Source organism: Pleurodeles waltl, chromosome 6 (genome assembly GCF_031143425.1).
Source record: "Pleurodeles waltl isolate 20211129_DDA chromosome 6, aPleWal1.hap1.20221129, whole genome shotgun sequence".
In the NCBI taxonomy this organism is placed as follows: Eukaryota; Metazoa; Chordata; class Amphibia; order Caudata; family Salamandridae; genus Pleurodeles; species Pleurodeles waltl.
Genome location: NC_090445.1, coordinates 34,894,142 through 35,038,320, shown reverse-complemented (window position 1 = coordinate 35,038,320; position 144,179 = coordinate 34,894,142). Strand labels below are relative to the sequence as shown.

The following is a 144,179-nucleotide window of genomic DNA, read 5'->3' as shown; positions in this document are numbered from 1 at the left end:
TTATTTTTAGCAGGTAGGTAAATCACTTACAGGTCTCAGTTTTGGGTCCAAGGTAGCCCACCGTTGGGGGTTCAGAGCAACCCCAAAGTTACAACACCAGCAGCTCAGGGCCGGTCAGGTGCAGAGGTCAAAGAGGTGCCCAAAACACATAGGCTTCAATGGAGAGAAGGGGGTGCCCCGGTTCCAGTCTGCCAGCAGGTAAGTACCCGCGTCTTCGGAGGGCAGACCAGGGGGGTTTTGTAGGGCACCGGGGGGGACACAAGTCCACACAGAAAGTACACCCTCAGCAGCGCGGGGGCGGCCGGGTGCAGTGTGCAAACAAGGGGTCTCTTCAGCGGTGCAGGCAGGCAAGGGGGGGGCTCCTCGGGGTAGCCACCACCTGGGCAAGGGAGAGGGCCTCCTGGGGGTCACTCCTGCACAGAAGTTCCGTTCCTTCCAGTGCTGGGGGCTGCGGGTGCAGGGTCTTTTCCAGCCGTCGGGAAATTGGAGTTCAGACAGTCGCGGTCAGGGGGAGCCTCGGGATTCCCTCTGCAGGCGTCGCTGTGGGGGCTCAGGGGGGACAACTTTGGTTACTCACAGTCTTGGAGTCGCCGGAGGGTCCTCCCTGAGGTGTTGGTTCTCCACCAGTCGAGTCGGGGTCGCCGGGTGCAGTGTTGCAAGTCTCACGCTTCTTGCGGGGAGTTGCAGGGGTCTTTAAATCTGCTCCTCTGTAACAAAGTTGCAGTTCTTTTGGAGCAGTGCCGCTGTCCTCGGGAGTTTCTTGTCTTTCTTGAAGCAGGGCAGTCCTCTGAGGATTCAGAGGTCGCTGGTCCTTTGGAAAGCGTCGCTGGAGCAGGTTTCTTTGGAAGGCAGGAGACAGGCCGGTAAGACTGGGGCCAAAGCAGTAGGTGTCTTCTGTTCTTCTTCTGCAGGGGGTTTTCAGCTCAGCAGTCCTCTTCTTCTTGTAGTTTCAGGAATCTAAATCTTTAGGTTCAGGGAAGCCCTTAAATACTAAATTTAAGGGCGTGTTTAGGTCTGGGGGGTTAGTAGCCAATGGCTACTAGCCCTGAGGGTGGGTACACCCGCTTTGTGCCTCCTCCCAAGGGGAGGGGGTCACATCCGTAATCCTATTGGTGGAATCCTCCATCTGCAAGATGGAGGATTTCTAAAAGTTAGAGTCACTTCAGCTCAGGACACCTTAGGGGCTGTCCTGACTGGCCAGTGACTCCTCCTTGTTATTCTCATTATTTCCTCCGGCCTTGCTGCCAAAAGTGGGGGCCGTGGCCAGAGGGGGCGGGCAACTCCACTAGCTGGAGTGTCCTGCGGTGCTGGAACAAAGGGGTGAGCCTTTGAGGCTCACCGCCAGGTGTTACAGCTCCTGCCTGGGGGAGGTGTTAGCATCTCCACCCAGTGCAGGCTTTGTTACTGGCCTTAGAGTGACAAAGGCACTCTCCCCATGGGGCCAGCAACATGTCTCTAGTGTGGCAGGCTGCTGGAACCAGTCAGCCTACACAGATAGTTGGATACAGTTTCAGGGGGCACCTCTAAGGTGCCCTCTGGCGTGTATTTCACAATAAAATGTACACTGGCATCAGTGTGCATTTATTGTGCTGAGAAGTTTGATACCAAACTTCCCAGTTTTCAGTGTAGCCATTATGGTGCTGTGGAGTTCGTGTTTGACAAACTCCCAGACCATATACTCTTATGGCTACCCTGCACTTACAATGTCTAAGGTTTGGCTTAGACACTGTAGGGGCACAGTGCTCATGCACTGGTGCCCTCACCTATGGTATAGTGCACCCTGCCTTAGGGCTGTAAGGCCTCCTAGAGGGGTGACTTATCTATACTTGCATAGGCAGTGAGAGGCTGGCATGGCACCCTGAGGGGAGTGCCATGTCGACTTACTCATTTTGTTCTCACCAGCACACACAAGCTGGCAAGCAGTGTGTCTGTGCTGAGTGAGGGGTCTCCAGGGTGGCATAAGACATGCTGCAGCCCTTAGAGACCTTCCCTGGCATCAGGGCCCTTGGTATCAGGGGTACCAGTTGCAAGGGACTTATCTGTATGCCAGGGTGTGCCAATTGTGGATACAAAAGTACAGGTTAGGGAAAGAACACTGGTGCTGGGGCCTGGTTAGCAGGCCTCAGCACACTTTCAATTCAAAACATAGCAAAGGCAAAGGCAAAAAGTCAGGGGGTAACCATGCCAAGGAGACATTTCCTTACACAACCCCCCCCCCCAAACGAAAGAGGATGAGACTAACCTTTCCCAAGAGAGTCTTAATTTTCTAAGTGGAAGAACCTGGAAAGGCCATCTGCATTGGCATGGGCAGTCCCAGGTCTGTGTTCCACTATAAAGTCCATTCCCTGTAGGGAGATGGACCACCTCAACAGTTTTGGATTTTCACCTTTCATTTGCATCAGCCATCTGAGAGGTCTGTGGTCAGTTTGAACTACAAAGTGAGTACCAAAGAGGTATGGTATCAGCTTCTTCAAGGACCAAACCACAGCAGAGGCTTCCCTCTCAATGGCACTCCAACGCTGCTCCCTGGGGAGTAACCTCCTGCTAATGAAAGCAACAGGCTGGTCAAGGCCATCATCATTTGTTTGGGACAAAACTGCCCCTATCCCATGTTCAGAGGCATCTGTCTGCACAATGAACTGCTTGGAGTAATCTGGAGCTTTTAGAACTGGTGCTGTGTACATAGCTTGTTTCAGGGTGTCAAAGGCCTGTTGCCATTCTACAGTCCAGTTTACTTTCTTGGGCATTTTCTTGGAGGTCAATTCTGTGAGGGCTGTCACTATTGATCCATATCCCTTCACAAACCTCCTATAGTATCCAGTCAAGCCAAGGAATGCCCTGACTTGAGTCTGGGTTTTTGGAGCTGCCCAGTCCAGAATAGTCTGGTCCTTAGGCTGGAGTGGCTGAACTTGGCCTCCACCTACAAGGTGTCCCAAGTAAACCACAGTTCCCTGCTCTATCTGGCATTTGGATGCCTTGATAGAGAGGCCTGCTGCTTGCAGAGCCTTCAAAACCTTCTTCAGGTGGACCAGGTGATCCTGCCAGGTGGAGCTGAAGACAGCAATATCATCAAGATAAGCTGCACTAAAGGATTCCAACCCAGCAAGGACTTGATTCACCAACCTTTGGAAGGTGGCAGGGGCATTCTTTAAACCAAAGGGCATAACAGTAAACTGATAATGCCCATCAGGTGTGGAGAGTGCTGTTTTCTCTTTTGCTCCAGGTGCCATTTTGATTTGCCAGTACCCTGCTGTTAAGTCAAAGGTACTTAAGAATTTGGCAGCACCTAATTTATCAATCAGCTCATCAGCTCTAGGAATGGGATGGGCATCTGTCTTGGTGACAGAATTAAGACCTCTGTAGTCCACACAAAACCTCATCTCTCTCTTTCCATCTTTGGTGTGAGGTTTGGGGACTAAGACCACTGGGCTAGCCCAGGGGCTGTCAGAGTGCTCAATTACTCCCAATTCCAGCATCTTGTGGACTTCCACCTTGATGCTTTCCTTAACTTGATCAGACTGTCTGAATATTTTGTTTTTGACAGGCATGCTGTCTCCTGTGTCCACATCATGGGTACACAGGTGTGTCTGACCAGGTGTTAGGGAAAAGAGCTCAGCAAACTGCTGCAGGACCTTCCTACAGTCAGATTGTTGTTGGCCAGAGAGGGTGTCTGAATAGACCACTCCATCCATTGAGCCATCTTTAGGGTCTGATGAGAGGAGATCAGGGAGAGGTTCACTCTCAGCTTCCTGGTCCTCATCTGTTACCATCAACAGATTCACATCAGCCCTATCATGGAAGAATTTTAGGCGGTTTACATGGATCACCCTCTTGGGGCTCCTGCTTGTGCCTAGGTCCACCAGGTAGGTGACCTGACTCTTCTTCTCTAGGATTGGGTAAGGCCCACTCCATCTGTCCTGAAGTGCCCTGGGAGCCACAGGCTCCAAAACCCAAACTTTCTGCCCTGGTTGGAACTCAACCATTGCAGCCTTTTGGTCATACCAAAACTTCTGGAGCTGTTGGCTGGCCTCAAGGTTTTTACTTGCCTTTTCCATGTACTCTGCCATCCTTGAGCGAAGGCCAAGTACATAGTCCACTATGTCTTGTTTAGGCTCATGAAGAGGTCTCTCCCAGCCTTCTTTAACAAGAGCCAGTGGTCCCCTTACAGGGTGGCCAAACAGAAGTTCAAAGGGTGAGAACCCTACTCCCTTCTGAAGTACCTCTCTGTAAGCGAAAAGCAGACATGGCAGGAGGACATCCCATCTCCTTTTGAGTTTTTCTGGGAGCCCCATGATCATGCCCTTTAATGTCTTATTGAATCTCTCAACAAGGCCATTAGTTTGTGGATGATATGGTGTAGTGAACTTATAAGTCACTCCACACTCATTCCACATGTGTTTCAGGTATGCTGACATGAAGTTGGTACCTCTGTCAGACACCACCTCCTTAGGGAAGCCCACTCTGGTAAAGATACCAATGAGGGCCTTGGCTACTGCAGGGGCAGTAGTCGACCTAAGGGGAATAGCTTCAGGATACCTAGTAGCATGATCCACTACTACTAGGATGTACATATTTCCTGAGGCTGTGGGAGGTTCAAGTGGACCCACTATGTCCACACCCACTCTTTCAAAGGGGACCCCCACCACTGGAAGTGGAATGAGGGGGGCCTTTGGATGTCCACCTGTCTTGCCACTGGCTTGACAGGTGGTACAGGAGATGCAAAACTCCTTAACCTTCTGGGACATGTTGGGCCAGTAGAAGTGGTTGACTAACCTCTCCCACGTCTTGGTTTGTCCCAAATGCCCAGCAAGGGGAATATAATGGGCTAAGGTCAGAATAAACTCTCTGAACGCCTGAGGCACTACCACTCTCCTAGTGGCACCAGGTTTGGGATCTCTCGCCTCAGTGTACAGGAGTCCATCTTCCCAATAGACCCTATGTGTTCCAGTTTTCTTGACTTTGGACTCTTCAGCAGCTTGCTGCCTAAGGCCTTCAAGAGAGGGACAGGTTTCTTGTCCCTTACACAACTCTTCCCTTGAGGGTCCCCCTGGGCCTAAGAGCTCAACCTGATAAGGTTCCAGCTCCATAGGCTCAGTTCCCTCAGAGGGCAGAACTTCTTCCTGAGAAGAGAGGTTCTCTTTTTCTTGTTGTGTTGCAGCTGGTTTCCCAGCTGACTTTCCTTTTCTCTTGGTAGGCTGGGCCTTTCTTCCAGACTCCAGCTCTACTTTTTCACCCTGTGCCTTGCACTGTGCCCTTGTCTTGACACACACCAGTTCAGGGATACCCAGCATGGCTGCATGGGTTTTCAGTTCTACCTCAGCCCATGCTGAGGACTCCAGGTAATTTCCAAGCAAACAGTCTACTGGGATATTTGAGGAGACCACCACCTGTTTCAGGCCATTGACCCCTCCCCACTCTAAAGTTACCATTGCCATGGGATGTACTTTAGTTTGATTGTCAGCATTGGTGACTGGATAAGTTTGTCCAGTCAGGTATTGGCCAGGGGAAACCAGTTTCTCTGTCACCATAGTGACACTGGCACCTGTATCCCTCAGGCCCTCTACACTTGTCCCATTAATTAAGAGCTGCTGCCTGTATTTTTGCATGTTAGGGGGCCAGGCAGCCAGTGTGGCTAAATCCACCCCACCCTCAGAGACTAATGTAGCTTCAGTGTGACACCTGATTTGCTCTGGGCACACTGTTGATCCCACTTGGAGACTAGCCATTCCAGTGTTAGCTGGAGTGGAGTTTGAAGTGGTATTTTTCTTGGGACAGGCCTTGTTTCCAGTTTGGTGTCCAGACTGACTACAGCTACGACACCAGGCCTTTTTGGGATCAAAGTTTTTACCCTTGTACCCAGAATTGTTTTGTGAAGAGGCTCTGGGCCCACCCTCCTGTGCAGGTTTTTGGGGGCCTGTAGAAGACTCTTTACTATTTTTGTTTTTGGCTGTCTCACCACCCTTCCCCTCGGGAGGTTTTGTGACCCCTTTCTTTTGGTCACCCCCTGTGGAAGTTTTGGACACCCTAGTCTTGACCCAATGGTCCGCCTTCTTTCCCAATTCTTGGGGAGAAATTGGTCCTAGGTCTACCAGATGCTGATGCAGTTTGTCATTGAAACAATTACTTAACAGGTGTTCTTTCACAAATAAATTGTACAGCCCATCATAATTACTTACACCACTGCCTTGAATCCAACCATCTAGTGTTTTTACTGAGTAGTCTACAAAGTCAACCCACGTCTGGCTCGAGGATTTTTGAGCCCCCCTGAATCTAATCCTATACTCCTCAGTGGAGAATCCAAAGCCCTCAATCAGGGTACCCTTCATGAGGTCATAAGATTCTGCATCTTTTCCAGAGAGTGTGAGGAGTCTATCCCTACACTTTCCTGTGAACATTTCCCAAAGGAGAGCACCCCAGTGAGATTTGTTCACTTTTCTGGTTACACAAGCCCTCTCAAAAGCTGTGAACCATTTGGTGATGTCATCACCATCTTCATATTTAGTTACAATCCCTTTAGGGATTTTCAACATGTCAGGAGAATCTCTGACCCTATTTATGTTGCTGCCACCATTGATGGGTCCTAGGCCCATCTCTTGTCTTTCCCTTTCTATGGCTAGGATCTGTCTTTCCAAAGCCAATCTTTTGGCCATCCTGGCTAACTGGATGTCCTCTTCACTGGAGTTATCCTCAGTGATTTCAGAGAGGTTGGTCCCTCCTGTGAGGGAGCCAGCATCTCTGACTATTATGCTTGGAGTCAGGGCTTGAGAGGCCCTGTCCTCCCTAGATAGGACTGGTAGGGGGGAATCATCCTCCAAGTCACTATCATCATCCTCTGTGTTGCCATCCTCAGAGGGGTTGGCCTTTTCAAACTCTGCTAACAGCTCCTGGAGCTGTAGTTTGGAAGGTCTGGGGCCCATTGTTATTTTCTTTATTTTACAGAGTGACCTTAGCTCCCTCATCTTAAGATGGAGGTAAGGTGTGGTGTTGAGTTCCACCACATTCACATCTGTACTAGACATTATGCTTCTAAAAGTTGGAACACTTTTTAAGAATATAAAAACTAGTTCTAGAATCTAATTCAAACTTTTGCCAAACTTTTAAACTCTAAAAGCAATGCTAACAGGGACTAACACAAGGCCCTAGCAGGACTTTAAAGAATTTAGAAAAATTTCAAATTGCAAAAATCAATTTCTAATGACAATTTTTGGAATTTGTCGTGTGATCAGGTATTGGCTGAGTAGTCCAGCAAATGCAAAAGTCTTGTACCCCACCGCTGATCCACCAATGTAGGAAGTTGGCTCTGTATGCACTATTTCAAAGTAAGGAATAGTATGCAGAGTCCAAGGGTTCCCCTTAGAGGTAAGATAGTGGCAAAAAGAGATAATACTAATGCTCTATTTTGTGGTAGTGTGGTCGATCAGTAGGCTTATCAAAGGAGTAGTGTTAAGCATTTGTTGTACATACACACAGGCAATAAATGAGGAACACACACTCAGAGACAAATCCAGCCAATAGGTTTTGTTATAGAAAAATATATTTTCTTAGTTTATTTTAAGAACCACAGGTTCAAATTCTACATGTAATATCTCATTTGAAAGGTATTGCAGGTAAGTACTTTAGGAACTTTGAATAATTACAGTAGCATTTATACTTTTCACATAAAACACAAATAGCTGTTTTAAAAGTGGACACAGTGCAATTTTCACAGTTCCTGGGGGAGGTAAAGTATTGTTATTTTTAGCAGGTAAGTAAATCACTTACAGGTCTCAGTTTTGGGTCCAAGGTAGCCCACCGTTGGGGGTTCAGAGCAACCCCAAAGTTACCACACCAGCAGCTCAGGGCCGGTCAGGTGCAGAGGTCAAAGAGGTGCCCAAAACACATAGGCTTCAATGGAGAGAAGGGGGTGCCCCGGTTCCAGTCTGCCAGCAGGTAAGTACCCGCGTCTTCGGAGGGCAGACCAGGGAGGTTTTGTAGGGCACCGGGGGGGACACAAGTCCACACAGAAAGTACACCCTCAGCAGAGCGGGGGCGGCCGGGTGCAGTGTGCAAACAAGCGTCGGGTTCTCTGTAGGTTTCAATGGGAGACCAAGGGGTCTCTTCAGCTGTGCAGGCAGGCAAGGGGGGGGCTCCTCGGGGTAGCCACCACCTGGGCAAGGGAGAGGGCCTCCTGGGGGTCACTCCTGCACAGAAGTTCCGTTCCTTCCGGTGCTGGGGGCTGCGGGTGCAGGGTCTTTTCCATCCGTCGGGAAATTGGAGTTCAGACAGTCGCGGTCAGGGGGAGCCTCGGGATTCCCTCTGCAGGCGTCGCTGTGGGGGCTCAGGGGGGACAACTTTGGTTACTCGCAGTCTTGGAGTCGCCGGAGGGTCCTCCCTGAGGTGTTGGTTCTCCACCAGTCGAGTCGGGGTCGCCGGGTGCAGTGTTGCAAGTCTCACGCTTCTTGCGGGGAGTTGCAGGGGTCTTTAAATCTGCTCCTCTGTAACAAAGTTGCAGTTCTTTTGGAGCAGTGCCGCTGTCCTGAGGAGTTTCTTGTCTTTCTTGAAGCAGGGCAGTCCTCTGAGGATTCAGAGGTCGCTGGTCCTTTGGAAAGCGTCGCTGGAGCAGGTTTCTTTGGAAGGCAGGAGACAGGCCGGTAAGACTGGGGCTAAAGCAGTTGGTGTCTTCTGTTCTTCTTCTGCAGGGGTTTTTCAGCTCAGCAGTCCTCTTCTTCTTGTAGTTTCAGGAATCTAAATCTTTAGGTTCAGGGAAGCCCTTAAATACTAAATTTAAGGGCGTGTTTAGGTCTGGGGGGTTAGTAGCCAATGGCTACTAACCCTGAGGGTGGGTAAACCCTCTTTGTGCCTCCTCCCAAGGGGAGGGGGTCACATCCCTAATCCTATTGGGGGAATCCTCCATCTGCAAGATGGAGGATTTCTAAAAGTTAGAGTCACTTCAGCTCAGGACACCTTAGGGGCTGTCCTGACTGGCCAGTGACTCCTCCTTGTTATTCTCATTATTTCCTCCGGCCTTGCTGCCAAAAGTGGGGGCCGTGGCAGGAGGGGGCAGGCAACTCCACTAGCTGGAGTGTCCTGCGGTGCTGGAACAAAGGGGTGAGCCTTTGAGGCTCACCGCCAGGTGTTACAGCTCCTGCCTGGGGGAGGTGTTAGCATCTCCACCCAGTGCAGGCTTTGTTACTGGCCTTAGAGTGACAAAGGCACTCTCCCCATGGGGCCAGCAACATGTCTCTAGTGTGGCAGGCTGCTGGAACCAGTCAGCCTACACAGATAGTTGGATACAGTTTCAGGGGGCACCTCTAAGGTGCCCTCTGGGGTGTATTTCACAATAAAATGTACACTGGCATCAGTGTGCATTTATTGTGCTGAGAAGTTTGATACCAAACTTCCCAGTTTTCAGTGTAGCCATTATGGTGCTGTGGAGTTCGTGTTTGACAAACTCCCAGACCATATACTCTTATGGCTACCCTGCACTTACAATGTCTAAGGTTTGGCTTAGACACTGTAGGGGCACAGTGCTCATGCACTGGTGCCCTCACCTATGGTATAGTGCACCCTGCCTTAGGGCTGTAAGGCCTCCTAGAGGGGTGACTTATCTATACTTGCATAGGCAGTGAGAGGCTGGCATGGCACCCTGAGGGGAGTGCCATGTCGACTTACTCATTTTGTTCTCACCAGCACACACAAGCTGGCAAGCAGTGTGTCTGTGCTGAGTGAGGGGTCTCCAGGGTGGCATAAGACATGCTACAGCCCTTAGAGACCTTCCCTGGCATCAGGGCCCTTGGTACCAGGGGTACCAGTTGCAAGGGACTTATCTGTATGCCAGGGTGTGCCAATTGTGGATACAAAAGTACAGGTTAGGGAAAGAACACTGGTGCTGGGGCCTGGATAGCAGGCCTCAGCACACTTTCAATTCAAAACATAGCATCAGCAAAGGCAAAAAGTCAGGGGGTAACCATGCCAAGGAGGCATTTCCTTACAGTGCCCCAGTCCTGTCTGGTACTTAGAGTATCAGGGTACACTGGCTCTTTCTGTTACACTGAGTACCAGGTTTCCCTCGCTGTTTCTATTACTTGGAGTATCATGGTGCCCTGGCTTTCTCTCTTACACAGAGTGCCAGATTGCCCTAGCTGTGTCTGTTACTTAGACTATCAGAGTGCCTTGGCTCTGTCTGGTACTTAGAGTATCAGTGTTCCCTGGCCTTGTCTGTTACACAGGGTATCAAGGTCCCCTGGCTCAGTATGTCACGTAAGACTATTCGGGTGTCCTGGCCCTCTCTGTTACTTAGAGTATCAGGATGCCCTGGCCAAGTCCGGTACTTAGAGTCTCAGGGTATCTTGGCTCTGTCTGTTACTCAGAATACCAGTTTGCCCTAGCTGTTTCTATTACTTAGAGTATCAGGGTGCCCTAGCTCTGTCTGGTACTTAGGCCCTAATTATGACCCTGGCGGTCGGTGTTAAAGCGGCGTTAATACAGCCAACAGGCCGGCTGGAGAAAAAAATGGGCTTTTGACCCTGGCGGTAACCGCCATCACAGACAGCCACTTTAACACACCGACCGCCAGGGTGGTAACAGCCGCTGGGCTGGAGACTTCGGTCTCCAGCCCGGCGGCCATTACAATCCCACCCTCGGGATTAAGACCTGTCCTACCACCATGGTTTTCGTGCCAATCTTAATGCCACGAAAACCATGGCGGTAGGCACTATCAGTGCCAGGGAATCCCTTCCCTGGCACTGATAGGGGTCTCCCCCGTCCCCCTCCCCTCCCCAGAGCCCTTCCGTACCCTCCCCCTCCCTCTCCCAACCCCCCACACATGTACACACCCACATGCGCACCCATATACACACATGTATACACGCATACCCACCACCACCCACTCATGCACACTTACATATCCACACACTGCAACACACACCAACATACTTTGTCGCACACACGCATTCACAACACACAACATACACTCACATTCAGTCATTCACGCACTCATTCAACGCGATTCACACCCGCATGCACGGATACCAAAACATACACCACCCCCCACATACACATACACACATACACACACAGAGTATCAGGATGCCCTAGGTCTGTCTGGTACTTAGAGTATCAAGGTGCCCTGGCCCTGTCTGTTACACAGAGTATCATGGTGCCCTGGCTCTTTCTGTTACAGAGTACCGGGTTGCTGAAGCGGTTTCTGTTACTTAGAGTATCAAAGTGCTCTAGCTGTGTCTTTTACTTAAGAGTATCTGGGTTCCCTGGCTCTGTTACACAGAGTACCGGGTTGCCCTATCTCTGTCTGTTACAATCCACACATTGTTATAGCATTTACATGCAGATTGCAAGTTTTGGAATGAGTATGGGGCCCCAAGGTCCTATCGCTAATGTTAAACCATAGCAAAGGTGTGGGTCTTCTCAACAGTCTTCCTAGTTCTTATGGTGTACTGCAATGTTTATTTACATCCTCCATTGGAGGCAGTGGTGGCAGACCAAAATATATAATGCATCAAGTTAGTCTCCCCTCTACTAGGCTGCACAACACAAACCAGTAGGTATGCCTGAGCCTGCGAGTTAAGTTCCTTACAAACGAGTTACAAAAATAGTAAACCCCAAAATGCTACCATACAAAGTGTAAATGGGTCTCAACAAAGTCTGTTTTTCAGCATGCTACATATCATTTTAACAAATTAGTGGTCTCCCGTTTAAAAGGCAGCTGTGAATTCAGTAGTCAGAGGGCTATTGCTTTGAGCTCAGCCACAGATGTAGAGACCAATTAAGTTTCAAGGTAATACTGGGCTAGATGCAGGCAGGGAGCCACACAACGACTCTCTTGGGGTATCATAGTTCAGGGGCCACTTCTCATACGTGTTGGTCAGAATGAATATATTTGTTTATGATTTGCATATGGCTAGTTCCTCTCAGGAGTGGTTCACTTGGCAAAGGAAAGAATGGAATGTTACCCTGACCAACACCAGTGGTTATGATCAGTTCAACCACTCCATCCATCATATGGGGGTTCTTCTCACTCAGGGGCAGATTTAAGAGTCCCTAGTACTTCCTTGTGCCACACTAGCGTAATTTTTTTTTTTACGCTAGTGGGCCCAACAAGGCCAAAATCGCCACTTTGTAACCCTTTGCAATACGTTATACATGCACCAGGCATAATGTATGCAAAGGTGGCGCTCCCAGTTAGGAGGGCTGAAAAAATGGAGAAAAGAATTGTAAGAGATTTCTTTGCGTCATTGTTTTCGGCACTTTTAATGCCTGTTCAGAGCAGGCGTTAAAAGGAGGCACACCGTTGTTTACAATGGGCCTCATTGGGCTTTGCAGGATTAGCGTCATAATTTTTTACGCTATCCTGCAAAGCTCCAAACTAGCTGAAAAAATGATGACGCTCGTTCCCTAACTACCGCCATGGTGCGCGGGATCTTAGATACAGTTCACACATGGTGGCGTAAGGGGGCACAAGAAAAGTGACTTTTCTTGAATCAGGCTCTCAGTCTTTCATAGGTGGCCCCCTGCGTGACACGGTGAGCGCAGATGTAGGTCCCGGAGCTGCTCTGTCACTCTGACCCTGGATACACATCGGAGAGGAGACCCCATGAGGTTAGTACCAGAAAGGGTTTGTTTGCGTTCCTGTTAAAGGCAACACCTCTTGACAGTTTGAGCTGGGATGTCCCTTTTGGCCTGCAGTATGTGTGAGGGTTTGTTAATTATGGCACAGTTAGAAATGGCGATCCCTGTGCAAAGCCCTGCTTGCACAGGGATTGGAGTTAACCCCAGGCTTCTAATCAGGGCAGTAATAGTTAATCAGTGATCTTGTGTTCTTCATGTGTGTTAGCTTATCACAGGCTCATGTACCTTGTCCATAAGACATCTGCGGAACACGTCCGTGGGAAGTCCCCTTAACCAGGAAGCAGATCCGCAACAGTTCATCAGGCAACCAGGGGAACTGGCCCCTGAAAGGTTCTGTGCATGGAAGGTCTGTGGGCAGAGCTTGGAGTTATCACATATTGTCGGGGCAGGAGGTGGCTTCCCTCTCTTAGTTACTGGAATACTGTTCCTGTTTTGTTTTTTGCCCAGCAGAGAAGGATATTGTGAAATTCAAAGCTTTTTTTTCCTTCAGTTAAGGAAGTTCCCACGTTCTGTGTTTGGCCTCTCTGCCTTTGTATCAGTCACAGAGGATTATAAACACGCACAAGTGCATGAAAGTTTCAGGCCCTTGAGGGCAGGTACAACCAGCGCTGAGCGGTAAAGCCCAGAGGGCTGGACTACCTGAGTCACAGGAAGAAGATGAAATATGACGCCGCCCGTGAGAGACAGAGGGTCCTAGCGCACTTCATGTCGATTGGGTAGCCTGTGGTGAGTGCTAATGTCCCAGTGCCTTAGATGCTATTGGAGTTCCATTGAGTAGAAAAGTTACTCCTCTGAAAACCTGGCGAGGCAAAGTTGGCAGGACAAGTGGCCAAGGACGTGGTAAATAATTTGAGCAGGTGGTTTCCGGTGCGGGCACCGGCAATATTTTTCTGCCTCAAGCATTTACTGCGAGCAAAAGACACACATGGGAAGGACGGAGGAAGAAAAAAAACGAAAAAGCGTCACAAAGGGAGAAAGCAGAAAGCTTCAAGAGTGAGCTGAAGGGGCAGGGAGTGGCTGTAATGGATTAAAGTGGCCGAGATGGCTTCAGGATGACGCTGCCTCAGTATTCTGTGCTGGCACATTTAATAGCATCAGACGGGGTTTCAGAGGAGAGCTTTGGGCACCGGCACCTTTTTGTTTACAAATTAAGCATTGTGGTAGAGGGTCTGCAACACAAACCATGTATGACAGTATTTGGAACTCAGATGCTGTATGACACACGTGATTATACTCTATGAAGTCTACGTCCAGTTAGAACCATATATTCTAAAAAGAAAAGATTTTTATGCAGGTGCCAAGGAATAGGGCAGATAAAATGATGATGCACACAATATTCTGTGAATCTGGCTGAGATACACCCAGCCACGTTTATATGCGAGGCCCTAGATTTTTAAAAACCTGGTGACCGTACATCCAGTTTTAACCACTAAGGGCTGGTGTCTTTAGCAGAGTCCGAAGCTCTTTGGAGTTACAACATTTGTGTTCTCACAGTCTCTTAATCCCACGCATAAATGATACCTGCCACACCTGGTGGATGGGCTAGGCGACGTCTGGGGCTCTCTAAAGATTTCAGTAACGCCAGGAAATCCTCTCTCCTCCGGGGGTAATGGCTAAAGCTCTGGGCCACAGCTGCTGTAATTAGCTGCCACCAGCCTTTGGTCGCCCTCTAGCGAGGTGCGGAGCTATCAGCGGTGCGGCAGGTGCAGTGGAACCGAGGCCCGGGGATGGAAGGGGCCAATCTCACACTTGGTACTCCACTGCCCAAAGCCTGGTACCTGAAGGTCAGGGCCCATGTTGGACTGTCCTGTATGTCAATCTGACAGGGCTGGCCTGACACATCAGTGTGTGGGCTGGGCTTCTACCAGCTGTGGCTGGTTTTATGGTCTGGTGCGCAGGGTTCTACTGCTGAGTTCCCTGATATTACCACTTTTTTTTAGCTATATACTTCACTAATGGGGGCCACGTTTATGTTGGTGCCCGGGCCTACTTTCTGCCCCCTCCGACCGTGGCAGGGGCCAACCGAAGCTCTGTGAAATGCCACATTTTGAGTGCCCCGCCCTGGTCCTTCCGCCGAACGCCTCATTGTACAATGGATCTCCCTCCTGGACGCACCGGCTGTTGAATCCAGAGAGGGAACTCATAGCTGAAGCCAAAATGCCAAAGACGGCGGGTGGCCCAGCTTGTCGAAGGGGGGAACCGAATTCTGCGCCCACGAGATGCACCTTCAATCTGTTTGATGCAAAACTGTAGGAGAAAAAAACTGAAATCCAAATGCAGCCAATGCACAGAGTATAGGCCATTCGTGCTACATGGCTAACGCAGTAAATAATTACCAACTCTGCTTAAGTTTCAAGAATCAAGCAAAGTTGTTTAGATGGAATTTAAGCATCTATTACCCTTAACCAATGAGAACTCCTTCCAACGAGGCAGATACTATAAACATATTCCGCAGCCCTAGCGAGTACCATTAAATTAGATAATAGAAATACCTCTAATTTATACTGCTCAGAACCCTCACAAATACGGGATGAAGCGCTATATAAAAACACATTTTCATTATTATTCGTTTTAATAGTTTCACTACTTCTCGGAATACAACTGACAGTGCTAGTCTCATAAACTGGCAGACTCTCCAGGCATTGGAGGGATTCATCAACAGCTGACTAGTGGATGTGTCTGGTGTAACACAACACCTAGCTTAATTGTGTATTGGTATGTGTAGGTGAGCCCATAGGTAGGTGTAAAATAACTTCAGGCAACAGTAAAAAAAAACGCCCTTGGCGCCGAGTTTAACTGTTTCTGTGATGGATCCCTATGTCTTGTAGATGCAGGCACAGGATTACCTTGGCAACAAGTGGAACCCACCTGCGGGGAGTATGTGCTCTGAGTACTTAAGTTTATTAAGAGGGTGGGATAGGTGGAACCATCTGCACTAAGGCCTCATTATGATCTCGGCGGTTAAAACCGCTGAGATCCGGGCTGGCGGTCAATAGATGACCGCCAGCGCGACTACCCCCCCCCCCCCATTGGACGTATAATGTTTCCGCCTGCCGGCCCAGCGGGGAAAAGGGCCGTAACATTGACAGCGGCTCTAAATGGAGCCGCCAATGTTGGTGTGCATCAGGTGCAGCTGCACCCGTCACACAGATTACTGCCCGTAAATTGAGCAGTGACCTGCGCTATGGGGCCCCCGGGGGACTCCCGGAGCACCCCTTCTGCCAGCCCTTCCCTGACGGGGTAACACACCAGGGAAAGGCTGGTGGCAGAAGGGATCATTATCCGAGCGGCAGTGCTGCTTGCAGTGCTGCCCTGTCGGAAAATGATCCCCTCCACCCTCAGGCTGCCTGTCGGCGGCAGCCTGGTGGTGGAGGAGGGCCGCCATAGGTGGGCCTCACTGTGTCTATAATATGGAGGTTCAGACCGCCATGCCCGTGGCAGTCTTTGCCCCCACCGCCGGCATAGCGGTCTGAACCGCCAGGGTTCATAATGACCCCCTAAGTCTCCATCCTCTTTAGCACAGCCTCAACCACAATCTCTAACACAGCAGTTCTTTGCCCGTGCTCCATGCACCCCGGGGGTTGCATGGTGGCTATTCAGGGGGCCGTAGACCCTCATGAGCTATAAACAGTATTTTATGTCAATAATCAAAAGCATGTTGAGCTAAATAACTGTATGAAGATGGCTCCTCCTACAAAATAATACTTTCATAAAGTAACAGTGTTTACTGTAAGTCTACTGTTTGCCTCCCCAATGTATGTGATATATTTATTATTAAGATAAAAAAAGAAATGTTAAAAAAATAATAAGCATTTTAAAAGTTTTCACTAGTTCACTGATAGTTCAGGGCGGAACGTGTGACTAAGTAGTCACTCTTCACATTTAAATACGCTCCAACCTGAACTAGCAATCAGCTTCTGACTAAAACAAATGTTGGCTAGCTAAGGATTTTATAAAAGACTGTTGCACCTGTAGACTTAGAGAGCCAGTGTTCTACATACTCAGACCAAGGCATATATAAAGAGCAATACTACCTAACAGTTCCTTCTAGGATACACCTTCTCCCATCCACGGCTTTACAAGGGTGGGCACTTACACACTCCAAGCACCTACACTTCTGGTATGGGAAAGGGGACCTGCATTCACTTTTCAGCAGAGCTGAAATAATTCCAGAGACACACTTCTGAAATACTTTCAAAGACAGAGCACCACTTCTGAGTAAGCAACATGGATTCTGTCATAAAGAGCATCTGGTCTTCTAGCATCTATGCCATCACTGTTTTTGTCACTTTTGACACAAAGACCGGCTGGTTGGATTCAAGGAGGGGAAGGCTGGTTGAGGGAAGGGGAGGGTACTTGCCAGGCTGGCGACTCCCACTGACTGATCTGACAATAGAAGCTTCATCTTCTTGAAGTGTGGGGTGGACGGAGGGGATTAAAGGTTTAGTTACTTTGGCCCTCATTACAACTTCAGCGGTCTTGGCCAAAGACCGCCGAAGCTGCAGGTGTGAGTATACCGCCAGTGCTAGCGGTATCTCTGGCTCCCTATTATGACTTTTCTGCTGGGCCAGTGGACGGTAACAATGTTTCCGTCCGCTGGTCCAGCGGAAAAGTCACATCAACATTGCAGCCGGCTCGTAATAGAGCCGGCGGCAATGTTGATGTGCAGCGGGTGCAGTAGCACCCATCGCGCATTTCACTGCCCGAAATTTGGACAGTGAAATGCGCGGTGGGGCTGTGCCTGGGGGCCCCTGCACTGCCCATGCCAAATGCATGGGCAGTGCAGGGGCCCCCAGAGGCACCCCAAGTCCCCCTTACCGCCAGCCTTTCCATGGTGGTGTTTACCAAGCGAGAACGTATAACAAATGTAACAAATGACAAAGGACCCAATTTAGAGTTCGACTATGGTTTTCTCTCTCTGCAAACTCTCGGTCCACCTGCCTAATTTTGAGTCAGGCAGACCACCGTCAGCATAAACCTTCTTCAGTTGGTCCAGTGAAGCTGTGGCCATTGGAGGAAACACATGTCGTAAGGACTCTTGTATCTCAACAAGACTGCTGGATTAGGGGTGGCAGCACCTTTGCTTGTAGCCGACTGAGTCACTCCCACACCAAGTGGTAACTGTCAGCCCAACCCTCCCGACTCTCTAGCAGCACCTCACCCAAACCCAAACAGTCAAGGTGATTTCTGGCAGCCAAGCGCATGGACTCTGAAAACCCCTCAGGGAAATTGTGATGAAACAGATCTTATCCTTTTCTCTTGTTTGCAATAAGTCTCTTACACACACACAGGCACAAAAGAAGATGCAGGATAGTTTTCAATACATTTATTGAAAAGACTGCAATCTACGATAAAATGCCTGAGCTGCAATGATTAAGATAATGAGAAGTAAAAAAGATTAGGATTGTGAAAATAAGTGATGTAAATATGTGAGCGCGTCTGGCCTTATTGGGTCTTTTATCATTTATTTGGTAAGGGGACGCGTTAGAGGTTCGATTGACCTTTTGACTGCGCTTAAAGTGATTCCACCATAGCTCATAACCTCAACAGCCCTATTAACAACATAATCAATAAACACCATCAATCTTTTGGAGTCAATAATCTTTACACACCATGACCAATGTGGCCATGAATAACCACACCTTTTAGTAAAATTTTGTATGTTTATTTCTCTAGATTAACAATGCTAATATCACGTACATTAGACTCAAAACCAAATGATAAATGTATATAAACAACACAGGCTAACCAAAACGTCTAAAGAATCCCAATTTTACCAAAGCATTGATAATTAAACACTCAAGGGTTACGGTACAAATCAATAACAGTATTAAGAGAAACTGCAAAAGTACACATTAAGACACAACAGATGAGCAAAATCAATTCTTTGTTAATAACAAGTGCCAGACATTTGGGCATACTAACTATCTCTCCAATTAGAATAGCATGTTTGGGCTTCATGCAAAAACAATTTAGTCAAAGTTCATTTGGAAAACATCTAACTAGGGCTCTATCAAAATAGCAGGTGGTCCCTGAAAGAAAGAACAACATCTACAACTGAAAGAATTAGCATTTTCATTATATTTCTTCTCCATGAGTCAGCAAGAGGTGATCTCTTCATCAGGTGTACATCCGTCTGGTCAGCATCAGCAATAGGACAGTGAAAGGGATCGGCTCAGCCACGGTTGGGCTCTAAGTTAACTGAACCACTTTGGGACATTAAGCTAAAGAATCAGCTTTGACACAATTTCTCTCTAAGGAGAAATCTGTAAGTAAAGGAACATCTCGACTGCGTTGCTCTACGAACAGGACTCTAACAAGGGTAGAAAAGAATGGCTGATCGCTCCACAAATTGCAGTCTGGATAAACTAAAATCTCTAAAGCATTTTCTCACATTGTCATTGGTCAGAAAATTGTACGTTCACAGTAGGACCAATAGTCTTTAATCTATAAATCTAAAATATAACTAAACAGTCTTTTAAATGTCAATGATTGGCTCCTCTTCCCATCGTCAGGTTTGTCAGGTAACTTTTTAGTTGCAATCCCAGCTGCAGTCAGTGCGTCCATTGTTCAATCCTGGGAACAGCTTCTTCACACGCATCAAATCTACAAAGTTTCCTTTTCTACTGTAGTCCATTTTACTGAGCAGTTCCCATGAGAAAGTAAAAGACATTTTACAAATCGCTTGGTCAGCTCTGTGTGAACAATGTGTAATATTAATTCTCTGCTTTCACAAAACATTTACGGTCATTTATTTATTTCTGCCACGTAACTTAACATGAGGCCCAAAGCCTCGTAATTAATCAATGCATAATATTATTTAAGCAAATGCATATTTCCAACATGTTAATGCGAACCACTAATACATTTTATTCTACATGTGCACATCATTTACTATAAAAATGAATTCATTACTAGTTGTCGTACTTCTCCTGGTGGCCACATCAATGAGCACATTTTCCATGACACACAATTTTCTCTATGTTATCCTAATTCAAGTAAATTCGTAACGGTTATTCAATGCAAATTTATTAGTAATTAATTCAGCTTTCACAAATATGAACAACCCCAACGTATTGCAGTAGACAAGAAGATGAAAATTCCTCCCTAAATCGCATTCTCTAACTTAAAGAGAGAAAGGCGTGATAAACCTAATCTGCCCATGCAGTGTCCATGAAAAGCGACCCCCACCCTCATTACCTTAGAAGAAGGTCGGTTTCCCTTCTCCAAATCAGGATCCGTAGAGACACAAAGGCTGTGTGGTCTGCTGCAAAATGGCTTGCAGTATTGATGGAATATCCTGGCAGGGATCCCCTCTAATGGCCTTGGTCTCACAAGGTGTTTTTATAAGGCACAGGTTATTGTCCTTGCAAGAAGCATGGCGTTGGTAGGTACCTAAACATTAGATTGTGTCTGCAATATCGTAACAAATAACTCGCATGTTCACATTCTGTTCTTGTCAACGTAAAGCAAAAAACATGATGACAATCTAACCCGTACAATACTGATAATGGCGCTTTCACGGAATGGCAGCTGACGATGAAATAAAAACATTTCTACTAAAATGCAAGAAGTATTAAAATGAATAAAAGCAAAAGAAAAGAAAACAGAGCATGGTATCTAGGTAAAAGGGCACAGGCCTACTAGGCTAAACTCTTCTACCCACGTAGGGCTTAATGAACCCACGACACACATAACTCTGTCCACCCTGTGGTGGGCGGCATTATGTGTTTTTTGTTTTTCCTCACCACCATGTTCCACACCATGATTCCGCACTATGGGAGAAAACTCTCCTAGTGTGAGGCCATTAGCTTTTTCATTAGCTTTTTATTTTTGCAAAAAGCAAACCTACTTTGGAAGTTTGTACTTGAAAAAAAAACTTTAGAAAATGACGGTGCCATTTATCAATCTTGTTCAACATTGCCAATGGTTTCTCACAATTTATAGAGACGTCCACAGGGCCGGTGGACGTCTCTCAGTTTGGCAGATGGAGTGAAGGCAAGATGGCGGACTTAAAGTTTGGCACCACCCTGTCTGTTTTTACTCTGTCCTTCTAACCCTAAATAAGTCTCTTGGGTAGATGGCAATCAGGCATTAGAAAATTATTTTCCACCCTTCATGCATTTGATGAGAAGATGAGCTTTTAACTGTGCTGGGCCAACTGCAATCCAGCAAGACTCCTGGCTTAAACATATTTCCTGCCAAATTCTTTAAACACGTCTCAGCAAAAATAATAAGTTCCATCCAGGAGCTGTTTGTGGACTCTATACATGTAAGAGAATTAGGGTCTGATTTGCGGTTGGCCATAACAGAAGTGATGCATAAACCAGTAAGACCTCCAGATGGTCGCTTCTTATCTCATCCTGTTTCATTGCTCAACACCGAGGTGAAAATCCTTGCCAAAGAACTGGTCAACCAGTTAACGAAAGTGATCATATCTTTCATCCAGCCAACCCAATGTGGCTTTATGGACGGGTGTTCTACCAGACACATCAAATGCTTGCACAATGTACTGGCCGCGGCGTGTAGAATTCAGGGCCCACATGCACACCTGAAGGCCGACCTTGAAAAAGCATTTGATTCCGTGGGTTGGAGCTACCTTATCGCACAGTAAAAGAAAATGAACGTAGGACCCAAATATGTTGGTTATGTAAAATTTAGTGTATATTCATTTATCGGCCGGCTATAGTGGGTGTTGAAGTGTCAAAACCCATACCTACCTGCAAAGCGACAACACAGAGACTTCTCCAAAGATTAGCTCCCGGGAGCTCTCCAGCTGCCTATAAGATGCTCTCCTGTGTGCATCCCAGTCAGTTAAATGAGAAGCTTTTGCTTGGTTAAATTAATATGTGTATACCAAAACTGAAAAGTGTGTATTCAAGACAAAAATGTGAACGCATATGATGAGGTTTGGAGATAAATAGAGTAAGTTCCAAAATGTATTGAAAGCTGATATTTCAATGATGGGGAGACCTATTACTAATATTATTAACTTGGTGCTGGGGTGTAAGGAAATGTCTCTTTTGTAAGGTTACCCCCTGATTTTTGTACGGATGCTGCTGGTTTTTCAACTCTGAGAGTGCCCTGAAGCCTGCTAACTAGACCTCAGTGCCTGTGCCCTTACCCTTAAACAGGTATATTGATTGGCTCATACCCAATTGGCTACGCTAACTTAACTGTAAGTCTCTAGTAAGTGGTACCCAGGGTACCCAGGCATGTAAGTTCAGGGACGGTGCCGCCAGGAACTGCAGCACTAGTTGCGTCACCCTGGGTGTGACACAAGTAAAATGGGACTCCTCATCTCTATTTGCAGGCCTGAATAGTAGTGAATAGTGCTAACCCGACTTTGCAATTGAAAGTAATGGCAAAGCCAGACTTCTTGCTGGTATATGTGTAAGTCACTCCTATGGCAGGCTAATCGAGTCCTAAGGCAGGGAGCAGCATATCTCATGGTTGAACAGATAATTGTACATGGTCTGATTGTACAAAAGTTGATTTTACTGAGGAAAGACTTGGTCTCCTTTTTGGCAAGTAGAGAGTCACACGCGGACCCCTCAGGTGCGCTTACTCTGGAACCGGACAACCAAAGTGGGTCATCCAAGGTATCAAACAACTTGTTACATTAAGCCCAACATAATTACCGAAATTATTGTAACAAGTTGCAGTGTATAACTTTAGAAAAGTTGACACGTTGTTGCCTTTGGTCTGCTGCACCTATACCAATTACACACGGGGTCCCATTGCCACGACAGCTTTCTGCTACCCTGGGGAGACGTACTAGCTACTCACAAGAAAGGCTACAATGGGGGCCTGCTCTGGAAGGAGGCGTCACCTCCCTCTTGCAGGAAGCCACAGGGGTGTTGACCCAAAAGTCATATTTCAAAGGAGAAGGACTTCTCCATTGTTCAGGCAGACAAGCTGGCATTAGGGACAGGAAAGGGGAAACCAGTTGCGAAACCGGTTTTCCAAGGGCATGTAGCCCACCTCTGGACTGGCCTAGGGAGCTCCACATGGCAGGAGAGGTGTCCTGCCATATTGGAAGTGGAAAGAATAGTACATCCTGGGGTGCCCAGATGCCACACTTCACAGGAAGTTGTCATCAAGTGAAAAGGAACCTGGTAGCCCATTGGCAACCAATCGCATCCTGCCTGAGGGCATAGGAAGGGTTCCCTTAGCACAGTGAACTTAGATCTCGACTAGGCTGGAAAAAGGACTGAGTAAGCACTGCCCTGCTGAACCATGAAACCAGCAAAGAGAGGCTGCACAGTTGTGGACTGCACCTCGTGGCTAGCAAAGGAGAGAGATTGTGGCTGTCATATCCTGCTCAAGGAGAAGTTGTCTCCAGAGCCCATGCAAAGCCAACAGACTCCAAGGGCCAGCTGACTTGTATCCTGTTCGCAGCAAAGGGGCACAAAATCTGAAGAAGCCTGCTGGGGCAAGTAAGTAGCCCAAAATCTTCAACCTGCCGTCAACTGCTGCCGTGCCGCACCATGTACCAGGACCTGATGCACAAAGTTGCACCTGAGTTTGCTGAGCCCAAGAATGTCGTCTCATTGCAAGTGGGATCCCCCAAAGGACGAGTTATTGACTCAAGAAGGATCCGCCTGTGACCGTGGTACTAGGCGACTGGTAGACCAGTAGTGACTGAACTTCTGCCAGCACCAAGAGGACTTCAAGGGACATCAACCCTGGGTCTAGGACTGCCCTTCCCCGTATGTGGCGGAGGAGTAGTTGCAGCAAGACCCCTGTGAAAAGCTTGTGAAAACATTTCTGTCAAATTCATTGAATTGTTCGCTGTTGAGTAAAATGACCTGACTTACTATACCTTGTAAATTCTATATTTCTGGAACCTTCAGGTGGATCACTTTTGTTGTGGTGTGTAAAACACATAAAAATACAGTCTCTTTTTATAAATTGGTGTCACATTTCTTTGGTGTCTTGTCAATGTCTTTGCAATTGGTGCTGCTTAAATGTTTTACACGTGTTCCTCTGTGTAAGCCTGACTGCTCAGAGCCACAGCTACCCAAGGCTGAGCTGAAGGTTTGATAAATGAAAGCCACTGGACCTAAGGGATTGGTAAGTGTATTACATGGTGAGGTCACACAACCATACCATAATACACCCCATTTCCTCACAGGATGTATCTGTGTGCTTAGAGGTGTTTGATATATTAATGTAATGTAGTGACCGAATATATGTAGCATGTTTTGGCCCAGGTTCTACTGTGTTGGTGTGCAGTTTCTTACAATGGTTGCTGCCATATTTAGCAGCCTCATTGCAAGTCAACATGATTTACCTCCACTTGTCGCAGGTAACGGTAAAACCATTTTATAAAAAGTACCCCTTTCAACATTTCCCATTGGTCTGCGTTATCATGTTAATATTATTTGTGCATGTTGATTTTAGAGTTGCATTAAAATGACTAGCAGTTTTAGCCCTTCTGCTAAAATTGCGTGCAAATTCAGCATGTGCACTAAAATGAATGGGGTAGGCCACAGAAGCTGTTTGCCATATACAATCCAATACTGTCCTCTTTCTCCATTACACAGATGTAATATTTTGGAGGAAGTGTAAGGTCATTGATACTTCACAATTGGTTCTATGCTGCAGGAAGGCTCCAAAAATATGAATTCCCAGATCAATAACCTACAGTGATGACAGACGTAGTCCTAAAGAGGTAGTGTCGACATGTTGGACTTTGATGGACAAAGCAACTTCTGCTGCAAGAGACACCTGGTGCACATCACTAGCACACTCAATGCAATGTCCACCTATCCATGCACAGTAGAGTACCATGATGGCACCAGGTGATGCTGTTTCTACTCTTTTATCTAGGGAACACCAGGTAGTTCCTGGGAAGAATACCGATTTGGAGAATGATGCCCCCATCCTCCAGGAGAGCCAGCGACAATGATAAAGTTACTGAGTCAACTGTTGATGTGTATCAGATGTGTAAGTGGAAAGGGAGACTATATGCATCCTTCCCGAGAGAAAGGGCTCAAACAGTGGTGTCTGGTACACTTTGAAAGTGGTGGGGCAAGCAAAATGCCTCACCACTTCACAAAAAAATAAAATTAAACACCCCCTCCTTCCAAAAACCCAAACAAAAATACTCCCTTCCTCCAAAAGCCCAAAATAAATCAACACCTCCCAGCAAAAGCCCAAAAACAACTACTCTAACATTATAAATAAATGGTACTTACCCACGTCCTCCTTGGTGTTCAACTTCTGAATCTGCAGCCTGCTGTGGTACCAGTGAAAGTCGAGCTACACTAACCAATCCAGACGCAGCTCTCATGCTATTAACCAGCATGAGAGAAGGGCCTGGACTGGATGAAGCAGGCTGGCTGGATGCTCCTTCAGATCCTGCAGGGCTGTGTCTAAGACAGCTGGGTGGAGAGCTTCAAGCTGGCCATCGGAAGACAGCCGGACAAAGTGACATAAGCACTTTGGAGTGTCTGGCCAACCACTGCTTCAGTCGTCCATGCTGCCAATCATCAGCAGGGGACACGCCTCTCATGCCTCTGGGCTTGGGTAGATTGGCTGCTGCAGCACGCACATCGTTAAAAAAATAAAATGACAATGAAATCATCTCATTGCCATCTTACTTTTTTCTGCAAAGCTTGCAGTGATTGGGTCGGGGCGGTGCGACGCTCCCCGTCCTTGTGAATAAACCACCGCTGGAATCAAACCATTTCAAAAGTTTTCATTCAACACTCATAATGCCTTATTGCAGCGATTCCAAGCTGTTTAGACACAAGACACTTTTTAGCGCGACAAAGTTTAGTGAACCACCTCTCTTTAGTGGAAACGAGGCAGGCGATTTGTTATTGAACAAAACTAAAGCATCGTCTGGAAGCATTTTGTGATTTGCAGACGGCACAATTTCCATTGAAATGGTCACTAAATTTGCACGGAAATACAGTTTAGTAGATAAAGCTACACTGCACACAAATGATAATGTCTGGAAATCGAGTTGCAGTGAATATTTGTTATTTGTGCATCACAAAGTACAGTGCCTTGATGTGCTCTGATCCTATTAAAATCTTTGTTTACATCACACTTCAGAATTACAACTGCTGAATGTGTACAGGTGTTTACATTTTGTTGTGAGTTTGATATCCTACACCTTTAATTTCCATTCACACACCTGCACCCCAGCCGGAATGTCACATAATTCCATTAAGTTTGTTTTCCTCTGGCTGCAAAGTGAGAGGGGTTTCTAAACACCAGTCCTCCTGTCTAAAACCAAGCATCAGAAGACAGCCTGACATTTGACCTCTGCCTTTGAAGCGCAGAAAATGTGAGACAATAAATACAGAATTTAAAGGCATCTTTATTTGTTGCTTGGACTTTGGCAGCCCACCCACCATCTGCTCGGAATCACTGTTTGGGAAACATTGCCTTAGTGTGTTCATGAGAGTACAGTGATGGACTGTATCAAAAGGAGAAGTCTATAGATTGAACACCCGCTCCCCTACCCAGGGTTGTCTTTACGCGACAGATGACAATTAAGGGCAGCTCAGTACATCTTCAAGACCAGGAACCAACTCCCTGTGAGAAGTCCAATAAAGTGGGATAATTGTCAGTCAAGTCACATTCTTCATCACTTTCATATTTAGAAATTTGTCTCTGGTTTCTTGAGGAAGAGGTGTCCAGACCATGTTTTTTTTAGAATAGATTTTATGTACAATCTCTTGGGATCCTGAGTGAAAATCCTGTTTTCAAAGTGTAAATTGAGAATAGCTCTGATCCCAGAAGCCACCAAAGGAGACACGCTTAAAGATCTCTGGCTGACAAGAGGTAGAGCCAGGTTCATGATTTATAAAATTAATTTGAAAAAATGGATAGATGTCAACATTATTCTCAGTATAAGGCAAGTAGTAACTTCCTGTAAGTTTTCCTAATGGACACTTGGTGCATCTTGAGAGGTTGTAAGTAGAGTATCTTATCTGACTGATTGTCCTACTTTTCATCGAACATCATTCGGAGACCAATGGGTAGATTTAGGTGAGGCCAGATCCTCTGTGAATCATTTTGGAGAGCATCTTTTGGAAATTGTATGCCCCCCAAAACCTGGACTATGGAATCCAAGATGGCAGCTAAACATCAATTCACAGCAGGGATAGCAGATCCTGGACAAGACATTAATTCCGGTGCAAGCTGCGGGTGGCCAGTATTTTGTCCAGGCCAGTGAGTAATCGATTTTCTCAAGTGAAAATTGGGTTCTTAGCTAGTATGTGAAAAAACATGCCACCTTAGGACATCTTCAGATCGCTGTAGGCCAATGTCCGCAAACAAAGAAGTAAAAAAAAGGACGATCAAGAAAATTGCCCTCAACTCTGAAGGCATGCATCCTGCGATGTACTTCTTTTAAATTGTTTTATTGTGTATTAATTATTAGCCAAAATCCTGATAAACTAATCACATCTTACTTTTACTACACATATAAAATATTATCATTCTAAAACAAAGTTAGAGAAATACACTTGTAAATAGTTTTGTCATCGAATAAATCAATTATATTCGTGTTATCAAATTGCATTATATCAGAACGTACTGGAGCAATTAAAAGTGGCTTCTGTTCATTCATCTGTGGACACTGGAATAATATTTGCAGCATCGATTAGCAATAATGGGGCGTAATTGACAAACCCAATTCACTGGATCATGGTCCCTGGACAGTAGGGAGCTAGGGAAGTATTGTAAGCAGTATTACCTGTTATTCCGCAAACAACAGGGGCCAGATATTGAAGCTCACTTCCTTTCTAGGCTTTGAATTTCAGGGCTAACAGGGCCCAACAGGCAAGGCTTACATTTGAAGGTTGATGGAGGTTTAGAAGGACAGGTCCAGATAACACAGTAAGGCACCCAATGTTTGTGTTGTCCAATCAACATTACATGTTTTTAAATAAAATAAAAATATATTTGTCATATTAGGTTGAATAGTTTAGTATTAATTAATAGCTCATGGTTATAGGATTTCTAGCCAAACATAGACATTTCTGACTTCCCTTCTAGTACAATAGCCCTTTAAGCACACTAATAATTACAACTGTTACTGTTAGCCAATTTAAGGTACCCACTTTATCCATCTTAGAAGGGTGGAAGGTGGAGTCTGCTTTCCTGGGATTTGAACTGGTGTCCATTAGTCAACAGCAAGCATTCAACTCATTCAACCATCTAGTCAATCAGCATGCGAGGTGAGTACCAGACACATGTATGTTCTGATGTTTACCATGGCCTAAGTTAAATGTTAAAGGTGTCTTCAAGTGTTCGTAAGGAGTCTTACATGTTCCTTTAGCAGGGCATGTCAGAATAGTGTGAGCCTGGAGAGTCTGGCTTGGAAACATAGAGGTGCCCTGGTGAAAGGGGGAGTGCTCCAGACCACAGACAAACACACGTCTCAGTCCAAAGGTAAGAGAGAACAGCAACAGGAAACAAGTAAACAAAAAGGGAAGTACCTTCTCTGTTTCGGGCATCAGGTGATGCAACCTTTGGTGTCAAGGTGGCAGCGGGCAGCGCACAGTGGGTAACAATGGAACCGTCTGCAGATGTCACATCCTGAAGGCACCAGATGAGCTGCAGTCACGAGGGTGGAACAGCGCTGCAAGCTAGTTCACCCTGATTCTTGATCTCCTTCCTCGCAGTCCACATACATGGGACAAACTGCACTTAACAGCAGCTGCTCCTTGTAGTTCATCAGATGTGTTCTGGTAGGTTCTCAGCTTGCATGGAATTCCACCTTTTCCCCATCAGTTGCAAGCAAGAGTAGGTTCTGGCTTTCTCAGGCCTGGAGAGTGGCCTTTACTCCTGGATGAGGGCTACCAAGGCATCTATGTCAGATTACACTAGTCTTGAGTGCAGCACCCAATGGGAGCAATGTTCTTTTCCATCCCTCACCACCCACCAGTATCCAAATACACAAGTATATGAGAGACAGTGGTAGAAGCGTACGAAGGGTAATGGGTAAGAGTGTAAACAGAGACACAGGTCTCCATGTTCACTCTGCTGGTCAATGAAATCTGCAAGATGTAGGGCATCACTACAGGACAAAGAGATAAGCCGCTTTTCATTCAGAGTGCTAAGCATAACCGTGATTGGAAGTAGCTGAGCACTATCTCTGTGTAACCAACTCTCTTTAATCTAGTATGAAACTGGTAGCTCCTAATAACTAAACATGCGAAAAATAAGTATCTCAAAATACACATTTACACAAGTACTTTTTTCTGTGTTTAGGATAATGACCTCAACCATCATTGCTATGCACTCTCTCAAGAAACAGGAGTTAACGTTTCTTCTTGACTACTGTGTAACTACAAATGACCAATAGTGTTAACATCCTGTTGTTACCTAACCCTAGAAAGTGTATGTGCTTACTAGAATTCTAAATGTTGTTCATGACATTTGTTAGACATAACAGCCCAACTTCCCCCAAACTTTATGCCTACTCACCTCCTGTTCCTGAAATGCATTTTTGTTGGCTTTAGGACACCCACTTAAGTAGCCCTTTAAAACTAGTCTCAGGCCTGTCATTGCAGCTTGTGTGCAGTTTTAAACTGTCAGTTTAAGCTGGGAAAATAAACCTTTTGCCAGGCTAGATTTCCCTTATCAATACATATAAGTCAGCTGTAAGATAGGCCGTAAACAGCCCGTAGGGCAGGTTGCAGGGTATTTAAAACTGTGCGCCTGTACTTCTAAGTTTTATATATCCTAATAAAGAAAATATCCCAAATTAGTTTTTCACCACTATGAGACCTACCTCTTCCATAGGATAACATTGTGTGACCTTATTAAATTTAATAAATGCTCCCTTTTGATTGGGAACAGGTAGAAACGTGATGTTTGATCTCAACGGAATTGTAACTTAAAATCCTATTTATTGGTAAAGTCACATTTATTCATAATTCTGAAAATTACACCTTTAGAAAGTTGGCATTCTTATGTCCCACCCATTTGGTGCCTGCAGCCTGTATCCTCTGTCACATAACTGTAAAAAGAGTGGTGGTTGGCCTTTGTGTACTCCTCCCAGACAGTGGGACAAATGTTGGTAGGGTGGGCCATCCTGCCAGAATGAGAAGGGCGGAGCCATTTCCTGCCCCCCAACACACTCACAAAGTACTTGACACCAGATCCTTGACACCATAGACCTGTTGGAGCCTGGGCAAGAGAGAGAGGAAATTTCAGAAACAGATGTGGGGGAAGTCTAGAGGTTTCTCCCACTTTGAAGGCTGGCATCTGATTTTAATATTTGAGCCTCAGAACAACTCTTCAGTTCACTCCTGGACCTGCAGAGGACACCTACAAGGACTGCCTTGTACTTCAAAGGACTGCCCTGCTGCTTGAGGCCTGCTTTATACCTCATAGGACTGCCCTGGTGCTACCAGAGGACGTCCCTGCCGCTTGAATCTTGCCTTGTACCCTCAGAGAACTGGTCTGCTGCTTGTGACCTGCCTTACTACCTGATTCCAGGACTACTGGAGTGACTCCAAGGGCTATTTGGCTGGCTTCTTGTTCTGAGCTACAAGGAAACAAATATTCCAACAACCTGAACCCTGCATCTTGACCCTGTCCTACCCTCCAGGTGGTGACCACCAAGCCCTGGAAGTGGTGCTAAAGGTGCCCAAAAGGCCAAAAACAGAAACTTGGGACTTAAAAAATGTTCCATCAAAAAGTGGCCTGAGAACCAATAAGAGACTGGGACCTACAAGGTGCACCACTGGTCGGCCTTACTCGTGGTAGCTCTTGCTACATTCTTCTCCACAGCAGAAAATCCTGTCCAGTGGCTCCTCTTCATAAGGGTATCTGGCCTTGTGGAGCCCTCGTCGGCTACAGCCTGCACCTTTGTCCCACTGAGGATTTTCAGCTTCCAAAAAAAGTGTCTAAAGGGGTCATTATGACCCTGGCGGTCCTGCCTCGCCACGCCGGTGGTGGCGGCCATACTGCCAACAGCGTGGCAGGGAAGGACCGCCAAATTATGACATTGGTGCAGCCAGTTCACCACCTGTACCATCAGTGGGGTGGGACCGCGTGGCCGAAGGTTGACCACCTTCAACCCAGTGGTCCACCTAACACCGCCGGCGGTATTTTGAGTATCCTTACTGCCAGGGATTCCATGGCTGCAGCCCAGCCACGAAATCACTGGCAGTAAGGATACTGGCAACAGGAATGCTCATTCCTGTTGCCACAACAGGACTCCCCAAGCCACCCATGTAGGAGCCCCCAACCCCTAACCCCATCAGAAGCCCTCCACCCCCACAAGCAGCGACGCCCCACTCCCCCGATCTGTACCCCCGATCCCCGTTCTGTACCCCCCGCCCCGAATCCCTGTTCTGAACCCCTGCCCTCCATCCATGCACGCACACACCACACTTGCATACATGCACGCACACATGCATGCTCATTCATTCACACCAAATGCACACATGGCCACGACACCCCCCCTCTCCCCGCATACACGCACATATACTCCCCCAACCCCTGCATAAACACATTCAAAACTGCACACAGACACTTGCACACACACTACACTCTCTACTACACTACACCCCCTCACTCCCCTCCATTCACACCCCCCATTCACGCACACAACACCCCCCTCCCCTGTCGGTCGATCACCTTACCTGGATGTTCGCGATGGTCATCCGGGAGGGAACTGGGTCCATGGCACTTGCTCCGCCGCCAGCACCCTGCCAACAAAACCCGCCACACGTCAACAATTTAGTAATACGGCCGGCGATGTTGTGCTGTTGTGGCAGTGGCGATAGAGCAAGCTCCAGTAGACCACCGACCGCCAGTATGGCTGCTGGCAGCTTCCCCGCCAAATAGTGGCAGAGAGCAGCCAGCAGTCATAATATGGAGTCATAATGAGGGCCTAAATCTGAATGTAGAAATCTTCACCGTGACTTTATCCAGCGGCTCCTCCACAACAACACCTCCTTCTCGGACACTGCCAGCTGCCTTCCCCCACTGAACATTTCCTTCTCAGACATTTTTCTTCCAAATTTCTTTTAAGTCTGGAGGTAAACCAAAAATGGGCCCAATCACCTCTGTGTATCCGAACCGTGCTCCATTGCAGTCAGCCATGACTTCCAATTTTGCGTCAGTCTTGCGTGACTAGACGTCCATGGCTTGCACTTTGAGGCTTTAGGCGCTAGTTTTCACACAGAAATTTTTTAACTCAGAACTCCAATTTTACTGATTGGAAATAATTTGTTTTGGTGTCATTTTATTTATTAAAATTTCTCTATTTTTCTAAATTGGTGTGAATTTTTCATGTGTTGTGTTTTCACTTTATTACTGTTTTAGAGCTGCATACAAACTTTACACCTTGCCTCTAAGTTCAGCCTGACTGCTTTTGTGCCAAGCTACCAGAGGGTTCAGCACAGGTTAATTTAATGACTTTTGAGGTTCACCCTGACAAGGACTGTGGTTGTTTCTTGAGAAGGGTCTTCACCTCTCCCCCCAAAACTTTCATTTCCTACAACATTCATATGTGAATGTGCAACAGCCCTTTCTAAAAATCCTTCTTGCTTCTTCACAGGATCACCTTGGTAGAATTTCCAAACTCAGTCTTAACAGTTCAGATAAACGTTTAAGATAATAGTTCAAAGTTCATTTTCATCAACAACAAGACTTTCATAAACTTTTCTGTAATCCATTGTAGCTTGATTGCCTTGCAAAGTACTCTGTGAACCACAAGGGAAGTTATACCTGTTATCTGAAGATGACTGCCATCTCTCTAGAGCATGCCAATGTCTGTAGGCAGCTGTAAAACGCAGGTCACGCAGTGCATCCTCCACACACATAGTCCCAGTCTGAACAGCACTGGCACTCCATGATGACCACCAGCCTTTCCTTCACTGAAAGGAACTCAGCCTGAGTTTATTTGGTGTGGTACCTACACGCACATGAGCCACAGCTAGGGATAAACAGTACCTCCAGCCCTCTTCTTGACACTGCTTCAGGTGCAGAGCTTTCCTCTATACTGATGCACAGAGCTTGGCTGAAGTCAAATATGAGCTATTTAGTGGCTCACACGTTCAGGTGTTATGCAATAATGTTTAATCCTAACTCCAGGTCAACTACACCTTCAGAACATGTGCTGCACTGGAATGTGTGCAATTGGCAAATTATTTCCCAGTGCATCTTCCATCAGGCACATTCCAATCCCATTGTATCAACCGTAACATAATATTTGTAGAGAGCATGATTATCCAGAGTGCTCTCTAGGCACTTTTGACAGATAAAGCATTTGTAGTGTTACCTTGCTTCTAGGTACTCAGAGAGACTCTAGATTGCTGAAAGGCTGAAGGCATCTAAAAGAATTAGAGAAGGTGACCATTGGGTCAAACACAGATCCCTGTAGTGGATACATTATTTCACTGAGCCACCAGACTAGGCTAAAATCCCATAATGCTAACAATGCGCCTGCAGTGATGGTAGATATCATACGTGGCCCTAGCAGCCCTAGGTGCTGCTAGGGCTACACCTCTCTTGCTGCTCACAAGATGACTAGGGCAGACAAGAAGCATACGCCTGTGTTCAGATGAGAGAAGTGGATGATCTCCTCCTCAATTTATCAAGGTGTTACACCTAGCGGGGCAATAGGTACGTCTCCTGTTAGGGTGAACACAAAAAGGTGATCTCCACTTTATTCAAAGTTTGTTGATCTAACTATTGGCTACAGCTGCCTGAGCAGGGATGGGTGGAGAAAGGAGCAGTACAGGAACATGTAGTGGGACAAGCTGGAAGGAGCTACCAACAAGATCTACAGTTGTCTCAGTGGTAACTCAAATGCTCCGAACTACACACAGACATGGGAACCAAGGACTTCTAAATACTTCATGTACAGACAAACATGCCACACCAAATGGAGGAGGGGCCTCACTCGTAAAATCCTGTAACAATTCAGCACAGACTCCAGAAGAGTGGGGCTTCTCTTCTCAAGAGCTGTGTAAAGCCCAAAGGCTAGTCATAAGGGGGAGATGAGGCTTGGTGGAGACCTGCTGAACTGCCTTTTTCCTTCACAAGTCTCTTCACTCTTTTTGTGTATGTGATTGTTTGAAACCATTGAGCTCCCACTGATTAAAAAGGGACAGATGAAGAGACCATACCTGAGTAGAACACCCAGGCCTTACCTCAAGATCCAGTGGAGGAAATTGGGAATGAGTGTCCACAAGGGAGTGGTGTGGTACAACACAAAATTAGAAATTAAAAAAATACTCTGCGAGAAGTCCCTTATTAGGGCTCCTGTTTCGTAAGCGATAATGGAAGTGTCACAATATGGTTGTTAGATTTGACTACAAACAGCCTTAGCTGTCTGCCAGAGACCATATAATCAAGAAAACAGAGAGGGGGCTTTCAGTCATTGCTTTCTTTGAGGCAGCCATCTGACGTCACTGCACAAAGTGTCACTCACATTTTGGATCAGGCCCAATGTGTATTTCAGTGTCACTATTACCTATTGACTGTCATAAAAGGAAGAAAACAACCCTCCTCCAAAACAATGCTCTAAATAGAGAGTCATATATACAGGATAATGACAAAATCTTTTTTCTTCAGAATGAATCAAACTTAACTTATGAAGTTTGTGAGTTTTGTGAATGGTCTCTTTTGTGTGTGTGTGGGTGAAATGGTTCTCTTGTTCAAAGCATTTGGATAAATGATTATGTCTTAAAACATGGACTGTGAACATGAATGTGAAAATAAGGATAACAGTTTGATTCATTCTGAAGAAAAAAGATTTTCTGTATCCTACATATTTGGTTCTTTATTTAGAGCAGTGTAGTGGAGGGGGGTCTTTTCTTTCTTTTTGGAGCATTTTCCCTGCCCCGCTCCCATAAGTGTTTTCTTTGAGGAGCCCTTCGCTTTATTTACTGTCTTAAGCATGCTCCCTGTTGCAGTGCATGGGCAGTGAAACAAAGGACCCATGCATTGTTGTGCAGGTGCATTAGTGCTCCTAAAAATGGGTCTATGTTGCTGCTGATGCTGCTCCGGCGCTGATTTTACACCTAAGTAGGAATTTGTAACTAAATGTGTTTTGTTCCTTTAGTTCATCAACGAAATACATGATCTACCGGCACGGGACATTCCTACGTGGCAATAATTAAAGTTCATGGATGTTTAGTGATACTAAAAGAATCTTACTATTCCTTTGCAGTGATATGTTGTGCATGTTTTATACGTGTGTATGTGATATTTTTCAGAATAACATTATACATGACTGTTATCACATTCAAATTATATATATTTTCCAGTAATTTAGCATTCAAATTAGTTTTTTTCGAGCGAGGGGTTGCATATCTGAGTTTTGCTGGATTGAGTGTCTGCGGGATGCAGATGACTGCACTTTTTTAAGTATATGCTGAGACGAGCATTTATAGATTTGGTTTTGACAACCCTAGTCACAGCGCAGCGCACCTGATGCAGAATGTCTAGTGCGGATTCAAACAACAGTGCAGGCACCCGCTGCACACTGCAGTGCAGTGCTTAATTTGTAAATAAAAACGTGCCGCTGCCCAAAGTCTTCTTAAACACGCGGCTGCTGCAATTAAATGCGGGAACACGGAATACTGAGGCAGCGTAACCTTGAAGCCATCTGGGGACACTTCAATTCATATAAGGCCACTCCTTGCCCCTACACCTCACTCTTGCAGCTTTCTACTTTCTCACTTTGTGACGCTTTTTCGTTTTTCAATTCCTCTTTCTTTCCCATGTGTCTTTGGCTCGCAAACAAAAGCTTGAGGCAAAAGAATAAACCCAGCCCTCAAAAAGAAGGGCCGGTGCTCAGCACCGAAAAGAACAAGCACAAATTAACCACTGCTGCAGTGCCGTAGGGTCCCGGTGCTCACAGGATGAATTGGTCCTGGCCTAAATGGGGCCCTGAAGGGTGAAGGCCACGCACCCCTCCCCCCGCCCCCGCTCCTGGGGGGGGGTTGCAGGGGTATGCGTAATCCCCCTGGCATATTGCAGATTAAAATCCTGCAAAAACACTTCATTGGGTTACTTAATTTGCTACAAGGAGAAGGAGCCTTGTCTAACCTGCAAGTCACAGGTTGCAATAGCAGCGGGGTACCTCAGGGGGTTAATGCACTTGCTGCAGGGATCTGTAGCAGGCCGCTAGTGTTACCCGTGACCCGCGCATCCTTCCGGGATGAGACGTGCGGTCCTCAGGCCGGGTTCATGGGGCTTCCGATCCCACACACGCCCCCGGCGGACGTGCAGAGCCGGCCCCTGCCCTCCCGCCTCATCAGCATCCACCGGCCCTGCCCCCCTTGGGCTGCGGGGGCAGAGGGGGAGGAAGGGGCGGCGGCCGAGGACTTCCCCATCTGCATGGGGGAGTCCAGGCTGGGCTCGTGCTGGGAGCAGATAAGGGCTGAGACGGCGAGGGAGCGGCCGGGAGGAGCGGAGAGCCATGGACAGCAGGGACAAGGCCCGAGGTACGACCCTCCCTCCATCTCTGGGGGCTCAGGGATGCTTCCCTGCTGGGGAGGTCGCTGTCTCCCCTCCCCAACCTGCGGACCCCCCGCGCCCCAGATCCATGCACAAAAATATCTGTGAGCCACGGAGCAGCGGGTGATTCAAAGAGCGCGGGGGGTTGGGATCCCAAGACAGCTCAGAGCGCTGATGCACTTGCGGCAGGGGTCCGGCGTTTGTTGCAGGTCACAGGTCCGAGTCTTGCAAGGATAGTGTAGAGTGTTCATGCACCTGCGGCAGGAGTCAGGCGTTTGTTCAGGTCACAGGATAGTGTAGAGTGTTCATGCACATGCGGCAGGAGTCCAGCGTTTGTTGCAGGTCACAGGTCCGAGTCTTGCAAGGATAGTGTAGAGTGTTCATGCACCTGCAGCAGGCGTGAGGCGTTTGTTCAGGTCACAGGATAGTGTAGAGTGTTCATGCACCCGCGGCAGGAGTCCAGTGTTTGTTGCAGGTCACAGGTCCGAGTCTTGCAAGGATAGTGTAGAGTGTTCATGCACCTGCGGCAGGAGTCAGGCATTTGTTCAGGTCACAGGATAGTGTCGAGTGTTCATGCACCTGCAGCAGGAGTCCAGCGTTTGTTGCAGGTCACAGGTCCGAGTCTTGCAAGGATAGTGTAGAGTGTTCATGCACCTGCGGCAGTAGTCAGGCGTTTGTTCAGGTCACAGGATAGTGTAGAGTGTTCATGCACATGCGGCAGGAGTCCAGCGTTTGTTGCAGGTCACAGGTCCGAGTCTTGCAAGGATAGTGTAGAGTGTTCATGCACCTGCAGCAGGCGTGAGGCGTTTGTTCAGGTCACAGGATAGTGTCGAGTGTTCATGCACCCGCGGCAGGAGTCCAGCGTTTGTTGCAGGTTACAGGTCCGAGTCTTGCAAGGATAGTGTAGAGTGTTCATGCACCTGCGGCAAGAGTCAGGCATTTGTTCAGGTCACAGGATAGTGTCGAGTGTTCATGCACCTGCGGCAGGAGTCCAGTGTTTGTTGCAGGTCACAGGTCCGAGTCTTGCAAGGATAGTGTAGAGTGTTCATGCACCTGCGGCAGGAGTCAGGCATTTGTTCAGGTCACAGGATAGTGTCGAGTGTTCATGCACCTGCAGCAGGAGTCCAGCGTTTGTTGCAGGTCACAGGTCCGAGTCTTGCAAGGATAGTGTAGAGTGTTCATGCACCTGCGGCAGGAGTCAGGCGTTTGTTCAGGTCACAGGATAGTGTAGAGTGTTGATGCACCTGCGGCAGGAGTGCAGGGTTTGTTGCAGGTCACAGGATAGTGCAGAGTGTTCATGCACCCGCAACAGGAGACCGGCGTTTGTTGTAGGTGACAGGATAGTGTAGAGTGTTCATGCACCTGCGGCAGGAGTCCAGCGTTTGTTGCAGGTCACAGGTCCGAGTCTTGTAAGGATAGTGTAGAGTGTTCATGCACCTGCGGCAGGAGTCAGGCGTTTGTTCAGGTCACAGGATAGTGTAGAGTGTTCATGCACCTGCGGCAGGAGTGCAGTGTTTGTTACAGGTCACAGGATAGTGTAGAGTGTTCATGCACCCGCGGCAGGAGTCCAGTGTTTGTTGCAGGTCACAGAATAGTATAGAGTGTTCATGCATCTGCGGCAGGCATCCGGTGTTTGTTGCAGGCCACAGGATAGTGTAGAGTGTTCATGCACCCGCAGCAGGAGTCCAGTGTTTGTTGCAGGTCACAGAATAGTATAGAGTGTTCATGCATCTGCGGCAGGCATCCGGTGTTTGTTGCAGGCCACAGGATAGTGTAGAGTGTTCATGCACCTGTGGCAGGAATCTTGTGTTTGTTGCAGGTTACAGGATAGTGTAGAGTGTTCATGCACCCGCGGCAGGAGTCCGGTGTTTGTTGCAGGTCACAGGTTAGTGTAGAGTATTCATGCATCTGCGGCAGGCATCCAGTATTTGTTTCAGGCCACATGATAGTGTAGAGTGTTCATGCACCCGTGGCAGGAGTCCATTGTTTGTTGCAGGTCACCGGACAGTGTAGAGTGTTCATGCACCTGCAGCAGGAGCAAGGCGTTTTTTGGAGCTCACAGGATAGTGTAGAGTGGTCATGCACCTGCGGCAGGAGTCCAGCGTTTGTTGCGGGTTACAGGTCCGAGTCTTGCAGGGATAATGTAGAGTCTTCATGCACCTGCAGCAGGAGTCCAGTGTTTGTTGCAGGCCACAGGTCCGAGTCTTACAAGGATAGTGTAGAGTGTTCATGCACCTGCGGCAGGCGTGCGGTGTTTGTTGCAAGTCACAGGATAGTGTAGAGTGTTCATGCAACTGCGGCAGGAATCAGGCGTTTGTTGCAGGTTACAGGATAGTGTAGAGTGTTCATGCACCTGCGGCAGGAGTCAGGCATTTGTTGCAGGTCACAGGACAGTGGAGAGTGTCCATGCATCTGCGGCAGGCATCCAGTGTTTGTTTCAGGCCACATGATAGTGTAGAGTGTTCATGCACCCGTGGCAGGAGTCCGTTGTTTGTTGCAGGTCACAGGACAGTGTAGAGTGTTCATGCACCTGAAGCAGGCTCAAGGCGTTTTTTGCAGCTCACAGGATCGTGTAGAGTGGTCATGCACATGCGGCAGGAGTCCAGCGTTTGTTGCAGGTTACAGGTCCGAGTCTTGCAAGGATATTGTAGAGTGTTCATGCACCTGCGGCAGGAGTCAGGCGTTTGTTCAGGTCACAGGATAGTGTAGAGTGTTCATGCACATGCGGCAGGAGTCCAGCGTTTGTTGCAGGTCACAGGTCCGAGTCTTGCAAGGATAGTGTAGAGTGTTCATGCACCTGCAGCAGGCGTGAGGCGTTTGTTCAGGTCACAGGATAGTGTAGAGTGTTCATGCACCCGCGGCAGGAGTCCAGCGTTTGTTGCAGGTTACAGGTCCGAGTCTTGCAAGGATAGTGTAGAGTGTTCATGCACCTGCGGCAAGAGTCAGGCATTTGTTCAGGTCACAGGATAGTGTCGAGTGTTCATGCACCTGCGGCAGGAGTCCAGTGTTTGTTGCAGGTCACAGGTCCGAGTCTTGCAAGGATAGTGTAGAGTGTTCATGCACCTGCGGCAGGAGTCAGGCATTTGTTCAGGTCACAGGATAGTGTCGAGTGTTCATGCACCTGCAGCAGGAGTCCAGCGTTTGTTGCAGGTCACAGGTCCGAGTCTTGCAAGGATAGTGTAGAGTGTTCATGCACCTGCGGCAGGAGTCAGGCGTTTGTTCAGGTCACAGGATAGTGTAGAGTGTTGATGCACCTGCGGCAGGAGTGCAGGGTTTGTTGCAGGTCACAGGATAGTGCCGAGTGTTCATGCACCCGCAACAGGAGACCGGCGTTTGTTGTAGGTCACAGGATAGTGTAGAGTGTTCATGCACCTGCGGCAGGAGTCCAGCGTTTGTTGCAGGTCACAGGTCCGAGTCTTGTAAGGATAGTGTAGAGTGTTCATGCACCTGCGGCAGGAGTCAGGCGTTTGTTCAGGTCACAGGATAGTGTAGAGTGTTCATGCACCTGCGGCAGGAGTGCAGTGTTTGTTACAGGTCACAGGATAGTGTAGAGTGTTCATGCACCCGCGGCAGGAGTCCAGTGTTTGTTGCAGGTCACAGAATAGTATAGAGTGTTCATGCATCTGCGGCAGGCATCCGGTGTTTGTTGCAGGCCACAGGATAGTGTAAAGTGTTCATGCACCTGTGGCAGGAATCTTGTGTTTGTTGCAGGTTACAGGATAGTGTAGAGTGTTCATGCACCCGCGGCAGGAGTCCGGTGTTTGTTGCAGGTCACAGGTTAGTGTAGAGTATTCATGCATCTGCGGCAGGCATCCAGTATTTGTTTCAGGCCACATGATAGTGTAGAGTGTTCATGCACCCGTGGCAGGAGTCCGTTGTTTGTTGCAGGTCACCGGACAGTGTAGAGTGTTCATGCACCTGCAGCAGGAGCAAGGCGTTTTTTGGAGCTCACAGGATAGTGTAGAGTGGTCATGCACCTGCGGCAGGAGTCCAGCGTTTGTTGCGGGTTACAGGTCCGAGTCTTGCAAGGATAATGTAGAGTGTTCATGCACCTGCAGCAGGAGTCCAGTGTTTGTTGCAGGCCACAGGTCCGAGTCTTACAAGGATAGTGTAGAGTGTTCATGCACCTGCGGCAGGCGTGCGGTGTTTGTTGCAAGTCACAGGATAGTGTAGAGTGTTCATGCAACTGCGGCAGGAATCAGGCGTTTGTTGCAGGTTACAGGATAGTGTAGAGTGTTCATGCACCTGCGGCAGGAGTCAGGCATTTGTTGCAGGTCACAGGACAGTGGAGAGTGTCCATGCATCTGCGGCAGGCATCCAGTGTTTGTTTCAGGCCACATGATAGTGTAGAGTGTTCATGCACCCGTGGCAGGAGTCCGTTGTTTGTTGCAGGTCACAGGACAGTGTAGAGTGTTCATGCACCTGAAGCAGGCTCAAGGCGTTTTTTGCAGCTCACAGGATCGTGTAGAGTGGTCATGCACCTGCGGCAGGAGTCCAGCGTTTGTTGCGGGTTACAGGCCCGAGTCTTGCAAGGATAATGTAGAGTGTTTATGCACCTGCAGCAGGAGTCCAGTGTTTGTTGCAGGCCACAGGTCCGAGTCTTACAAGGATAGTGTAGAGTTTTCATGCACCTGCGGCAGGCGTGCGGTGTTTGTTGCAAGTCACAGGATAGTGTAGAGTGTTCATGCAACTGCAGCAGGAGTCAGGCGTTTGTTGCAGGTCACAGGACAGTGGAGAGTGTTCATGCACTTGCGTCAGGAGTCAGGCGTTTGTTGCAGGTCACAGGTCCGAGTCTTGCAAGGATTGTGTAGAGTGTTCCTGTGCCTGCGGCAGGCGTCCGGCATTTGTTGCAGGTCGCAGGACAGTGTAGAGTGTTCATGCACCCGTGGCAGGAGTCCGGTGTTTGTTGCAGGTCACAGGATAGTGTAGAGTGTTCATGCGCCTGCGGCAGGCGTCCGGCTTTTGTTGCAGGTCACAGGATAGTGTAGAGTGTTCATGCACCTGCTGCATGTCTCAGGGTTTGACTCCTGGTGCCATGGCAATGGTTCACTACCCACTGTAGCCCGCTGCAGATAACGTGTTCTCCCGGCCGTCGCCAGTATCAAATCTCACTAACGTAGCTCAGCGTGTTAATATCTGATACTGAGTACCCGCCCTTCTCTCATTTAGGAGGGAGAGTACCAGCACCACTGCAATGCATTTAATGGGAGGGTACTCGCATTTCTCAGCTCTATTGCAGCATATTTAACTAGGGGAGTACCTGCACTTCTCAGCACTACTGCAATACATTTAATGGGAGAGTGCCAGCACTAAAAATACATTTAAAGAGAGAGTACCTGCACTTCTTAGCTCTGCTGCAATATATTTAATGGGGGAGTACCTGCACTTCTCAGCACTGCTTCAGTACATTTAATGGCATAGTACCTGCACTTCTCAGCACTGCTGCAATACATTTAATGGGGCACTATCTGCATGTCTCAGCACTGCTAGAATGGGAGAGTACTAGCACTTCTGAGCACTACTGCAGTACATTCAATTGGGGAGTACCTGCACTTCTCAGTACTACTGAAATGCGTTTATTGGGAGAGTACCGGCACTTCCAGGCACTGCTACCGTACATTTAATGGGAGAGTAACGGTACTTCTCAGCACTACTACCGTACATTTTAATTGGGGAGTACCTGCACTTCTCAGTACTACTGAAATGCATTTAATGGGAGAGTACCTGCACTTATCAGCACTAGTAATACATTTAAAAAGAGAGTACCTCCAATTCTCAGCACTTCTACAATACATTTAATGGGAGAGTAACTGTACTTCTCAGCACTACCGCAGTACATTTAATGGAAGAGTACAAGCACTTCTCATTATTGATACAATACATATAAAGAGAAACTACCTACACTTCTCAGCGCTACTACAAAACATTTAAAAGGAGAGTACCCTCACTTCTCAAGAGCAGCCTGGTACTCTAGATAGTGAGTATCTGCACATCTATATTTTCATTTAAAGCACAGTTTATAGTAGTAGCAGTGCTACTTCCGGGCATTAGTACTACCCTTATAAACAAATCAATATTTTATTAAAAATAACATTTGACAGTTTACAGTCTCACTGCTTTCCCACTGTTATCATTTCTAGTGCTCAGGGTTAAAAATAAGGAGAGGCAAAGACAATAGGTCTGGTGATAATGTGCTAACGTGTTAGCACAGGCATTCACAAATAAGTGTTGCATGCACGAATTAAGTTTATCACAGGAAAGCCTACCTTAATGGACTTGCCAGTGCAGGGTACAAAGTATCAAAAAAGGTTTTTTTTTGTATAGAATGCATCTAGCACTCATAGGATTGAATGTGATAGAAAGTGTGATGATTGGGTGGACTTTTGACATGGAGAGCCAGGTGTGGTGAATTCTTCTAGCCAGACACCCAGGACATATTGTTTGAGGTCAAAGCACATGTTCATATTTAGATTGTCCTTGGGACAAGTAGACCCAACCCCGCCTGCAGGACAAACCTTCTGGCTACAAGCCTTTATAGAGAAAGAAACTGTCTGCAGGTGAGGTAATATCTGTGTTTCTGTGCTAATACTGTTCCAAATTGTATTTATGGTTCCTTACTGCAAAACCATTATCATGAGGGTGAGCATTGCAAATAAATGTTATGAGCAGCAATACTGACTGTGGTTCCAGTAACAAATGTGTACATGCACGTTTGAAAAGTTTAACACCATGAGGCTACATATAATGCTCCCAGAATGCTCTCTGATTAGATGCAAATATTTCAGAAGCTTGTAAGCAGAACTGGTGATTCTTTGCTTTCAAAATAAAATGTTCAGACAAACAATTCAACTAGGAAAAAATGTTTTGCTAAATTATTGTGAAATTTTAGGTACCAACTCTTTGAAGCATCATTTAGCTAAATGTGCTGATGTACGCTAGTATTTCCAAAACTACTGGTAATAGAAAATCCGTGTAACCAGTTTCAACAGCATTATGGGATCAATGCATTGGTAAATCTAACTATTCCTATATTGGTGGTCAGTCTTTTGGTTTTGTCAATGTGTGTCTTGTATTGTCATGGCTTTTGTAAAACTTTATTGTGGGAACTGGCAGGCTCTCTCCATTGTAACAAACTTGGCAAAAAGCAAAAATAACTTTTGGTTTAAAAAAAGCACACATTGCCACAGTAGTTCCTAGTACAGAATATGCCAAAATGCTCCTTGTGGAAGAGCAGAATGTATAACTCACAGTAAAGCCAGCTAATAGGTGGATAGAAAGAGAAATAGAATTTTAATAAGAACAAAAGGTCTTGGTTAACACCAGACCTAATTAGGGGCCCAATTCTTAAAGTCACAAAACTGCCCATGGGATATGTCTTTGCATTAGTGCAGAGCTATGGCTTTCATGAATTCACAAGAATTTAGAGAAGTAGACCAGGAAATCGTACTCCTAGAAAATATTTGTGAACTGTATTTTAGCACAAGCAAATATGCATGTGTAGATTTGCTCAAACGAAAACCTATAGAGCGTTTACAAGTTTGCTTTCCTTCCAACCACTATCTTCCCAACCCTGGAAGAACTTCTACTTCTGCCCTTGTCAGGAGTACATTTCCAACCTTCCTCATCATGGGAAAAGATTAGAGAAGAACCACAACATGGCACCAGAGGGACAAGTAGATTTTTTTTACAGGACAGGTAGACTGATGAAGCAACCTGTGAATCTCTAGCATATGTGAGAACAGACCTATTCTTTAAACATGTCATCATCTGCATAGTATGAAATAATATGGCAATAAACATACCTAAAATACAAGGTATATTGCAAATAAATTTCAAAACAATTATATTCCATCTATAAATTATATATATGGTTTTGTACGAGTAAATTCTGAACCTAACTATAATGTCCCTGTAACCTTTTGTTTTTTTCAGTGAACATATATATATAATATTTTAAACAGCTATGTCCCGGGGACATAGCAGGAGCCGGCCCTGGGAGTTGGTGGTCCCCTGGGCCATTTGTGGCTCCATGAGTGGGGCCACGAGGCCCCCCTCTAACTAGAATAGCCCCAGAGGGTGGGGTGGACCTTGGTGCTTGGGGGTTCCAGAGGGAACCCCCTTTCTGTTTTTTTTACACTTTGCCCCGGGGGGGTGGTGGTCCCAGGGGGGCGGGCGGCCATGGGCCCACCACATATATAGTAATGGAAGCCCTGGGAAGGTGGCAGTCCCAAGGCCAAAAGCTCCAGGGAGGTGGTGGTCCTCTTAGATGTGGGGGGGCCAACAGGCACTCCACACTAAATTGTTAATGCCCCTGGGACCTGGTCCACCCGGGGTCCTATAAAAAAACAAGCGTGGGAATCTGTGCTCGTTATTTTTTTTATTTTCTTTCCACAAATTCGTGAACTTGCGGAAAAAAAATAATTAAACAAAAATGTATTTTTTTATCTGGGGGTGTCCCTCTGGGACACCCCCACCAGTGCTAAGGGGTCAGGGTATCTCTACCCTTGCCCCTTTTCTTTTTTTTTTTAAACTTTTTTTCTGGGACTTGACAAAAGCCGAGTCTCAAGAAGGCTGCCAACACTTCCTGGTTTGAAGTGTTGGCAGCCAATCAGAGCTGTCCATTTCCCTGCACGAGCTTGTCTTTGTTCGCGAATACTTCGTGGCTAGAGATATACAAATTTTAATTTCCCTAAATTTTTCTAAAACTACTGAACGGATTTATTCCAAATAAGTGAAAGTGTAACCTGCGTACTGACAGGTAGCTTTCTGGCAATTTTGATGTAATTCCGGCCAGTGGTTTGGCCTGTAGTCGTGTCTAAAGAATCCTATGGAAATTAACATGGGAAAAGCAATGTTTTTTTAGCCCCCTTTTTCTCGTCCCCGCTTGACGGATCACGCCGAAACTTTCAATGTGCAACAAGAATCATCGCAACACTTTTTTTGGGAAAATTTTGTGAAGATTCGTCAAACGGTGCCAAAAATACAGGCAAGTCCAAAAAATGCTTTTTCTATGGAAAAATGGTCCTAACTATAACGATGTACTGATGACCACCAGTAGGTTTTATATACATATATATATATATATATATATATATATATATATATATATATATATATATATATGCATTTTTCAATAAAGAACTGCAGATTTTGATGTGGAAGACATACGCTCTTAATGTTGTATTTATATTCGGACTGTATCAAATTAATATCAAGGATGACATACAATGTGAATGGCAATTATTTCTGATACATTAAAATATGATAAGGTGCATGATGTCAGTGACCATGTGTACATTTTATCAGCGGGCTTTTGACTGCATGTGAACTTTACAAAAATAATGAAACTTATTCACCCAGAAATGTTAACAGAATAGTTTTGATTTCCGTTTTACACTGTTTAAGTCACATGTATAATTCCCACTTATTAGTGTGTAATTTAGCTCCAAGATCACTCAAAGTGACATCCTTTTTAAACAGGTGTGTGGCATTCGTTAGTAACATTTTTAAACTGGTTTCACCGATACATACACACACACATATATATGGCAATACAATTCATTTCAGAGATAATATTTTGCTTTTATGGTTTGTTTCCTGGTGTCACCAGCTTCAAAGGACGAAAGTGTCTTCCATTCCCACCTCGTTAAGAGATGGAAGAGATAATGATGTGTAGTTCCCTCTGTCATTCACAGTGAAGAGATCCCATGGTGACCGCCTCCTGGACCATTCTCACAGATGTAGAAGATGCCGGGTAGGTGGGGAGGAAGTGTTAAAAACACCTCTAGGGTACATTACAATACAGTGCAATGCAACATAGGTTGCAGCTCCAGACAGCCACAATGCTGAGCCACATGGTGGCATCACCAACTTTTCTCAAACTCCCTCTGCCACCGGACATGGGAATAGGCAGCCACACTCAAAAAGTAGTGAGTGGGACTCCATCCACCACTTCTTCACTTTTTCCTGTTACACTTTTAGTAAAGAATTTCAAAGGCGAGAATGTTTATTATTACACCTGACCATGCTTATTCCTAAGGTTTGTGAGTGGGGATTCTTCTTATGCCGGTTTTCTTGGGTCATGTTAAAATATGGTGTCAGGGTTGTGGGGTGATATTATAGTCTGATGTTTTGGTTGTGGGAAGATCTCACAGTTTGATGTTCAGGTTTGTGGTGGGATGTCACAGTCCGATGTTAACTTCTTGAAGTTGTGTCACAGTCTGGCTCCAGTTTCCTGAGTGATGTAATTGTATGACATCAGTTTCTCAGGTGATATCCCAGTATGTTTCTCAGTTCTTGGGTTAATGTCAAAGTCTGACATCAGTGCCCTGTGGTGGTGTCACAAGTTGACATCAGGTTTCTACATAGTAGAATAAACTGAATGTGACTCTGGGGTGATCTGAATGAGGTAAACATACCTTGGCTTTGTAATTGTAAATTGTATTTATATAGCGCTTACTATCCCTGGTGAGGCACTGTAATCCTTTGCGGTGAGTAGCGCACTACTCTGGAACCCGTGATTAGAGAGAGGTAAGTAGATTAGTAATTTTTATGGGCGAGCACAAAGTGCTCCATCAATCCTGTAATCTCTCTTTGGGCTTAAAACCACTCCCATGCCACGTCAGTCACTTACATTGGTTTGTTGGCTTGCCTTTTAAAATCCATTTGTGGAAGGCATGCATACGTCATGCCTTTTCCGGTGTTTAGCCCACCTACACAGCACCGGTAAAGTACCAAAAACATACGAGGCTCGATGTTTTCAGCCTGGAGTTCGGACTACTTTATCTGTTTGTTTTCCACGCAATCGCGCTGCATTTTACATAGCGCGATCGTGCTGCGTTTTTTTTCACTTTACAACGCTAATAGCTCTAACTCGAACAAATGCAAGACCCGTTGCATTGAAAATGCTTGTTTTCTTTTCTTTGTGTTTTAGTTGTGTTAGGTTTGTGCTCTTGATTTCTTGTGTGTTTGTTAGTTTAGAGTAGAGGATAAAATTATGGTAATGTTTTTGAAAGGGGAAGTAGTTAGTTTTCTTTGTAAGTAGTGGTCGTGTGTGCCTGTTGGTTGGGCTAAAAAAGGAGGGGAAAGTTTGTGAAGGATGTTTGGGGATTCATAGTAGTCAGAATGTTTTCAGCTGAGTCAGAGAGAGAAGGGACGGGAAACAGTTAAGAGCAGGGTTTTTTATATAACAAAACAGAGATAAATGTATACATATGCACATGATACTTGGTAAGGTTGTATTGGCTGGAGAACATTTCTCTATGGAAGTACCTATGTGCACAGAAGCAGTAATATGAACATGGTTTGATGTGCACATTTAACTTATTGTAATGTATGCAAACATTTCATGGCATTCCCTAAGGTTATAGTAGTAGGTGTAAACTTTTCTATTTATGCACCTAAATGTACACAGAAGCAGTAATTATAACATTGTAATATATATATATATATAAACACATTTATTCATTCGTGTGAAATACATTTGTCTCATATGAGAGGAAGTATTGTTCCAGGTACAATGACACATGTATCACCAGAACCTAAACTCTATACTGTGAGAAACATAGGTGGCCATGGCTGAGTACACTGTTGTACACTGCTGTGTTTTGTGTATAGGTGTCATGGGGAAGAGCCAACTTTTGACAACTCTTCTGAAGCTAAGATGGTTGTCAGTAGATCTTGTGTGTGAGTAATGAATTCCATAGTTTGGCTGCTTGAACAGAGAAAGATACTCCACCCATGGCTTTTCTCTTGTATGTAGGAACGCTGAGGCAGGAAGGCATTTCCCACAGCTGCACTAGCAGTCTGCAGTGCCAGGCTGAGAGACATGTTTTTACCTTGTGCCTCTGAAGGTGGCACAAAAAGTGCTGCAGACCCTGAGGGACCCTTTAACTTACAGGCCCTGGGTACTAAAGATACTGTCTGCGCTGTGCCACATATGCCACAATATTTTTGTTTTTCAAAGACAAACCCATTTGTAATATAATTAATGTCCCTGATAGACCAGATGTTTTCTTCCAGCACTTCCAGTACAGTGGGAACCAGGCTGCGCTTTTACTGTTCTAGACCACCATGCCATGCAGGCTGGAACCAGACAGGAAATATGCATTGGCAAAGCCAACGGGTCTGCCTTTGTGACCTATTGGCTTGCATATGGTTTTAAGCCAAGCTACAGTTAAAGCTAAAAACTATATAAAACAAATGCCTCTGATGTGGATGCTTTATTTCTTGTTTTAGTTACCAATCTGAGCAGCAGTGCAGTCTTCTTGTAGCAGCATGCTAGTCCTCTAAGGGACAAGGCAAGCCTCAAGCAGCAGGGCAGTATTCTGTGGAACATGGCATGCCTCAAGCAGCAGGGCTTTCCTGGGGAACAAGGCAGTCTTTCTTCTGTAATGTCCACAGGTCCCAGAATGTACTGGAGAGTGGCTCAGGCGGTCCAGTATTTATACTTGGTGCCATTCTGTGAAGTGAGGGAATTTGCTGGGCTACTCCGAAATCTGGTACTGGAAAGTAGTTCCTTTTCCCTGCCACACCCCAAATAGTCTGTGGTGACAAAAGACTGGTGTCAAGTTCCTTTGCAGGTATGCTGGAGGCAGTCATTTGAAAGACAAGTAGGGCAGAGAACAGTCCCTCCCCTAACACCCATCCTGGAAGGATGCCCCTTACTGCGCACACTTAGGGCCAGATGTAGCAAAGGGTTTTACCCATTCTGTGTCTATGGGAAAATGTGTTCCTACATATGGCACTTAGTCCCCTATTAATCATTGTCTGTGCCCAATATGCATTCTTAATGGTGGAGGCATGTACAGGTTGAAGCAGCTGGAAACCCCTGGAAGTCCTTAGAAGTCAGTAAAATACCAGTTTTTCTTAAAGTGGTATTTTCAAAATTGTAATTCAAAATTCGACTTCACCACTAAAGAGGATTTTAAATTACAATTCATTTGAGTCCAAACATATTTGTCATGTTCCCAATCAAAGGTTAGCACTTATTAAATATTGTAAGGTAACCCAATGTTATCCAAAGGGAGAAATAGGCCTTACAGTAGTGAAAAACGAATGTAGGAGTTTTTCATAACCTGGACGTGTAAAACTTGAAAACACATCCTACTTTTTAAATACAATGCACCCTAGCCCTATTGGCTTTTAGGGCCTACCTTAGGGGTGACATACATGTATTAAAAAAGGAAGGGTTGGGTCTGGTGAAAGGATTATTTTGCCAGATTGAAATAGGAGTTTTAAAACTACACAACAGGCTGCAATGCCAGGCCTGAGACATTTTTTAAAGGGCTGCTGAAGTGGGTGGCACAATGAGTGCCACAGGCACACTATTGGCATTTTAATTTACAGGCCCTTAGTACATGTACTGTCTTAGTCTAGGGATTTATAAGTAAGTTAAATGTGGCAATCGGGTGTAGGCCACTTCACCATGTTTTAGGTAGAGAGAGCACAACCATTTTAGCCCTGTATAGCTGTGGTAAAATAGCAACAAAAATGAAATTCAGAAAACAGGAGGGGTGAAGGCAAAATGTTTGGGGGTGACCCTGCAGAGAGGGCCAAGTCCAACAACATTAAAAAAATGCAGGAGTGAAAGCCAGAAAGAATCTTTTGCCCAACCCCATTGAGTACCTCCTGGTTGTTGTGAAAGCATCCTCCCTGACATCTCTCTCCACCCCTTAGAGATGTGTGAGAAGCTGTTATCTTTTTCATAACAAAGTGACACGGATACCTGTTGGTATTTAGGCATTCGGATTCCATAGCCCTCCGACCAATCCTTTTCATCCTTGTCATATATTGGATCTTATTTACCAGATCACGCTAGAACTACCTAAATTTAAGGGATCTCTTTGAAACCAATTCACTATGTTGTATTTTTTTTCCAATTCTGGTCCATGCCCTGTTAAAAATGTTCCTCTGACACTTATCTGAAATTCTCACAGACCAACATTAGGATAAGACAGGTAAATTAAATTCCCAAAAAAATCTCTGGATCCTGATCAATAGTATCAATACATGCCAGTTTGAGAAGATTGTTGCTTTTGGTTTCCAAGACTGGCGGGACTATTTTCCGGTTCGGTTCAGTCCTGATTAAGGTACAGGGTCTTTAGCAATTCACATTCATAACGATATGAGAAAGAAAACACATTTTTGTGGTCCTTTCTTTAGCTTTTGTCCTCATTGGCTATATGATGTTGAGTACCATCTGACTACTAATGGTGGCTGATCTGGCTTCTGGTCAGTCCCTTTCTTCGGCTTGCATGTTAGATGTAGTTGAATGTCATGTACCTCAAAGCTCCCTGCCCTTCCATCAATGTTAGCGTGTATTTTTGATCCCTGGCTATCCTGGTCCATGTAGAAGGTTCAGAAACCTTCTACAGAAGGTAAAAGCATGCTAACTGCCCCAGATGTTCCAAAAATTAGCTCAGATTACAGTGTTTTTCAAAGTTTGTATTTGTGTCTGTGGGTGGGAAGCCAGTGGGTCTATAAATCTCACATCATGACTGTTAGGCGGCCTCAGTTTACTCTGGCTTGTTACACAACATCTTCAGTTAACTCAATAGACGTATAAGCTTAAAACACTGAGTAAACAAAGTGGTGTTGGCCAAAAGCCCAGGACTGGCTGAATGTGTCACACGGGTCATGTGGCTTCTTGGAAGCTATCAGAGTAGAAGTCACGTTACTTAACTCATGTCACCGTGTGATGCCATTTTCCGTTGTGATGTTAGGGTGTGACTTCAGGATCATGGTATGAACAACAACAGGAGCAGCCTGGAAAGCTATTGGCCAGCGTCATCCCTCTCTCCTGCCCTCCAACAAATCAGATATCTCCCCACTGCAGTCTGTTAGGTGAAACCATTTTAATAGAGGGGCCATACTCTTCCGTCCTTGTGAGGAAGGCGATAGCAAGTGGGAGGATTCTGGGACTTGTAGTCTTCTTTGCTTCGCTTGACCCAGCTGCACTAACACACACAGAATAAAGAATTGTACAATTAATGTCCAGAAATAGATTTATGCAGCAGCAAGCGCCATTGTAGGATGCATAGAAGCAGAGGTGACACAAAACTAGTTAAACACAACAGCAAAGAAAATATCAAAGAAGGGGAGAGGGCAGAGGTCACATTAAACATTAAACCAGACGGGCGTGTTAGAAGGGTGTGGCGGGTTGAAAGAGACAGGTGGCTAGGGAACTGGAGAGAGGGCGGGGGGAGGAGGCAAGGGGCCACGGTTATTCAGTTACAAAAGCCTTTCTTCTGAGAACAGTCCATAGTGAGGGCATCACAGGGTTACATTGCTAGCGTCAGTACAAAGACGCAAGTTCACATTTGCATTACAATCTACATTTTACAAACTCGACATGGAGTCTCGTATGTGCTTAAAGTTGTTTCTTCATTGTGTGGTAAAGAGGCAAGATGTTAATGAATCCTCGTGTGCCACCTGGTATCTATGGCCTGTCTAGAGTTACAGATACACACGGTGACACCACGTGGGATTGGCAGGCCTGCACTCCTGACTTTGCAGCTAACAACTCTGGGGAAATATCTAGGTTTTAAAATCTCTCAAAATGGGGAATTACTATAGGAACCAAGGGCCAGATGTGCAAATCTTTTTTGGGTCGCAGTCTGATTCGTAGAATCGAGCCGTTTGCGACCAAATAAAAGCATTTTGAAATGTACCAAGGCCCTATTTGTGATTCACTAACTACCCTGTTACCGAATCACAAATAGGGTTTGCGATTCGGTATTAGGAAGTGGCGTGTCTAGGGCGTCCCTTCCTAATACTGAATCACACTGGTATGAGTGAAGGTTTTGCGACCAAAATGCAGATGCAAAACATTTGCATTCTACCACATACTTCAAGTAGGTAATAACCCCCCTCCCCTTTGAGAATGGATGTAAAAATATTTTTTAAGAGCAGGCAGTGGTCTTGCGGACTATTGCCTGCTCTTAAAAAATGAAAACTTTTCATCTTTGCTTTTGAAATGCATTCCGTTTTCTTTTAAGGAGTATAGACTGCATTTAAAAAAAACATTGCTTCATTTAAAAGCAATCATAGACATGGTGGTCTGCAAGATCTTAGCAATTCCCAGTGGGTCGCAAAGCGAGACGTACCTCATGAATATTAATGAGGTAGGTCTATTTGCGACCTACTAGGTTTTTTTCGATTACCAAATAGCGAAAAACAAAAATTCACTATTTGGTAATTGCAAAGCCGAACATACGTACATCTGGCCTTAAGTGTGGTAATTCTGTTTGTAAAAGTAGAGCACTAGCACAGTCTCCATTTCACGAGCAGATATCTTTGTGAACCTATATTTTAGAAGAAGAGTGTCGGTCGAGTCCGTGTTTCATGAGCAAAGTTCCTTTTGGGTCTAGGTTTTAGCAATTAAAGTCTGAGTGAATCTTAGTTCTAGGCGTTGAGTATCTCTGTGATTCTGAAGTCTGAAAAAAAAAATTAATTTAAGATGCTGAGTTCTGAATAAGTCTTTGTAAGAAATTGGGTTACTGGTTGAGAGGGTTAACCCCTGCTCAAGCAGGAATCAATCCTTGTCAGGGTGAAGTCACAAGCAACTGTAAATTAACCAGTGCTCATCCCTCGGGTAGCGCGGCACAAAGCATGCCAGCTTAACTAAGAGGCAATGCGCACATTATTTGTGCAACACTTCAAAGAGTAATACAATTAAAACACACCAACATAAGGATCCCACACCAGTTTAGAAAAAAAGAGTATTTTTTAGTAAATAAAACAAGACCAAAATGACAAATATGCAAATAGTAGAACCGTAGTTATACAGGTTTAAAGATTTAAGTGAAAATAGTGCCAAATAGCACAAAGCACCAACAGGAGATATCTAGTCTCCCCAGACCGGGGCAGAGTGACAAGTTCAGGTCAACTGCAGTGGAGCCCCAGCTAGCTACAGGGAGCTAGTTTGGCCTGCTGAACAAGCGTACCTTAGGTCCTGGTTGCAGAGGTTTGCGAGGTCCCGTGTCAGGGATGTGTTGTGCAGCCGCGGTGATGCATTGGCTCCGAGGTGCTGCAGCACTGCGATGCAAGGTCCTGCATCATTATCGAGGATCCTGTCAACAAGGGCTTGTGAAGTCCAGGGTTGAGAATGCGTTGCACAGTCGAGGCAATACATTGGTTCTGAGGAGCTGTGAGGCTGCAATGCAAGAACCTACGTTGTTGTCAAGGCTGCTGTCGAGGAATTTTGCGATGTGGTCTGCATCGGGAAAGCTTTGCACAGGTGGCTGTTCCGATGTGGCCTGCAAGATTTATGCAGAGTCCTTGTGTCAAGAGGTGATGCATCTGTTCTGTTCGGGTTGCGCCTCAGAGCAGAGGAGTTGAGTCAGTTTAGCTGGATATACAGATGGGCTGTCATAACTCCTTCAAGCCTACTTCCAAGGGTCCAGAACTGTGGTAGCACCACTTCGTGGGTTCAAAGCTGTTGGAGTGTCCTGTCCCTGAGGTTCTAGTGAGGAGGTCAGCCAAGTAACCCTTGGAGTCACTCTGGGGTCCTGGGTTCAACAGATGCAGGTGCAGTCCTTTTCACCCAAGCAAGAGGGAATCAGAATACGAGCACAGGAGGGCAGTATTCATTCAGAGCAGCAGTCCAGCAGAGTGGCAGTCCTTTCAGCAGCACAGCAGTCCTTCTTCCTGGCAGAGTATCCACAGGTCCAAAAGTGTATCGAAAAGCTGGGGTCTGAGATCCAATATGTATACCCAGTTCTGCCTTTGAAGTGGGGGAAGTGTCTAGAAGTTTCTCTATGAAGCCTACAGGCATCCTCCCTTCCCTGTCCTAGCGCCAGACTAACTACAGAGGGTATGCAGTCCTTTGTGTGGAAGCATGACACAGTCTATTTAAGTGTATGTCGGGCTATGCCCAACTGCTCCCTGCTGTCCTGCCATTGATAGTCAATCCAGGCACACCTAACCTCTCTATTGTGTGTGTCTGTATAGGAGGAATACAGAAAACCCAGCTGTCAGCTACACCCAGTCACGTGACCCAGGGACAGGCTACAGGCACTAAATGGCTAAGGAAGGAAAATGCTAACTTTCTAAAAGTGGCATTTTCAAAACTGTAATTTAAAATCTAACTTTACCATAAGAGAGGACTTTTCATTACAATTCTATAGACACCAAACATGAATGGATTACCCGCTCCCATTTGGAACTTACTAGATGTAAGAAGGTAGCTCCATTGTTATCCTATGTGAGAGGTAGGCCTTGCAGTAGTGAAAAACATATTTAAGCATTTTTCACTACCTGGACAGGTTAAACATACAATTACATGTCCTATTGTTTAAATACATTGCACCCTACGCTGTGGGCTGATTAGGGCCTACCGCTAGAGGTGACTTATATGAATTAAAAAGAAAGGTTTGGGTCTTGCTAAATGTTTGTTTTTGCCAGGTTGAAATGGCAGTTTATAACTGCACACACACGCTTCAATGGCAGCCCTTAGACATACTTAAAGGGCTACTTAAGTTGGTGGCACAATACTTTTTGCAGGTCCACTAGTAGAACTTAATTTACAGGCCCTGGGTACATGTATTACTGTACTGCTTTACTAGGGACTTATAAGGGAATTAAATATGCAAATTGGAGTTAAGCCAACGTTACCATGTTTTAATGAGTGAACACAGGCACTTTAGCACTGGTTAGCAGTAGTAAAGTGTGCAGAGATCTGAGGCCAGCAAAAACAAAATCAGCAAACACAGAGGAGGAAGGAAAAAGTTTGGGTGAAGTCCACCCTAAGGCTGACAGGTCTAATAGTCTGTATTATAGGGACAGAGTTCTGACTGAACCTTGGATTTCAGGAACCGAGTTCTGAGTGAATCGGTGTGTCACGAGCAGAGCTCTAGGTTTGTTTGGATTTAGTAACAGAGCTGTAGTTTGCTTTTAGGAACAGAACTGTAAGTCTGAAGTCAGCAAAGCTCTAAGGGAGTCTAGGTTTAGTAGCGCTGCCTTTAATGGTTCATACAGATATCACAAAAAACCCAATGGATTAATATCAATTATTTCATAGTCATGATTCAATCAATCAATCAATCAGTTTTTATAAAGCGCAACTACTCACCAGTGAGGGCCTCAAGGCGCTGGGTCTGGGCCTCATTCGAAGAGCCATGTCTTGAGGTTCTTCCTGAAGATGGTGAGTGATGGGCTTTGTCTGAGGTGCATGGGTAGATTGTTCCAGCTCTTGGCTGCAAGTTAGGCGAAAGATCTTCCTCCGGCAGTGATTTTCTGGATGCGTGGAATGGTGGCTAGTGCCTGCTGGGCGGATCGGAGGGGTCTGGCAGGGTTATGGAAAGAGATGCGATGATTCAGGTAGGTCGGTCGGATGTTGTGAAGGGCCTTGTAGGTGTGGGTGAGTAGTCTGAAATTGATTTTCTTCTCCACTGGGAGCCAATGGAGGTGTATCAGGTGTTGGGAGATGTGTTCCTGGCTTGGGAGGTTCAGAACGAGTTTGGAGGTGGCGTTTAGGATGAGTTGTAGTTTTCTGATGCTCTTTGTCATGGTGCTAGCATCGAGTGCGTTGCCGTAGCCGAGCTTGCTTGTGACTAGGGCGTGGGTGACTATCTTGCACCAGACGTACGTTTCTAAGTAAAGTTCTAGTTCCATGTCCAGGAAGGTTTAATTCAATTATGCAGTTTTTGCTATTGTTGCAAGCAAAATCTCCTGTGGAACTTAAATTGACAGATGCAATGCTTATTCTCTGCCTACAGCTCCATCTTGGCACAGATCTGCATGGAAGCTGACAGGATGAAATTTAGGTAGATAGACCACGCAAGTGCCAAATTTTGTGCAGATATTTTGAAGGATTCAAATGTTTTACCAAAGTAATAATGTAAATTTCAATGTAAACTGATGCATAACTCCAGTCACAGAGTCTCTATGGACCCATCTTTTACATTTATATATGTATTTACTGTTAAATGGGATTGTGGTTTAATATGTTAATGTATACTGAATTGCATTGATGATTGTTGGAACTTGTGCCTTGGTGAATAAACTAAATTTAATGAATTTTGCTGGTAGCAATAGGTCTGCTAAGGCAGTAAATTTCCATAGCTGAGAAACATTCAAGAGCTTCACGTCATGACACTGTGGTCTTCTCTTCCAGGTAGAGTCAAACCTTCAGCATTTCAAGGGATTGCTGATTTCTATAACAAATGCATCAAATATCAAGTTGAGAAAATGCTGTGAATGTTGTTTTCAAAATGAGGGTGCCTTTGAAAATATCCACATGATTCTTCTACCATACCTGCTTGTGAGAATCATTAATAAAGAAATGGTGAACAACATCCTTAGATAACAAGTGGCCTCGTGCCATGCATGACACCTAGCTTCTCATTCAGTAGGACTTTGCATGCTGGATCTGAAACAAGACATGCAATGTAACAACAAAACTACAAATCCCACAGTACAACAGCAATAGACTAAGAAGCATTGGTAAAGTCAATAGGTCTCGTCTTTGGGATCTATTGGCTTTGCCGCTGGTATTTAGTGATGCTGTACACCATGGGTACTCACAAACATTTTCCCCGGGGTCAAAAGCTCTGTGGTGCAGTCGAGGGCTGTATTGATGCCAGCAGGGTAGGGGTCAGGTGTTTGTAGGTCGAGTGAAGGTGGTATATGATGTTGACTGTGGCTCAAGGAGTTTTTTTAGGGTTTCATTCCATAATGCACCTAGTCTCTAGAGGAGATACAGATTTGACAATACTGTGCTATGCCCTATCTGATTTGCTGTCCCTCTGCCACAACCTGGTGTAAACCTTCTCTGCCGGCTGTCACTAGCTTTAGCAAGTCAGGTGTGCAAAGGAAGTCACCTGGTAATTGAATATGAATAAAATAGAATCTTAAGCCTCACAATCTCCGTATTGCTTTGGTATGTGATCTGTAAACATTAGGAAATTAAGGATACTTAGAAACAGGCTCCACTGAGGTAGCAAGTGCTATAAAAACTCTTTGACAAAGGTTCCCCCTGCTTTGTTGAAATTTGCACTATGAGAGTTACCGAGAAAGGGAGTACATATGCTTTAGTGATGAAGACTAGCCTTTTTCAGCCCTTGTGTGTTAACACTCAGTACTGAAGAAAAAGCTGAGAAGTCCTCGCAAGATATTTGAGCAAATGCTATTTAAGTTACAGGATGCTGCTTCCTTCAAAACCTGTGTAGAATCAGCATAGTTGAGAAGATGTGTTCCAGCAGGGGCTAATGCATGAATGGACATTTAGCAATTGCCGTGCGCCAGTGGTGCTGGAATCATTTTTAGAGTAGGGGGCTGCCATTAATGTTACATCTCTGAAGTGCCACACAAAATGTAATCACTAGGAGGGTGGTAAGGATGTAGTATGTAGCTAATGCTACGATTTGCAGCACTCTGTCTAAAGTTTCTTACTAAAGCATGGTGTGGTAGTGCACTGCCATTACAGACAACACATTTTGCACAGAAAATCACCATTACGTTTACACAGACATACAGTTTTACTGATAAAACTACAAAGTGCACAAACAATAATGTGTGGAAATTGGTATCATCTAGTGTATTGATTTGATGGGATCGTATTCAAGTCTTTGTTAAACCCTCACTTCAGGATTATAAAAAGTGTGCTCCATTTGTGCGTTCCTAATTCTGATATATCCTGAAAATTGCTTTACAGTTAATTTGCAGGCATTTCAGTTTTGTTGTGTGCTAGAAAATAAGAACATCCTACAGCCTTTTCCCACTCCTGGTACCCAGAAAAATTGTCACATAAATGCTCTCACTTGCATTGAGACAAAGAAAAGAAAACACCAAGCTCCCCTGGAAGACATAGCCTAACATTTGACCTGTCTTTGAGTGCATACCAACTGTGACAAGATGTAAACAAAATTATTTACAGACCTCTTTATGGCACCTTCAAACTCTGAACCCCAGCATGTTTATTTTGTGGGTGCTTCAGCAACTCTCACTCCCCTATTTCCAGCACCTATGGCACGGGTATGAAAATGAGGTAGTGGAGTGTTTAAGTTATGATATTGGTACAGATAACTGACCAACATAAACAAGGTCATTAACCGAACACTGTTTCTCACAGGAATGTGAGATTGATGAACTGGTAGCGGCAGATATTAGTAGAACTAGTCAAGCAGAAAGACACAAGGCAGGAAAGCGTTTCAAAGAAATACAGCACATAGCATACAAGGGAGACAACTGAAAACCCACGTACTCTTGTGAAGTACCTCATGAAAAAGAAAAAAGAGTTCCCAAAAAGCGATACGAAGAGCCAGCCAAAGAGGTGGTAAATAGGTTATTCTCCACATGAAGAACAAAGACATGCCGGACAGCCTAAAACAAATAAATCCAGCAAACAGAAAGCAAGCAAATGTGGGCTACAAAACACAAAGCCAATGGTATGCAAGGTGCAAGCTTTCAGCATGTCCCCAATATGTCTTTACAACCAGACAGCTGTGCTTTCTGGTAGGCTTCAACTTAAAAAGGAAGCAAAAGGAAGAACCGGCCAAAAGCCTCACATACGATGACACGGGGTCATGGCAGTTATGAACATCCTGAAAAGAACATTATGGTTTAATTTAAAAAGAACAAAGTAAAATGCTAATGGGCTAGTGAAAAACAGTGTGAGTAAATGGATGATCTTTGAAGGGGCACCTTCAATACAATAAAATTAGTTTCCAAATGTATGTACGTTTTACCAACACATGTAGAAATGGGAAAATGTTCAAATGAAGATCTTGTGTCAACCCTTGTCATGTGTAAGTACATCATTAAGGGCCTGATTTAGAACTCCACGGACCGGTTACTCTGTCACAAAGGTGACATATATCCCGCCCGCCGAAATTTAAATCCCATTATATCCAATAGGATTTAGATTTCAGAAGACGGGATATCTGTCATCGTTGTGGAGTAACCCTTCCGTCGACTTCTAAATAAGGACCTGAGTCTTCTTTTTACTTTGCATTCTGGTACTTGTAGTTCATCATGTCTAATATAATAATAAGGAAGGCAAAACAAATATCCAAATGTAAGAGGAAAACAGAAGTTGGTGAACTTCTTACATCTAACATGTAGCAAGCTGAGATCTGTGTATTATATACACGTAGTAAGAAATATCAAGATGTGTGTTTCCTTGAAAAAAACATATCACTATTCCAAGCAAATGAGTGTGAAAATGTTGAGTTTTTGTGCTGCATTCTGTATATCAGTGAACAAACAATGTGTCAGATGCAGGCAGCGAAGTACCACAGTAAACGGGGATATAATGGGAGAAATAAGCTCCCGCAACTTTAAAAAAAAACACATCGAGTTCACACACTACCCAAAGGTAAACAAAACTGCACGTCACTCTTTGACAACAACATGGAAGAGTGGTAAACACCCACACCCAGAGTGCATCATTGTATGTCCTGCAGTTAAATATCCGCAAATCAGGTGTCAAAGTCTCAAAGAAGAAAATAACACTGGGCCTGAGTTACACAACTGCAAAGAGCTCAGCATGACTTGCCCAGTTTCCTTACTACACATGAGAAGGTCATTCATCCCCTTCTTTCTTTCATTGCATTAATGTTCTTGTAGTTTGGATATTTTCATTATAAACACAAAACTACATTTCCCTGAATGCAAACAACAACAGACCTGAGGACTGAGCATTCCACCATTCTGCTTGTGCTAGCCAACCGTGATGAAATGACAAACTGAACATAAGCACGTTACAACCACAGAAATGTCACACAAACTCAGACAGAATCTTATCAGCTATGTGTGGCTTTTCTTGAGAGACGTGTGTGGGGGGCACACTTTTATGGAAGTCCAGGGGGGCAGAGATCAACCTGAGCCCGTGAAACCGATTGTATAACTGTTATTCACATAATTAAAATATATATTAGACATCCCATTCAGTTATCCATCAGTAGTTACCCCTAACATACAATATGTGATACATTCTAACAATTTAGAGAAGGCAGAGGGAGATTTTAAAAGATACTTGGAAGAATGTATTTTCCCCATTGACTTAGATTGAAGCAGAGGCAGGCAGTCTTGCCTGAATTGGGTCTATTGGCATGTATGGTGACAGACAATCAGCATTTCATTTTGGCAGTTTAATAACATAGCACAAAGAGAGTTATAAAAGTTTTTGTATGCTCTATGTAAAACTGCCAAAAATTAAATGCCGAGGCCTATCCCACCCACTAATCTCCCTGTCCAAGAATTAAGGACACTGCATTCGGGCTCAGGATATATATTTCTGAGCTCAAGCTGCCTTGTTTCAGCAGAGCATGATTCTGCAATCCGAATCTGGGGCCAGATGTAGCAAAGGGTTTTTCCCATTATGTGTCAATGGGAAAATGTGTTCGTACATATGGCCCCTGGTTCCTGCATGCAGGAATAGGGAGTGGGGAGACTTGCCTTGAAATCTGCAGTCTCCCGCCTGAATCGGGAGGGTTGGCATGTATGATATTTACAAGTTCATATGATCACAAAAACAGATGAAAACAAACAGAATTAAATATAAAAGTCTGCTACAAAAGTGAATTCAACAGAAATTCAACTCTTCCACAGACTAACACATGCACGGGTACAATAGCCAGAAGCGAACAGGGACAGGCGAAAACATCACCTCTCAGTAAAGGCTGCATTTAGATTACAGCTGGCAGCTGGGTCAGGTTGGGGGGGGTCTCTGCACCTTGACTGGAGCCACTGGTGTGGCAGCTCCACTGACCACACTGAAGCTTTGTTGAGCATCTGACATGTTTAAAGTGCTTTTTTGCAAACTCTGTTTTCTTAAATCAAATGCAAAAGTGAAGGTTTTTTTTCAGAATAATAAAAACAAAATCACTGGTCCTGATGTGTAGGGAGTTTTTTTCCCTGTGTGTAGGGGCCTGTTGGAGGCCACAATATCTTGCATTGCGGGGGAAAATGAATGGCAGCCCTTATCTTGACTCTTGATCCACTGGAACCAGAAGAGAACAAAAAGGCATATCAAGTACACCATCAAATGAAAATATACACTCCGTAACCTTCTCAAGTTAAGTTTTTAGGTCGAGCGCAAGCGCTCTGACGTGTTGTAATCTCTGACGGCTTTTAACCACGCCCACCACACAACCATCCCATTCTCTTGTTCATGAGCTTGCCTTTGCCTTTGCTATCATTGGCAAATGCTTTACGTTTGTCCCGCCTTAGGGTGATTTGGTTACCGCCTTGGACACCGACCCCGTACATGGATAATAGCACTTTTGCTGCTACGTTTGACTCCAAACAAACTTCTTTTTCCTTTTGTGTCTCTCCTTCGCACTCATGGCGGCCAAGGTGCTTTGAATCGGCTCACTTATGTCACCTGTTTTACTTTTCATTTTCAATTTATGTGGCAAAAAAAGTCCAGTTAGGAATTTACAACACTAATAGCTCTAACTTGAGCAAACGCGAGACCCATTGCATTGCAAATGCTTGCTACACATTTTAACCTTGTCGACTTACATCTTAAATGGTCAAAACATTTTGAAGCAATTGTTATTAAATGAGGACTTTACAAATATAATAAACATAGATAGGACCCTCACAGCTGCATTATTTCTCAGTGTATTAATTGTGCTTCTCCTATATTTTTAGGGTCCCTTTTATCAATTTGGTAATTTAGCACAGAGTCAGATTTCTGGAAGGGAAGTAAAACTAGCCATGTATAGCAACGGTGTCTGGGTGCCGTCATTCTGTGACTTAAATCGCTGGGCCAGCAGTAAACCAAGAGGAAACGAGCCGTATCCTTTTTCCCCGCCCCCACTAGCATAGATGGGTGTTATATCTGATCGGGAGGCCTGCCCGGTGCGCATCTTTTGGCTGCAAGAGTTGTGCTCAGGGAGGACCGCCCCATCATGATGAGTGAGATTGTAACTTAGGGCCATATGTGGAAACATATTTTCCCATAGACACAGAATGGCCAAAACTGTTTGATACATCTGGCCCTTAGTGTGATTCATGCGCGTCTACCAAGAGCATTGGTGTTTTGAGCACTACGTCAAAATGCATTTCTATTTATTCATTTGTGATTTTATGGAGGGCGGACCAGGCCAAGGGCCATTACAGGGCTTTACCATGGATTCAACACAGAATAGTAACCAATGATTAAAACAAAGGATTACTCTTAGTCATGAGAAGGAAATACTCTTGCACATAGAGTGAAGAACAGCGAGTATCAACCACTGGGGCGGGCACTTTATCATCATGGTAGGTTCATCAATAAACAGTGCACAGGAAGGCAGAGCTGCATCTGAAGGTGGGGTGAAAACAAATGCTGTTCGAATAGGAGAGCTCGGAGGTCCCCTTTGAAGGCGGCATCACACAAGGTCATGCGGAGGCTCTGAGGGAGGGAGTCCAAGATTGCTGTGGCACTCACGGCTTAAAACGCAAAAAAATGAAAAGGGTCCTTGTGTAATGTACCGAGCTGATGTAAAGCATTCCAAGACCTTCGGGTGGAGATCGCGCTCTATAAAACTGCTAAGAAAAAGAAAATAATATAAAGAAAACATGACCTGAGAGCTGCCCACCCAGGAGCTGAGGAACCAGGTTCGAGTCTCGGCGACGGCTCAACATCCTGTGATTCTGTACAAATCACTTAATCTCCCTGTGCCTACCAAAAAATGAACGCGTCCTTGTGTAGAGTAACTGGTGTTAATATAAAGCATTCCAGTTCCTCCGGGTCGAGTTCGAGCTATATAAAATCACACAAAAAATAATATGTCCGTAGCATCAAGTAGGGCTATGGACCACAGCAGAGCACGTTACAGCGTAATTTTGTACAAATGACTGTGGGACAAGAGGCTGTTACCCGGACTACGGGCCCGGTCGCCACTCTCTCCTTGAGGATGCCCAGGATACTGCTCCGGTCTGCAAGGAGTGAGGGATGCCACTTCACCGGCAGCTGAAAGAACTAGAGCGCTAAACATTGTCACGCATGTCTGTGCGAGAAGTGCGCATGCGCAAACCAATAGTTAAATGATAGTTTTGGATTACAGTCATACTGTTTCACCTGGACAAACTCGCAGGTTTGAACAAGACGTTTATCGGTGCCTGTTTCATTGTATCGAGTTCAGGTAACCATAAAAAAATACATGCTCGGGTTCCCCCTGCAAAGTAAAAACGAAACAGACACAGTTTTAAATGTTGCTTACATTGTCACAGAAAACAAATGTTGACAGGTTAGTGCAACTTCTGCCACATAGGCAGGTACATCAAAATATCTCACCCTCATGAGGTAGTTGTCACTCGAATGTCGTTATCCTCCCAGTCTTCGCCGATTATCCGCTTTAAAAAGATTAGCTGGACTTCTACAGCGTAACAGCAAATCAGGGCCCAAGCGCCGAAAGGATTGTTGAAAGTGTTTGCGCTATTATTGTCTCTTACTAAAGCGCGTTGAAAATAGCCGATACAATTTCAGGCTCTTGTCCCACCCCTCATTCAACAGAATGTAACATTTCTTAACATAACTCTCCAGAAGCGAGGGAGAGATGGATGGATAAATGAATGGATGGCTCGATCCCCGCAGAAGCCTACTCCAGTTTCTAGTGTGCAATTGCATTACTGGCAGATTGGACGAAAAAACAACCTTGGATAGTCAGTTGTGACGTCCCACAACTATATTATGTGCTGCTTGGTCTGTGTTTTTTTTCTTTTTATTGGCCTCAAAACCACTGGGCTCTATAGTGATGATTTTGATTCCCTTCCCCAGCAGATTGCTACAGTCTGATGGAGTGCGAGCACACCCAGGGTGCAAACCCACAGGTAGCAATGGATGAGTACTGTCCTGTCACTCTCCCTTCACCGTGGAAAGACTGATCGCTGGTGGCGGCTGATTGATAGCCAGGGACGTGGGTCTTTTTACCTCTCCAGTGGTATTGGTTGTCTATTGACCCAGGAGGTAAATCTGGGCAATCTTTCATAACTGCGACCAATCAATCAATCAAATATTTTTAGAGCACGCTACTCACTCATAGGGTCTCAAGGCGCTGAAGGGACCCCTCACTTCTCTCTATGACATCTTATGGGTGGTGTGAATGAAGACCATGAGCAAGAAGAATGGTGTCTCTTGCAAAGACCCATTGTACAGAATGGTCCACTCGGTCATCTCTGTAGCTAGGCAGCCCCTGAAACTAGCCTAGGGCTATTTCCCGTTGTCTGGTTTCATGATCCACCCTACATTCACCCCTGAGACCTACTGGAACTCACAGGACCAGCCTGAAGGTTCTGACTCCCTGCTCAGATCTGTTCTAAGACAGCTTAGTCTGAGCTGTGAAGGCCGCCTGTGGCCTTCACTTTTGTATTGAATTGAGAACTTCCTGAAATATGAAACAAACTTTTTGGAATGTCCTTCCCTTTGACTAGTTGTTGCCTGCCTCCTCACCACCTATCTAGAAATCCCTATATTTCCGATGTGTTGCACCCTTTTTCTGTATCCCTCCCAAGGCAGGAATCATGCTTAGGACAATGGACCTGCCTTAATTTTGGGGTTGGTCTTGGAATAAGAACTGCTGGACAACCAAGTGTGCACCAGAGTAACCTTGATCAGGGACAAATGCAAGTCCCAGGTGACTGAGGTTGCGTCATGAGAGACCCCTCGAAGCAGTGACTGACCAAGAAGACGCAGGGACTGTGGAGCCCACTGTGCCTAGAGCCTTCTTGTCCCCAAACACTAGAGTCCTGACAGCCCTGTTAAGTACACTCTGGACATTTAACTTGGAACCAGCTCTTCTCTGCCCTAGAACCATCATTTTGACATGGGTGGGTAAACTAGATCTTTTTTCAATGATGGGATTTGGGGTGAGAAAAGCATGTTTGCTTAACCCACAACGACTCAAAGAAACTATCACACAGAGCAGAAGTTCCATGACATCCATCATACACTTGCAGCATTCAGTCTGGTACCTTTGTGGGCACTTTTGTTTCATAGGCTGGCAAAGGTAATCAAGCTGTAGTAAGAGGACTGGTACCCAAAGGATCACGAGGGTAGACAACAACTCAAGATCCATCCTCTACAGGACAACATTGTCCTTTAGAATCTACAACATTGTCCCTTAGAATCCCACATTATTCTGAACTGTAGAGCCTTACTGCGTAAGCGCTATACAACTACTCGATGCTCGTATCCCAGCCATAGAGGGTACTGCACTTTCTACGCATGCCTGTATTTTCACTTTTCTACATTTTTCTTCTTATGTATAAAGAGCCGCACACAGAAAACTGTAGCTGTGGCAGGAAAACGTCTTATGGGTTATTGCACCTAATGCCTTGTCTCCTGCTATATTAAGCCTCAAGTTCTTGCCCCTCTATCCTTTAGAGACTCAAGACCCAGGTAGGAATACTTGGCATCCAGTGAGAAGCACAGTAATACTCAAGGACTGTAAACCACAGTAACTAGAAAACTACCCAGTAACCACAGCCTACCCGAGGACCTCAGGAAAATGCCTGCGTAAAGCAGCTTCTGAAGGTATTAATTGCAAGTTGCATAAGTTGCTCTGCCATTCCCATGGGTCCACATTTACACTCTGGGTGGTGTTTTGCGATAGATTCAGTGTGAGAGATTCTAAAGACTCAGCAGTACTCCCAGATTTGACTGAACCAAAGCCAGAGAGATCCTTTGGAAAGTAGGAAGATACTTCGGAACCAAGAGCAATCCCTTGAATGCTTTGTTGGTTGGTGGAGCAGCACCATTCCAGATAATGTGCTGCGCGGCGGCCGGTGTCTTTGCCATGGGCCAGTCTACGGTGCGCATGCAGTGGATCACCTGCGGAGACTGCACCAGGTGAAGAGGCTACATTGGGATCACAGAGCCCATACCTTGGCAGATCTTGCAGCTCATGCAGTTTAGATTGTTTCTTGGGTCCAGTTACAAAACACCGCACCCAATAAAGCTAGGTGCCCACCCTATTCACAGCTGCGAGTACTCATGACACAACCTCTCAATCAATGTAGGATTTCTTCCAGCATTCTTCATTCTTCTTTCAGAAAGGCTGAATGTTGGAGTCTGGATTCTTCTAATTGTGAGAATCTTCTTAACATTCAGCTTCACAACAATCTTGAAATTGAGTTTCATGGCACTTTCTGATTGTGGATTCTAGTCCCAAACCTAGAAAAGGAGTTGGCAGCGGTTACTCCCAGCCCCAGAGCACTCAGAGTGTCTTTGCCACCACTGATGTGGTGATCTTGGATTCCAGTAGATAAATCCTGGCACCCTGGCTGGAAGCTTCTGCTAACTCTCTGTACAACAAAGCTGCAGACAGTCGCATATTCCAGCATTTCGCTTTGAGCCTGCGTCTTGGCAGTTCCTTTTATTTAGCCTACACCAACCACTCAGACTGGTCCAACCATGGTCTTCGTTGTAAAATGTTACCAGGAGAGTAAGGTGGAGCTGGAAGTCCTTTGTCAGGAGAGACTCAAAACAAGTACACCGAAGAAAGGGGCACCTTAACTAGCATCAACCTGTGCAGGTAGCCCTTCCAGTGACCCATTGGCCAGGAAGGGGGATATTGCCTAAGCCTCAAGGCTGCCTATCTGTCCTCCTCCTGTACACCCAGGAGTCTGCTCCATTAGAAGGGATCCCTAGCAACCATTTCTACTGTCCAGGCTCTCTTCAACCCATCATTTTAGGTAACACTTCAGTGTATGAAACACAAAAGGACTGCAGCCACATCTGAAACACACACATCCTTTATGCACAGCAGTAATGTATACAGAAGCGATATCCATGTCCCATATGAATGGGCAAAGGACCTGGTGTAGGAGGCTGGCCTGGTTTGTAGTAGGTACTTATGGTACTTACACCTTATACCAGGTCCTGTTATCCCTTATTAGTGAAATGTAGGCAGTGTCTAGAGCCTAGAAGCCAGGCTCTCTAGAGGTTGCTGTTGATGAGCAGCCAAGGCGTATCTAGGAGACCTAGGATAGTTTCAGCCCTAGGCTACTTTCAGGGGCTGCCTAGAGACAGAGATGACCGAGTGGACCATTCTGTACAATGGGTCTTTGCAAGAGACAACATTCTTCTCGCTCACGGTCTTCATTCACACCACCCATAAGATGTCACAGAGAGAAGCGAGGGGTCCCTTCAGCGCCTTGAGACCCTATGGGTGAGTAGCGCTCGAAACATAATTGATTGATTGGTCGCAGTTATGAAAGATTGCCCAGATTTACCTCCTGGGTCAACAGACATCCAATACCACTGGAGAGGTAAAAAGACCCACGTGCCTGGCTATCAATCAGCCGCCACCAGCGATCAGTCTTTCCACGTTGAAGGGAGAGTGACAGGACAATACTCATCCTTCGCTGCCTGTGGGTTTGCACCCTGGGTGTGCTCGCACTCCATCAGACTGTAGTAATCTGCTGGGGAAGGGAAGCAAAATCATCACTCTAGAGCCCAGTGGTTTTGAGGCCAATAAAAAGAAAAAAAACACAGACCAAGCAGCACATAATATAGTTGTGGGACGTCACAACTGACTATCCAAGGTTGGTTTTTCATCCAAACTGCCAGTAATGCAATTGTACACTAGAAACTGGAGTAGGCTTCTGTTGGGATCGAGGCATCCATTCATTTATCCATCCATCTCTCTTTCGCTTCTGGAGAGTTATGTTAAGAAATTTTATATTCTGTCGAATGAAGGGTGGGACAAGGGTCTGAAATTATACTGACTATTTTTAAAGCACTATAGTAACAGACACACGACAATAGCGCAAACACTTTCAACAATCCTTTCGGCGCTTGGGCCCTGATTTGCTGGCATGCTGTTGAAGTCCAGCTAATCTATGGTACTTACACCTTATACCAGGTCCAGTAATCCCTTATTAGTGAAATCTAGGCGGTGTCTAGAGCCTAGAAGCCAGGCTTTCTAAAGGTAGCTGTGTTTGAGCAGCCAAGGCTTATCTAGGAGACATGCAAAGCTCATCACTGTAGTCACACAATACTCACACACATGAAAGAAAACACTTTATTTTGGTAACACAAATACCAAAAATACCATAGAGACTATACTCCCTTACGAGGTAAGTAATACACAAATTGTATACACTGGTATGCAGAAATAGGCATAAAAACAGTTAGAAATGGGCCTAGGGGGAACACAAACCATATACTAAGAAAGTGGAATGCGAATGTCGGTTTCCCACTTAGGTGAGTGTAGTGTGTAGAGGGGCCCTGGGAGTACTACAAAACCCCAAAGGTTAGTACTAGAACCCACTCCAGTGCCCAGGAAAGCAGGAGTAAAACACAGTAACTTTCCCAGAACACACACAGAAACTAAAAGAAGGGTTATGCAAGAACCAGATGAGACTGCAAGACACCAACAGTGGATTCCTGGACCGGAGGACCTGTGGAAGAAGGGAACCAAGTTCAAGAAGCACAGAAGAGTCCAGGGAGAACATGAGCCCCTGCTAACCCGGATGAAGGTGTAAAAGAAGAACCACCGGTGAGGAAGAACAGTCAGTATTGCACCCACGAAAATGTAGTCGGGTTCCTGGTTGGTGCAAATGATGTTCCACGCCGGAGGGAGGATTTCAGTCTGGTTTGCTTCGCTGGGGTCCACCAACAAGCCTTGGCACACGCAAAGCTCGCGGTTTGCGGAAAATGGCGCTGCCCGGGACCAGGAAGTACCAGGTGGACTCTACCCAGGAGTGGGGAGTCAGAGGGGGCTCTCAGCAACTCAGAGAGCCCTCAGAAGACCAGGCAGCGTGCACAGGAGTCCGACAGCACGGGTACAAGGAAGGTGCAAAAAGAGGCCCACACAGCACTACAACAAAGGCTCCCACGCCACCGGACAACCACTCAGGAACATGTACGTCACAGGATAGAGTGCTGGGGGCCGGAGCTGCAAGATGCATGAAGAACTTCGTGGAAGGATGCCAACGAGCCTTGGCAACTGCAAAACGTGCGATGCATGGGGGTACTGTCTTGTGTGGGGAGGCAAACTCTTACCTCCACCAAAGTTGGACAGTGGGCGGTCGGGACTTCAGTCTACCATCTTTGATGCAGGATCCACGCAGCTCAGCAGGAGAGGGTATCCATGCAGCCGGTCGTCGTTGCAGTAGGTGCCTGCTGAAGCAGGGGAGTGACTCCTTCACCCCAAGGGAGATCCCTTTGCTCTTCTGGTGCAGGCTGAAGATAGGCTGTCCTCAAAGGATACACAACCGGGAAACAGTTGCAGTTGTTGGCAGGAGCTGAAGATACAATGTTGCAGAAGGCGTCTTGCTACTTTGTTGCAGTTTGTAGAGTTCCTGGAGGGTCCAGTTGCAGTTTTTTTCAGTGAGAAGTTGAAGTGGAGGATGCAGAGGATTCCTGCTGGAGTCTTGCAATCCGAATCTGAAGAACCACCCAAAGGAGAGACCTTACATAGCCCTGAAAGGGGGATTGGTCAGCTAACCTGGTAAGCACCTCTCAGGGGAGGGCTCTGACATCACCTGCTGGCACTGGCCACTCAGATGCTCCCAGACTTCTCTTCCAACAAGGAATCCAAGATGGCAAAACCCAGGGACCCACCAGAGGAGCTCTGAGCACCACTCCTGGGGTGGTAATGGACAAGGGAGTGGTCACTCCCCTTTCCTTTGTCCAGTTTCGCGCCAAAGCAAAGAAAGAGATTGAGAAGGGCAAAAATGGAGGCATCTCACACACTCCAGAGCCATGCGGGAGACCTTTCTGCATCCGAACAAGTAGGCTCGTAAGATGATGACCTTAGATTTTGAAGTGGTAATCAATAGGTCTTTCAACTGACAGGAGTTTTCTTGAATTGTGAGCACTGTCTGGAAAGAATGATAATGATAAAGCATGATTAGTATCCATCCTCTCTTACTCTGGGGAAGTCTGATTACTTACCCTTCCACAGCTTGCTTTTCCCATTCACATACACATATGGCATACGCAGCAGCAATACAGGACAGCACCAGCCTAGCCTTCAGCTAACTGGGTAATCTTGTCTTTTATGCCCTTGGTCAGTAGGTCTAAGTCCTGCTGTAATGTGATTGGTTACTATGGTTCGGTTCACCATGCACCATGTTGGCCCAAAAGCTTCTCTGTTCACTTGATCAGTGCACATGAGATGATTTTCTAGGGGTGTTTGCGACAACAGCCCAGACATCCATGTCCCCCATGTACCTCCCAGTGATTGCAGTGCTGTGCAGTTGTGCTGGAGAGATTGCAGGACTTGAACCAAAACACAACATTCCAGGCGTTGTAAGGTGTAAAAGTCATCTTCCAGCCGTTACTCCTCAGTAAGGGGTTGACAGATACTCTTTCCTGTAGGAAGCCTGCTGATTGGACCCTGGTTGCCCAGAGAGGATCACTCTCTGACAAAGGCTGCAGTCTCATTTCATTGGCTCAAACCTGTGCCAACCTTCCGGGTTTCAAGCGTACACTGTTCCTTAGCGATGGTTAAAACTTTGAGAACTACTACCTAGGGTTGGTGGCAGTACTTTGGCAGATGTGAATAGGCATCATGCTAGGACTTGAGCTCAAAGAGCCTGAGGATGTGCCTACAACATGAGTGGAAGCCCTGCTCCATGTGGTTTCCTCCACTATGGTTTGTGTCTAGATTTTCACAGGACCTCTCCCTGCAAAAATAAGGAAAAGCAGGGACTTGTCCTGCAAAGCAGTAATCTCTATGTCACAGATCAGTAGTTAAAGAGTGTACTTTTAACCTGTTTTGCTAAATTTGCAAACATAACGTGAAATTTCTTTGAGTTGTGCCCTCAGGAGAGTGGTTCTAGCAGAAAGGCACTAAAATATGAAAAAGCTAAATACAGGCCGGCGCATAGAACTATATAACATTTAGAATATATACTAAAGCTGGCATGTGTGTGTGTATATATATATATATATATATATATATATATATATATATATATATATATATATATATACATATATATATACATGTATACATATATATATATATATATATATATATATATATATATATATATATAAAGCTACTTTTGCTTTTTTTGTTATCTCCCTTCAATTCATGTACATTTATCCAGTGTATGGTGGTTTTTACAAGGCTGTATTTTGCACTGATATTGGTCTTCAGGCTCCAACCTAGGGCAGATCATATAAGACACTCGACTCCCAGGGCGACAATGCTTAGACCCCATGATTGACATCAAGGATCTGTACCAGTGACCCTCTTGAACGACAGACGTCACTTGACAAACGTGCCATTGTGAGATGGAGACATCTCACTTTTATTTTTCCTCCTGCCTCCCACTGTGGGGGAGGTTTGTTGGGACATTGCACTGGTGCAACCGTCCACATAGAAGGTGAATTGACGAATTTACGAGTGGTTGCGTCGTGATGATCTTCTTCTCTCGCAATGAATGTTCCAGCAACTCATCCGCTCTCTTTCTCTTTCAGGCGGAAAAGCCTTCGGGCAGTTGAAGGCCAAACAGGAGGAAGAGCTTGATGCCTTGAACAAGGTAAGCTGTGGAGGGGTCAGCTAGGCATCTTTCCAACAACATCTGCGATAATTCATTTTAAAGTTTTATCAAGATTTTTTTAGCAGCTTATTAGGACACTTTCGAACTGTGTATTGCTTTAAAACAGTAAAAACGAAGATACATGACAGAAATTGCACAAATATGCTTCAAGAAGTATTGTTTTGGTAATGCATTCAATTGTATGGTTTACCTACTTGGGGCTGAAAATATCCTTAATGTCCCCCTACAATATCCAATATTTGTCATCCTAGTATACCAACATTCTGGAGCCTGCATTTGAGACTGAATATGGCTCACTAGAAGCAGACATAGAGAACATGCAATACTGATTTTATGAAAGAAAAGACGTGAAAAAATGTGCTCAAGTGATTCCACGGCACAGTATCACTAAATCCTGCTTAAAGTATATTTGGTACCTAAGATCAATGCTTTATTCACTGGTCTGTCTGCGATGAGCTTAAAGTGATGTCCTTTGCTAATTCTTCCGTCAGGCAAAAGACCCACACAGTTTGGAGTCTTGGGGAAAGAGCATAGGCCAACCCTTACAAGATATCAGCTCTGAAAGGGGACCTTTACCCTTCCCTGTCCCATCTGGGACAGCAGTTTCATTGGAAGTGCCTTAGATGATAAATCCTAAAGGTCTACCAAACTCTTATTTTGTCCTCTTCTATAAATTGGAAAGTTACCACTGTCATCCTACATTTTGCAATACCTAACCACACTTCTAAAAAGAGACAACTAAACCTTGGTCCAAGGATGCCCTTAGGATACGACTTAAGCAACATTGCACCTAAAATGTCACATCCAGGTACAGTTGAATGCTGTAATTCAAAGGTTCTCGACCTTTTGACTCCTGTGGACCCCTACTTAATCATTAATGGAATCCAAGGACCCACAATGAATCACTATTGGAATCCGAGGACCCCCCCCCCCCCGCCCCATTGAGTCATTACCTGAAGCAGAAGACCCCAGCCTAAGCATTTTTGATGATCTCAACCGTGAAACAATATATAACAAATACAGAAACAAGCATTTTTCAAACAAATACATAAAATATGTATTCATTTATGTAATTCACAAATTTAATTCTGAGCAGTCGCGAACCCCCTTAGTAGTCTTCGCGGACCCCCAGGGGTCTCCGGGCCACAGGTTGGAATCCACCGCTGAAATTCATTAATCCTGTTTATTTCAGATGTTTGGTAAATACATGATATATAAGCTAGTGACATCATCTTACCCTGTAGTGGTATTTCATTCTGGTTCACGGAAGAGGGTTAAAGATTGGAAATATAATTACACCGGACACCTTCCCTTACATAATTTGTAAGAGAAGTACTCCTGCATTATGACCCATGGTGGGGGGGGGCGAGAAGCTGGTACACCTGCCAGTATCTGTTAATCATTAGCTCAAGTTCTAATGTCACTATATAAAGTTCATTATAAGGCATTGCTCAAGGCAATGATAAATGTCTGCCAAGGTGGTAACAGAACAGAAAGCTGGCGATTCACTCAAGTATATGATTTAGCAAGAAAAAAAATAAAAATCTACTAAACGATGCCAGCAGTTTGTCCATTTAAGGTTAAATTATGGTTAACGTTATGACAACTAGAATTAAAAGTGGGAAGTTTTAAGCCTCGTCTGTTTCCTCTCCCAGTTTCAGAATGAACTGATGTGGTGTTGCTTTGGCATTAATAGTAAGATCATAGTAATTTCCTTATTTTGAGTTAAACAAGTGAAGAATAGCTCTTTGGACATAATACACCGGTCATTTGTACTTTTGTTCTTATGTGGCGGAACAATACTGTAGGAACTGCCTTGAAAATACAATGGCTGACTCACCAACCAACTACCCGCTTCAGTTTCAAGTTACAGGTTACCAAATGCTGCATAATCTGAAAGAATTTGAGGCGTAGCCTCCTTCCAAAGCGGCATTTTATACGGTGAAGCTGTTTGTTTCTCTCCATCATCTCTGCATCACTTCCAGGGACTAGAGAAAGATTCTGTGTTGAAGCTCAGCAGGTACACAGCCACCTTAACTTTCAAGGTGCCACGAAGCCAGATCCAGTCCCTCGAGTTATGTCAATTGATTTGCTAGCAATAACACTTATAGCATAAAGCTTTCCAACTTCAGCCCCAAAAACCACTGGCCCAAGAGTACGAGAGGCCTCCGCATGTCCTGCTGCTTACCTTGCAGATTACAAACATTTGGTCCACTTTCATTTATCAGTGAAGGCTGTGAAGGCTTATGTTTTATGAGGAATGTGGGGTCTACTCTTCCTGAACAGGTGTTTTACTTTAAAAGATGTTCTAAGTGGTCCATGTAGGGATGGGTGGATGGCACAGTGTCTGGATGGATGGATCGCAGAGAGAATGGATGGGTGGATAGCAGAATGGATAGATGGCACAGTGGATGGATTGGTGGGTGGGCACAGTGGATGGATGCAGTGGCGGCTGCCACTCAACGGGTGTGATAGGGACAGGGATTGGGATGAAAAAAGGAAGAAAACGCTTACCTGTGGGGGAGACGCGTTTGTCTCCCTTCTGTCCTTTTTCTCTTTCCAGCTTCAAACAGGCTCCCAGCCAACCACGACGCTTCTGTCACCAGCAAGACAGCAGCGTCCTGATTGGTCTGAGCGGCCTGCTTCGCCGCTCAGACTGGGAGTGGGAGCCTGGGCGTGTTCTCCACTCGGCTGTGCAATACAGCAGGGTAGAGAACATGCATAGTGTGCATGTCTGTTTGCCTGGCCCAACACAGCCGGCCAAATAGACATTCTCATTTTGTGCAGAAAAAGCCCTCCTCTGGTGCCCTCCCTCCAGCCCAGCCCCGCCCCTTCTCCCAGGAAAAATAAAATGATAATAACATAGCGTCCTTTTCCCCACATTCTAGTGGGGTGACTCTCCTCCGCCTTAGAGTGTAGGAATGGATGTATGGCAGATTCTAGATGGATGGATAGCAGAGTGGATAGATGGATAGTTGGATGGATGAACACATGGATGGATGGATGGATAGTGTGTAGAGGGGATGGATCAATGGGTGGCAGAGTGGATGGATGGATGGCAGATTGGATGGATGGATGAATGGGTAGAGCAGGGAAAGATTGAATGATGGATGAAAGAATGAATGGATGACAGAATGTAAAGGGGAAATACTGGGTTTTAGCAGGTGGATAGAGGGGTGAAAGAATTAATGGATAGATGTATGGATGGAAGAGACAAGAAGGCAGTTTCGGAAGGGTTCGGTTCACTTGCTTTGCTTCCTTTGTGGCATCAGCGCTTTGGTTCAAAGTGGGCGCTATTTTAATTTGCTGGCTACTCCCAAAATGCACAAGGCCACTGCGTCACGATGTGTGTGTGGATGTGCATGCAGACATACATATGTCCATAGGACAACCTTTTTCTCCTTTTGGCAACACTGTTCAGCATAGGCAACAAGCAGCAGCAAAGCCAAAAGGTCCGGATAACGCCTTCCAAAGGCAAAAAGCGGGTTCTTATTTTTTTCTGCACGGAATAGTTCCCCTTCCGGCCCTCCCTATGTCCAAAAATATGCTCTCCTCCGCTCGTTTCCGTTGCTGTTAACTTCCTGAGGCGACTCAAGAGTGGTATTTTGAGCAGGGCTCCTCTCACAGACTTTTACTGCTGATGCGGCCTTCTGCGAGGCGCAGAAAAGTGAAAAGTCAGCAAATCGTTGTAAAAACCAGGAGAGGAGCTGCTGGCCAGTGGTGTATTTTAGCGTGACCCTCTTGTTTAAAATCTGACAGCTACTACTGCCCAAAATCCGCAGTTTTGACCTTTTTTAGGTTCAACGTGGGCTGACAGAGAGGTGCGCGTCAGGGAATTGGAATCTGTGCTTGGCGGGAAGGTGCTGGGTAGAATCGGCGTCATGAAAGGGCCCTTGCCCGTGACGGGGGAGAGCAGTGCTTAATTTGTGCTTGTTGTTTCCGGTGCTGAGCACCGGCACATATTTTTCAGGGCCGGCGCTCAGTCTTCTGCCTCAAGCATTTGCTGCGAGAAAAGACATGTTTGGGAAAGACGGCGGAAGGGAAAAACGAAAAAGCGTCACAATGAGAGAAAGCAGAAAGCTGCAAGAGGGAGCTGAAGGGGCAGGGAGTGGCTTTAAATGGATTTAAGAGGCCCCAGATGGCTTCGGGATTACGGTGCCTCAGTATTCCTTGTTCACACATTTAATTGCAGCAGCTGCGTGTTTAAAAGCATGGCTTTAGGCATTGGCACCTTTTTATTTACAAATTAAGCTCTGGGGGAGACACAGTATGTTTAATGGGCAAAAGCGGCTGGTGTTGTGAATCTCAGCATCTTACAGTTCCTTTCAGTGGTCTTTGGCTGTAGCTCAGGAATTACTTTTTCTTGTGTAAAAAATACTATCCAATTTAAACCCGTGGCATTTATCTGAGAGTTGGTGTTAGGGTGACCACCTGGCATTGAGGCAAATTCTGGACAGGACTGTAAAAAATTCAGGACAAAGGGTCAAAGTTCAGGACACAAATTCAGGACAAAGGGTCAAAATTCAGGACAAAAATTCAAGAACAAACGTCAGTTTTACAGACACACCCAAGAAAGGCCATACCCCATTACGCTATCTGAGCATTTATTTACTATTTTTTAACATTGCACTATTTATTCACTGTGGTCTTTTTGTGATTGCCTCCTTGTATGCTACATTCAGGAGTCACATTACATCCTCATTCAGTATTAAACTAATGCCCTTCAGCACTGCTTCTAGGCCATCACCCTTACCCAAATCTACCCAATCTTTCTTGCAGAGAAAGTAACAGCAAAATGTATATTATGTTTCTGAACATTTTAAAACCCCTGGCAAACAGTTTGGGAAACATTAAGGTAATTAGCCTTATTCTAGTTTAAACAAATTGAACAAAAACATCTGGCTCACCCCAACCGCCCATAGACTTTCAACCTAAAAATAAATGCAATGAGGGGGGGCAGGTGGTGTGGGTGACTGTCTCACACCTAATGTCAGGATGTGGGGTACCCACAACTTGCCTGCAGTCTCACAGCACTAGAGTGTATGTCTGGGACTCTACACTTATTTCAGAACTGGGAGCCCAGACTACCAGTCAAAGATAATAAAAGAGGAGGATGAAATCGAGATCATATGGGAGATCCACAGCAAGTGATTCAAAAGGTTGTTGTCAAGAACTGGATTAATAAGGAAGAGAAGAACAAAGTGGGGCAATTCCTAAAATCAGAAAAGATGGGCCCACCAAGACTATCAGAAGGTATTGCGTACCTGGGGATGTGTCTCTGCACACAGGAGAGAAACAGAAGAGGCACTGTCAAGTGGTTGAACAAGCAACACCCATCCACCTTGGCAAACTCTTCTGGTGCAATGGTCTGCTGTCCGTGCTTGTGAACGGTGAGCAGGGGCCAGACCCCTTGCAAGGTTGTGCAAGGCAATTGCCCGCTTTGTCCATGTCTTTAAACGTTTTTCAAATTGAGCAAAAGCCAAACTAATGATCTGGGTTATCCCTAAGTGTCAAGTCACATAGAATCTTCAAAATATTTAGGATGTAAATTGCACAAACAAAATGTAAAAATGTTAAAATGTAATTAGTGTTTCTTCAACATATGGCACTGTTTTCCCCTTTATGTACAATTAAATCTCAGATTGAACTGGGAACCAGTTACCTTTTTGATGCCTAGTGATTAATATCTACCATTCTCTCACTGATTGGCAGTATGGAAATCTCGGCAGAACGTCACGGTCCCTCTTAGCGCAGTTTGCTTTTTGGTCTTCTCTTCTGCTTTCTGTAGTGGGCCACGTGGCACTAGTGAATACTGGACTCTCCCCACAAAGTATCCCACAGCTGTCACTTTAAGTACACTCATAGAGCTTCCTTGGGAATGCATTCCGCCCATTGCTTGCCATTGGCCTTGAAGTTTGTAACTCAAATTTTGTTGCTTTCAGTTTGCTGGCTTTATTTGTTTTAGGCTATGTAGCTTGAGTTCATCCAAGCCTTATTTACAGCATCCTTCCGAGTGCTCCCTTTCTGTAAATAGGCTTGTAAATCTTGTTCTTATCTCATCACATTTGCTGTGCATTCAAAGAACAAAGTCAAATGTCAGGCTCTGTCTTCGGTGGGAACTTAGAGGCCAGATGTAGCATTATCCGAATTTGCGATTCGGAAATTGCGAGTCGGTGCGACTTGCAATTTCTGAATCGCAAATTCGGATGCAGAACGGTGTCTCAGACACCGTCTCCGAGTCGCTATGGGGTCGCAAAGACCCACCTCATTAATATTAATGAGGTGGGTCGCATTTTGCGACCCCATAGCGAGTCCCTGCACTCACAGGGATGGTGGCCTGCTGAAGACAGCAGACCTCCATGTCTGTGACTGCTTTTTAAATAAAGCAGGTTTTTTTTTTATTTTGCAGCCCGTTTTCCTTAAAGGAAAACGAGTTGCAAAATAAAAAAAATAACAAAACCATTTGGTTTTGGTTTTTCAGAGTAGGCAGTGGTCCATTGGACTACTGCCTGCTCTGAAAAACCCTTTTTGGCAACATTCACAAAGGGGAAGGGGTCCCATGGGGACCCCTTCCCTTTTGCGAATGGGTTACCACCAGTGTGACACTGGTTGTAACTGCGAATTGCTTTGCGACCGCATTCGTGGTCACAAAGCAATTTAGCATAGCGATGCAAGTCGCAAATAGGAAGCAAATTGTGAATGAGCATCGCATTCAGCATTTTGCATGGCGCAAACTGCGATTTTCGCAGTTTGCACCATGCAAATAGCTTTCTACATCTGGCCCTTAGTGCTTACTTTACAATCTCTGCCTTCAAAGTGAGAGGTTTTATGTGACAATCTTGCTGGATACTGGGGGTTGGAAAGTTTTTTCTATCACAGAAGAACATTTAAATAAACTTCAGAATATATCAGAATTAGGAGTACAAATGAAGCACATTTTTGTTAATTCTAAACTGTTCTGGAAACAAGTACCTTTATACGATTAAAACAAAACATTGCATTAGGTGATGCAATTTCCACACACCACTGTCTGTGCACAGTATAGGTAGATTTGAAAGACTGTATGTCTGTGCAAATGTAATGGTAATTTAAATCAAAAATGTGTTGTCTGTAATGGCAGTGTGTTACCACACCATGCATACTCCACTCCACTCTGCACCACTCCACACCACTGCACCCTACTCTGTATCACTCCACTGTACACCACTCCATGCCACTGCACTGCACTCTTCTCCATTCTGAACCACTCCACATTATGCAACTGCACTCTATGCTACCTCACACTATGCCTCTCTACTCTAATCTGTACCACTCTACTCTATGCCAATGCACTTTACGCCTCTCTACAACACTGCGCTCTGTGCCTCTGTACGCTATACCACTCCAGTCTAGGCAATACCAATCTAGGCTGCAGAACTCCACTCTATGCCACTCTGCAACACTGCACTGTATGCCACTGCTCTCTATGCTAATACACTCTATGCTAGTGCACTTTACTCTGTAACACTCAACTATATGCCCCTGTACTCTACATCAATACACTGTACGTCACTCTAATCTACTCTGCACCTCTGCACTGTACGCCATCGCATTCTACAACACTTTACTCTATGCCACCACACTCTATGCCACTTTATGCAACTCCACTCTACCTGCACCTCTCCACTCTAAGTCACTTCACTCTACTGTGAAACATACTACTTTATGCCACTGCACTCTGTCCCACTGCATTCTATGCCACTGCACCCTACCCTGAACCTCTCCACTCTATGCAACTACACTGTACTCTGAAACAATCTATTCTATGCCACTGCACTCTACACCACCCAGACCACTGCACCGTAGTTCAATGCCCTCTACACCAATGCTTGCTGACAATCTACTCTAACACTGCACTGGCTGCCACTTTACTCTACACCATTCTACTCTGTACTACTACATCCCACACCAAAGCACTATATTTCACTGCACTTTATGCCACTCTACTTAACACCCTGCCACTCTGTGCCACTGCACTCTATGCCAGAGTACTCTAAACTACTGCACTGTATTCCACCGCCCTTTATTCTGCACCACTGTACTCTATGCCACTGTTCTCTGTACCACTCTACACCACTGCACTGACACTCTACTCTGTAACACTGCACTCTACACCACTCTACTCTGTACTACTGCATTCTATGCCACTGCACTCTACACCACTGCACTCTAGGCACTATGCTCTACTCTGCACTGCACCACTCTACAATACTCCACTCTGCACCACTCTACGCCACTGCACTCTATGCCTACTCTGCACTCTACACTCTGCTGCTCTATTGTATGCCACTCTACTCCACTGTACTTTATGCCACTCTTCTCTGTCCCACGCCACCCCATGCCACAGCACTCTAAACCACTGCACTCTATGCCAATGCACTCAAAACAACTGCACTGCACCCCACTGCACTGTACTCTGCACCACTGGGCTCTACGTCACTGCTCCAATGCCCCTCTATTTTACTCCACACCACTAATCCACTAACGTTTAGCCATGCTGAACAGCAGACACTCTGGTGTATAACATAGAACACAATTACATCATAATATAGGCTGCTACAAAATGTGCAAATACATTTTGTTTAATAAAAAAAAAGTGCTTCTCAAATACAGATTTGAATATACAGTTTATACCTAGTACTAAAAAAATTTATAACACTCCATTAAAACCACACACTCCACAGCTCACCTTGAAATACCCTTACAGTACTGCTCTAAAAGAAAATATCTTTGCCACGAGAAAGCCTCAAGTGGCTCCTTTGATTAAGGTCAATGTAGGTTTTCAAGCCCCTTTGCATTTGCAGATTTAAAAGTTGCCCACATTTGCATTTCTTTAGGGAAGGAGACACCCTGGCAAGAAGGCCTTTTCATATCTGTCTGCCCCTGCCTCCCACAGAGAACAGTAGACTCCCTGCCTTTCAATCCAGCTCGGGGAAATTGATCTGCCCGTAATTTCGCACTGCCGTCGGTTGTCCTGGTGCAAGGCTAAAATTACGGACAAATGCTGTCCATTAAGCCTTTCATCACGGACAACGGACGGCAGGGCGAAATTACAGACAGTCTGTGAAATTTACAGACGGGTGGTCACGTAGTTGGTGTACAGAATTTCATTTGAAAAAGTCCCTTTCCCCATACAGCAGCCCTCCCCGACAACAGTCCCCACAGAAGGATGTGCAGAATCTCTAAGCATCCATTGCCTCCTTCCTTGGGCGGTGTGACGTCACAAGCGCACAGCCATCTTCTCTGGCTGTTCGATGAGATCCATTTTCTTGTTGATTTTCTGTCTATGTCAAATGACCTATTTGACTTCGGGACTCTGTTCTGCTGATAGTCGAGCATCCTTAACCAGTGCTTAATTTGTGCTTGTTGTTTCTGGTGATGAACAGCGGCACTTATTTTTTAGGGCCAGCGCTTATTCTTCTGCCCCAAGCATTTGCTGCGAGCAAAAGACATAAATGGGAAAGACGGAGGAAGAGAAAAACGAAAAAGCGTCACAATGGGAGAAAGCAGAAGGCTGCAGAAGTGAGCTGAAGGGGCAGGGAGTGGCTTTAAATGTATTGAAGAGACCCGAAGTGGCTTCAGGATTACGCTGCCTCAGTATTCCGTACTGGCACATTTAATTGCAGCAGCCGCATGTTTAAGAGGAGGGCTTTGAGCACCGGCACATTTTTATTTACAAATTAAGCACTGATCATTACCAGAAGGGAGGGTAAGTTTCGACGTCACTATTTGAGCCAGTCAAGAGGCAAGTCAGTTGTCACGTGCACCCCGCTTATATGTGGCCTAAATGTTTACATGAAGCAACATTATCGTGTATATAAATCAGACATTCTGAACTCACATATTTCAAAGTGCTCTCAAATACAATAAAGAAACAAGCATTTGCAGTCAATGGGTTTCACTTTTGCTCGAGTTAGAGCTATTAGCATTGTAAACTAAACGTGCTTTACTTGCCACATAATTTGAAATTGAAAAGTAAAACAGTTTCACATAAGTGAGCTGAATCAAAGCGCCACGGTCGCAATGAGCATCAGCGTGAAAAGACACACAAAAGGAAAAAGAAGTTTGCTCACAGTCAAACGTATCGGCAAAAGTGCCACTAGCCATGAAACCTGGTTGATGGTCAAGGCGGTAACCAAACCGCCCCAAGGAGGGACAAACGTAAAGCATTTACCAATGACAACAAAGGATTTTTCAAGGGCAAGACCATGAACGAGCGATAGTGATGGGTGTGAAGTGGGCATGGTTAAAAGCCTAAATAGATAACAGCACGTCGGAAAAGCAGTGCTTCCGCACTGCTATGCTCGACCTAAAAAGTCATAGTGAGGCCCCACTTGCAGATACACATGATCTGGCAACCATGTTGTTATAATTTTTACTATACATAAAAATAATATTCCCAAAAGGCAGCCCATGATTGCCAGGCATGCACACGCACGGATGACCATCTTGGAATAGTTCAATTATACTACATGACAAAAACTATGCTAAAATATCAAAACAGGTGCACTGTTCCACAAAGAAGAGACATAAAGAAAATGATCCAGTTTGGAAATGGCGAAGCTATACTGAGTAATCTCAGGAGGGCCCTCAACCACCCATTTGGGTGACAGGTATCATCATCGGGCTCACTCCTCGCCAGACTGGTGCTGCAATGCCTGGCGGGCCACCCAACATTCTGGGTGGCACTCAACCGTTATAAAATTGCTAACAACAAGGGTCTGGGAAAGAAACTGAATCAGAAACGGAGAGTATAGAAAAAGAGACAAAACTCTAAAATTGGCTCTGAACCTGAGCCACTATTTTAATGTGATAGAAATTGGGTTCAGGCCAAGATTAAAAGCAAAAAATATATATTAGAGTGTCACTGGAAATAATGTACCGTTACACTCTATAGTAAAAACTATGCTAAGGCAGCCATCCCTGCTTATGCACACACTATCACTGATCTCTAACTGCCATTGGCCATAAACTATTGCAAAGCAATTAAGTTTCAGCTTTGAGGTTATTTTCTACATGTTAAAGGCGAGACCTATTGGCTTTGCCAATGCTTCTTGTTCTACCTTCTACGGTATGATGTGGGAGTCTATCAAGCCAGAAATGTACGAAACCCCTACAATAAATACATTAACTGGAAGTACATTTATGCATTTGTAAATGCCTTTGTAAAGTGCAATTTCACTTGCTAACGTTTTCATTTTCTCAGTTAGGAAAGTATTTTTCCCTTTCCCCAAAATCCATACCAGTTTTGGTTGCATTCCCTCCTGATTCTCAACCATGATAGAGAAACATTTCCATCTGTGTGCAGGGAGGGAAGGTGACTTGCAAATGTTTGTGAGTGTTTAAATGAATATAGTATTTAACAAATGATATTTATATTTTCTGAATAAAAATTGTGAATTTACCCTCATAAAATAGGCCACCTGTTTACTTAGGTTTACCTAATGTGTGTGTAAATATGCCTGTAAATCGCACCACAATCCATCGCTTTCGCAGGGAAGTTCCTTTTTGTCCTCTTCAGACCGACTCGTTCTGCGGCAGTGGTTCCCAACCTGTGGTCCGGGGACCCCTGGGTGTCCGTGAAGCCTCCTCAGGGGGTCCGCAACTGCTTACATTTAATAGTATTAACAGATTAGGTGCCCAGCTTTCAGTAATGACTCAGTGGAGGGGTTCCCGTAATAAGGAAGTTGGCTCTGTATGTGCTATTTCAAAGTAAGGAATAGCATGCACAGAGTCCAAGGGTTCCCCTTAGAGGTAAAATAGTGGTAAAAAGAGATAATACTAATGCTCTATTTTGTGGTAGTGTGGTCGAGCAGTAGGCTTATCCAAGGAGTAGTGTTAAGCATTTGTTGTACATACACAAGACAATAAATGAGGTACACACACTCAGAGACAAATCCAGCCAATAGGTTTTTATATAGAAAAATATCTTTTCTTAGTTTATTTTAAGAACCACAGGTTCAAATTCTACATGTAATATCTCATTCGAAAGGTATTGCAGGTAAGTACTTTAGGAACTTCAAATCATCAAAATTGCATGTATACTTTTCAAGTTATTGACAAATAGCTGTTTTAAAAGTGGACACTTAGTGCAATTTTCACAGTTCCTGGGGGAGGTAAGTTTTTGTTAGTTTTACCAGGTAAGTAGGACACTTACAGGGTTCAGTTCTTGGTCCAAGGTAGCCCACCGTTGGGGGTTCAGAGCAACCCCAAAGTCACCACACCAGCAGCTCAGGGCCGGTCAGGTGCAGAGTTCAAAGTGGTGCCCAAAACACATAGGCTAGAATGGAGAGAAGGGGGTGCCCCGGTTCCGGTCTGCTTGCAGGTAAGTACCCGCGTCTTCGGAGGGCAGACCAGGGGGGTTTTGTAGGGCACCGGGGGGGACACAAGTCCACACAGAAATTTCACCCTCAGCAGCGCGGGGGCGGCCGGGTGCAGTGTAGAAACAAGCGTCGGGTTTTCAATGTTAGTCTATGAGAGATCTCGGGATCTCTTCAGCGCTGCAGGCAGGCAAGGGGGGGATTCCTCGGGGAAACCTCCACTTGGGCAAGGGAGAGGGACTCCTGGGGGTCACTTCTCCAGTGAAAGTCCGGTCCTTCAGGTCCTGGGGGCTGCGGGTGCAGGGTCTCTCCCAGGCGTCGGGACTTTAGGTTCAAAGAGTTGCGGTCAGGGGAAGCCTCGGGATTCCCTCTGCAGGCGGCGCTGTGGGGGCTCAGGGGGGACAGGTTTTGGTACTCACAGTATCAGAGTAGTCCTGGGGTCCCTCCTGAGGTGTTGGATCGCCACCAGCCGAGTCGGGGTCGCCGGGTGCAGTGTTGCAAGTCTCCCGCTTCTTGCGGGGAGCTTGCAGGGTTCTTTAAAGCTGCTGGAGACAAAGTTGCAGCTTTTCTTGGAGCAGGTCCGCTGTCCTCGGGAGTTTCTTGTCTTTTCGAAGCAGGGGCAGTCCTCAGAGGATGTCGAGGTCGCTGGTCCCTTTGGAAGGCGTCGCTGGAGCAGGATCTTTGGAAGGCAGGAGACAGGCCGGTGAGTTTCTGGAGCCAAGGCAGTTGTCGTCTTCTGGTCTTCCGCTGCAGGGGTTTTCAGCTAGGCAGTCCTTCTTCTTGTAGTTGCAGGAATCTAACTTTCTAGGGTTCAGGGTAGCCCTTAAATACTAAATTTAAGGGCGTGTTTAGGTCTGGGGGGTTAGTAGCCAATGGCTACTAGCCCTGAGGGTGGGTACACCCTCTTTGTGCCTCCTCCCAAGGGGAGGGGGTCACAATCCTAACCCTATTGGGGGAATCCTCCATCTGCAAGATGGAGGATTTCTAAAAGTTAGAGTCACCTCAGCTCAGGACACCTTAGGGGCTGTCCTGACTGGCCAGTGACTCCTCCTTGTTATTCTCATTATTTTCTCCGGCCTTGCCGCCAAAAGTGGGGCCTGGCCGGAGGGGGCGGGCAACTCCACTAGCTGGAGTGTCCTGCTGGGTTGGCACAAAGGAGGTGAGCCTTTGAGGCTCACCGCCAGGTGTGACAATTCCTGCCTGGGAGAGGTGTTAGCATCTCCACCCAGTGCAGGCTTTGTTACTGGCCTCAGAGTGACAAAGGCACTCTCCCCATGGGGCCAGCAACATGTCTCGGTTTGTGGCAGGCTGCTAAAACTAGTCAGCCTACACAGATAGTCGGTTAAGTTTCAGGGGGCACCTCTAAGGTGCCCTCTGTGGTGTATTTTACAATAAAATGCACACTGGCATCAGTGTGCATTTATTGTGCTGAGAAGTTTGATACCAAACTTCCCAGTTTTCAGTGTAGCCATTATGGTGCTGTGGAGTTCGTGTTTGACAGACTCCCAGACCATATACTCTTATGGCTACCCTGTACTTACAATGTCTAAGGTTTTGTTTAGACACTGTAGGGGTACCATGCTCATGCACTGGTACCCTCACCTATGGTATAGTGCACCCTGCCTTAGGGCTGTAAGGCCTGCTAGAGGGGTGTCTTACCTATACTGCATAGGCAGTGAGAGGCTGGCATGGCACCCTGAGGGGAGTGCCATGTCGACTTACTCGTTTTGTCCTCACTAGCACACACAAGCTGGCAAGCAGTGTGTCTGTGCTGAGTGAGAGGTCTCCAGGGTGGCATAAGACATGCTGCAGCCCTTAGAGACCTTCCTTGGCATCAGGGCCCTTGGTACTAGAAGTACCAGTTACAAGGGACTTATCTGGATGCCAGGGTCTGCCAATTGTGGATACAAAAGTACAGGTTAGGGAAAGAACACTGGTGCTGGGGCCTGGTTAGCAGGCCTCAGCACACTTTCAATTGTAAACATAGCATCAGCAAAGGCAAAAAGTCAGGGGGCAACCATGCCAAGGAGGCATTTCCTTACACCAATGCACTCAAAACAACTGCACTGCACCCCACTGCACTGTACTCTGCACCACTGGGCTCTACGTCACTGCTCCAATGCCCCTCTATTTTACTCCACACCACTAATCCACTAACGTTTAGCCATGCTGAACAGCAGACACTCTGGTGTATAACATAGAACACAATTACATCATAATATAGGCTGCTACAAAATGTGCAAATACATTTTGTTTAATAAAAAAAAAGTGCTTCTCAAATACAGATTTGAATATACAGTTTATACCTAGTACTAAAAAAATTTATAACACTCCATTAAAACCACACACTCCACAGCTCACCTTGAAATACCCTTACAGTACTGCTCTAAAAGAAAATATCTTTGCCACGAGAAAGCCTCAAGTGGCTCCTTTGATTAAGGTCAATGTAGGTTTTCAAGCCCCTTTGCATTTGCAGATTTAAAAGTTGCCCACATTTGCATTTCTTTAGGGAAGGAGACACCCTGGCAAGAAGGCCTTTTCATATCTGTCTGCCCCTGCCTCCCACAGAGAACAGTAGACTCCCTGCCTTTCAATCCAGCTCGGGGAAATTGATCTGCCCGTAATTTCGCACTGCCGTCGGTTGTCCTGGTGCAAGGCTAAAATTACGGACAAATGCTGTCCATTAAGCCTTTCATCACGGACAACGGACGGCAGGGCGAAATTACAGACAGTCTGTGAAATTTACAGACGGGTGGTCACGTAGTTGGTGTACAGAATTTCATTTGAAAAAGTCCCTTTCCCCATACAGCAGCCCTCCCCGACAACAGTCCCCACAGAAGGATGTGCAGAATCTCTAAGCATCCATTGCCTCCTTCCTTGGGCGGTGTGACGTCACAAGCGCACAGCCATCTTCTCTGGCTGTTCGATGAGATCCATTTTCTTGTTGATTTTCTGTCTATGTCAAATGACCTATTTGACTTCGGGACTCTGTTCTGCTGATAGTCGAGCATCCTTAACCAGTGCTTAATTTGTGCTTGTTGTTTCTGGTGATGAACAGCGGCACTTATTTTTTAGGGCCAGCGCTTATTCTTCTGCCCCAAGCATTTGCTGCGAGCAAAAGACATAAATGGGAAAGACGGAGGAAGAGAAAAACGAAAAAGCGTCACAATGGGAGAAAGCAGAAGGCTGCAGAAGTGAGCTGAAGGGGCAGGGAGTGGCTTTAAATGTATTGAAGAGACCCGAAGTGGCTTCAGGATTACGCTGCCTCAGTATTCCGTACTGGCACATTTAATTGCAGCAGCCGCATGTTTAAGAGGAGGGCTTTGAGCACCGGCACATTTTTATTTACAAATTAAGCACTGATCATTACCAGAAGGGAGGGTAAGTTTCGACGTCACTATTTGAGCCAGTCAAGAGGCAAGTCAGTTGTCACGTGCACCCCGCTTATATGTGGCCTAAATGTTTACATGAAGCAACATTATCGTGTATATAAATCAGACATTCTGAACTCACATATTTCAAAGTGCTCTCAAATACAATAAAGAAACAAGCATTTGCAGTCAATGGGTTTCACTTTTGCTCGAGTTAGAGCTATTAGCATTGTAAACTAAACGTGCTTTACTTGCCACATAATTTGAAATTGAAAAGTAAAACAGTTTCACATAAGTGAGCTGAATCAAAGCGCCACGGTCGCAATGAGCATCAGCGTGAAAAGACACACAAAAGGAAAAAGAAGTTTGCTCACAGTCAAACGTATCGGCAAAAGTGCCACTAGCCATGAAACCTGGTTGATGGTCAAGGCGGTAACCAAACCGCCCCAAGGAGGGACAAACGTAAAGCATTTACCAATGACAACAAAGGATTTTTCAAGGGCAAGACCATGAACGAGCGATAGTGATGGGTGTGAAGTGGGCATGGTTAAAAGCCTAAATAGATAACAGCACGTCGGAAAAGCAGTGCTTCCGCACTGCTATGCTCGACCTAAAAAGTCATAGTGAGGCCCCACTTGCAGATACACATGATCTGGCAACCATGTTGTTATAATTTTTACTATACATAAAAATAATATTCCCAAAAGGCAGCCCATGATTGCCAGGCATGCACACGCACGGATGACCATCTTGGAATAGTTCAATTATACTACATGACAAAAACTATGCTAAAATATCAAAACAGGTGCACTGTTCCACAAAGAAGAGACATAAAGAAAATGATCCAGTTTGGAAATGGCGAAGCTATACTGAGTAATCTCAGGAGGGCCCTCAACCACCCATTTGGGTGACAGGTATCATCATCGGGCTCACTCCTCGCCAGACTGGTGCTGCAATGCCTGGCGGGCCACCCAACATTCTGGGTGGCACTCAACCGTTATAAAATTGCTAACAACAAGGGTCTGGGAAAGAAACTGAATCAGAAACGGAGAGTATAGAAAAAGAGACAAAACTCTAAAATTGGCTCTGAACCTGAGCCACTATTTTAATGTGATAGAAATTGGGTTCAGGCCAAGATTAAAAGCAAAAAATATATATTAGAGTGTCACTGGAAATAATGTACCGTTACACTCTATAGTAAAAACTATGCTAAGGCAGCCATCCCTGCTTATGCACACACTATCACTGATCTCTAACTGCCATTGGCCATAAACTATTGCAAAGCAATTAAGTTTCAGCTTTGAGGTTATTTTCTACATGTTAAAGGCGAGACCTATTGGCTTTGCCAATGCTTCTTGTTCTACCTTCTACGGTATGATGTGGGAGTCTATCAAGCCAGAAATGTACGAAACCCCTACAATAAATACATTAACTGGAAGTACATTTATGCATTTGTAAATGCCTTTGTAAAGTGCAATTTCACTTGCTAACGTTTTCATTTTCTCAGTTAGGAAAGTATTTTTCCCTTTCCCCAAAATCCATACCAGTTTTGGTTGCATTCCCTCCTGATTCTCAACCATGATAGAGAAACATTTCCATCTGTGTGCAGGGAGGGAAGGTGACTTGCAAATGTTTGTGAGTGTTTAAATGAATATAGTATTTAACAAATGATATTTATATTTTCTGAATAAAAATTGTGAATTTACCCTCATAAAATAGGCCACCTGTTTACTTAGGTTTACCTAATGTGTGTGTAAATATGCCTGTAAATCGCACCACAATCCATCGCTTTCGCAGGGAAGTTCCTTTTTGTCCTCTTCAGACCGACTCGTTCTGCGGCAGTGGTTCCCAACCTGTGGTCCGGGGACCCCTGGGTGTCCGTGAAGCCTCCTCAGGGGGTCCGCAACTGCTTACATTTAATAGTATTAACAGATTAGGTGCCCAGCTTTCAGTAATGACTCAGTGGAGGGGTTCCCGTATTCCAATAATGTTTCAGTGGGGGTCCCCGGGTTCCATTAATGATAAAGTGGGGGTCCACAGAAGTCAAAAGGTACTGAGATGTCCGTCATTCACCCCTTTGTGTCCCAGTTCACTTATCAGCGGTTGCTTACTGCCTATAAGGTCACTTTGCCATAACATTCACAGTACATGCACAATTGATTATTAAATGGCCCACCGTCCCTGTTATCCCACAGACATCGTATTAATGGCAATGCAAAAGCATCACTGGCAGACTGACTCGCAAAAAAACACAATGCATACATTTGATAGTAAAAAAAAAAAAAACTTTAATTATGATCGTGGAGTTTAAATTTGTGGTCCAGAAAATTTGAATCTCTGATTCATGAAATGGCAGATGTTCCACTTGACATTTTTTTGATGGCTCTACAACACTACAAAAAACCTTCCGACTTTTGGTGGAGTTAAGAGTTGCCTCAGGGAAGCAATGTCAGTGGAAACACAACAGCAGCCTTTAACAAGTTAGTACTATTAGCGTTGTAAACTAGAGGGCGCGTGGCAATGCATATGTGTAGCGGCGGCCACTGCAAATCTCAAGGGGAGGGTGGGCGTCGGTGTGGATGGGAACGGGGGAAATTTATTTTAAAAAGAGTGTAAAACCCAGCAAAGTTGCACTGTGTAGGAAAGAAAAAGTAATCTAGAAACCATGTGGAAAACAAGGGGCCTCGTATGTTTTCAGTAGATGGCTGGTGCGCTCGAGGAGGGCTAAACACCAGAAAAAGTATGAGGTATGCATGCCTTTCACTAATGAAATCAAGCGAGCTTCAAAACACAAGCCCACGAACCAACAAATGTGATGGGCGTGGTTAAAAGCCCAACAGAGAGAATACAACAGGGACAGAGCACTTGCACGCTCAACCCTAAAAAAGGAATCCCATTGAAATAAAATATTTGCCTAGAATCACACAATTTAGTCAAGGGGATAAGCCGGGAAAATCCAGGGTTTTCTGATTTCACATTCAGCCACTACATGGTTATCTCTTTTCCTCTACAGTTTTACATAAAAGTTTAATGTTTTTTATTTAATTCTTGGCACATTAGGTTTGAAGTGGCAGGCAGAAGTCACATGAAAGCTCAGCTCGTTTTGAGCTCGAGGATCAAAGAGACCTCGAGCTGAGGCAGAACCAGGCAACTGGCTCGAGCATGAATCGAGCTTTTAGAGGCTCACCCACTTCTACTACAAACTCAAATCATTTTAAGCTGAAGCTTTACTAGTAGCTTGTCCACAAACAGATCATAATATTTGGTGCTAAAATCCTTCGCCCCTTGCATTTTCATCGAGGCTAGTGTTGTGCCTTGTCATTGGTTGCTATGCATCCTTTCCATAGTTCTCAGTGTGTCCTGGTCCTGAGGCGAGATTGTATTTTGGTTATCCCTGGTACTAATGCAAGTATTGAGAATCTCTGGTCCCTAAGTGAGACCGTGTTTTGAGTACTAGACGGTATGTGTGTTCTGTGAAAGAATGTGGTTGTGGGGAATGTGTAATAGATTTCCCCAAAGTAGGTACGGTTTAGAGCATGAGTGCATCCCTGGTTCTGCCATGTGTTTTATGTGGATGCATTAGAGGGTCTCAGAGGTCCCTGGTCCGGGCATGCATGCTGTAGAGTGTATACCATGCATGCGGTAGAAGGTATGAGAATCCCTGGCCCTGCCATGCATTTGTAAGTGTGATGAGGTGTCCTTCCTAATAGGTTAAGGAGGTAGGGGCATATGTGTTACGCCCAAAGATGTAGGGGATATATGTATTATGCCCCAATGTTGTGAGTCCCTTACAAGAAGTTATGGGCGTACTTGCTGCAGTGGGGGCAAATTGGATTTACCTGTTGTTGTTTTATGCGTCTATTGTTCATAGGACTGATTGATCGTTTTCTTCCATCTTTTGCCCTTTGATATGATGTTTAATGCGAATTATTATTTATGAGACTAGTTGATTGTTTATTTATATTTTCAATTGTTTCTTTAAGGGGGGGGTGTTGTGACTTGTCATTGGTTGCTATTCATCCTATCCATAGTTCCCAGTTCCCTGCTGCTCAGCCAGTGTGTGTGTGTGTGAGGTCACTGAATGTTGAGGACTGCCCGGTTAGTGAGTATCAGTTGGGGTGAGTTGGGGTGAGTTGGGGTGAGTGGGCTGAGAAGCAAGGATGCTGCTCCTGGTGGGGCGTTACCTTAAACCTGTAACTAAACTGAATAAACCTACATCATATAGCCTACAAAGGATCCATCATTATTTACAAAAGCTTGCATTTCTTTGAAGAGGTGGTTATAGTGGGGAAGCAAAAAGGAAGCAAAAAGGAAGTTTGAGGGCTCTCTTTTCTGAAGGCTGTTCCAGTGTTTGTGGGCTTGTACACCAAAATGGCTGTCTCCCCTGCTCACCAGTAGGGAAATAGGTGAGGCGACAAGGATATTGGCAGGTCAGAGAGACATGTTGGGAACGTCATGTTAGTGGTGATTTTGCTGCAAAAGTACGAGACAGGCATTATGCCTTCTTGACCACTATACAGTTTTTTCATGTTATTCTAGTTTACAACACACCATTACAATTGTTCAAGGCGAGAGCTGGGCTGGCAGTCCAAGTAACCCAGTACATTGTTGTGATGCAAACTTCCCATGAGTGGCTGAGATCCTGTTGTATGTAAGGACAAAACCTGTTGGCTTGGCTGAATTAATATTGAATTATTTTGGAAGATGCAAGAATAAAGTTGAATATATCATATGCCAGTCTCCTTGACTCAATGGACTGAATGTGGAAAGATTATATATTTGGACTTTGTGTATAAGGGCCAGCCTCCTACAGCGTGGTACCCATTTCCTAAATTGCTGTTTCCTGACTCTGGGCAGTGATGCTATAACTCCACTCTTAGTCTGATTTAGTAGTGTTAAGTATAATGATAGTATAGGATACAACTGGATGCCAGCCTTTTACAGTGCTTAGGCAGATTCTCTTACTCTAGGCAGTCTTCCACCTTCTTCCACAGCATAGGAAAATAGACCTTGTTCTAAGTCTTAGGGCCTCATTACGTGGCTGGCGGTCACAAGATCGCCAGCCTCGCGGTGGCACTTGGACCGCCGCGGCTGTGGTGGTCCGACAGCCACATTACAAGGTTGGCAGGCAGACCCACCAACTGACTGCCATCCCCGCCAGGATCTTTGATCCTGATGGGGTGACAGCGGTCGGGATTGTGATCATCCAGGGCGGTGCTGGAGTCAGCACCACCTGGCTGATTACAAACCCACTTTCCACCAGCCTTTTCATGGCAGTCTGACGGCCATGAAATGGCTGGTGATAAGCCAGTGTTGGAATGCGCACTGTCTGCTTAGCTTAGCAGACAGTGCGCATTCTGACGGTGCTGGTCAGGCCCTCTGTGCAATGGCATAGCCGAGTCCAATGCCGCCACACGTTTTCCACTGGGCTGACCTGCGGAAACACTGGTTTCCGCCGTTCAGCCCAGTGGAAAACTCGTAATGGGGCTAGTAAGGAGACGCCAGCACTGTGACGGTCCCATCACCGCGAGTCTGGTGGTGGTAATGTAGTCCTTACCCCTCAAAGGGAGACCGCGAATGAACTGCTACTAATGCTCATTGTACTCTACACAGCTCTGCACAAAAATAATCCTTTGATTCTCCTCTGATTAAAGTTATGCTTCAGGCATTGCTCTAATCAGAGCACAGCTGGCCTGCCGGAACTGGCGTGGTCGAGACCCAATGCAACAAAGGATCACTACTACTAGTTTTTCTTGGATAATCAGAGGACGCAAGGGTCTATACATAGAGATAGCAGCACAGACTACCATTGACCCCGTTGGAGCATCCTTCAGCTTTAGTGGCTAAATACCTTCAGGAAAACCTCTCTTCCAAGGGTATTAGACTCTTATGTGCCCAAGCACTCTTATGCGCACAACATCCAGTAAGAAACCTGGTGAGATCAGGCATAACATACTATGTTACCAGCTAACACCAGTAGGCAGTTACTCCACAAGGGTGCGGGTGAAAAAAGCCGTCTACTCCACTACCATAATTAGCTTCCACCGGCTGTTATTAGCGCTGTGGTCTGATCATGGTGGCGGACTTTGGGTGCCCCCATCATCCAACATAATCTAGCACTTGGTGCATGAGAAAAATATATAGTTATGCAGGAGACTCTTGAAACAGGTCTCCTGCACCAGAAAATGGACCACAGGTTGCCACACTGATACAGTGCCGAGGACTTTCCACCCCACAGACTGCATTGAATACTAGAGGATGTGAGAGTGTTGTCTCCTACAATGCCTCTTGTTTTTTTTTACCCCAACTGGACATGCAGGGCTAAAATTAGAGCAGCAGATGTGTTAGCTAAGTGGCCTGCTTTTGGTTTGAACCTGAAGTTAGAGTGTACACTTTTCTATCTGAGAGGATACAAATATGTGTGAATATGAGTAGTTTCTGCTCCAAGGACATGTTGGGCCTTTAACCCTTTGATGTACTGTACCATCATCTCTTGTTTCATAAGTGCCAACATCAACCAACGTTGTGTGCCTTCTTCTGCCCGGCAGGTATTCATGGATGATGCCAAATACAACACAGATGAGGACCTTGAGGAGAAACTTCAGCTCTTCAAAAGTAAGTATGAGGCTCTGCTGCCTGTCACATTGCCAGCTACCTACCTCTCTAACTATCCTAGACTCAGATACAGAAGACCAATGTGGATACTGTGAGTTATTTGAGTGAATGTTTTCCGGGCTAATTTGTATCACTCAAAAAAGAAATGACTTTCAATAGAGAACATGCAATAGAACATGAGAGTAGATGTCCTGTCACTTCAAAGAAGACGGGGTGGGGGGTAAGAAGTCATTCAGTGATGTGCCCTGAAGTTTCACATAGAAAAGAGAAGGAAGAGCAAGCAGCAGATGAATAGAGATGCCACAGAGGGCAGGAGAGCTGAGGATGCGTTAACGTCTTAGGCATCTTGGAACTTGAAGGGAGGTGAGTGTTGAGGGTGGGAATGGATTGGAGAAGGTGAACGTGTAGAAGGATGAGCTAGTGGAGAATGAAGGCAGACAGCATGGAGGAAAGGTGGAAACATCATCACTGTTATTCTTATCTTTTTTTATTGATGAATGTCCATAAATCTTAATACTGATTTCCCTGACTTCAGGAATAACTAGATACATTTTGCTGAATTTATTGGGAGACCTAGATTGTTACTGTGCTCAATCAATATCTCTACTCCTTACTATGGGGATGAATATCAAATAGAGCTCAATCCCAGAAATTTTCAAGGTATCCATACAAACTATACTTTTTACCCTTTTGGATATCCTTATCTTGGCGATAAAGTATTGTGTAGAATTTAACTTGAGAACATATCTAGTTATTCCTACTAACAACCTATGTTTTCTTTGTAAGATTTGCTGCATAAAAAGGGCGATGATCCATGAGCCGTAGAGAAGCGACTGCTGTCATGAATTGCATGTTGGCTGCTTGTTTGTCACAAAGGTTTTTTATGAAGTTATGAAAATCAGTATCAAGATTTAGGGAGAGTCATGAATATTATATTACATTTTTTTTAGAAAGAATACAATTATGTTGTTTCCCCCTCTCGGAAAAGGAGTAATAGACAGATGTACTTTATGATCAACAATTGTTTTTTCACAAACTATTGCAAGTTTTTCCAAGAATTCTAAAGTCTACTAATTACCCAGAGAATCTTGCATAGCCTTAAAATATTTCATGCCACAGCTGTATCCCCTTCTCCTTCCTTCTGTATCACTTACCTTTGCATTCCATTCTGTATTCACCATGCAGCCACTTTAGTTCTTCCCTCATTATGTCTTCCTCATCCCCATCCCTGTGCTTTTTGCTGTAACCACATCTTAGTTTTTCTTTTCCAGAGAAATTCATGGATTTTGACCTGAATGACAATGGAGATATTGGTAAGTTGTGAACTGGAGAACAGTGTCAACCTCTGTGAACTGGAGAACAGTGTCAACCTCTGTGGTGTACATACGTAAATGGTTAAGGAACCAGGCCTAGCCAGTCTTCTCTTAGAAACTTACAGTTTGAAACACTCTAGTGCACTCCATCCTCCAGAGCCAGAAGTGGATGCACCAGGACAGGAAGGAGTGGGACTTTACCTTACATCTCCTGCCTCATCCGTCCCCTCTCCTTGTTTTTCGACGCTTACACAGACTGATTGTAGCCTTTCAGCTATCAGGTGAAACCTCATTGACCTAGCAAGAAGGTCAGACTTACTTGAAGGGAAATAACATATCTGTTAACTTAGCACCTTAATCCTTAGCCTTTTAGCACAGATACTCCTGTGATGGACTCGTGGGGTGCGAAAGGGAACACATTTACTACTGATCTCTACTTGTGTTTGAAACAATCAAACCAGAGCTGTATTCTATTGGAAGGCCTTAATCATATGCCACTTCAAGTATCATATACTATGCTAGAGCCATCATTGTTTCTTGTAGACCCTAATGTGCGTCGTTGTTTCTGGTACTGCGTAACATGCCCAGAAGTTGCTCCTGGTACAGCATCGAAGGACAAGGTACGGCCACCAGATGCCATACACAGCCTCCTGTGTACATGTACAAGCATCAAACAGCAGGGTACATTGATTGTCTGCTAGCTACAGCATCATGTACCATGGGAAAGACACCCTATCCTATTGACAGCCTCGCATAGACAGAAACTGCAATCCCATGTCCAAGTACTGACATATTTGACCTGGTGCAACTTCTTATGCTTAATCCCAGGTATCATGTGGATCTGTTTATTGTAGACTTTTATAATCCTTCACACCTGATCTACCAGGACAGTCTCATACACAAGGCTACACTCATCATATGCAGAGATACACTCTCACGTTCGTAGGGTGCTGTCTTAAAAAACCAGTGGCCTCACTTTAAGGGTACAATTGCTAGTTTTTATATAATGTTAGCTACCGGTAATGATACTTTGCAGCCCTGTCAATTACACTTGTTAGTGTTACCCAGCTTAATGATTCCCAGTGTATTGAAATTGGAAAGATAAAGGCAGAATTGAACCGCCAGGATCCCGAGCTGTAAATTTAAGACTATGTAGAAATCTCAGCAGCAAGTGCTTAACTCAAATATACTTTATCGGACAGGGATCATATGCTAGGTGCAGCCCCATATACCTAGGTGTTGCCACCTTATCCTTGCCAGCTGGAGCTTGAACTGCATACCTACACTCTACGCTCAAGCAGCGCATCATATGTTTAGGTGTAAAGTTCCACAATGGCCCCAGCTGCTAAAATCATGGCCTGATACAGCAGACCCACATGCACAGATACAGTCATAATATTCCCAGATACAGCAGACTCACCTACCCAGCTGCTGACATTGTATGACCCTTTGCAGCCTGCTCACATGCACAAATAAAGCTATAATCACATGTAAAGGAGACTCACTTAACCCACTACAGATGTCAGATGCCTGGGTATAGCAGACTCACATGCAAAGATACAGCTATGATATTCCCAAGTATAGCAGACTTAGAAGCCTAGCTGCATGCATCATATGTCCTTGTACAGCAGACTCACATGTGCAGTATAGCCATTAAATTCCCAAGTACAGCAGACTTGCCTACACAGTTACTGACATCATATAGCTTAATACAGTAAACTGTCATGCATAGATACAGCCATAATATTTGCAGATACTGCAGACTCGCCTGTCAAGTTACAGACATAATATGTTCCAGTACAACTGACTCACTTAGGCAGATATAAATTTCTTACACCCAGTAACAGCAGGCACAAATGCTCAGATAAAGCCTTCCTATGCCCAGGTACAGCAGGCACACACCCACGTACAGCTGTCAGGCTCAGGTGAAGCAGACTCACATGCCCAGTTACAGTCATCATATGTGTAGGTACAGAAGATTAATCTGCCCGTGGAAGACTTACATGTCAAACTATCATTTGCCATTTGTTGCCAACATATCTCATGCACTTCACTCACATTCTATACTCCATGAGCTGTCTTCATGTGCTGAGTTGCCTTGATTTTTCCACTTTACGCAAGGTGCCCATTCATACACCTAGGTGCATCCAGCTAAAAGCGACAAGTGGTTCCTCTCTACCCCTGCGCTTTCCTGCGGCAAGGGAGAAAGCAAGGAGTGGAGCGACCTGGTGGCTTCTTTACTCCTAGACCTGCTTGTCTGCTTGCCTCTGGAATGGAGGGCACCTTGTAGGCAAGGATCCCTCCTGTGCAGACACCTACCATCTGAGCACCTCAAGCTACCATGATCAGGGGTGGGCGGAGGAAGCTCACAATGAGATATCTGCCCTTCATCCTTGAATAGAATGATGAGTATTATGTGGGATCTGCAAGGTACCTTGTTTCTCACTCACTCAGGCCTCTGCCTTCCATGTACCTCGTACAGCTGGTCAGAAAGCAGGAGATGGGGGCAACTGGCAGCCACCTGTCAATGAAGCGATGCTCTCCCTGCACTCTGGGCCTGCTGCCCCAAGCTCAAGGAAGGAAGTAGGTGAGACATGTGGGCTACCTGCAGGGAATTCCCGTGCTACTGCCCTTCATGCCACGTCCTGGTGGCGAGCCACAGTGAGAAGCGGCACTGGTGATCCTCGCGCACTGGCACCTGAAGCTCGTGCTGCACCTATCCATGCAGGGTGCATCACAATGGTGTTGCAGGCGCTCCACCTAAATACCACCAACCTCTAGAGATGATTGCATCCACATGTGCAAGACTCTTTCCGCCCACTCAGCCGTAGGGCTGTTTATCCCTTCATTGTCTATAGGGAAAAAATAAGCAAAAAGACATGGAACTGAATTTCATTTTCCATTAGAGTTCTACTGAAAGGTACTGGGACATTTCATACTATCAGTCACGCTTAACGTGTCAGCCAGCAGTGTGTTGCATTGTGCTGGTCATAGTTATGTTTTAACAGAGTTATTATGGGCTCAAAATCCCAGTATGCAAAGTGATGTTGGCTAATATTCTAGAAAAAAACTGAAGTATTATACATGATATGGAGTCCCCTGCCATTTATGTTTCAAAAAGTAAAAAAAAAGGTTATTGAGTCAATTTTTAAAAACTGCTTGTTCCACACCTCACGCATCAAACCAAACTTTTAGCAATGCAAATAGTTGTGTCTTGTTCAGTGAGACGTTTTATACCAAGCTTAACAACAAAACAAATGTGCAAGGGCAACATATAAGTAAAGAACAGATGGAGTAGCAGAAGGAACTTCACACGGCCCTCACTGGTGCAACACAGGTAGCTAACACTAAAGTGGGAGTGAGAGCAGCTAAAGGACTGCTATACCCCCTCCTTTAACAGTCATAAACATACAAAAAGAAGAACACTTGTGGGAGAAACAGTCAATGGAATTCTCATTCTCATGGAATTACCATACATTTGTGCACTCACATAGGATGATGAACCCTCACCTATGTACAGCGGTGTGCTTTATCACTGGGTTGCACATATAGGCCTGTGAAGCATCCAAGCCTACAGCTGTTTTGAGTTCTATTATTTGGGTAAACTTCCTATCCATGCTCTCCCTTAATCAAACTCAAATATATATTAAAATTATGTGTGGGGGAGCCATATATGTTTCTACCAGTGTCTCCCTACCACAGGATTAAAAACAGGAGGTTCATGGTGGACCCTGCTTCCCTTTTTCATTGACATGTTTTAGAGCTCCAATACTGCCCCTATGGTTCAGGCACCTTCCTCAGATCTATACTGTGAAATAGTTCCCTGATCCACTGGGCATGGCATGTAAGTACATTCACTATATCCTTTATTTTTTTTCATAAAATGGGGGAACAACAGTGGAAACAACCCTTCCTCAGAAGAACCCTCCCCCCTTCAAAGGATAGGTACAGATAGGGCAAACGAACCACACATTTCCCACATTATAGGACCGGTACAAATTGTGCAGCAGGAGTACAAGTTTTGCTTTTTCACAGAGAGGGTGCAGCATTGAAATAGCAAAGCAAACTCCCCTCTCGCACAGAAAGCAGCAAGTACAATCTTCCATTCCCTGCAGACCCGGTCCAGCCAGGCAGACTAGTGCAAGCTTCCCTATCTGACAGAAAGCAGCAAGTGTAATCTTCCATTCCCTGCAGACCCGGTCCAGCAGGGCAGACTAGTGCAAGCTTCCCTATCTGACAGAAAGCAGCAAGTGTAATCTTCCATTCCCTGCAGACCCGGTCCAGCCAGGCAGACTAGTGCAAGCTTCCCTATCTGACAGAAGGCAGCAAGTACAATCTTCCATACCCCGCAGACCAGATCCAGCAGGGCAGACTAGTGCAAGCTTCCCTATCTGACAGAAGGCAGCAAGTACAATCTTCCATACCCCGCAGACCAGATCCAGCAGGGCAGACTAGTGCAAGCTTCCCTATCTGACAGAAAGCAGCAAGTACAATCTTCCATTCCCTGCAGACCAGATCCAGCAGGGCAGACTAGTGCAAGCTTCCCTATCTGACAGAAGGCAGCAAGTACAATCTTCCATTCCCCGCAGACCCGGTCCAGCCAGGCAGACTAGTGCAAGCTTCCCTATCTGACAGAAGGCAGCAAGTACAATCTTCCATACCCCGCAGACCAGATCCAGCAGGGCAGACTAGTGCAAGCTTCCCTATCTGACAGAAGGCAGCAAGTACAATCTTCCATACCCCGCAGACCAGATCCAGCAGGGCAGACTAGTGCAAGCTTCCCTATCTGACAGAAAGCAGCAAGTACAATCTTCCATACCCCGCAGACCAGATCCAGCAGGGCAGACTAGTGCAAGCTTCCATTGCTCACAGGACATGTAATGTTAATTCATGAGTGACATGCAGAGAATAGTCACTGACTCACTGAGGGGAATTTATAGGTGGATGATTGAGTGACTATGCAACTTCTCACTTCATTCTCACTTGTGTGATTTTGCACCCCGGCACCCTGAATGTCCTGTTGCTGTCACTTCGAGACCTGCTATTTGTGTTAGTGCTTTGGTTTTTCACATACTGAGAAGGAACCATCATGTACTACATGATAGTTATTTGGAGGAGCCCAGCCGCAGCCTATGTAACTATTCTCTTGACAGGCATAAAGGTGCCAACCTCTTTGGAAAGCTTTTGAATGCATACGGGGTGTGCAGTCACCTCCTCGGTGCTGCACCTGGTGAAAATGTTGAACTGAACTGAGGAGTTATTAACACTTTTCCCTTTACAAGCCTTCATTTGCTCCTTGGCACTAACCAAAAGGCGGCTACTGATGGACATGTGGTGTAACAAAGCGTGGACATGCCCCTGCTCCACCAAGTGCATCACTCTTCTTTAGTAGGTCAGAGACCATTGAAAATGTCAGGAGCATGCCCCCAGCATGCTTTGCCACCTCCCAGCATGCACGGCCCAGCCACTGACCTGTATGAGAAGATTATGTGGTCGAGTTATGGATTTGAAATTCATATCATTTGCACCATTGTAGAGAACCACCACCTCAGTTTGCCCTGGTGCTGCAGGCCTTGAGGGAGAGATGTTTGGCAAGATCGCCTTTGAGTGGCCAAAAGCCTGCAGGTCTGCCCCTTTTCAGATCATTAGCCACCTAGATCTCTACACCAAATGCCCCACCCTCACTTACATCCCCCATCAATGACTGATGGTTAATCACACCTTTTCCAAGAGCATCAGCTGCATCTGTACACTTGCAGCTTCTACAAGCGGTTTTGTCTACTTTGTCTGCTGTATATGTACCCAGATTGGGGAAACATCCTTTTTTACGACTTTTTTTTTCCGAAAGTCATGGTTAACAAAAGCGCAACCACGCTTTTTTTAACCACGACTCAATTTTTTTGTGCCTTAACTACGTATGTTCTGAACAACGAACATGCGTGGTTAAGGTACAAAGAAGGGAGTTGGCGAAGGTAAGTGGTGGGTTTAGGTTTTGGGGAGGGGTGGGGGGTCAGGGGGTTTTAGGTTTTGGGGTGGGGTGGGGGGGTGGGGCGTTTTTGGTTTTGGGGAGTGGGTGGGGGGTCAGGGGGTTTTAGGTTTTGGGGTGGGGTTGGGTGGTGGGGCGTTTTTGGTTTTGGGGAGTGGGTGGGAGGTCAGGGGGTTTTAGGTTTTGGGGTGGGGTTCGGGGGTGGGGCGTTTTTTGTTTTGGGGAGTGGGTGGGGGGTCAGGGGGTTTTAGGTTTTGGGGTGGGGTTGGGGGGGTGGGGTGAGGGATGTAGGGTGAATGATGCCTATTGTTAATGCTTTTATCAGGAATTCCTTTACAACGAAATATCGTTGTTAAGGCATTCGTGGTAAAATCATTAGTAGAATCAACGAGGTCGGTGTTCCGACCTCGTTGTTAAGGCAGTAGTTGTTTTTGAAGTCGTTGTTTCGTCGTACAATCCCCAGCTTGTATGACTGTGTCTCCCCATGGTTAGGATTGTGAGATGATTAAATGTGTTGTTGTGTCAGCTCCAAGTAACTGACCCAAATCAGATTCAGAATTTTGGATTTTTCCCATTTATGACGCTACATCTGTGATGTCTGCATCTCTTCTTTCCTCTGCTAAATTCTATTTCCTTTCTTAGACATGATGGGGCTGAAGAGGATGTTGGAGAAACTGGGTGCCCCCAAGACGCACCTGGAGCTGAAGAAGATGATCACTGAAGTGACCGGCGGAGCCAGTGACACCATATCGTACCAGGACTTTGTCCGAATGATGTTGGGCAAGCGCTCGGCCATACTCAAGATGTACGTGCCTTGGTGGAGGGAAGAGTGAATGGCCGTGGGGATGGTGTAGCGAATTACATATATGTGCATGCATATGCCAGGAGTGTCTGTCTCTTAGATATGGGCTCCCCATAGATAATTTCCTAGCCTGTGTAGATGATGCAGTTTAGAAAACCTTTAACTATGGAGTAAGAAGATGGCAAGGGGTGAAACATTTAAATGCAGCGCGTCCAAAATGTGGCCAGTTGGAATCAATAACTCTGGAAACGTATTCCAGAGGTTCAGTGCCTGCACTGCCAGGCTTCTTCCAGCAAGCCATGAGCCAGATAAGATTAGGAGTTTCTGACTGCCTGGGATACAGACTAATCCAGCATGGCTGGTTGCAAAGGCAGTGGAAAATCCTCCTTGGGAGATATATCCAGGGTTCTAGGATATCAGTGTCTGCATAGATGACCGGAATTTTGAGACTCCAAAAGTATCTCTGTAGTAAGATTGCCAAGAGCCCTGATGCAGGTGGGCCGTAGCTTCCATTGGTGCAGCAGCTGTAGTGGCACCAGGGCCCAGAGGCCGGAGGGGCCCACTGAAACCTGATTATTGGTGCATTGCACAGTACAAACAGCGGCTAACGGGCTTATTACCTTCCTTCTTATTCTTGAATTCCAAAGAAACTGAAGATCTGGCTTTTCAATTCACCAACCTATCATGGGCAGGGCCAGGCACACACACACCTGCTCAGTGCCAAGATACCCTCCTGGGTGGCAGTGCACTCTAAAGATACAAAAAACATAGCACTGGGGCCCCTGACACACCAACTGCACCACTGGATGCAGACAAAGACTATCTGCCCCATCATTTTGTTGCATAGTAAAAGACAGCCATAGACTGTTGAAGCTCATTTTGGGGGTGATTATTAATTAGGCAGACAGGTTACTCAGTCGCAAATCTGACAGAGTACTGATCTGTCTATAACGTGCTGCAGGCCCTATTGAGGGCTGCAGGATCATCAGCTTTCCATCAACAGACTGCAACTTCCTTCAACGGCGCATGGGCCATCAGGGAAAGGGCATTATACCGCCAGTCCTATTTAGGATGGACAGTGCAACGTCCCTTTTTTCTGTCTTTCACTACCAGGTAAAACCTGATGTTGAGAGACAGAAAAAAATATCCCTCACGCCTAGGAAAAAAGGCTTTGGATGTGGGGTTCATTAGTTTTTTTGTTTTTCAATAACAATCTCCCATCTTGGGAGTTTAAAAAAAAATAAAAACTAAAATGTTAAAGTTTAGTGGACGCCAATCAAAACTGACGGCGGCCGTCGCGCAAACTTTTTGTACCTTGTCAGGAGCCGCAATGAAAAAGACTTCTGTCAAGGTACAGAGATAAACGGTGGAGAACCGTTCGCAAAGCTCTAGACCTGGCCCTAGGTTTTCTTTGGGAGAACCTGCTAGAACAACATGCTCGGTACAAATAAATTAAACAATGTTACAGTCATGCTGTTTATAAATGTACAAAATCTTTATTCAATACTGACAACAGATTGAACTGTGCATAAAAACAACATTTGCAAGTCCATTTAGCATCAATCCTTGTGTTTGTAACTCTGAAAAGAATAGGTCTGATTCCATCAAAGTTTGAAGTTCTAGATTGATATATACAATTAATTAGTCCATAATACCACTGTCTCTCCTCAGTAGGATGTACAAACATGCATTTTTCTTCTGAGGTAAAATCAAATGTTAGCAGCCCTCACACTGCTGGGCCTCTTTGCCAGTGCGTGTGCTGCGCTAGTGATACCTACACACCTGAGCCGGAGATGCTCTAGCACTTAACAGGCATTTCAACACTTTTCCAGTTAATACATAAACTTCAGAACTGCGAATTACAAATTTATTATACCCAAAAAATTGTTTTTGTGACTCAAAGGTTTGAAGCACAAAAAGCAAATCTGTCAGGCAAGAAAACGGAATCTACTGAGTTTTTTATGCGACCCCTCCTGGCAGTGTTGGAATATAAGGTGATCTAGATCGGTGGTTCCCAACCTGTGGTCCAGGGACCCCTAGGGGTCCGCAAAGCTTCCTCAGGGGGTCCATGACTGCTTAGAAAATTTAATAATATTAACAGATTAGGTCCCCAGCTTTCAGCAATGACTCATCGGGGGGTCCCCTTGTAAGGAAATGCCTCCTTGGCATGGTTGCCCCCTGACTTTTTGCCTTTGCTGATGCTATGTTTACAATTGAAAGTGTGCTGAGGCCTGCTAACCAGGCCCCAGCACCAGTGTTCTTTCCCTAACCTGTACTTTTGTATCCACAATTGGCAGACCCTGGCATCCAGATAAGTCCCTTGTAACTGGTACCTCTAGTACCAAGGGCCCTGATGCCAAGGAAGGTCTCTAAGGGCTGCAGCATGTCTTATGCCACCCTGGAGACCTCTCACTCAGCACAGACACCCTGCTTGCCAGCTTGTGTGTGCTAGTGAGAACAAAACGAGTAAGTCGACATGGCACTCCCCTCAGGGTGCCATGCCAGCCTCTCACTGCCTATGCAAGTATAGGTCAGTCACCCCTCTAGCAGGCCTTACAGCCCTAAGGCAGGGTGCACTATACCATAGGTGAGGGTACCAGTGCATGAGCATGGTACCCCTACAGTGTCTAAACAAAACCTTAGACATTGTAAGTGCAGGGTAGCCATAAGAGTATATGGTCTGGGAGTCTGTCAAACACGAACTCCACAGCACCATAATGGCTACACTGAAAACTGGGAAGTTTGGTATCAAACTTCTCAGCACAATAAATGCACACTGATGCCAGTGTACATTTTATTGCAAAATACACCCCAGAGGGCACCTTAGAGGTGCCCCCTGAAACTTAACCGACTGTCTGTGTAGGCTGACTAGTTCCAGCAGCCTGCCACACTAGAGACATGTTGCTGGCCCCATGGGGAGAGTGCCTTTGTCACTCTGAGGCCAGTAACAAAGCCTGCACTGGGTGGAGATGCTAACACCTCCCCCAGGCAGGAGCTGTAACACCTGGCGGTGAGCCTCAAAGGCTCACCCCTCTGTCACAGCCCAGCAGGGCACTCCAGCTTAGTGGCGTTGCCCGCCCCCTCCGGCCACGGCCCCCACTTTTGGCGGCAAGGCTGGAGGGAACAAAGAAAGCAACAAGGAGGAGTCACTGGCCAGTCAGGACAGCCCCTAAGGTGTCCTGAGCTGAGGTGACTCTAACTTTTAGAAATCCTCCATCTTGCAGATGGAGGATTCCCCCAATAGGGTTAGGATTGTGACCCCATCCCCTTGGGAGGAGGCACAAAGAGGGTGTACCCACCCTCAGGGCTAGTAGCCATTGGCTACTAACCCCCCAGACCTAAACACGCCCTTAAATTTAGTATTTAAGGGCTACCCTGAACCCTAGAAAATTAGATTCCTGCAACAACAACAAGAAGGACTGCCCAGCTGAAAACCCCTGCAGAGGAAGACCAGAAGACAACAACTGCCTTGGCTCCAGAAACTCACCGGCCTGTCTCCTGCCTTCCAAAGAACTCTGCTCCAGCGACGCCTTCCAAAGGGACCAGCGACCTCTGACTCCTCTGAGGACTGCCCTGCTTCGACGACGACAAGAAACTCCCGAGGACAGCGGACCTGCTCCAAAAAGACTGCAACTTTGTTTCAAGAAGCAGCTTTAAAGAACCCTGCAACTCCCCGCAAGAAGCGTGAGACTTGCAACACTGCACCCGGCGACCCCGACTCGGCTGGTGGAGAACCAACACCTCAGGGAGGACCCCCGGACTACTCTACGACTGTGAGTACCAAAACCTGTCCCCCCTGAGCCCCCACAGCGCCGCCTGCAGAGGGAATCCCGAGGCTTCCCCTGACCGCAACTCTCTGAAACCTAAGTCCAGACGCCTGGAAAAGACCCTGCACCCGCAGCCCCCAGGACCTGAAGGACCGGACTTTCACTGCATAAGTGACCCCCAGGAGTCCCTCTCCCTTGCCCAAGTGGAGGTTTCCCCGAGGAAGCCCCCCCTTGCCTGCCTGCAGCGCGGAAGAGATCCCTTGATCTCTCATTGACTTACATTGCGAACCCGACGCTTGTTCTAACACTGCACCCGGCCGCCCCCGCGCCGCTGAGGGTGAAATTTCTGTGTGGGCTTGTGTCCCCCCCGGTGCCCTACAAAACCCCCCTGGTCTGCCCTCCGAAGACGCGGGTACTTACCTGCAAGCAGACCGGAACCGGGGCACCCCCTTCTCTCCATTGAAGCCTATGCGTTTTGGGCACCACTTTGAACTCTGCACCTGACCGGCCCTGAGCTGCTGGTGTGGTAACTTTGGGGTTGCTCTGAACCCCCAACGGTGGGCTACCTTGGACCAAGAACTGAACCCTGTAAGTGTCTTACTTACCTGGTAAAACTAACAAAAACTTACCTCCCCCAGGAACTGTGAAAATTGCACTGTGTCCACTTTTAAAGTAGCTATTTGTGAATAACTTGAAAAGTATACATGCAATTGAAATGATTCAAAGTTCCTAATGTACTTACCTGCAATACCTTTCAAACAAGATATTACATGTTAAATTTGAACCTGTGGTTCTTAAAATAAACTAAGAAAAGATATTTTTCTATAACAAAACCTATTGGCTGGATTTGTCTCTGAGTGTGTGTACCTCATTTATTGTCTATGTGTATGTACAACAAATGCTTAACACTACTCCTTGGATAAGCCTACTGCTCGACCACACTACCACAAAATAGAGCATTAGTATTATCTCTTTTTACCACTATTTTACCTCTAAGGGGAACCCTTGGACTCTGTGCATGCTATTCCTTACTTTGAAATAGCACATACAGAGCCAACTTCCTACATTGGTGGATCAGCGGTGGGGTACAAGACTTTGCATTTGCTGGACTACTCAGCCAATACCTGATCACACGACAAATTCCAAAATTGTCATTAGAAATTGATTTTTGCAATTTGAAAAGTTTTCTAAATTCTTAAAAGACCTGCTAGGGCCTTGTGTTAGATCCTGTTTAGCATTTCTTTTAGAGTTTAAAAGTTTGTAAAAGTTTGAATTAGATTCTAGAACCAGTTTTAGATTCTTAAAAAGTATTCCAACTTTTAGAAGCAAAATGTCTAGCACAGATGTGACTGTGGTGGAACTCGACACCACACCTTACCTCCATCTACAGATGAGAGAGCTAAGGTCACTCTGTAAACTAAAGAAAATAACAATAGGCCCCAAACCTACCAAAATACAGCTCCAGGAGCTTTTGGCAGAGTTTGAAAAGGCCAACCCCTCTGAGGGTGGCAACTCAGAGGATGAAGATAGTGACTTGGAGGGAAATTCCCCCCCTCCAGTCCTACTTAGGGAGAGCAGGGCTACTCAAGCCCTGACTCCACAAATAATAGTCAGAGATGCTGGTTCCCTCACAGGAGGGACCAACAACTCTGAAATCACTGAGGATAACCCCAGTGAAGAGGACATCCAGTTAGCCAGGATGGCCAAAAGATTGGCTTTGGAAAGACAGATCCTAGCCATAGAGAGGGAAAGACAAGAGATGGGCCTAGGACCCATCAATGGTGGCAGCAACATAAATAGGGTCAGAGATTCTCCTGACATGTTGAAAATCCCCAAAGGGATTGTAACTAAATATGAAGATGGTGATGACATCACCAAATGGTTCACAGCTTTTGAGAGGGCTTGTGTAACCAGAAAAGTGAACAGATCTCACTGGGGTGCTCTCCTTTGGGAAATGTTCACAGGAAAGTGTAGGGATAGACTCCTCACACTCTCTGGAAAAGATGCAGAATCTTATGACCTCATGAAGGGTACCCTGATTGAGGGCTTTGGATTCTCCACTGAGGAGTATAGGATTAGATTCAGGGGGGCTCAAAAATCCTCGAGCCAGACCTGGGTTGACTTTGTAGACTACTCAGTAAAAACACTAGATGGTTGGATTCAAGGCAGTGGTGTAAGTAATTATGATGGGCTGTACAATTTATTTGTGAAAGAACACCTGTTAAGTAATTGTTTCAATGATAAACTGCATCAGCATCTGGTAGACCTAGGACCAATTTCTCCCCAAGAATTGGGAAAGAAGGCGGACCATTGGGTCAAGACAAGGGTGTCCAAAACTTCCACAGGGGGTGACCAAAAGAAAGGGGTCACAAAACCTCCCCAGGGGAAAGGTGGTGAGACAGCCAAAAATAAAAATAGTAAAGAGTCTTCTACAGGCCCCCAAAAACCTGCACAGGAGGGTGGGCCCAGAGCCTCTTCACAAAACAATCCTGGGTACAAGGGTAAAAACTTTGATCCCAAAAAGGCCTGGTGTCGAAACTGTAGTCAGTCTGGACACCAAACTGGAGACAAGGCCTGTCCCAAGAAAAGTTCCACTCCAAACTCCAATCCAGGTAACACTGGAATGGCTAGTCTCCAAGTGGGATCAACAGTGTGCCCAGAGCAAATCAGGGTCCACACTGAAGCTACTCTAGTCTCTGAGGGTGGGGTGGATTTAGCCACACTAGCTGCCTGGCCGCCTAACATGCAAAAATACAGGCAGCAGCTCTTTATTAATGGGACAAGTGTAGAGGGCCTGAGGGATACAGGTGCCAGTGTCACCATGGTGACAGAGAAACTGGTTTCCCCTGGCCAATAACTGACTGGAAAAACTTATACAGTCACCAACGCTGACAATCAGACTAAAGCACATCCCATGGCAATGGTAACTTTAGAATGGGGAGGGGTCAATGGCCTGAAACAGGTGGTGGTCTCCTCAAACATCCCAGTAGACTGTCTGCTTGGAAATGACCTGGAGTCCTCAGCATGGGCTGAGGTAGAACTAAAAACCCATGCAGCCATGCTGGGTATCCCTGAACTGGTGTGTGTAAAAACAAGAGCACAATGCAAGGCACAGGGTGAAAAAGTAGAGCTGGAGTCTGGAAAAATGGCCCAGCCTACCAAGAGAAAAGGAAAGTCAGTTGGGAAACCAACTGCAACACAGTCAGAAAAAGGGAACCTCTCTTCTCAGGAAGAAGTTCTGCCCTCTGAGGGAACTGAGCCTTTGGAACTTGAACCTTATCAGGTTGAGCTCTTAGGCCCAGGGGGACCCTCAAGGGAGGAGCTGTGTAAGGGACAAGAGACCTGTCCCTCTCTTGAAGGCCTTAGGCAGCAAGCTGCTGAAGAGTCCAAGGGCAAGAAAAATGGAACACATAGGGTCTATTGGGAAGATGGACTCCTGTACACTGAGGCCAGAGACCCCAAACCTGGTGCCACTAGGAGAGTGGTAGTGCCTCAGTCGTTCAGAGAGTTTATTCTGACCTTAGCCCATGATATTCCCCTTGCTGGGCATTTGGGACAAACCAAGACGTCGGAGAGGTTAGTCAACCACTTCTACTGGCCCAATATGTCCCAGAAGGTTAAGGAGTTTTGCCTCTCCTGCCCCACCTGTCAATCCAGTGGTAAGACAGGTGGGCACCCAAAGGCCCCCCTCATTCCACTTCCAGTGGTGGGGGTCCCCTTTGAAAGAGTGGGTGTGGACATAGTTGGTCCACTGGAACCTCCCGCAGCCTCAGGAAATATGTACATCCTAGTAGTAGTGGATCATGCTACTAGGTATCCTGAAGCTATTCCCCTTAGGTCGACTACTGCCCTTGCAGTAGCCAAGGCCCTCATTGGTATCTTTACCAGAGTGGGTTTCCCTAAGGAGGTGGTGTCTGACAGAGGTACCAACTTCATGTCAGCATACCTAAAACACATGTGGAATGAGTGTGGAGTGACTTACAAATTCACTACACCATACCATCCACAAACTAATGGCTTAGTTGAGAGATTCAACAAGACATTAAAAGGCATGATCATGGGGCTCCCAGAAAAACTCAAAAGGAGATGGGATGTCCTCTTGCCATGTCTGCTTTTTGCTTACAGAGAGGTGCCACAGAAGGGAGTAGGATTCTCACCCTTTGAACTTCTGTTTGGCCACCCTGTAAGGGGACCACTTGCTCTTGTTAAAGAAGGCTGGGAGAGACCTCTTCATGAGCCTAAACAAGACATAGTGGACTATGTACTTGGCCTTCGCTCTAGAATGGCAGAGTACATGGAAAAGGCAACCAAAAACCTTGAGGCCAGCCAACAGCTCCAGAAGTTTTGGTATGACCAAAAGGCTGCACTGGTTGAGTTCCAACCAGGGCAGAAAGTCTGGGTTCTGGAGCCTGTGGCTCCCAGGGCACTCCAGGACAAATGGAGTGGCCCTTACCCAGTGCTAGAAAGGAAGAGTCAGGTCACCTACCTGGTGGACCTGGGCACAAGCAGGAGCCCCAAGAGGGTGATCCATGTGAACCGCCTTAAGCTCTTCCATGACAGGGCTGATGTAAATCTGTTGATGGTAACAGATGAGGATCAGGAGGCAGAGAGTGAACCTCTCCCTGATCTTCTGTCATCAGACCCAAAAGATGGCTCAGTAGATGGAGTGATCTACTCAGACACCCTCTCTGGCCAACAGCAAGCTGATTGTAGGAGAGTCCTACAACAGTTTCCTGAACTCTTCTCCTTAACCCCTGGTCAGACACACCTGTGTACCCATGATGTGGACACAGGAGACAGCATGCCTGTCAAGAACAAAATCTTTAGACAGTCTGACCATGTTAAGGAAAGCATCAAGGTGGAAGTCCACAAGATGCTGGAATTGGGAGTAATTGAGCGCTCTGACAGCCCCTGGGCTAGCCCAGTGGTCTTAGTCCCCAAACCTCACACCAAAGATGGAAAGAAAGAGATGAGGTTTTGTGTGGATTACAGAGGGCTCAATTCTGTCACCAAGACAGATGCTCATCCAATTCCTAGAGCTGATGAGCTCATAGATAAATTAGGTGCTGCCAAATTCTTAAGTACCTTTGACTTGACAGCAGGGTACTGGCAAATAAAAATGGCACCTGGAGCAAAAGAGAAAACAGCATTCTCCACACCTGATGGGCATTATCAGTTTACTGTTATGCCCTTTGGTTTAAAGAATGCCCCTGCCACCTTCCAAAGGTTGGTGAATCAAGTCCTTGCTGGCTTGGAGTCCTTTAGCACAGCTTATCTTGATGATATTGCTGTCTTTAGCTCCACCTGGCAGGATCACCTGGTCCACCTGAAGAAGGTTTTGAAGGCTCTGCAATCTGCAGGCCTCTCTATCAAGGCATCCAAATGCCAGATAGGGCAGGGAACTGTGGTTTACTTGGGCCACCTTGTAGGTGGAGGCCAAGTTCAGCCACTCCAACCCAAGATCCAGACTATTCTGGACTGGGTAGCTCCAAAAACCCAGACTCAAGTCAGGGCATTCCTTGGCTTGACTGGGTACTACAGGAGGTTTGTGAAGGGATATGGATCCATTGTGACAGCCCTCACTGAACTCACCTCGAAGAAAATGCCCAAGAAAGTGAACTGGACTGTGGAATGCCAACAGGCCTTTGACACCCTGAAACAAGCAATGTGCTCAGCACCAGTTCTAAAAGCTCCAGATTATTCTAAGCAGTTCATTGTGCAGACAGATGCCTCTGAACATGGGATAGGGGCACTTTTGTCCCAAACAAATGATGATGGCCTTGACCAGCCTGTTGCTTTCATTAGCAGGAGGTTACTCCCCAGGGAGCAGCGTTGGAGTGCCATTGAGAGGGAGGCCTTTGCTGTGGTTTGGTCCCTGAAGAAGCTGAGACCATACCTCTTTGGGACTCACTTCCTAGTTCAAACTGACCACAGACCTCTCAAATGGCTGATGCAAATGAAAGGTGAAAATCCTAAACTGTTGAGGTGGTCCATCTCCCTACAGGGAATGGACTTTATAGTGGAACACAGACCTGGGACTGCCCATGCCAATGCAGATGGCCTTTCCAGGTTCTTCCACTTAGAAAATGAAGACTCTCTTGGGAAAGGTTAGTCTCATCCTCTTTCGTTTGGGGGGGGGGTTGTGTAAGGAAATGCCTCCTTGGCATGGTTGCCCCCTGACTTTTTGCCTTTGCTGATGCTATGTTTACAATTGAAAGTGTGCTGAGGCCTGCTAACCAGGCCCCAGCACCAGTGTTCTTTCCCTAACCTGTACTTTTGTATCCACAATTGGCAGACCCTGGCATCCAGATAAGTCCCTTGTAACTGGTACCTCTAGTACCAAGGGCCCTGATGCCAAGGAAGGTCTCTAAGGGCTGCAGCATGTCTTATGCCACCCTGGAGACCTCTCACTCAGCACAGACACCCTGCTTGCCAGCTTGTGTGTGCTAGTGAGAACAAAACGAGTAAGTCGACATGGCACTCCCCTCAGGGTGCCATGCCAGCCTCTCACTGCCTATGCAAGTATAGGTCAGTCACCCCTCTAGCAGGCCTTACAGCCCTAAGGCAGGGTGCACTATACCATAGGTGAGGGTACCAGTGCATGAGCATGGTACCCCTACAGTGTCTAAACAAAACCTTAGACATTGTAAGTGCAGGGTAGCCATAAGAGTATATGGTCTGGGAGTCTGTCAAACACGAACTCCACAGCACCATAATGGCTACACTGAAAACTGGGAAGTTTGGTATCAAACTTCTCAGCACAATAAATGCACACTGATGCCAGTGTACATTTTATTGCAAAATACACCCCAGAGGGCACCTTAGAGGTGCCCCCTGAAACTTAACCGACTGTCTGTGTAGGCTGACTAGTTCCAGCAGCCTGCCACACTAGAGACATGTTGCTGGCCCCATGGGGAGAGTGCCTTTGTCACTCTGAGGCCAGTAACAAAGCCTGCACTGGGTGGAGATGCTAACACCTCCCCCAGGCAGGAGCTGTAACACCTGGCGGTGAGCCTCAAAGGCTCACCCCTTTGTCACAGCCCAGCAGGGCACTCCAGCTTAGTGGAGTTGCCCGCCCCCTCCGGCCACGGCCCCCACTTTTGGCGGCAAGGCTGGAGGGAACAAAGAAAGCAACAAGGAGGAGTCACTGGCCAGTCAGGACAGCCCCTAAGGTATCCTGAGCTGAGATGACTCTAACTTTTAGAAATCCTCCATCTTGCAGATGGAGGATTCCCCCAATAGGGTTAGGATTGTGACCCCCTCCCCTTGGGAGGAGGCACAAAGAGGGTGTACCCACCCTCAGGGCTAGTAGCCATTGGCTACTAACCCCCCAGACCTAAACACGCCCTTAAATTTAGTATTTAAGGGCTACCCTGAACCCTAGAAAATTAGATTCCTGCAACAACAACAAGAAGGACTGCCCAGCTGAAAACCCCTGCAGAGGAAGACCAGAAGACAACAACTGCCTTGGCTCCAGAAACTCACCGGCCTGTCTCCTGCCTTCCAAAGAACTCTGCTCCAGCGACGCCTTCCAAAGGGACCAGCGACCTCTGACTCCTCTGAGGACTGCCCTGCTTCGACGACGACAAGAAACTCCCGAGGACAGCGGACCTGCTCCAAAAAGACTGCAACTTTGTTTCAAGAAGCAGCTTTAAAGAACCCTGCAACTCCCCGCAAGAAGCGTGAGACTTGCAACACTGCACCCGGCGACCCCGACTCGGCTGGTGGAGAACCAACACCTCAGGGAGGACCCCCGGACTACTCTACGACTGTGAGTACCAAAACCTGTCCCCCCTGAGCCCCCACAGCGCCGCCTGCAGAGGGAATCCCGAGGCTTCCCCTGACCGCGACTCTCTGAAACCTAAGTCCCGACGCCTGGAAAAGACCCTGCACCCGCAGCCCCCAGGACCTGAAGGACCGGACTTTCACTGCAGAAGTGACCCCCAGGAGTCCCTCTCCCTTGCCCAAGTGGAGGTTTCCCCGAGGAAGACCCCCCTTGCCTGCCTGCAGCGCGGAAGAGATCCCTTGATCTCTCATTAACTTACATTGTGAACCCGACGCTTGTTCTAACACTGCACCCGGCCGCCCCCGCGCCGCTGAGGGTGAAATTTCTGTGTGGGCTTGTGTCCCCCCCGGTGCCCTACAAAACCCCCCTGGTCTGCCCTCCGAAGACGCGGGTACTTACCTGCAAGCAGACCGGAACCGGGGCACCCCCTTCTCTCCATTGAAGCCTATGCGTTTTGGGCACCACTTTGAACTCTGCACCTGACCGGCCCTGAGCTGCTGGTGTGGTAACTTTGGGGTTGCTCTGAACCCCCAACGGTGGGCTACCTTGGACCAAGAACTGAACCCTGTAAGTGTCTTACCTACCTGGTAAAACTAACAAAAACTTACCTCCCCCAGGAACTGTGAAAATTGCACTGTGTCCACTTTTAAAGTAGCTATTTGTGAATAACTTGAAAAGTATACATGCAATTGAAATGATTCAAAGTTCCTTTCAAACAAGATATTACATGTTAAATTTGAACCTGTGGTTCTTAAAATAAACTAAGAAAAGATATTTTTCTATAACAAAACCTATTGGCTGGATTTGTCTCTGAGTGTGTGTACCTCATTTATTGTCTATGTGTATGTACAACAAATGCTTAACACTACTCCTTGGATAAGCCTACTGCTCGACCACACAACCACAAAATAGAGCATTAGTATTATCTCTTTTTACCACTATTTTACCTCTAAGGGGAACCCTTGGACTCTGTGCATGCTATTCCTTACTTTGAAATAGCACATACAGAGCCAACTTCCTACACCCCTGATTCCAATAATGATTCAGTGGGGGTCCCTGGTTTTCCAGTACTAATAAACTGGGGTTCCACAGAAGTCAAAAGGTTGTGAACCACTGATCTAGATGGATCTCAGATCAATCATTAAACTAGATCCGTGTTCCAGACGGGCTCCCGGCGATTCTTACTTGACGCAAGTTATGACACCTGCAGAGCGTCTTGTGAACTCTCCGACTTTATGTTACAGCTGTTCCTGGCACACATAACTGGCTTTCATCAGCTTCCTCTGTCTGATAAGGCTAGGAGCAGTTGTAAATGATCACAGCTAGAACCACCCCCCCCATTCCCAACTCAGATGCCCATCAGAACCAACAAATGCATGCAGCATATCACTGAACAACAAGTAAAGAGACCAGTGCTTAATTTGAGCAGGTGGAGGGGCGGGGCATTGGCACTTATTTTTTTAGCCCAGCGCTTAGTTATCTGCATTAGACATTTACTGAGAGCAAAAAGGAAAGGCGGAAGATTAAGCGCTGAAGGAGACAAAGTAGATTTGGGTCCTCATTACCAGTGACCTCTTATTTTTAATGGAGCGGGCACAGCAGCTACTGGTCTCCTCAGAATTGTGAGATCCACAAGAACACTGTAGATCTCTTTGCTTTCACTTGGAGATTTCAGCTGTTGAAAGTATCCAAATTCTCTGTTTGAAAGTCGGGAGATGGGGGAATGAGGAATTACCAGGGGAATCTGACCCAGAATTACGGATTTTCCAGGTAATTTCCCATTTCTTAGTGGATCCTCATGGTCCAATCATAAAGGGTCGGATTTTCCCTATCCACAGAGTTATCAGTATCCCTGGTACCAGTACCTCCAGAGATGGGGACATACCCATCAATTTTCCTGGCCACTCATAATGAAAGCCTTAGGCACAAGCAAGACAGCCATGTCAGTCCATGGGAACATGAGAAGTGTCTATCTCCGAGTCCTGGGAAATTGACACTGTACTACAGAAACAGCATCTTATAGATTCAGCATGAATTGACTAACAAAGTGATGGATGTTGTGCATCCCCTTGAACAGACAAAGTCTAGAGAATGGAGGAAGCCGTAGGAAGATATTGAAGGTATTGAAGCAGACTTGTGAATCGGGAACTGATGGACAACGTATCGATGAAGCAAGAGCAGTAGTTTTCAGAGATGGCAATATTTCTAGGCAAAGGCAGCCACATTATAAGGTGACAGGCAGACCAAAACTGGTTTCAGTTTGCTTGCTTTGAAGACAGGGGGTTACAGGCACACCCTTAACATCCTTCCCACCTGCCCTCATAAACAGTCACCGGGGCACTTTATTTTTTCCCCTTAGGCTGTTTGAAGCTACATGACAGGCTTCCATCTCAAAGTGTTGACCTGCACTTAAGGGGAAGAAATTGAATATTATTGACCGCTTCTAGATGGGGAGGAACGGGATGTTAAGTATTGTTAATCAATTCTTTTACCTTCATCAGGTTTGTTTTCATACAATCGCATACATTGGTTTGAGGAATATCATTGTCCCGGGAGTAACTTTTTGTTTGTGAATTTTAGTAAAAACTGGCTTAAATTCTTCAAGTTGTTTCTGAATGTATGTCGTCATACCGCATTTGTAAACCACAAGGAGAAGGTTGCAATTGTTACCTCATATTTAATATGGACCTAACTAATTACCATTGCAAAAGCTAGATACAAAATGGCATCTGCCACCCTTTTCCTCCAATCGTCCAGGAGAGCTACCACTATGGTGGACACATGGAAAAAAGTCTTCCATAATTTTGGAGGAATTTGTGGAGTGAATTTGGAGGGGGTATCACTTTTGTGGCGCTGTCTTTATGCAGATGAAAAATAATTCTAGATTACTTTATGGAATTAGAACAGGAGGCAGCATTAGGTCTGAAAGGAGAATGCAGGGTGAGGGAGAAAGAGGGGAGGAATTTGTAACTGCACTTAGGAAGTTAGCAGTGACCTGCTAGTTTGGCGCTTTAGCACATGAATGCTTTAGGAACTAACTGCCGTTGAGATAGTACGGGAGGAATGACAAACCACCTGAGTGATGTTCTACTGGTTCCAAAAAGAGTAGATGGTGTGTGTTGATGAGTTGAAGAAAAATAATTTGAAGAGAATGGATGTCAATGCTTTGGTTGTGAGGAAGGATGAGAGCGGTAGAGACAAGGAAATAAAATTAAAAGGACACCAGTACCACTATGGCCTGTTGGGTCACATGGCAAGCAGTAAAGATTGATTTGCTGCAATGGCCATGTGCATCTAATGTGGAAGGAAAGATAATTTCATGAACTGTTGTAGGATTGTGGGACAAGTTAGGGAGGTGGAGGAGGTGAGACAAGACCAAATTGTGTGGCAGCCCATTAACAAAGGAGGTACATATTCTTCAGACTTGGTGAAAATAGAAGGAAGGGAAAATATAGGATCCATTATTGCTTATGTGTGTCCATCTCCTCAAAAGATTAAAACAACCAAAATGCTATGGGGCATGTTGGACTTTTTATTTTCTGCAGGGTCATCCCCAATCTTTTTGCCTCCTGACTCCTATGTTTTCTGACCTGTTGCTGTTGGTTTTTGTACTCTGAGCAATTTACCACTGCTAACCAGTGCTAATGTGCATATGCTCTCTGTGTGAATTGTATGGTTGATTGGTTTACCCATGATTGGCATATTTGATTTGCTAGTAAGTCCCTGGTAAGGTGCACTAGAGGTGCCAGGGCCTGTAAATCAAATGCTACTAGTGGGCCTGCAGCACTGGTTGTGCCACCCACATAAGTAGCTCTGTAATCACATCTCAGACCTGCCACTGCAGTGTCTGTGTGTGCAGTTTTAACTGTAAATTCGACTTGGCAGGTGTACCCACTTGCCAGGCCTAAACCTTCCCTTTTCTTACATGTAAGACACCCCTAAGGTAGGCCCTAGGTAGCCACAAGGGCAGGGTGCAGTGTATGGTTAAGGTAGGACATATAGTAATGTGTTTTATATGTCCTGACAGTGAAATATTGCTAAATTCGTTTTTCACTGTTGCAAGGCCTGTCTCTCTCATAGGCTAACATGGGGGCTACCTTTAAATCTGATTAAAGTGTCGATTCCCTTTGGGAGCGGATGGGCATGTGGAGTTTGGAGTCTCTGAGCTCACAATTTAAAAATACATCTTTTAGTAAAGGTGATTTTAAGATTGTGTGTTTGAAAATGCCACTTTTAGAAAGTGAGCATTTTCTTCCTTATACCATTTCTGTGACTCTGTCTGTTTGTGGATTCCCTGTGTGGGTCAGTTTGACAGTTGGGCTGGTTGCACCTCACACTAGACAGTGACACAAAGGGAGCTGGGGTGTAGTCTGCATTTCCTGATGAGGCGTCTGTGCTAGGAGGGAGAGGAGGAGTGGTCATTTACACCTGAAAGGGCTGTGCCTGTCCTCACACAATGCAATCTCCAACCCCCTGGTGAGTGTCTGGGGCCTGGCCTGGGCAAGGCAGGATTTCACATTCAAAAGAGACTTTGCTTTGAAGTAGGCCTACTTCAAAGGAGAAATTGGGTATAAGAAGGGCACCCAAAACCACAGACTTTAGAAACGCTTCTGGAACCAAGAGGAACCTCTGCCTAGAGAAGAGCTGAATAGCTGAGGAAGAAGAGCTGCCCTGCCTGTGACTGTGCTTTGTGGAGCTATCCTGCAATTGCTGCTTCTGCCAGAGTAAGAGGGCAAAGACTGGACTTTGTGTGCCTTCCATCTTGAGAAGAAATCTCCAAGGGCTTGATCTAGAGCTTGCCTCCTGTTGTTTGAAGTCTCAGGGACAGCAAAGACTTCTCTCTGCCAGCACCTGGAGTCTCTAGAGAGGCTCCTACTCTGCCCTGTGGTGCCCATCCAGTTCCTGGGACACTGAAAGGAGAAGCTGGCAGCCTAAAGACAAGAAAATCCACGCACGGAGCGCTGTGCGGGGAAAAGATTGACGCGACTCCAATCTGCGGCTGAAAAAACAACACGCCGCCAGCTCTGCAGCTGAGAAAATGACGCTCGCAGGAAACGCAACCGAAGAATCGACGCACGGAGCAGGAGAAACGACGCGCAGCTTCGCTGATGGAGGCTGGGAGATCACAACCTGCGCTGCGGGGATTTCGGATAATCGTGCTGCTGGATTTCCGACTCACGTAACGCCGTGCGGAGTTATTTTTGACGCACAGCCACACGTGTGGGGTTATTTTTGACGCACACCAGGTAAATTTTCAGGCTAGCAGCGCTAGTGTGTGTTTAAAACTACTTAAAGACTCTTTTTGCATTTTTATTGATAACTTGACTTGTGTATTGTGGATTTTTGTCGTTTTGGTCTTGTTTTGTTTAGATAAATATTTCCTATTTTTCTAAACTGGTGTCGTGTCATTTTGTAGTGTTTTCATTAAGTTACTGTGTGTGTTGGTACAAATACTTTACACCTAGCACTCTGAAGTTAAGCCTACTGCGCTGCAAAGCTAACAAGGGGGTAATCAGGGGTTAGCTGAGGGTGATTCTCTTTTACCCTGACTAGAGTGAGGGTCCTTGCTTGAACAGTGGGTAACCTGACTGTCAACCAAAGACCCTATTTCTAACAGTGCACATAAAAGTACACAGAATGGTAATCAGACCAAGGGCTGAAGGGATCACGCTAGAAAAAGCTATAACAGTGGCAGTTTATTTGTAAGCACTTATGAAGTGTAGTGGTGGAATAGTAGTGAGAAAACTGCATGTGACCTAAAAGAAAGATAACATAATTTGGTGGCCTCATCAAAAGGAACTGGGAGTGTTTCAGTGTCCCAATGTTGAACTACAAGTACATATTGCTGAGGAATGCAGTGTCAGTTTTGAGAAGTTGTATCCAGGTGTTTTTAAGTCTGACTTGGTATGTTTAAAGTCCCACATTCATATAATGAACTTATGTACATAATGTGGTTGGTAAAGAATTATAAAAACAATGTAAATCTGGGTTATAATACGTTACAGGCAAGGGAGTGGTTGGCCCTGGTTGAGGTGACCACAAAGGCCAGGTGTGAGTTTGGCTTGTGTGGACCACAGGATGCGTAATAAGAAAGTGGTAGACAAGTAACCTTTTCCCAACATTTCAGATATGTTGTCTATGTTGTAAGGGGGACATATTTTATCAGTGTAGATGTGGCCTCTGCGTACCGCCAGATAAAAGTGCATGAACAGTCTCAAGACTTTATTGTGGTCATAACTCCCATGGAAGCCTGAAAATGTCCGAGAATGCCTTTTGGACTGGTTTTAGCTTCCTGAGTCTTTCAGAGAGTCCTGATGCCAGTGCAAGCTGACAGTGTCAGAGACTTTCAGGTGTGTTCCATAAAATGAGGAATAGCAGTCAAAGCTTATGCATCAAGGCCTCTAAATGGTGCTGAGCTAAATTATTCCATAATGGAGAAGGAAGCTCTGGCTGCAAGTTGGACAAATAATATGGTCAGGAAATGTTTGTGGGGTGTTGTGTGCACAGTAAGATTTGGCTGAAAGCCCTGACCTTTTTATAAAGAAAAGGTTAGATGCTGTCTCAGCAATGATTAGGAAATTCATGGTAGGTCTGCAGGAATACCCAGTTACCTTAGAATATGTGTCCAGAGCCAGGAACAATGCTGCGGCTTGTTTATTGGGATAGGTTTCTGAGAAGATAGTTGGGGATTGTGAGAAGGAGCATGAGTTATGGTTATGGAGCATATTTATGTAGTAACAAGTGGGACAATAACAGAGGAAGAATGGAGGACAGAAATGTTACGAAACATTACTTTCTCTGAAACTTTGAAACTGTAAAAGGTGGTTGGACAAGAAACATTTGGGAACTGAACTGAAAAACTTTTGCATAGTTTGAGAAGAGCTGGCTGGGAAGGAGGATTGTTGTGTAGAGGAACTAAGCTAGTGCCCTTCATTGCATATAGAGATTAATTGTCATGGCTGATGAAGGGTATTTGGGTGGATAAAGACTGAGGAAATTATAAGTTTGGATTCCTTGAACTTGGAAGTGAAGGGAGCCATCAGGAATTGAAGTGAATGTCATATTAGCAATAACATGATCAAAATATATGTTAAACCACCTAGGGGGTGAACAAGACAAATTGTATCTGTTAATTCTGGCAGACTTATTTTCAAGGTAGCTGGAAGTTTAATGTGTGGGCGACATAAGTTTCACGGTCTGATTAAAGTCTTGTGAAGAGTGTTCCGTAGAGGTTTACCTCAGGTCAATATTGACTAATATTGGGTACAATTTTTCTCAGGAACAGTGGAGAGCTTTTTGAGGTAATATGGCATCAACTATAAAAAAAATATTCCCTGTACTGTCCATGAAAACAATGGTATAGTTGAAAGATTCAACACAATGATTAAGGAAGAAATTCTGTTGGCTAAGTTCAATGAGTTGGGCTGGAAGAAGAAGGTAGCTTTCAGAATATCTCCTCATCTAACCACACGAAAAACACAGTTTAAGCTATTTACCGGACTTAAACCAGATGCAAACCTGGCTCCAGGAAGGCTAGTGTGGCACATGGGCAGAGTGGATGTGTCAGTGGAGCATGGCTGAAGGGAGTATGTGTTGCGGGAGAAAAGGAAAAAATATAATGATAAAAGGGAAGCTGTGGAAGCCCATATGGTACGTTTGGGTGAGTGGGTGCGAACAAAAATATGGGTTGATGTTCCAAGTTGGTCAAAGTTCACCAGAGCGTCCTGTGTCATGAAGCTGTTCAAGAATGCTCTTGAGGCTGAGAACAGTGTGACCTGGAATTTGAGCCAGGTCTCTTTGTGTTGGGATGTCTATGAAGAGGAGGGAAATAGGACTGGTGTAGCCGGTGGGAACAGCTCCACTCAGTTTGCTCTGAAGGAGGTGTCAGGGAGAAAGGAAATATCAGTGGTAAAACAAGCTAACTTCTATGACACCTGGAAAGAGGATTTCTAGAAACCCTCCCAATTTAAGACATTACTTGCTATAATTAGCGTCATTTTTATTACGCTAATGTGGCGATATTATGGCAAAAATTCTGTGCCATATTTCCAAGTGGTGCAAAGCTTGCATTGCATCACTTTGTAACCCCTTGCGTCACATTATGCCTGCGCAAGGCATAATGTATCCAAAGGGGGCATTCCCACATTAGGGTGTCTGCAAAAATGGTGCAATGAATTCTAAAGGATTTCTTTGCGGCATTTTTAACGCCTACACAGAGCAGGCGTTAAAAGGAGGTTCACCATTGTTTTCGATGGGCCTCGATGTGCTTTGCAGGATTATCGTAAAAATAATTGGCGCTATTCCTGCAAAGAACCAAACTAGCATCAAACGTTTTGATGCTAATTCCCTGACTACCACCATGGTGCACCGTATGTTAATTACAGCGCATACATGGTGGCATTAGGGGGCGCTAAGGGGTACAAGAAAAGTGGCACGCATTGGATGCAGCACCACTTTTCTTAAATTCGGCTCTGTGTTCCATGATGAAATGGTATATCCTCTTTTCCTCTAGCCTTAAAAAACTTGTTTACGGAGTTATTCTCTATTTCGGTATGTTGGAATATACACCTAGTGCACATGTATTATTATTATTTCCTCTTAACATATAACAACAAGGTCTGCAATGCAGCTTGAATTCATAAAGAGAGGAAGGGCCTTTTCAGACAAGAAACGGAGCCAAAAATAATGAACTTTGATTGTTATTTCCTAGGGTGATATCACCTTATCTATTTCAGTATTATGAAACTATAAAGTAAAATGAATTTCAGAAATTCGGGATCTGGAATTGTAATCAGGTTCACTTTGGGTGTCAAACATTTGTGGTTCATTGTTCCTTTGTGGACTAGGAAGTCCTGTAGCCCGGATACCTTCCTGTGTCGACGTGTCCTTGTACTTTCACTCTCTTCTCTAGTTCTTCGCAGCACTTTTATCTTCATCATTTCTCTTCCCTTTTCTAATTTTCATTCTCATCCTTATATCACAGCTTCTCTCTCCTTTTTTGTACCCCATTACCCTGCTCCCTTCTTTCCCTAGCCTTTGAAAACTTTGCACAGCATTCCTGTCTTACCTTTTGTTCCCACCAACCCTCATATCTGCATTTCCAATGCCAGTATATGCATGCATTCTTGAGTATTTGTATACCACAAACCTAGCCAACAAGCACATGAGCACTGTATAATACGGTGTTGAAATAACAAAGTGACGGCTCTTACAACTAGCTTCCAATTGGGAGGGTTCTCTTCATTTGAAACCATGTGGGGTTATGCATTAGAAGGGGTTAGTTCTCAACAGGTTGTTTCCTTAAGGAACCACCATGGAGCTTCTTGGATGATTGAAGGTGCCCCTCAGATCTGTGCTGGGATGGAGTTCCTGATTCTTGGTGTAGAGCAAAAGGTCTATCTTCTGACCGTTTCCTTCACCTGTTTCTCTGCTTCAAGCCCGGTGATGTTGTACGATGCTGCCTATATTGCATTCACCAGCATGCATCTTGCTAGGTGAAATGTTACATCAGCATCATATAAAGGACCGCAACCCTTCACGGTTACCACTACCCTCCCATGCGGTAATAAACATTGTTCCTACAAGAAAAGTTGTCCCTACGAGAATGTTCTATTATTCTTCCATGGGAAAGTTACGCATAGGATGGAAACATGGTTTATTGTGCGAGAGATGGTGTTGTCTCAGAGTTAAAGTCCTTTGAAGAACTAATTCCTTATATTTCTCTCTCCCTCTGTCTATTGCTTCCTCAATCACCCACTCTCTTTGTTGTTCCTTTCTCAGCATCCTCATGTACGAAGAGAAAGCACGAGAGCAAGATGAGAAACCCGCTGGTCCGCCACCTAAAAAGGTCATCTCAGACCTCCCCTAGGAATCCATCAACTTCCTGCATTGAAAGCCTATCCATATCCCAGAAGCACACTGCAGCCACGATTGCCGCTGACTGCTTAACTCTGGCTCCATAAAGACTGTCCCAGTGTGGGTCAGTACTTGTTAAGAGGTACAAGACATATCAAGTCAACTTGGATCAGGGATGGATTTTTTAAAAACAAACAGCAACAAAAGGTGAGTGGTGGAATGCTTACCATAGTCTAACCAACTAGGAAATGGCCAGGGCCTACTATGCCATAGGGTTGCAGCTTCATCTCACCGATAAGCCTCAGAAAGGCTGGACCAGTCTTGATATGACCTGGCTGGCTGGGCTTGGCTGTTCCCAATTGCTAGTGGCAAACGCTTTTTCAAGCAAGCCACCCATCACCTTTTGTGTTTTTTAATGTTTACATCAAAGCCACATAGCTTTCTTTGGTTCTACATGAAAGTGACATGCCTGTGATCACCAGTGGTACTGGAGAGGGGTGTCATCACCTTTTGTACTCTCAGTGGATATTTATCCTACATGCCTGATTCTCAGCCACCTCCTCCGATGATGGTAAATGCATTGCACACTGCAGTTCAGCGTTGCATACCAACTCGCCTTCCGGTTCACACATGCAGGGCCAAGACCATGGACTATCATGAAAACCGAACCTGCATCTACATGGAATAAGGTGAACATTTTTGCACAGCAGATTATTTTGATTTTAAAGACGTCTCTTTCCCCTGAACTATCACCGCACAAAGTTGACATCTCATCACTCTTGATGTTCTGACGATGTGATGGTACTATGTTTATGCTGTTTGGTACTAGAAGTTGTCCAAAACTATTTTAATTGTTTAAAAATATAAAATAAAATTGTTGTGGTTGCCTTTTTATCCTTTGATTTTTTTTCAGTTCAGACTACCGCCTGTCTCCTCGAATCGGCGACTGTCCCTTCACCACACACAACCTTGCGATCATTAAGTGCAGTGATTTCGCCCTTCGTTTTCCATGTTTAACAATTTCTTATCAAGACTCAAAACCTCAATACTATGCCAAAGAACATAAAAGGTAGCAAAACTGATGATCACTCCTCCCCTGTTTAAAACTTCTGACTGTCGCCAAAGAAAAGTCGCAAAAAGATTCTAGGGTTCACTGTCTCCTATGGGGCAAACCAGCTAACCAGTTCATCCCATCAGACATTGGGGATCAGCAGAAAAACATCTGTTGAGTTCCTCTTGGGGGCTTGGTCTCAGAGCTTTGCACTTTCTTCTACTGTGAATTAGGGATGAGAGTCATTTATTTACTTGCCACACAGCTAAAAAAATTGTCATAAGGTCAGATCTTCAGAACAGAAGGTACTCAGACTCAGAAGTACTAGTAAGTTCTTGGATCAAGAGTTATCTATTATCTCCAAATGCACAGAGATGTGGTACCACTACAACTAGACACTGATGCAGGGTCTGAAACTCAGATATAAGTAAGACCTGAAAACATGTAGTAAATTGAATTTCACTGTTATTTCTTAGTAAAAAGAATAGGGCTTTGATTCACTTAACAGTTTAATAGTTCTATTAAATGTGATAAAGCTTAGTTAAATATGCTTGAACTCAGAGCAGGAATATGAGTTCTCAAGCTTCAATATACACAGCAAGACACTTGTGCCCATATGTTCTTACATAGCCTGGTTACTGGTCCTGGCTGCTGTGAGCAATTCTGAAAGGTTGTGTCAAAGTGTCTTCTTAGTTGTACATGTCTTGGTCTGTATCAATCCGCACCCTGGAGCCTGTGAGGCACCTTCCAGCTATATTTTCAGATGAAGCCAGGCCTCAAAGTACGCTCACGGGTGGGTGTCACGCCAAATGAGTCAGAAATAGAGGAGTGTTTACAGTCTCAAAATGCCAGTGGTGGTGTGAAACGACCATCATGACCTGCTGGGCTGCAGAGGCCGGAAGCTGGAAAAAAGCATGAAAGCCCATAGATACCACAGCATTGGCAACAGTGAGGTCGGGAACCCTCCACTTTAGCAGCTTAAGAGGGGGTACACACTGCACCAGATGGCCTTGCTTGTAACCTGGGACCCGCTACAGGTCTCCTCCCTGTATCTTTTCACTCTTCTATCTGCACCACACAGAGAAGGGCAGCTAAGTGAGCCAAGGTCACTGAAGGAGACAGAAGAGGAAAACAGTGAAAAGGGCAGAGAGCAGCAGATAATCTATAGGGGAGAGAAAGGCAAGAAATAAAACAATGCGAGGAAAGGAAATGGAAAAGAAGGGCAAAGGAAGACAGGGTCAAAGGTGAAAAATATGGAAGAAGGGAAAGGTAAAAAGAAGCGGAAGGAGGTAGGGTAAAAAAAGCAAAGGAAGGGTGCAAGGCTGGGTGGTACGAAGGATGAAGGAATGGATGGATTGAAGTGGGAAAGAATCAGTTGAAAGGGTGGAAGAAAGGGTAGAACGATGTATTAATAGGTGGATGAAAGCATTAACTAAAAGGTTGAATGCATAGAACAGTAAAAGGATGGATTATCGATGTGTGAATGACATGATCAATGGATGTATGATTGCATGGATAGAATGGAAGAACTGGAAGATACAAGGATGAAGGGTTCCAGGCTAGGAATGCTGGGCTTACCTGCTTGGCTCATTCGGTGACATCAGAAGTTCAGTTGAAAGTGGGGGGCGGAGCATTTACATTTTCTGGCTACTCCCCTGATTGGAAATACCATACACTGGTAGAAGATGCCCTGATTAAGCCCCCCAAATGTAGTTCTTTGTTCTGAGGGAGTCCTGGTTGCTTCTTTTGTTCTTTGTGGTGTTATGAAGTTCTTTCTAACAGTAGAAAGAGAGAGAGGGTGGACCAGTGTTAGACCTGACAGCCTTAGGGTGGTCACCCCTAACTTTTTGCCTGCCTCCCTCCACTTTTTGGATACTGTTTTTGCTGGTTTTAAGACTCTGCACACTTTACCACTGCTAACCAGTGCTAAAATGCATATGCTCTCTCCCTTTAAACATGGTAACATTGAATCATACCAAATGCCCTCCATGGTGCAATGAATTCTGGGTTGGCGCGCAGGCTTCCTGTCATGAGGGCAAGTCTTTGCAGCATGATTCAAAGCAGCTGGATCTTCAATACACTTCAGAAGCGTAAGGGTAGGTTTTCAGCACTCATAGCAGTCTGTCTGCTCTGGTCCTCTGGTCCTCTGCACATCAGCTGCTTCTTCATCAGTTTCACTGACTTTTAAATGAAGACAGCAACATGGAGTCCTGCTGCTCTAATCCTATTCTCAGTGTCAGCGTATAGAGCTTCACTCAGGTCTAACACTGATATTCAACTCAGAGGACCAGTTTATTCCCAAACTTAAAGGCAGTTGTTGCCGGGCCACGAGTTGCAAAATACAGAGCCACATTGAGCATTTGGAGAGAACCGACCAAATTAAAATGTATCCTTCATTGTGCACAGCAAAGCGTAGTAACTAGGAATCCCACAATAGGTGTAGAGTCCCAGAGTTCCTGGTTACTGAAGATATTAAGTGGTACTTGCAGAGCATGACTTAACTGCAGACAAGCCTCAGTCAATGGGAGGCGGCTGCTGGGGCTTCAGTTAGCAGGTGGTGGTGGAGGAGGGGGAGGGCGGGGGAAGGGCACAGAGTATTAGATGGCTCTGCCAGTGGAAACCCTTGACCTTCCGCCCTTCTGCCACAGTGCAGCCAGGTCATAGTGATGGTTGCCCTGCTCCATCACTAGATTTTCCTGGTTAGGACAGAAATCCTAGACATTGCGGTGCCAGGCAAGCAACTCAAAAATTACCCACCTCAATGTGCAGTAAGAAAACTCCTTGCACATTGGGGGAGATAGATTTTTTGTTCTCTAAAAATCTTAGGAGTTAAAAAAATATTTGCAAAGTGTGACCACAACAACACCGTATCTGCTGTGCAAACTCTTCTGACTTTAGAGCAACCAACACATTAGGGTGGAGGTCCTGCACTAGAAGAGCAGAGGTCATAACCTCAGCTAACCAAGCAGGCCTTCTGCCAGGCACTAAATGGGCCTTTTCAAGAAGTTAATGATGAGCTTGACTTTGTTAATATACCAGGGTAACCCAGTTGGTCGGGAGGCGAGTGAAAATTGATTAAGAACTTGAAAATAGAGAAGGACCTTGACCCTATCCAGGCTTTAAAAAAAATCCATGAGAAACACAAGTGTAGCAATTTGTTTGCCTATTCAACACCATAGTAGGACTTTGGCTCCCACTCCCGTAGGGGCATTTGACAAACACTGGGGTAATAAGAGCTGACGTACCAACAGAAACAAGAGGCGGGGGCTTATCCAGTATTTTGTTAGGTTCTTCAGCCCCTGTGCAGTAGCATCTACCTCAACTCTGGAAGTGACTCTCATTCACATCCCATACAGGAAACAGCCTGGGCTAATTCACCCGAGACAACAGTGGGAGTGGCAGGAGTCATTCAGCAAATGGAGACAACAGCACAGGATAATAACTCCCAAGATTAAATGAATTTCACTAAAAAGTTGACTAATAAAGAAAACATGGTTTTCTTCTTTAGACCCATATGGGATTTTAAATAGTTAAGTCTTCTAAGTGTAACATTTGGAAATAGATCATGGAGAATTGGCAAAACCAAAGCTAAAATTACTTTCAGTTATTCAGACTGACACATGTGCCTTTCATGCACTAAAGTTTAAAGGCCAAGTAGAATTTGAAGTTGCAACCCTAACGTTTTGCCCTATCATGGCCTTAGGAAAACATGGAATTCATGTCTCCAAGTGAAGATGGCTTTCAGAAAACAATGGATCAAAATGTGCCCACCATTGTTTCTTAAAATAATAAAAACATAAGAAGCTACTAAAGAGGGATATATTGGTTTTGAGCCGTATAGCATAACTCTGTTGAAGTCTTTGTGTACTTGCTTCTAAGAAGTTCCATTTCACTTCTTGTGCTACCACGAAGCCAGGCGAGGAGTGAAGAGTCGTCGCCTCCCAGAGTTCTTACCTTGGAATAAAGCAGTACCAACAAGGTCACTTGTTTGAGTCAATATTCTTGCAGGGCACTTGAGTACTGGATCCTCTCACAATGTAAGATTCAGTTGGTATAAGGGTCCAAACTGACTGTGAGGGATGGCATTATTATCAATATAGTTGACAGTGGATGTAATAGGCATTGCCACTGAGAACGACACATCTGCCCCGTAATGTGAGATCAGTGTAGCAAAAGTAATCCTGCTGCAACTCCACTTATTTAGTTTCAGAAGGACTTTTCATACTCCAAGTGGTTCACAGCCCACATATGTTCTGCTCCAGCATGTCAGTTGATAAGATTTTTCAAGGCAATCAGAAAAGTAATTCTTCCTGTCAATCTAAAATTATTGTGCTTAGAAACAGAACAACTCATGCATAATATGAAAAGAGTATTATTCAAATACCAAACATGTAGATTTATTATTAGTGGTTACTTTAAGATGGACCTAAAAACAACTGCTGCTGATACTAATCGCTGCAACCAAATTGATAACTATTTGTTCCAGTTCTCACTTAATCCAGTATGGTGATAAGGGCAGGAACCTTTTTGCAGTTCCTCTAGAATATAAATGGGAACAATGAACAGGAGATTTCATTCAGACATATCAATACACACAGCTCCTTTCTTCATCAGCGACCTTAGAGGGAACTTTGGCATTGTGCCATGGTTAAATAGTGACCACTGTCACAGCATCTGACATTGCCATGTCTTTTTGGAAGATTTTGGACACTTTATGTACAAGTAAAACTTTGAAGACTGTTGGTCAGGTAAGGAGGAACCACTGGTACGGTAATGGTAAGCTGCTCAGCCACCTACATTGTTATATCTTATGCCACTAGCCCTTAGAGGGCATTGACCTGATTAGGAGATGGGTTGAACTTATGAATAATTCACACGCCCATCACCCAACCCCACAAGAACCAGCAGCCAATGTTGGCTATTAGAACTAAAGGGTAGAATGCTTGATTTTGAATGACTTAAATGAGAAAAAGAAGACATTTTGGGACATTGTGTCCAAACATGGGGGACTACAAATATTGTACAGGGATAGTATTCTAGTCAATGAATGGACTATACAATTAATTCATTGTATAAGAACAAATGAACATCAACTTTAACTAATGATTGAGAAGGGACATTGTATGTTATCTCCCATTTCAGAAGCATTAACAAATACAATACATGGACTGCATTCTTATTGAATGCTTGTAATACACACTGTGCTACATGTCCTACATGTTGGCACCATTAATCCATACATCTCAAATTATAGGCGCTACTTTATGTCCCAAAAAAGTTTCTGTTCAGTGGTGCAGTTTGTAAATTTGTAATCGTCTGTGATATCCCTGTGCCCTGTAGGGTTGATCTGTGACATTAGCGTTCGGTAGATGCCAGATGCTAAAAAGAACTTGATATTTATGAGTCCATCAAATACCCTAATTATTTACTTATGGTTCATGTTGCAGACTAACACAATCATTTAGTCACAACCCTTATGGCCACTCTTTCAGTTATATATAATACAGGGCTCTTATCAGAGTCATAAATGGACTCTTTTTTTCTATCCGTTTCTAATGGAGAGGCATCACTAAAACCTTTTCATTTACAGGCTCATAGCTCTGTTGAGTTGAAGAAGAAATACTATTCTCCAAACTGAATCATAAGGCTCTCCATGACTGGATTAACCAAGAATATTTGACACCCCCTTCATTTTCAAACAGGTTTAGGACAGGCAGTTTAATACTAGATGGCATCATGACATTGACCAGCCCATCAGGCTGTCGGAGGAAGCTTTCCATCAACATAGCCAACATGGAGTCCATTGGCAAAAAGCTCATGGTCTGCTCATTTGTAAATGAGGCGTCTGGGCTAAGAGTTTGGTGGACAGGGTACTTTGACTCGGGAAACATCCTGAACAACTAGGTCTAAACCACTACTTGCCTGAACCACTACTGCTAAACAACTAAAAAGTCTCTACAACTAAGTACTGAACAACTACTGTCTAAACAACAATTGTGCCTGAATAACAATTGCCTGAACAACTAATTTTAAGGTAAGGTTTTCCTTTTGGTTTTTATGGTTTATTAGTTGTTTAGAATATATATATATATTAGTTGTTCAGGCAATTGTTATTCAGACACAGTAGTTGTTAAGACAGTAGTTGTTCAGTACTTAGTTGTAGAGACTTTTTAGTTGTTTAGCAGTAGTGGTTTAGGCTATAGTTGTTTAGGACCTAGTTGTTCTGTCACATATTCCTTTGACTCGTTTGCAACAGAATAGTCTGTTAGACGGACTTTAAATCAGGCCCTTAATCATTTGAGGATTTGTGTCATCCAATTTGCTCAAACTAACATTTTTGGATTGCATCCAGCACAGTTTTTAAATGATTAAATGAGCACTTGGAACCTTATTGTTGTTATTGTGACTAAACAGGTACATGAGAGTCAGCGTAAAATGGTTTCAAGTATGTTTCAGCATCTAAGTATAAAGGTTACTGAGATTTTAGATGGCAAAATACTGTTGTTCCCATAAAAAACTATTGCATTGGATTGTGCACAACAGACCTGATTAGAAGTTCCTAAGTAGATTATTTTTAGATAACTGTGCTTAAAACTATAATTACAATTGCTACATTACCTCTGATCAATCATGGATTTTCATGTCTAACGGTAAAGCAAGTTCAACTAAACATAGTTATTGCATCTTCACATTGATGATTTCACCCAGATCCTACCTCCAAAACCCCTTGGCACCTACATGTGACACAGTTCATTGAAGTCTGCAAGATCAAGTCTCCGCTCACTAGAAAAGCTAAAGTCTTCCACTAGGCAGATGTTTGTTCAGCACTATGAGAACTAGTGCTGTCACTCTTTCTACTAAAATGGCATATTATTAAGCTTACCACCACTTTGGCACATCTTATGGAATTAGTCCAGAGTGTGAGAGGTAGGCTTGAAGCTTTGCTACTTTCAGTTGTTTGACTGTTAGCAGGAATAAAAAAAAAAAATCATAATGCCACAGTACGCACAACACGTCACTGGTTGCCTCCTGATGGCTGAATGAAAGACATGGTTCCTTGTCTACTTTTAAAGCACTTCACCAACCTACCAATCTTCTCTGTGATGGTGTCAAGAATCTGGCTATAAGAGGGTGAGGTTGGCAAAGCTCTACCATAGCTGTCAATTTTTAAGCACATTGGCGTATGCTCTATTCCATGCTGACAAATGACGTAAGGAGGGGCACCCGGGACAGAGAATCAAGTTAGAGTGTGGAGAAAGAAGCTGTGCCACCCTCAACAGTTCTGTAACCTGGATCCAGCAGAGGTGGTGCCTTTTGCAGCACTGGTGAGGTGTCGGCATGTTGACATCCTTGGGACAGGGACCTCCAGAGGATCCCACTGGTTCACTGAGGATGGCCTGAAATGAGCTTGGACTTTGAGGAGGGGTGATAAAAGGGCTCAGAAGACCCTTTAAGGTGCACTGAGGCCTAGCATTTATAGGTGAGGAGCAGTGTGACCAGGCCTCTTCCTCTCCTATGGCACAGTCACTTGACAAAACTGGAGTGCATGGCATGGTCCAGTCCAGTAAATTGGAGGGGGGTGAGACAGTGGAGCCCCCACCTTGTTTGTGCCTAGGAGGATCTCGCTGTTGGACCTCACTCTGGCAGACCATATCAGGGGAGTCAGAACTGCCTTTGAGTATGAAGCCCTGAAGTGGTGCACTCACCTGTAGACCACCAGTAGTACCCAATGTTTGCTGTCATGGGCCACCCAAGAACCACAAAGGACATGAACAATGGAGGCAGCTTAGAGCCTGACACCACAACACCCTATGCAGAAGGTAGCCCTGACCCAATGGTGCTGCTTCCCCCACTGAAACCAGTAGCAATGTCCTTAGTCTTGCTAAATCAGATCCTGGGCACAGTTAGTAAATTCTGTGAGGTCTTGAAGTACAAAATAGACAAACTAGTCATAGATCCGAGGGGTGCTACGAGACAACCGCATAATGAAGGTATCATTGGTGTGCTGCACCCGTCAATGGGGGCACTACGGGGGTAGGTGAAGGAGCTCACACGCAAGGTGGACATCCTTAACCATTGTGCAGAAGACGCAGAGGGGTGCAACCGTAGGAACATCAGAGTGGTGGGAGTCTCCGAGAAGGTAGAGGGAACAGACATGGTGCCCTTCCTCGAGAATGACTGGCAAGAAAAGTGGTGCCTCAGGAGCTACTTATTTTTCTGCACTTTGGAGAGGGCACACAGAATCCTAAGACTCCACTCCCTTAAGCGCAGCTGCAACCGGTCATGGGGCACTTTCTCCACTACATGAGTAGAGACCTAAACCTGCAACACTGTTGAACTGAGGGCCGCCTTTAAGCCAAGAACACCTTGGCAGCTATCTTCACTGATTATACTATGGAAGTGCAGAGCTGATGAGCCTTCTTGTTGGAGGTTAACAAAACAGTGAGTGAAGCAGGTCTATGGCATATGTTCCTATTCCCTTACCCAGCTGAAGGTCATAGTAGATGACCACACATTGTCCTACGAAAACTCAGAAAGTGCGAGGGAGTGGCTGGAGAAACACCGGGCTGGAACAGATGCTGATGATTCAAGTAGACCCCTGCTTCTGAAGGTTTGACGTAGGAGAAAACATGATAGAGCGGTAACCAGAGACGACCAGAGATTAAGTTGAGAAGGTGCGGGCTGAGGCACTGGTGGTGGTGAATTCTTCAGGTTCTTATTGCAGAGGACCCCAGCTAACAGAACTCAGAATTAAACACTGACAGCTCAGAGATGAGGGAGGGAGCTCCGACACCCCAGCATATCACGCTTAGGATGGTCGATAATCAATAGTGTCTCTTGTACATTCTCAGGCTGGAAGTGCTTAGAGTAATACGCTATGGTGCTCGTCACAACCCCTGGGTAGAATGCATGTTTGGATGGATAGGCTAATGTGCACCCTCCGATTTAATGAAAATGTTACTCATATAGAATACTTAGGCCGCACATTATCAAGACCATAATCACCTTATTATGAGGATTACCTGGGGCCATAAATTGGCTTCTGTCCTTACATGGAGAATCTGGACCTCCTGCTTGAACAAACCAACATTTGAAGCCCCGTTGGGTAGTGCAGTTGGAGAATATTTTCAGATCAATAAAGGTACAGCCTAACACACCAATACAGAATGGGAAGCATCTAAGGTGGTGTGGAGATTTTTTCTTGGATAGACTGTAGGAGTTGGGAAATCCCTAGAAAACAAGTTAACCAAGAAAGAATAATATTCATGCTCTGGAAAAGGACCTTCGGACAGACCCCTCGATCAGACGTAGACCTTAGGTGCAGAGAGGGAAAAGCATGCAACAGTATTGGAGCATCTGAGGGCCCTGACATACCGGAAATATTAAAACAACATTCCCGCACTCCATTGCAACAACAGTCATGCAAAGGGTGGTAGAGCAGAACAACTGTTGGCATGGCTGACAAACTCTGACAAAAAGAATCACCCCATCACCTGGTTAAGGAACACAGTGGGGAATACATAAGGTGTTCTCCGAGCATTACCGGGAGCTGTATGAAGAGCAGCCTTCAGTGCCAGGGGAAGAAATAGAGGCATTTTTGGACAGGACAACACTTGCCTAGTTTGAGGCTAGAGGGAGAGTTAGGTGTTTAGGGAACCTATTATGAAGCCCAAAATTGAGGAAGTTGTAAAGGAACTAGCAAGGGGCAAAACACCAGGTCCAGATGGGCTGTCTGTAGAATTGTATCACACCTACATGACCAACTTGCACTGAAGTTAGCTGCTGCATAAACATGGTAGCAGAAAATAAGGTTCCTTGCCAGGCACTACTACAGAAGCCTTGATAGTATTGGTTCCTAAACCCAAGAATGATGCAATGGAAATGGGAGCATATACACCCTGGTCCATTCTAAACTTGGACTACAACATTCTCATTAAAGTGCCTGCCAGCTGCCTAACACCACACCTACACCCCACTTACTTGCACTTGTTTATCATGACCAAAATGGCTTTATCTCCCAACGCAACACCTCATTCAAAATCACACGACAATATAGGATTCTGAATGCAACCCCAGACATATCATCCTACTTCATTAGTATTGCCTATAGACCTATGCAAAGCATTTGATACCCTTCACTGGAGCTATTTAAGAGCTAGTATGAGGCGTATGAACTTAGTTCCAGGATTGGATAGGTGGGTTGCACTACCGTATTCAGATGTCCAAGCAAGGGTCCGGTCTGTACAGTGCATATCCGTGGCAGTTGGGGTGCCCAGTGGGACCCGACAGAGCTTTCCTTTCTCTTCAATGCTCTTTACAGTGGTTGAGTCATTTGCCAGTGTAGCAAGAATGGAGGGATGAGTGAGGGGAGTTCCTTTGCAAGACACTGAGCATGTACTTTCGCTGAATACGGATGGCATACTCCTATATCTTCGGGATGCAGAAACAAGGTTCCAATGGATTGCGGGAATGTTTAGTAATCTGGGGAGGCTCAGCAGCTTATGCATCAACTGAGGTAAGTCCTATTCTTTCCTGAATTAATACAGCCCCCTCAGAGACATTAACTGGAAGGCCCAGGTCTTCAAATACCTGGGAGTTCAAATATTCCACTCTGATACAGACAATAGCAATGGAAATTTGGGAGGTGCCTTGCAGGCCCTAATTGTTGCCATGGACTACTGGTGCTCCTTAAGATTACCCATTAGGGCCAGAATGTCCTTATCTATAATGGTGATTGTACTGCAAGTGCTATACTATTTTACTAACCTTCCAGTATGCATACCGCAGAGCTGGATTAGAGTACACTCTGGTCTGGCAGCTGATCTGGGATGGGGGAAAGGCATCAGGTATTGGAGACTTGGGAGTCCCGGACTTTGAAATGGATGCCCTGCCAGCTCAACTTCAGTGTCTGGCTCAATGGATTTCTGGACTGAACTAGGCAGAGAGCCTTTGATAGGATTGCTCACATGTGGTGGGGGGGTTCTTCACAGAAAGACAGATGAGGGAGTGGACAGGATCAGGGTTTGAGACTGTGAAAGATTGCTACTCTGAAGGAGTGCTATAATCCCTGGATACCATGGTCGAGGAAGACAGTTTTTGATGTATACCGCATTGACGCTGTCCTTACAGTAAGTATGGGGACCACGTCTGTAGATCTGCAAAATCTTAAATTCCAGGGGTCAGCTGACTGAACTGTTCTGAGTTACAAAGACATAACAAGTCCCAGAAGCTCCCCTGCAACTGCCCAGCTGACCTGCTCCACTGGAAATGCCTAAGCCCTGTTGGCCTGTGCTAGAATGAGCCCCTGATCCCCCGAGAGGTGCCTCCCTGGACTCTTAGAGTGACATCAGTTGAGCTCCTTTTGGAAGAAAAGGATAAATCCTGAAGTTATGGGCTCTTTGTGACCACAAAGAGGCCATTCGCACCAAGACCTTGCCACCTGTGTCTACTACCCACACAAAGTTCAGGTGACTCTGACTCTTCATGCTACAGCATCTACCAGTTACAACCGGCAATGCAAGATATGCACTTTGTGCTAAAGCATCAACAGTTCGGGGTAACAACCAACGCGACATTCCAGCAACGACTGTCCATAACGCCCAACAGGATCATTGCACTACAGTGACAGCCATCCGTGATGCCTAGCTTGCTCTTCCTGCAAAAGCGACGACCATATGGCCTGCTCCATCACGAGTGTACTCTTCGCACTGGACTTTGGGAAGAAAACTTTATCAGTGGGACTAACCTGTTGCCTGTATCTGGGCCACGCTTCATTGTGGTCTATCTGAACTTGTGACTTTCACCCAGTCTCACACAACTAAATAACCATCAGTGGCACTTTGTGCTCTAGGAGCTATTCTTACCTAAAAAGTTTAAACTGACATATCTCCGGTTCTATTGATTGGATTTTTTTAATTTTGTTTATTAAATATTACTCTATTTTTATAAATTGGCGCTTGTTTTTTCTTGTGTTGTGTTTTCATTTTATTACTGTTTAAATGCAGCATAAATACTTTACACATTGCCTCTAAATTAAGCCTGACTGCTTTTGTGCCAAGCTACCAGAGGGTTAAGCGCAGGTTCTTTAAGTGACTTTTTGTGGTTCACCCTGACAAGGATTGTGGCTGTTGCTCAAGTAGTGTTTGACCTCTCTCAACCAGCAACCCAATTTTTTCACGCTGACTTTATCCACACGCTGTGGAGATGCCCTGTCATTGTTCAGTGTTGGACTATGGGCACAGAGGACATGGAATGCACATTAAACAGAATTACAAACAGTTCGAATGTACTCTTTTGGACTATATATCCTCGCCACAAGGAGAGAAAAGAGGGCAAATAATTCTTGGACTTGGCCTTGGGTATTGCTCGCAGAGACATAGCACAGCAATGCCTATTTCCAGAGAAACCACTACACAGCAGGTGGAAAACTGCAGTAGAGAAATGGTCCATAGTAGAGGATGAGGTTTCTGAGCAGAAGAAAAGGCAGGTGTACATAAAATACTTATATCAGATCTGTGGACAGAAGTAGTCATGTTCTGTATGGATGGTCAAGGTTGAACAATAACACGTAGGTGTTGAGGTGGAGGACACACCAAATTATTATTATGGAATTAGAAGTGAACAGAACATTAAGGGACCTTCTCCACCTTTATCTTTACATATGTGTAAACAATCATGCACATAGATGTTTTGTGTATGTAATGAATAGAAGTGTTAATGCCCATTAGAAAACAAATTGTGTGTTTCTTCTAGGATGATCCTCGTAGGAGCTAGCTCTAGCTGTTTCCTGTTTTGTATGTATAGAGTGTAGTCTGATGTGACACTCACTTTACAACATGCGTACTGGATCAGTTTTTTGTACTTTGGGTGAATGTTTCTATTCAAACAGATTTTTTTATTAATTTTGCTTCATTTATATTAATGATTTGTCAAGTCATCCATGTTCATTTGTGCTTCCCTTACTTATAATTCCGTATTATAATTTTGAGGAAGGATGTATTAGGAATATACAGTTGTTATGACACTGGTCTTGTGGACAGGAAGAGGGCAATGGTAGAGGTCGATATGGTCGACGACTACTTATCGATTCATCTAGTTCCTGTAGATTTCCATGTATTCTATTGATGTTGATATATTAGCTCCATGTAATTTGGTCAGCATCTTGTATTGCGCATTGTTGCATGTTTTAAAGTAATACCGTTTCCAATGTCTGTGACACTTTTTAACACTTTTTTAAGTTTAAATTGTCCCCATACTTTACCATAGGGAAACTCTGCAGGCGGGCCAGAGATCTCCGCATGGTAAAGTATAGGGAACATTTTAAAAAGGTTTATTGAATTCTAAAAACAATATTAAAACTATAGGTATGTGAAGATGGCCACAACTTGAGGGAGCTCGGTAGCAGCTAACTCATATCCTCCACGCATCTGGACAATAATCCATCCATGTTACCTGGACCAGCAATACCTCAGTTGCAGAGGCGACCAGAGACTGGATGGTGCAACTGCAGTCCATAAGGACCCCTCACATGGTGTTGCAGGATGCAGTGAGTGCTGCCTGGATAGAGTGAGGAGGCAGTCAAGGGAGATGCTGGCTGGGGCTGAGGGGGAGTTGCTATTACCCCTTGTCTGGGGTGCAAGCAGAGGTGAGCGACGAAGGAGCAGCCGACTGTGGTGAAAAGAGAAGGTGGGCCTCGGGAACCTTGGGGTCACAGGAGGGGATGAGCTGCCTGATTGATGAGATGGAGGAAGTGGCAAGGCACTGCGGCCTCCCCCCCCCCTTTTGCTCTCAGGGCCTGGACAGAGTGTGACATCGAGCACCGGCACCACAGCTCCCCGTACTGGAAATTTCAGCAGATGCCAGACCGAGAGGCAGACTGTTACATTGGCAGAGGAACACCTGGCGAATAGAAGCGGTGCAACGTGGACCTAGGAAGGTGGGCCTGGGGTGCTCCTACGAAGCTGGGACGCTCGAGGTAAGGAGGTGATTCAGGCCCAGGCCCTGGTTGGGTGGGCCTGAGAAGAGGCAGGAGAGCCTGGGGAACACTTCAATATCAGCATCCTTGAGGTGGCCCCACATGACGAGTGAGGCCCGGGTATAACTCCCCTGTGGCATATTCTGATTGCTCCTCGCCCTTTTTCCCTTCCCTTGGGGGATCTCTCAGAGACCAAAAAATCTGCAGTGAGCTGTGATCTGCAAAGGGATAACAACCAGGCAAGATATTTGGCACCTCTACTTCATGGAAATTGTGTTGGGGTCCCCAATTTCTGATATTTACCATAATGGAAGTGCTGTAGTTGGAGGGAGACCCAAAGTGACCATTTGGAGTGTTGGACATGTGCCAAACTTTGGGTGCTGTGCTATGGCGGGGGGTAGAGAAATAATAGTCAGTCAGGGGCCTACACAGGAGCTGGGCCCAGCTGTCACCCTTGGACCGAAGGGGAACTGAAGGACAGATCAGGGAACCGGAAGAAGGTCTGTGTTGAGGGCAGTAAAGCAGAAGATAATAACTCAGGGAGCCGCCTGCAAGGAGCCCCAATCAGAATGGTGAGGAATAGGAGGCAACTACCTCGTCAAGCAAATAAAATGGACAAATATGCCGTTCCAAGACCGGCAGAAGGGACCGTGATGGGAAAAGATATAGGAAGGGCCAGAGTGTGGAACAGGATCCCCCAGCAGAACCTTCATTGGGCTCAAAATTGGCCATCAAAGACTTCAAAGGCTCATTAGAGCCAAAATTGGATGTTGTGACAGTTGACGTCACGCTCCTTCGTGCGGACCTTTAAAAAGGCATGGACAAGGTCACCACTGCTAAGTCAGACATTGCTCATCTACAGTCCACCTCCAAGCGGCTGGAGGGCCAAGTGTGGTTCCTTACTAAGGAATTTGAGAAAATCACGTCCCGGATTGAAGGTCAAAAGGGGAGGGCAAGAAGGAACAATATTAGGATGGTGGGGGTTCCAGAAGGGGCAGAGTGTTGAACTTTCTCTAAAGGACCTCATCACCAAAAGACTTCGCCCTAAGAGATTGTCTAATTTTTTTTACAATATAGAGGGCGCAAAGAGCACCGGTCCTCCTCCATGACTGGGGGCCCCTCCCCAAGCAATCATCACAAGGGTCTTCAACTTCTGAGACAGGGATGCAATCCTGCAAGTGGTGACCTCCAGTTTGAGAACACCATAATCTGTTTATTACCGGACTTTATGCTCCAGGTGCAGCAACAAAGACATCGTTTTCAAGAGGTCAGAAAGGCACTAAGTGAGCGTGAACTCAAATATATGATGCTCTTTCCAATGCATTTAAGGGTGATTGTGGAGGGCAAGGCATGGTACTTCATCACGTCAGAGGAAGCATGGGAGTGGCTAGACAGATGGCGCAACCCAGGCCACAGAATTAAGCGTCACAACAGAGGGAGACATTGAAGGAACTAAAGAGAAGGCAAACACTCGAACAGCCAAACTCTTAGGCAGAACTCAGAACAACTAATGCCACTGTAAATTCCAGACTCAGCACTATGGCATGCCTGGTGTCCACTGGGGCTGAATTACAGATGCCCTTCAAAAAACTGTAGGTACTGGGGCTTTCAGGAAGCCCCTGGTCTGAGAGAAAGGATGAGTCTTAGATTGGCCTCACCTTCAACAAGCGAGTGGAATGCGTTCATTATTGTGGGGGGGGGAATGACACGTGGTAGAGAAGTCTGGTCCAGGTATGCAACAACAAGGGACAAAAATAGGGGGAAATTGAGGAGTCAAAGCAAATCTTTATTCTTTATCTGTGTCGCAAGCTAGTCGAAGTGGCGCTGGTCCACCCACGAGATTTAAGATTTTATTATGGGTGACAGGCACTCAACAAGTTGGGGGAGTGAGCAGTCCTAAGTCACCCTTGCGTCGTAGCAGGGTGGGGGGTGTTTGTTAATTGGAAACAGCTGTTTCTAGTTCAATTGTTTATCATGTTCTTCTATCATTGGTCAGACATCGGATGCACCAGAAGACAAGGAAGAGGTGGGACACCGGACAAGTGGGGGCCCTCATCAGACATATACACTACTGTATGGCGACAGAAAAAGTATAATCCCTAAATGTGTTAATGTAGAAAAGCACCCTTTTTGACATGGTTAGCCCCCACGTTTTGCCTGGGTTCTGATGTGGCTTTGACTGTTAGCACACTGGGCCCTGTTAACCAGGTCCCCAGTGCCAGATCTCTTTCCCCAAAACTGCATAGTTGTTTTGCACAATTGGCAAACACTTTAGCCATCACTGTAAGTCCCAAGTAAATAGTACCCCTGGTACCTAGGGCCTGGAGTACTAAGTAAAGTCTCTGAGGGCTGCAGCACCAGTTGTGGCACCCCCAGAGACCCCTCACAAAACTCACACAAGTGCTGCTATTGCAGACTGCGTGTGTTGGTTCAGGCTAAATTGAAAACACGACCTGTCACACACCCTGCTGTGCCAGGTCCCCTATCACTGCGTGTGACAGGTGTAAGTCACCCACAAGGCTGGGTGCATCCAGGCACATGTGAGGGCATGAGAAGATATGCCCCTGCTATGTGTCTTTTAATTCTGAGACATAGTAAGTGCACAGGGAAGCCATTTTAAATGCATGTGCTGGACACTGGTCATTACGGGTTCTCTAGCTACATGAAGGCTTCTCTGAATCCTGGGATGTTTGGTATCAAACATCTCAGAATAATAAACCCTCAGTGACCCCAGTGATGGATTTATTAAAAATGCATACAGAGGGTACCTTAGAGGTTCCCCCTGAAAACCTACCAGCTACTAGTGTGCTGAGTGACTGGTCCTGACCAATTCAGCTACCACAGACACATTTCTGGCCCCTCAAGGTCAGAGTCAGCGCTATCGAGGGCCTGAGACAAAGGCGTGCTCTGGTCAGAGGTGTGACCTCCTCTCCCAGGCAGGATGGGCATTCCAGGGTGGGGAGCTTGTCAAAGGTGTGACTTCCTCTCCAAGGCAGGATGGGAATTCCAGGATGGGGAGCTTAAGACGTTGTCGACTTCGCAATGCAACCCAGATCCCTCTGGATGGTGGAGACTCCCCTGTCCTTCTGGCGGCAGCACAGGTGTGAAAATTAGTTAATTCAGGAGGAGTGCCCACTGCATGCCAGTCCCACCCCTGGGGGGACGAGTTGAAGTGGACACTCCTTTTAAAATTCCTCCATCTTGCTTGGAAGGAATTAGACCACTAGGGTTAGGGTTACACCTTCATCTCAGCCGGAGTGGTCATAAGAAGGGTGTAGTCACCTTCAAGGTGGTCAGCCAATTGACTACTGCCTGACACTCCCTGTAACGCCCCTAAATATATTATTAAGTGCCACCCCGAACCCTAGAACTTAGACTTCGACAACCTAAGAATATCCGGACAAAGAAGAGTTGCAACCACAGAAGAGGGAAAAAAGAAGCAGCTGATCTGGACCCAGCTCCTCCGGCCTGCCTGCTGACCTCAAAGAATCCTACACAAAAAATCCAACTCATCCAGCCTTCAATAAAGACTAGAGGCTCACGTGGGCAGAGACTTGCCCTGCAAAAAGAAGCTCCAAGGAAAAGACACTGCATCTGCTGAAACCCCATTAACCCGACACCAGAAGTGACCACTGCAGCCGACGTCCATGACCCAAGGTGAAGTCAACGGACAGTACAAACACAGGTCCCCAGGTGCCCAGAGAACGTGTCCAGTGTGGTCTCACCCATCATGGATTTTCCTGAGATGCCTGCAGCCTCTGCACTCAAGCCCCCTTTCCCACAGGCTTGTGGAGAGAGAAAAGTCAAGAGCAAACACTGCACCCGTGACTGTTGACCCCAGCTGAGGTGGGTCACCGGTGCCAATGATGTCCCCCATCTCCTAAGAGCTCGAGTCCACCCTGGGTCTACCTCTGCCGGACTTCCCCATGACGCCTGCAGCCTCAAGACACCAGAACCCCCTAACCGCAAGTGCTCCTAGACATAAAAACCCAATGCCTAAAGGCAACCCTGCATCTGTCACTCCTGGACACAGGAGAAGAGGACCAAAGGTGCACCCACATCCTTGAGAACCCCAAGTCTACTACCTACCTGTTTGTTGTCCCCACCGGCTTCCTAGCCAGAGCCTGCAGCCTGTCTTCACAAGGTCCAAATTCCCATAGGAAACCATAGGGCATCCAACGCCTTACTACACCTCTGCACAGGGCTGCTTCACTGCTGCCTGGTATGACCAGTTAGAGTGGTTCTGATTAGTGCCCAGTATTTACCTTTACTCCCTGAGATTGGCTTTGTAAGTCATTGTTAACCCTTTGTTTGCTTTCTTCCATAGGATAACATCGAAAGAACTCTGAAAATTGCATTGTGTTTATTTCTGAAAATGCAAAGTACTTATGCTTAAAAGTCTATTTACCTTATTACGAAGATCTTAGGTTTGAAACAGATATAAAAAGAATTATTATTTTTCTAAATTGGTCTCGGATTTATTCTTTGAATGTGTGTCTCATTTATTGCCTCTGTGAGTACAACAAATGCTTAGCATTATCCTCTGATAAGTCTAACTGCTCGCCCACACTACCACAAATAGAGCATTAGTCCTATCTACATTTGTCTCTGCAATACCAATTGGGGATCCACTGGACTCTCTGCACAGTGTTCTTCATTTTATTACATTATATAGAGAGTCAGCTTCCTACATTGGTGGTACAGTGGTGGGGTCTACGACTTTGCATTTGCTGATACCACTTGGTCAATAAGTGACTGCATGAGTAGATCCAAAAAAATGCCTGTCTTTAGTTAAATTGCATTTTTTGAATTGGGTATTTTTCTAAATTCTTAAAAGTACTGTTAGGGCCATGGTTAGGTCACTGTAGCTTTACAGTAAACATTTTAAACACTTACTTTAGTTAGGACTGCAAAAACCTGTTAGCGTTTTTTTCTCTAGCTCAAAAAGGTCCTCACTTTAGTAAAATAATCAGTACCTCAGAGAACACAGTTGTGGAGCTCAACCCCAGCCCCTACCTTAAGTTGTCTCACAAACAGTTAAGGACCCTCTGTAAAGGGTACAAAATGAAAACAGACTCAAACCCTACCAGTGCAAAGTTCCAGGAGCTACTGGCAGAGCATGAGCAGACCCATCCTGCAGATGAGGCCACTGACCCAGTAGATCAGGGCAGTGCAAGTGAGGGGAACTGGACCCCCCATACTTAAAAGAGTAGAACCTGTACCACAAGTGTCTAGCACACCTCCCCATAGTGAGGAGGACTCAGGTTCCTCAGGGTCCAGAGGGAGACTCTCGAAAGAGGAGATACTGTTAGAGAGATTAGCTAGGAGACTTGCCCTGGAAGACAGAATCCTAGCAATAGAAAAGAGAGAAGAGAAATATGTTTAGCACCCCTGGATGGTGGCACTGTGTAGAGCACTATGACCCTAAAATCCCCAAAGGGATTGTCTACAGATATAAGGAAGGTGATGATATCACCAAATGGTTCATAGCCTACGAGAGGGGTGTGTAGCCAGAAAACGTGCTAAACAGCATTGGGCTGTCTCCTCCATGGGAACTGTTCTCAGGAAAGTGCAGGGATAGACTTCTGACACTGAATGAGGCAGATGCAAGGTCCTATGACCTCATGAAGGTTACCCTGGTTGAGGGCTTTGGGCTTATTCCTGAGGGAGGAGTACAGGATCACATTCAGGAAGACTCGCAAAGCCCAGAATCAGTCCTGAGTTGATTTTGTGGACTTCCCAGTAAAGACACTAGGTGGCTGGTTAG

The 144,179-nt window shown here is 45.5% G+C and overlaps 1 protein-coding gene across 1 annotated transcript; it reads left to right on the top strand.

The window, feature by feature from the left end:
• Positions 1-35,934: 35,934 nt before the first annotated feature.
• AIF1 (allograft inflammatory factor 1) lies at positions 35,935-124,278 on the top strand. Its single transcript, XM_069237155.1, has 6 exons — positions 35,935-36,065; positions 71,450-71,511; positions 93,811-93,877; positions 95,149-95,190; positions 101,819-101,981; positions 123,312-124,278. The coding sequence occupies exons 1-6, from the start codon at positions 36,041-36,043 to the stop codon at positions 123,397-123,399; spliced, it is 447 nt and encodes a 148-aa protein (XP_069093256.1). The 5' UTR covers positions 35,935-36,040; the 3' UTR covers positions 123,400-124,278.
• The last annotated feature ends 19,901 nt before the right edge of the window (positions 124,279-144,179 follow it).

Bases quoted from the DNA above. Each gene is read 5' to 3' on its own strand.
- AIF1 (XM_069237155.1), top strand. From the start codon at position 36,041: ATGGACAGCAGGGACAAGGCCCGAG. The intron at 36,066-71,449 runs GTACGACCCTCC...TTTCTCTTTCAG, and splicing joins CAGCAGGGACAAGGCCCGAG to GCGGAAAAGCCTTCGGGCAG. The intron at 93,878-95,148 runs GTAAGTATGAGG...TTTCTTTTCCAG, and splicing joins GAAACTTCAGCTCTTCAAAA to AGAAATTCATGGATTTTGAC.